The sequence below is a fragment of the Nuphar pumila genome, chromosome 3 (assembly GCF_984573655.1).
Source record: "Nuphar pumila chromosome 3, dmNupPumi1.hap1.1, whole genome shotgun sequence".
Lineage (NCBI taxonomy): Eukaryota > Viridiplantae > Streptophyta > Magnoliopsida > Nymphaeales > Nymphaeaceae > Nuphar > Nuphar pumila.
Window position 1 is genome coordinate 128,891,684 of NC_143251.1, and position 144,179 is coordinate 129,035,862.

The 144,179-nt window shown below is 38.2% G+C and overlaps 4 protein-coding genes, 1 non-coding gene and 1 pseudogene across 6 annotated transcripts; 4 read left to right on the forward strand and 2 right to left on the reverse strand.

Moving 5' to 3' along the window:
* The first annotated feature begins 27,318 nt into the window (after nucleotides 1–27,318).
* Nucleotides 27,319–51,151, forward strand: LOC149843752 (dolichyl-diphosphooligosaccharide--protein glycosyltransferase subunit 2-like). The gene is made up of 19 exons (XM_090000048.1): nucleotides 27,319–27,585; nucleotides 29,922–30,114; nucleotides 30,246–30,335; nucleotides 31,428–31,490; nucleotides 31,591–31,660; nucleotides 32,502–32,566; nucleotides 33,250–33,304; nucleotides 35,132–35,259; nucleotides 35,372–35,487; nucleotides 40,358–40,427; nucleotides 41,436–41,540; nucleotides 42,117–42,206; nucleotides 42,282–42,430; nucleotides 46,128–46,239; nucleotides 46,318–46,401; nucleotides 48,245–48,325; nucleotides 48,407–48,631; nucleotides 49,864–49,986; nucleotides 50,880–51,151. The coding sequence occupies exons 1-19, from the start codon at nucleotides 27,443–27,445 to the stop codon at nucleotides 50,994–50,996; spliced, it is 2,079 nt and encodes a 692-aa protein (XP_089856174.1). The 5' UTR covers nucleotides 27,319–27,442; the 3' UTR covers nucleotides 50,997–51,151.
* Nucleotides 51,152–58,740: 7,589 nt separating this feature from the next.
* Nucleotides 58,741–59,733, forward strand: LOC149843753 (Late embryogenesis abundant (LEA) hydroxyproline-rich glycoprotein family). The gene has a single exon (XM_090001920.1). It carries the CDS (start codon nucleotides 58,785–58,787, stop codon nucleotides 59,424–59,426), a length of 642 nt encoding a protein of 213 aa, XP_089858046.1. The 5' UTR covers nucleotides 58,741–58,784; the 3' UTR covers nucleotides 59,427–59,733.
* Nucleotides 59,734–68,845: 9,112 nt separating this feature from the next.
* On the reverse strand, nucleotides 68,846–69,910 carry LOC149843754 (putative membrane-associated kinase regulator 2). The gene has a single exon (XM_090000964.1). It carries the CDS (start codon nucleotides 69,908–69,910, stop codon nucleotides 68,846–68,848), a length of 1,065 nt encoding a protein of 354 aa, XP_089857090.1.
* A 15,453-nt stretch (nucleotides 69,911–85,363) lies between these two features.
* Nucleotides 85,364–86,307, forward strand: LOC149843755 (RING-H2 finger protein ATL67 pseudogene; annotated as a pseudogene). The gene has a single exon (XR_016431157.1). The product of XR_016431157.1 is annotated as an RING-H2 finger protein ATL67 pseudogene (transcript).
* Nucleotides 86,308–130,219: 43,912 nt separating this feature from the next.
* LOC149843756 (uncharacterized) lies at nucleotides 130,220–137,625 on the forward strand. Its single transcript, XM_090000049.1, has 16 exons — nucleotides 130,220–131,170; nucleotides 132,464–132,585; nucleotides 132,680–132,768; nucleotides 132,852–132,899; nucleotides 133,201–133,294; nucleotides 133,819–133,861; nucleotides 133,949–134,049; nucleotides 134,156–134,220; nucleotides 134,428–134,924; nucleotides 135,002–135,089; nucleotides 135,162–135,302; nucleotides 135,492–136,060; nucleotides 136,158–136,293; nucleotides 136,392–136,454; nucleotides 136,543–136,677; nucleotides 137,164–137,625. The coding sequence occupies exons 1-16, from the start codon at nucleotides 130,968–130,970 to the stop codon at nucleotides 137,275–137,277; spliced, it is 2,508 nt and encodes an 835-aa protein (XP_089856175.1). The 5' UTR covers nucleotides 130,220–130,967; the 3' UTR covers nucleotides 137,278–137,625.
* Nucleotides 137,626–139,664: 2,039 nt separating this feature from the next.
* Nucleotides 139,665–139,968, reverse strand: LOC149843757 (signal recognition particle RNA). The gene has a single exon (XR_016431221.1).
* Between the last annotated feature and the right edge of the window lie 4,211 nt (nucleotides 139,969–144,179).

Here is a 144,179-nt window from a genome sequence, read left to right on the forward strand (position 1 = left end):
ATGATCTTATATAATATATGTTTTGGTTAGTTAAAACAAGTTTTAGATCGTCCAATTGATCTTTCAAAGGCTTTAAATTTCAACAGTTCACAATGCATCAAAATTTCATGGCTGAAAATAAATCTTCTTTTTATGTTGAAACCATTCGATTCTAAGTGCATTTCCTAGTAAGTGGGCCATGTTGAACATATCGTCTCACAATCCATGAAAGATGCTTGCGGTTGAAAAAATGGGCCAAAGCATCATCTTGAAGTTAAGTTTAACATACAAAAATAGTAAATATATGAGGCTGAACAAGATCCAAAAGGTTACTTTTGGATTTTGGAGATTATGTTTATATGAATCAAGAGTATATCACCAACGGGGGCTTGTCTGGTAGGAGCATCTAGGGAACCTCACCTTGTGTTGGGACATTGCAGGTTCAAAACGTAATGGTATAGTTGTATAACTGGTAGGGGTCTGCCTAATTCCAGCTAGACTTTCAAAAACAAATCAAGAGTTTATCAAAACTTGTGGCGGTACGATACCACAATATATGTATATATTATTGCGCCCATTGTGGTACACTCTTCGTCTACCAAAATCTAGTTTGGAAAAGCAAAAAATTAACTTTTGAATCATGATTGACATGTACCACGTATTACTTTTATGCGTGAAAGTTCAGACTGCCATGATGCTTTTGGGCTAGTTAAAACCATTCCTCTTTTGATCAACTTTGATCCATTGATTTTTCGCCATGTTAGACATTGATTTGTACGGCACATTGCTGATGATTAAATATATTAACATTAAACAAATCTGCATGTTTGAATTTAATATTCGGTGGCTCAGTCCAGGCAAACTAAAAACTGTACCTCCTAGATTAAGCAAAAAAAAAGTTATTACGATTTTTTTAGAGTTAGGTTGGTTATATATGAGAGAGAAAGAGATTTCACCATCTCTCTCCCCCCACATACGATCAATTCGACCAACCCCACGAATAAATCGGCCCCGTCGGTCACATAAAGGGCACAGGTATTCTTCTTGCGTGGCTGTCCGGCCTGGTATCTCCCCGAGTTTTTGCCGATCTTCAGAAGCTCTAGGACTTTGCAGAGCTCTTTCTTCACAGAGGTAATGCACGTTTGGAGTTTTCTCCTTTTAGAACACCGTGCTTGGGTTCACGCAAAGCAGGTTATATGTCCCCCCCCCGAACTGGGCAGTTAGCTACATCTCATGATCGGGGTCCCAAAGAGCACCACGTATGTAAGCATGTGTGTCTCGTATCCCCATGTTTGTCAGCATTAATTAGCGTTGGAGTTTGAAGCGATTGCAAAGACTTAAGTACCCTCTCTTCCATTGGTGCAAAAAAAAATGACGGTTCTTGAAAAGGAGTGGTTGTAAAGACTTAAGTGCCCCGAAGATGATTATTTAAGACCCAGTCTCTGCACTGCAGGATTATCCGAGAAAGAAATCTCCCCTGGAGGAGGCCATGAACATCAACCCTCTTACTCTCTCTCTCTCCCTTCTATTTCTGCTTCTGTGCACATCCATTAGAAGATCATACATTGCTCCATCAAGCACCGACTGACCTGCACATTGACTGTTGTGGAGCCTGATTCAAAGTTTTTACCCTTACAGGAGGAGGGTTTGGGGGCTCATCCCAGCGTGGGTAGCATCATTCAACTCTCTCTCTCTCTCTCTCTCTCTCTCTCTCTCTCTCTCTCTCTCTCTCTCCCTTCTATTTCTGCTTCTGTGCACATTCATTAGGAGATCATACATTGCTCCATCAAGCACCGACTGACCTGCACATTTACTGTTGTGGAGCCTGATTCAAAGTTTTTACCCTTACAGGAGGAGGGTCTGGGGGCTCCTCCCAGCGTGGGTAGCATCACCAGTGTGGGTAGCATCATTCAACTTGAAGAGTTATGGAGTCTGATTCAGAGCTTTTACCCTTACAGAAGGGGGGTCTGAAGGCTCCTCCCAGCGTGTTCATGGCCTTTTTCCCTTACAGGAGGGGGGATTTACATTTCGTAGAACACCCGTCACCGGAACGAGATGAACACCCGTCACCGGAACGACGGCTCCGCTGAGACCTCCTCGCTAGGGAGAGGAAGACGACGTGGTGGAGCTTCTGCTGGCCATCCTCAGCGCGACTGCACCGACTGGGTTGCTGTCGAGGAGGAGGGCGAGAATGGTGACTCTTAGCTTGGGCAATCTTTCTTTTGATGATTGTAGTTGTAATGTATCGTTGAAGTTAAAATGGAGAATGAAATGACAATAGAAATTGCTGAAAATTTACAGAAATAAACTAGACTCAATAACGAAGACCATTTTTTACGGATTTGGAATATGACCTCCGGTTAGGGAGATATGGCCCTGACAAGTTGGTCCTAATTCGGGTAGCGATTTACAGCGATTTGCTTACTGAATAACACTACAAATCGCTATAGTGATTTGCGGAAGACACTACAAATCGCTATAGCGATTTGCGGAAGAATCTACAAATCGCTATAGTGATTCACAGAAGACACTACAAATCGCTATAGCGATTTGCGATTTGTAGTGTCTTCCGAAAATCGCTATAGTGATTTGTAGTGTCTTCTGCAAATCACTATAGCGTTTCGTTGGAGACCCGAAAATACTACAAATTGCTGTAGGAAAGCCCGATAATACTACAAATCATTGTTGGAAGGCCCAAAAAAAAATTGGTCTGGAGGGCGCTGCCCCCCGAGCCCCCCTCCTATAAGGGCAAAAACTCTAAATCAGGCACATAAGTAGAGAGAGAAGGGAGGGAGAGTGAGAGGGTTGGTGTTCAAGGCCTTCTCCAGGAGGAACCCTTTACCTCGCTTGATTTCTTCTCTAGAGAGAGAGAGGGTTTTACAGTGTTTTACGAAGAAGGAAGAAGAAGATGATGATGATGGAGCAATGTAGGATCATCTGTTGGATGTGCACAGAAGTAGAGAGAGAAGGGAGAGAAAGTGAGAGGGTTGATGTTCATGGCCTTCTCCAGGAAGAAGAAGACATGTTTGTCCTTTTTTTGAACAGAAAAAGAAGAAGACTTTGAAGAGTTAACATCATCCTCGACTTTCTGGATGGAGGACATGTTTGTCCTTTTTTTGAACTTTTTGTTTTTTCTTTTTTGAATAAAAGGCATTTTTGTCATTTTCTCAAACCATCACTTTATGAGAAGAATATCAAGAAAGGGTACTTAAGTCTTTGCAACAACACCAGAGTCCGATGCAAAGTTATGTCAACATACACGAGAATACGAGCCCCATGTGCTTGTATACGTGGTGCTTATTCAAAGCCCCGAACACAGACGTGGGATTCAGTGAATCATCGGGGGCGAACATACACCAACCTCTCGGGTTCACGGGCTCTCTCCCTCTCTCTCTCCGCGCCTTCTCTTCCATAATTTGTTGTATTTTACTTTGAAGACAAAAACTCTTCTACGATGGTACTTGTACGTGTGGTGAAGGATGGATAAAGATCAAATAATATTTTGAGATGAAGCTTTGCACTTCGGGCACTTTTGGAAGAGAGAAAGATGTAAGAAAAAGTGATGCAAAATGAAAAATTCATAAGGATTTTTTGACACTTTACTTTCATTGAAAGAGTTTTCTAAAAAGTACACTTTTTGATAGAAAATATTCTTTCATGAGAGGTGGTAGAGGAATGTTTCTTACCAAGAGAATTTATCTTTAAATTCCCCGTCACCCTACACAAACAAGTGACAAACTTTCTTTTGGAGAACTTCTAGTATCAAAAACCCTCATAAGCAAAACTTTCTTTTCTTATGAGAGTTTTCCTCTCTTCTAAACGTGCCCTTCATGTTTTCCGTTTCCACAATAGCGAGAGCATGATCACCGACCAAGATTTTCCTTTTTTGGTAGAGGCGACTCATGAATGTCATCAAGTTGACAGGGCATCATGAGTTCGAAATGCAATATTTTGATGCCTGACTGTTTGGATCTTCTTCAGACTGCTCTACTTCTTGAATCTTCTTAGCAGCTGGGCGTTCTTCTTCTCTTTTTTTCAAAAAGATGATCATTGAGGGGGGTTCTGTCCTAACGTGCTATAGTATGATTTCTGCAACAGCTATGTCAATAGATTGAAATGCTCTTGCTCCTGTATCCATGGTGTATGGCATTGATGGGTTATTTGTCCAGGATGATGTTTTTTGCTCATAAGGAATCTTCAGATTAGATGTGTGGATTTTTGTTCCTGATCGACATAAAAATGGCTATTGATGGTTGGGGGGTTATTTTTTATGGTTTTGCATGCTTTTATGTTTTAATGATATCTTTCTATTTATTTTATCCTTTGGTTGTATTTGGCTTACCAAATGATATCTCAACGTTTGGGTATGCCTCTTGTCCATGATATATATTTACCAATGATATTTTTCTTTAGAAAAAAAAGAGTTAGAAATCCAAAAGTGTGTCAACTTTGCTGCAAGGCCGAAGCTGAGTGTACTCTTTGATGGGCTGAGAGAGATGTAAGGTGGTTTTTCCCAGTTTTTTTTTTTTACAAAGAACCCTTGCAGAGAACTGGGTCACTTAATGAGCCCACATCCCTGGAAGGGGGAAGGTCAACAAGGTGATGGGACATCAGGAGTTCGAAACCTAAGAGTCTCCCTCCCTTGCTGATATATCTATGTACACCAGTCTCTCTCTCTCTCTCTTTCTCTCTCTCTACTGTTTCATAAGAGGAGAGAGGTTACTTTAATATTCTAAAAAATATGAGTTACAACTTCCAGATATACATTCTGCTCCTTTCTCTTTAATCATAGGGATTGCTACATCATATTTGGGAACTTTCTAATGCTTGGGAGTTGGGATCTTCTAGATAAGAAGAATCTTTATCTCCATTGGATATCTCAATGAGGTTTTCGCCCATCCCACATTTGCTTTCACCTAGATCGGATCCTGTTGGGTCTCTGATGCAGACGAAGTTTCCCTGTCACGAAAAAAATAGCATAACTCATTACGGACAACGTCGAAAATTGCTTCATATAAATAGTCATGCATTGTGTCCTTAACAAGCTGGTGGACATCATCCCAAGAATTAGGCTGGTTAGTCGGATGCTTGGAGCTAATGCTGGCGGGAGAACTCTAAGAATCATGACTGGAGGAGGCAACGACTGGTGAGGTGTTCATATTACTCCTAAACCCAAACACATGACCCTTTTTGGGTTCACCTGTTGCAGTCACTTATGCTGCATGATCAAAAGTCGGATGTTGAGTGTAGTCATCCCCATATCGCTCTACCATATGCTGCTCGTATGACTCCTACAAAGTAATGATTACAGTATGGATTAATAATTAAGAATTGTAATGTTTATGATACTTGTATATTATAATGTTTATTAATATAATAAATACATACCATTGTCGTTCTCGTCTTTTCTTATACAAACTCTCTTGTGGTCTTACGTTTATGTGTTTCAACAAACACATCCTTGTATGGCATAATGCCTTCTTTTTTTTGCTTCCTGCGAAGTTAAATGATAAAAAATTTATTTAACAGGTATGCAACAATACTTATAAATTTGACAATATATATACATATTGATGAGTTACCATTTTCTTCAGGTGGCTCCCAAAAGTCCTAGATTCACCTGTGTGTAGATGGGCATCGGACATCTTTGCTTAGTTTTGTGCAGCCTTCGCTGAGCGGTTTCAAAATTCATGCCCTGCCCACTTGTCGCACATTGCATCTCAAACATCTAATCTGATAGTAGAAGGGTCATGGCCCTTCTACTGTAGTGGATCATCTATCCCGCTAGATGCTTTTCTTGTTGCAGTCTTTATATTGTGCAGCATGTCTGCAAATCGACTGGCAACCACCTTCTGTCGTACCTTTCTCGCGTCCTGCTCCTCCATCGTAGTCGCGAAGCGATTTGAAGCCTACAAATAATTTCAGAAAGTTAGTAGACATGACTATAACAAAAAAGTAAATATAAAACATATTAACTATGATAAACGATTGTATACCATGAATGAGGACCATAATTTGTCCAACACCTCCTTCGGGTACTCTTTCTATTGAGCGATCGATCCTGGTAGATGTTGAATTAGTGAATGTCTAATCTCTCGTATTACTTTTTTTGGCCCAAACCTCACACTACACATGAATTGGTATATATTAACTATCAATATACAATATTTATAAGATAAGCATAAGATAAGTGAAAATAAAATACTTACGGTCAATTATCGATATACACTATTTGAATAACTCATCGTGTGTCAGACTGAGAAGACCCTGCATCCAGCATTGTCTCGAGGCGTGTATGAATAGTTGGTGTAGGTGGGATATGTGCAGGCGAAACATCATTTAAAGAAAAATGAGTTAAAATTCACACAATGCGCATTTAAACTAATCAAGTATACAATTAGTTAAATGATATACATATCGAAGCACGCCGTGAAGATGAAGGCTGAGATTGGCTACCACTGGGTGCTCGACTACTGTGACCTCCACGAACCATATTCTAACAAATAAAAAATATCATGCAATACATTCAAACATTGCAATACCTTCAAATCAATCAAATCATTGCAATACATTTCAATACATTCAAATCATTCACATCAAATATTGCAATACATTAAAATATAAGATATGACATCACTTGCTAATCATGAATAACTTATCTTTAACTTGCAATACAATTGGATCAGTTACACAACTCTATATCTTCATGGATACATAATCAAATCGAAAATAACTTCATGCAAGATATTCAAATATTGCAATACATTCAAATCATAACACTACAACAAAGCAATAGATTAGTGACGACCACAATTCGTCGCTAACAGGCGTAGCGACGGATTAGCGACAACGAGGCGACGGTATGCTTACGTCGCGAATATTTCGATGCTAACTGGCGACAGATTTATTCCATCGCCCGGTCCGTCGCTAATTGCGACGGACTAACGAGCGTTGTATTCCGTCGCCAATCCGCCGGTACTAAACGGCGACCACGGCTTGGCGACGGATTTACTTCCGTTGCTAGATTTATATGAATAGCGACGGATGGTTCTGTCGCTAATCCGTCGCAAACACGAAAAAAATCAAAAAAAAAATTAATTGAAAATTAAATACCGAGAACGGTACAATTTATATTTCCTGTATAATTTATATTTCCTGTAAATAAAAAACAAACCACACGAAAAAATCCATATAACAAGAATCTACAATAATTAATCGTTCCACCTTAAAATTAACAAGTTTAATTATTTACAATTCAATAATTACAATTAGGAAATATAAAAAAATAGAACTTCTTCAACACAGTTCTCTAATCATCGCCAAGATTTTGTGCGTCTTCTTGTTCATTGTCTTTATCTGTCCCTTCAGCTCCACTACGTTGATTATCGCTAGCAGCCTACACAAGAAAAGAACAGTCAGTATTGATAAACAAAATATAATAAAATAAATTACACACTATATGTGATTCTATCATGTGCTCATGTGTGATCTAAGGCAATAAAAAAACTCTATATGTGATTCTATCATGCTCATATGTGCTCTAAGGCAGGCAAAAAGTTATATATGTGATTCTATCATGCTCATATGTGTGCTAAGACAGTCAAAAAATTGAATATGTGATTATAGCATGTTCATATGTGTTCTAAGGCAGCTAGAAAAACTCTATATGTGATTCTACCATGCTCAGATGTGCTTTAAGGCAGGCAAAAAACTATATATGTGATTCGATCATGCTCGTATGTGTGCTAAGGCAGTAAAAAAAATGAATATGTGATTATAGCATGCTCATATATGCTCTAAGGCAGGCAAAGCAAAAAAGTTTATATGTGATTCTATCATAAATGATATATGTTCTAAGGCAATAAAAAAACTCTATATGTGATTTGTGCATGCTCATATGTGTTTTAAGGTAGTCAAAAAACTGAATATGTGATTATAACATGCTCATATGTGTTCTTAGGCAGTCAAAAAACTGAATATGTGATTATAACATGCTCATATGTGCTCTAAGGCAGGCAAAAAAGCTTTATATGTGATTATAGCATGCTCATATGTGCTCTAAGGCAATAAAAAAACTCTATATGTGATTCTATCATGCTCATATGTGTGCTAAGGCAGTCAAAAAACTGAATATGTGATTATAACATGCTCATATGTGTTCTTAGGCAGTCAAAAAACTGAATATGTGATTATAGCATGCTCATATGTGTTCTAAGGCTGTCAAAAAAACTTTATATGTGATTCTATCATGCTCATATGTGTTCTAAGGCAGTCAAAAAAACTTTATATATGATCCTATAATGCTCATATGTGTTCTTAGGCAGTCAAAAAACTGAATATGTGATTATAGCATGCTCATATGTGCTCTAAGGCAGGCAAAAAAATTTATATGTGATTATAGCATGCTCATATGTGCTCTAAGGCAATAAAAAAACTCTATATGTTATTATAGCATGCTCATATATGCTCTAAGGCAGGCAAAAAACTCTATATCTGATTCTATCATGCTCATATGTGCTCTGAGGCAGGCAAAAAGTTATATATGTGATTTGATTATGCTTATATGTGTTCTAAGGCAGACAAAAAACTGAATATATGATTATACCTGAGAAAGACCTGGAATCGAAGATCCCCTGTTCAGAACAAGATTGTTGATCTCATTTCGGAGAAAGGGGGCGACGGTGTCATGAAAGTAGTTATTCAGTGATTCTGTAACGATCTGCGTATATCATCACCAGAAAGAATAGTCTGCTGCTTGGAGCTTATGTCGGCGCAAGAAGTCGGTGAGCCGTAACTGGAAGAAGCAATAACTGGTGAAGTGTTCATATTACTCTCAAACCCGAACACGCGACCTTTTTTGGGTTTACCTGCTGCAGTCACCCATGCTGTAGGATCAAATGATGGATGCTGAGTAGCGTCATCGCCATATCGCTCTACCATTTGTTGCTCATATGCCTCCTACAAAATAATGTTTAAAGTATTAATTAATAATTAATGATAACATTATGATAACTTGCATATATGTTGCAATGATTATTAATAGAATTAATACATACCGTTGTCGTTCTCGCCTTCTCTGATACAAAGACTCCTGTGATCTTCCGTTTATGTGTTTCAACAAACACATCCTTATATGGTACACTGTCTCCTTTTTCTGCTTCCTGCGAAGTTAAATGACAAAAGATTTAGTACACAAGTTTGTAATAATACTTATAAAATTAATATAATTATATATTGATGAGTTACCATTTTCTTCTGGTGGCTCCCAAATGTCTTAGATCCACCTGTGTGTAGATGGGCTTCGGGCATCTTCGATCGATTTTGTGCAGCCTTCGCAGAGCGATTTCTAAATGCATCTCCCGCCCACTTATCGCATATTTCATTTCAGTAATTTCTCCTGATAGTAATAGGACCATGGCCCTTCCACAGTAATGGATCATCTACTACGCCAGATGCTTTTTTTGTTGCAGTCTTCATAGTGTGCAGCATGTCTGCAAATCGATTGGCAGCCACCTTCTGCCACACCTTCCTTGCATCATTTTCTTCCACCGTAGTTGCGAAGCGATTCGAAGTCTACAAATATTTTCAGAAAGTTAGTAGACATTACTTAAATAAATTAAATATGAAACACATTAACTATGAGGAACAACTGTATACCATGAATGAGGACCACAATCTGTATTACACCTCCTTTGGGTACTCTTTCCATTGAGCAACCAGTCCTGGTAGATGTTGAAGAAGTGAATTCCTAATCTCCCGTACTACTTCTTGTGGCTCAAACCTCGTGCTGCACATGAATTGTTACACAGTAAATATCAATATAAAATATTTATAAGATATGCAATAATTGAAAACAAAATACTTACGATCGATTATCGATATACACTATTTGAATGAGTCTTCTTGTGCCAGCCTGAGAAGACCTTATTTCCTGTGTTGGCTCTTGACTTGTGTGATCAACTGGTGTAGGTGGGTCGTGTACAGGCGCAACATCATCTGTAAAAAAATATGTTAGAAATTCTCAGAATGCGCATTTGAACTAATCATGCATCCAATTAGTTATATAATATACCTATCACAGAAGCCCATGAAGATGAAGGCTGAGCCTGGCTACTACTGGATGAGCGACCACTATAACCTCCACGAACCATATTCTAACAAATAACATATGTTATACAATACATTCAAATAATTCACATCAAGTATTACAATGCATTCAAGTCATTCACATCAAGCATTACAATGCATTCAAATCATTCGCATCAAGTATTACAATGCATTCAAATAATTCAAATCATTCAAATAAAGTATTGCAATAATTCAAATCATTCGTTGCATAAATTATAATACATTCAAATAATTGAAATCATTCACATCAAGTATTGCAATGCATTCAAATCATTCGTATCAAGTATTACACTACATTCAAATCATTCACATCAAGTATTACAATGCATTCAAATCATTCGTATCAAGTATCACAATACATTCAAATAAAATTTTTAATCATTCACATCAAGTGTTGCAATACAACTCATGCATTTGCATCAAGTATTACAATACATTCAAATAATTCAAATCATTCACATCAAGTATTGCAATGCATTTGAATCATTCGTATCAAGTATTATAATACATTCAAATAAAATTTTTAATCATTCACACCAAGTATTGCAATGCATTCGAATCATTCGTATCAAGTATTATAATACATTCAAATAAAATTTTTAATCATTCACACCAAGTATTACAATACAACTCACATCAAGTACTGCAATGCATTTAAATAGAGGTTTGTAGTATAAGATTTTGCTCACTAGCTTGAGAATTCTTCCTCGTCACTAGTTTGATTTTCTTCTTTTTCTTCTTCTTCTTCTTCTTCTTCTTCATTGTTTGCCCATCCACTTAGTACATCATTTGGATCACATTCCTCTATGAATGTTTTATCGGCCAATGGAGATATGACATGCATATCATGCGCAACATTGTGACCATAAGCGAAGTCATAGACATCATCTGATTGATAGTAATCGATGTCTTCAGCTAACTCATCTTTCTGTAACTGATCATACTCGGGGTATAGTTTGGACTTCACCTTGCAAACTGCCCACCATTCATTTTTATCTGACTTTTTTATACTTAGATATGAAGTATAATAAATTTGTTGAGCTTGCGAGGCTAATATGAATGGTTCATATATTCCAAACCTGGATTTATGATTCACCTCCACAATGCCTGAAGCTTTGTCGAGTCTTGTTGCAGTTGGATCAAACCAATGACACTTGAATATCGTAACCCTGTTATTCATGCCTAAGTAAGTCAACTCCATTATTTCCTCTATAACACCATAGTAATCATGTTCATTTTCACCGTAGCTGCTACCCTTGACACACACGCCACTATTTATCGTTGATTTGTTTATACCGTAGTCTTTTGTATGGAATCGATAACTATTTACGATATACCCGTTGTAGCATTGCACAACTTTGGTCAGACCATTTTCTAAATCACATATTCATTGATATTTAACATCACCATGGCGAACCTACGCACAGACATAAACAATGATTGTGATCACGATCAATTAAGTAAATTAGTGTTCTTTATAAGTACAAAATTTACGTTAGCTTCTTTACCAACTATTTCAACCACTCCACAAACTTAGTTTCACGTTCTTTTTGTACTTCTGCATCAGTAAGATGTGAAACTTCGCTTTGCAACTCCAGATCAAATCGTCTGCAAACCACAAATACTTATATTACCGAGTCATGTATCCACATATAGAACATAAAAGGATTTATAATTGAGTTGTATATACATATACTTACTCGATGTATGGGTCGATCGCTGAGCAGTTAAAAAGAATATAGATGTGTGCTGCATCTTGCTCTCGATCTGTCAATAGCCTTGATCGACAACTACCAAATGCATGCCCAAGTGGTTGAAATATCGACAGTTTGTCAGCTACAGTTACTTGTTCCCCATCATCGTTACGGGGCGGGCTTGTGTAACGTGTTGAAATATGAGGTTCGAAGTACATAGATGAGAAATTTGAAATCTCTTCTAAAGTGTACGCCTCACAAATAGAGCCTTCTACTCTTGCTTTATTACGAACCTTTTTTTTTAGGTCGAACATGCATTTGACAAGAATATACATTTCAAATTTTAAATATCTGTCATTAAAGAGACAAATATAAAAAACATATACCTTTCAAATGGGTACATCCATCGATATTGCACAGGGCCACCAATCCTTAGTTCATATGGCAGATGTATGATCAAATGTTTCATAACATCGAAAAATGCTGGCGAAAATATCTTTTCTAGCAGACAAACAGTGGTGATGACAGAGTCCTCGAGATTCTTTATATCTGATACAACGACCTCCGATGCGCACAATATTCTAAAAAATCCACTCAACTCAGACAATACCCCCCATATAGGTTTGTCTAACATATCATGGAATGCTAGGGGTATCAATCGTTGCATAAAGATATGACAATCATGGCTCTTCAACCCATATAACTGTACATCGTCAATCTTCATAGCCCGAGCAATGTTAGAAACATATCCATCTGGAAATCTCAGTTGTCTCAACCATTGACATACATGTTTTATTTGATCAGGTCCAAGCACGTACTTTGCCTTTGGTTTCAGTACTTTGCCATTATACTGTTTGAGTTCCAATTCTGGTCTTTTATATATTAATTTTAAATCCATACGGGCCTTCGGATTATCCTTCGTTTTTCCTTTAATATTCATTACTGTATTAAACACATTATCAAACACATTTTTCTCTACATGCATCACATCCAAATTATGTCGTATCAATAGGGTCGACCAATACGGTAGTTTCCAAAAAATAGATTTCTTCATCCAATTGTGATCCTTCCCAAATCCACGGAAGGGTGTAGGACTGCGGGCATCTGTTAATACATCTGGAAAGTATCGCAATCTTCTTAGAATCTCTATGTCAGACAATCTTGAGGATGGACCTTCCGTTTCAGTTGTGCCTGCTTTAAACGCATTCTTTTGTCGTCGGAACGAATGATCGCTGGGTAGAAATCGACAATGGCACTCAAACCAACAAGGCTTCCTTCCATTCCTCAATCTAAAAGCTTTGGAATCCTCCATGCAGTACGGACAAGCCAACCTCCCATGTGTGCTCCAACCAGATAACATACCATATGCAGAGAAGTCACTGATTGTCCATAGAACAACGGCCTTCATGTTGAAATTTTGTTTTTTGTGGGCATCATACGTGGTAGCACCGTCATCCCACAGTACTTTTAGTTCATCAATCAATGGCCTTAGATATACATCAAGATTTTGGCCAGGTGAGGTCGGACCAGGGATCAACAGAGACAAGAAAAGATTTGGACGTTTCATACACAAGCTTGGTGGAAGGTTGTATGGAGTTACAAATACTAGCCAGCATGAGTATGGAGTTGATCTACCCCCAAATGGATTAAATTTATCTGTACATAGACCGAGTCTAACATTTCGCACTTCCATTGTGAAGTTCTGATGAGTACGATCAAAGTGCTTCCAAGCTTCAGCGTCAACAGGATGCGTGATCTTGTTTTCATCGTGTCAAACTTTATTTGCATGTCATCTCATGTGTTTAGTTGTCCTTGAAGACATATACAATTGCTGCAATCTAGGAGTGATAGGAAAGTAGCGGAGTGACTTGTATGAAACTTCCTTTGATCTCGTGCTACCATTGCCTCTTGTCTTTGGCTTGAACCGAGGATGCCCACATGACGGGCATGATATGTTGTTTTCCTGCTCCTTGAAATACAACATGCAGTGATTTGGACAAGCATCAATCTTTTTGTAACCCATACCTAGAGCATTGACCATAACTTTCGTACGATAGAAATTTTGTGGCAATTTCTCATCTTTGGGCAACATACTCTTCACAATCATGCACAAACGGTCAAAACATGATTGACTCAAATTATACTCGGACTTCAAATTCATTAGTTTAAGAACTGCAGACAAGATAGTATGACTCTCACAACTGTTCCAAAGTGGCTCATCAGCATCTCTAAGTAAATCATAAAATCTACTAGCTGCATCGTTTGGTGATTTTTCATCTACGACAGTTTTTACATCACTAGAACTCATAGCAGAACCCAATTCTGTTCCTACGGCATCAAATATCAAATTCGTATATAGATTATCGTGCACCACATTCACCCGTGCATCAAAATCGTTTCTAAATTCTTCTCTATGAAACGTTCAGTTCTGATAATCACTCACAAAACCCTTCCTGTATAGGTGATGTCTAAAGCCATGAGGTTCTACAAATCGATTATTCTTACAAACCTTGCAGGAACACCTAATTCGACCTGTGGGATCTACTGTACTGACACTTGCCATTGCAAATTCAATAAAACTGTCAACATCATCCATATATTCATGCGATAACTCATTGCCCATTATCCTAAGATACATTCATTCATGGTTTGCAGTCATTTTGTCGTATGATGTTACGAATAATATCCTAACCAGTTAAAAGAGAACCATCAGAATGCTATGATGAAAAAAATATCAAATTTATCATGCAATATATGATGTCATACAATCACAAGAATTATGATGCATGCATTGATAACTTAATAGTTTTATGTGCAAACTATTCATGACACGATACATTCATTTGAAGCATGCTTTCAGTATATAATTTCACACGGAAGACATAATCAAATTGAAAGTAACTGCATGCAAGCATGGATACAATCACATCAAACATTGCAATACATCGAAATAATTCATATCAAACAAATGTCAAACATGTACCTGCAGCAAACACACTTCAATATCCCACTAACTACTACCATGCCTAGCATGGACTTCGTACTCCAAAAATAAGAACACTTCCATATTCATACATTTAAATCATGCTCAGCATGATCTCCGAACTCCAACAAAGCAGACCTAGATATCAACAACTAAGTGAGTGTGTGAACAATAAAATGTTACATTCAATAAATTAAATAACATGTAATGCGCTTGCATCACTTACTCACCACGGGTATTTACCCGATTTGCATTGTTTTTGTCACTTACTTACCACTGGTGGCGGGGCACAAGCGAGTTCCGTTAAGAAATCTGCGAAAAACACTGTGTTAAAATGAAGTCACCACCTGCCGGAAAAAAACAAGAGACAGATGCAGTTTCACAGAACGCAGGGGGCGACCCCTTTGCCAAAAACGCAGGGGGGCGACCCCCTGTCAGAAGTGCAGGGGGGCAACCCCTTGTCTGCCGGAAATGCAGGGGTGGCGACCCCCTGCGACGTGCTGCCGGAAACGCAGGGGGGCGATGCGACCCCCTGCTGCCAGAAACGCAGGGGGAGCGACCCCCTGCGCCCTGCTGCCGGAAACGCAAGGGGTCGACCCCCTATCGAAAATACAGGGGGGTCGACCCCCTGCCGGAAATGCAGGGGGTCGACCCCCTGCCGAAAACACAGGGGGGCGACCCCCTGCTGTCGGAAACGCAGGGGGGTCGACCCCCTGCTACCGAAAATGCAGAGGGGTCGACTCCCTGCCGGAAATGCAGGGGGTCGACCCCCAGCCGAAAACACAGGGGGGGGGGGACCCCCTGCTGCCGGAAATGCAGGGGGGTCGACCCCCTGCCGGAAATGCAGGGGGGTCGACCCCCTGTCGAAAACGCAGGGGGTCAACCCCCTGCCGAAAATGCAGGGGGGTCGACCCCCTGCATTTCCGGCAGCAGGGGGTCGACCCCCTGCCGAAAACATAGGGGGGGCGACCCCCTGCTGTCGGAAACGCAGGGGGGTCGACCCCCTTCTGCCGGAAACGCAAGGGGGTCGACCCTCTGCCGGAAATGCAGGGGGGTCGACCCCCTGCCGAAAATGCAGGGGGGTCATCCCCCTGCTGCCAGAAATGATTATCTGCGCGTCGTCGGGCGGTGGCGGGAGGCTGACGGGGAGCGGCGGCTGGCGAGCAGTGGACGGTGGGGGCCGAATAGAGGCCGACGGGCGGCGGGAGGGAGAGGGCGGCGGACGGGAGCAAGACAGCGAAACAGGAAAAAGAGAAAGAGGGATGAGATTAGGGATTTACGCGACATTTAGCGACGGCTTAGCGACAGAATAATTCTGTCGCTAAGTCGTCGCTAAATCAAAATATGAAAACAGCGACGAAATATATTTTGTCACTAATCCATCGCTACTTAGCGACGACACAATTCCCTCTTTAAATCCTTCGCTAAAATGGTTTTCTTGTATTAAGAATTAGCGACAAAAAATTGGTCGCTAATTAGCGATAAAAGTTGTTTCATCGCTAATCCGTCGTGAATTAGCGACAGATTCATGAAGAAAGGTTTCTTTAGCTAATCTGTCGCTAATTAGCGACGAAAAAAATCCGTCGCTAATTTCCGTCGCTAATTAACAATTTTCTTGTAGTGTAACTCTATACCTATAGAAGATATATAATTAAATCGAAAATAACTTCATGCAATACATTCAAACATTGCAATACCTTCAAATCATTCAAGTTATTACAATACATTTTAATACATTCAAATCATTCACATCAAATATTGCAATACATTAAAACATAAGATATGACATCACTTGCTAATCATGGATAACGTATCCTTAACTTGCAATACAATATGTATTTTACTAGATGTATACATTCAAATCATTCACATCAAATAGATGTATGCATTATAAGATATATTTCACTAGCTCAAAAATGCTTCCTCATCACTTGTTTGACTTTCATATTATGTTTCTTCTTCCTCCTCCTCTTCGTCACCTTCTTCATTAGCCGCCTATCCACTTGGTATATCATTTGGATCACATTCTTCCATGCATATGCCATCGGATAATGAAGATATGACATGTATACCATGTGCGACATCATGACCATAGGAGAAGTCATATATCATCTGATTGATAGTAATCACTCTCTTCAGTTAACTTGTCTTCCTGTAACTGATGATACTCGGGGTATAGTTTAGACTTCACCTTGCAAATTGCCCACCATTCATTTCTATCTGACTTCTTTATACTCGGATATGAAGTATAGTAAACTTGTTAAGCTTGCGAAGCTAATATGAATGGTTCATATATTTCAAACCTTGATTTATGATTCACCTCCACAATGCCTGAGGCTTTATCGACTCTTTTTGTTGTAGGATCAAACCAATGACACTTGAATAAAGTTGCCTTATTATTTATGCCTAAGTAAGTCAACTCCATTATTTCTTCTATAACACCATAGTAGTCATGTTCATTTTCACCGTAGCTGCTACCCTTGACGCACACGCCACTATTCATCGTTGACTTGTTTACACCGTAGTCGTTTGTATGGAATCAATAACCATTTACGATGTACCCGTTGTAACATTGCACAACTTTGGTTGGACCATTTTGTAAATCACATATTCCTTGATCTTTAATATCACCATGGCGGACCTACAAACATAAACAATGACTGTAATCAAGACCAATTAAGTAACTTATTGTTGTTTACATAAAAAGAATGTATGTCATTGTCCTTACCAACTCTTTCAACTATGCCACAAACTTATTTTCATATACTTCTGCATCAGTGAAATGTGAAAGTTCTATTCGCAACTCCAGATCAAATTGTCTACACTTAACAAATACTTATATTATCGAACCATGTACGCACGTATAGAACTTAGTGTTACATATTAAGTATATTTACTCGATATATGGGTCGATCGCTAAGCAATTAAAAAGGATATAAATTTGTGTTGCGTCTTGCTCTCGATCTTCCAAGAGTCTTGACCAGCAACTGTCAAAGGCATGCCCAAGTGGTTGAAATATCGACAATTTATCAACTACAGTAAATTATTTTCCATCATCATTACGAGGTGGGCATGTGTAACGTGTTGTAGTATGAAGTTTAAAGTACATACATGAGAAATTTGAAATCTCTTCTAAAGTATACACCTCACAAATAGAGTCCTCTACTCTTGCTTTATTCTGAACATTTTTTTTAAGGTCAAACATGCATTTGTCAGCAATATATATCTCGGATTACAATAAAATTTTCAATAGCATTGACGAGAAAAATATAAAAAATTATATAGCTTTCAAATGGGTACATCCACTGATATTGCACATGACCACCAACCCTTAGTTCATATGGCAAATGTATGATCACATGTTCCATAACATTGAAAAATGTTGGCAGAAATATCTTTTCTAGTTGACAAATAGTAATGACGGTAGAATCCTCGAGATTCATTACCTCAGATACTATGATTTCCGATGTGCACAATATTCTAAAAAATCTACTCAACTCAGATAATACCTCCCATATAGATTTGTCTAACATATCATGGAATGCTAGGGATATCAACCGTTGTATAATGACATGACAATCATGGTTCTTCAACCCATATAATTGTCCCTTGTCTATCTTCATAGCCCGAGCAATGTTAGAGACGTATCTATCTGAAAATCTCAGTTGTCTCAACCATTGACATACCCATTTTATTTGATATGGTCCAAGCACGTACCTTGTTTTTGGTTTCAGTACTTTGCCATTGTACTCTTTGAGTTTCAATTCTGGTCTTTTACATATTACTTTTGAATCTATACGGGCCTTCGGATTATCCTTCATTTTCCCTTTGACATTCATTACCATATTGAACATATTATCAAACACATTTTTCTCCACATGCATCACATCCAAATTATGTTGTATCAATAAGGTCGACCAATATGGTAGTTCTCAAAATATAGATTTTTTTGTCCAATTGTGATCATTCTTAAATTCAAGGAAGGGCGTCGGGCTACGAGCATCTGTGAGTCTATATGGAAAGTATCACAATCTTTTTAAAATCTCTATGCCAGACAACCTTATAGGTGGACCTTCTATTTCACTTGTGCCTGCTTGAAACATATTTCTTTATCGTCGGAATGGATGGTTGCTGGGTATAAATCGATGGTGACAATCAAACCAGCACAGCTTCCTTCCATGCTTTAATCTAAAAGATTTTGTATCTTCCATGTAGTACGGACATGCCAACCTCCCATGTATGCTCTAACCAGATAACATACCATATGCAAGTAAGTCACTGATTGTCCATAGAACAAAAACCTTCATATTGAAGTTTTGTTTTTGTGGGCATTGTACGTGAGAACACCGTCATCCCACAGTATTTTCAGTTCATCAATCAATGACCTTAAATATACATCAAGATTTTGGCCCAGAGAGGTCAGATCAGGGATCAATAGAGACAAGAAAAGATTTTGACGCTTCATACACAAACTTGAAGGAAGGTTGTATGGGGTGACAAATACTGACCAACACGAGTATGGAGTTGATCTACCCCCAAATGGATTAAATTCATCTGTACATAAACTGAGCCTAACATTTCGCACTTCCATTGCGAAGGTCTAATGAGTACGATCAAAGTGCTTTCAAACTTTCACGTTAAAAAGATGTGTGATCTTGTCTTCATCATGTCAAACTTTATTTGCACGCCATCTCATGTGTTTAGCTGCCCTCGAAGACATATACAATCGTTGCAATCTAAGGGTGAGAAAGAAGTAGCGAAGTGACTTATATGACACTTCTTTTGACCTCGTGCTACCATTGCTTCTTGTCTTAGGCTTGAACTGAGGATGCCTACACGACGGACATAATCTACTATTTTTTTTATTTTTGAAATATAACATCAGTGATTTGGACAAGCATCTATTTTTTGATACCCCATACCTAAAGCGTTGATCATAACCTTTGCACGATAGAAATTTTGTGGCAATTTCTCATCTTTGGGCAACATACTCTTCACAATAGAGCACAGATAGTCAAAACATGATTGACTCAAATTAAACTTGGACTTCAGATTCAGTAGTTGAAGAATTGCAGACAAGATAGTATGACTCTCGCAACCATTCCAAAGTGACTCATCAACATCTCTAAGTAAATCATAAAATTTGCTACCTGCATCGTTTGTTGTTTTTTTCTCTACTCCAGTTGGTACATCACTAGGACCCATAGCAGAACCTAGTTCTGGTCCTGCGACATCAAATATCAAATCCATATATGGATTATCGTGCACTGCATCCACTTGTGCGTCAAAATTGTTCCTAAATTCTTCACCATGAAACATCCAATTCTGATAATCACTTACAAAACCCTTCCTGTATAGGTGATGTCTAACGCCATGAGGTTCTACAAATTGATTATTCTTACACATTGTGCATAGGCACCTAATCCGACCTGTGAGATCCACTATAGTGACACTTGCCATTGTAAATTCAATAAAACTGTCAACATCATCTATATATTTAAGCAATACCTCATTGTCAACTATCCTACGGTACATCCATTTACAATTTACAGACATTTTGTGCTATGATGTTATGGATATTATCCTAACTAGTAAAAAGAGAATCATCAGAATGTTATGATGAAGAAAATATCAAATTTATCATGTATTCGTGGTAGATGTAATGATTTGATATATCACACACACACACACACATATATATATATATATATATATATATATATATATATATATATATAATGTCATTCAATCACAAGAACTATGATACATGCATTGATAACTTAATATTTTCATGTGCAAAACCATTCATTTGACGCATGTTTGAAGCATTGATAACTTATCATTTATTTTCATGTGCAAACTCATTTTTAACATGATACATTCATTTGAAGCATGTTTTAATGATACAATTTCACATGAAAGTCATAATCAAATTGAAAGTAACTTTATGCATGCATGAATACAATCATATCAAACATTGCAATACATTCAAATCATTCATATCAAAACAATGTCAAACATGTACATGTTGTAAATACACTCCAATATCCCGCTAACTACTACCATGACTAGCATGGAATCCAAAGTCTAAAAAATAAGAACACTTCTATTTCCATACATTAAAATAATGCTTAGCATGATCTCTGAACTCTATCAAAGTAGTTCTAGATATCCACAACTAAGTGAGTGTGTGAAAAAAAAAGTGTTGCATCCAAGAAATTAAATAACTTGTGATGCACATGCATCACTTACTCACCATGGGTATTTACCCGATTTGCATTGCTTTTGTCACTTACTTACCACAGGTCGCGGGGTACAAGCGAGATCCGTTGCAGAATCTACAGGAGACACTATGTTAAAATAAAGTTTATTACCCGATGACAAGGATGGTGACGCCCCCTATCGGAAATGAGCCCGGACAGAGAGACGCAACCCTTTGCTGAAAGCGAGACAGGCAGGGGCGTTGCCCCTGCCGGCAGTAAGGTCAAAGCAGGGAGCAAAATTCCCTGCCGAAACATTCACAGGAGACAGGGGGTGGGACCCCCCAAAGGGAAGCATCGAGAGGCAAGGGCTGAGCCCCACGCCGGGAATAAAAAATGAGGCAGGGGGTCTTGCCCCCTGCCGAGGCAAAATTTTCCGATAGAGAGATCTGTCTCCTGCCAGAAAAATAGACAAGGGGCATGGGGGTTTCGCCCCTTGTCAAAATCATCAAGAACAGGGGGGTGAAGCCACCTCCTGTCAGGAAAAACAAAATGGGCAGGAGGCTTCTCCCCTTGCCAATCATTCTTCGACAGTGAGGCAAAGCCTCACTACAGAAGAAGTCAAGAGGACAAGGGGCTCCTTCTGCAGAAGATCGGGGCAAGGGGAGGGTCTGGCAGAGGCGATCGGAAGCTCTGCCAGCCCCCGCCGACTACAGAGGGGTGGGGAGGGCTCGGTAGAGGCTGTCGGGCCTTTGCTGGCCCTCCGACAACCATAGGGGGAAGGGGGAGGCTCCAGCATAGGAGAAAGGGGAAGGGTTACCTGCGGGCGGGCTGGGGTCGTCGGCCCTCCGGCAACCAGAGGGGGAGCAACGAAAAAGAGAACGAGAGGGGAACGAAAGAGGAGGTAGCTGGAGGGTTACATGATGTGGTATTTTACAACATAAACATTGTGAATATGGAATCATCTATTCCTGCAATTGGTGGTTGTAGGTTTGACGATTCACCATATGATTTCTATGAGTCTCATTGTTTGTTTACAGCTGGGCTGCATGGTTGGGGACTATGTCGGATTGACGGTCTGAAGCTGCCCATGTAGGTAATCTTGTTATTTCCACATTTGCACCTTTTCTGGTAGGCGGTAGTTGTCAGAAAAGCAAAGGTCGGGTTTCATTATGTGGGCTTTCTTTAGAAATATATGTTGTTTCATGTTGGTTATAAACACTGCCTGTGTGTGGCATTCGTACTAGCAGCATAAATGTCCTATCACATACATTTTCATTTTTTTCATGTATTCTTTCTCATTGTTGCTTTGATTTTGTTGTGAGGGTAAGCTTAGTCTGCTTAGGGTTTGTTTGGGTCTAGGGATCCTGAAAATTAGAGAAACTTTCTTTAGTTCCTCTGAACAGGGCCTACTTCAGAAGATAGAATTGAAAACTAATTGCGAGAGAAAAACAACATAATTGGCTTTGAACCACTTTCTTGGTGCAGCTTAGTGAATTGGCATCTTTAAATAGATATATCCTTGTAACGAAAATGGATTATCTCGCATCTCTAGCTAATTTTGACAACCAATATCATGTTTTTTTTAATGACTTGAAGAAACTGCATTTGGGATTGAAGGACCTCGTCACGCTGGCTCAGCCTGCCATATACCTAGTCGTTGCCCAGAGGTGTTAGGACCCTTGCCCTCAGGGCCCATTCTGGATGTTTTGTGCAAGGGAATAACTCTTACAGGAATCAAACCTTGACTACGCCAACATCCGATTAGTCAAATATGGCATTTGCCGCATTTAATCTGAATCTTAACCGCTTATAACCCTAGACTGACATTACTTTTTGTCTTTATAATTACAATTTGAAAAATCTATAGAATTACTTGCACATTAAGGCTATGTTTGGGAGGAAACATTTGGAAGGATTCATGATTCAGGCTTACAACGTGTTTGGAGAATTTTACAATATGGATTTGGAGTATGAATCCCTTGATTGTTTGGAGTTCAAATGTAGTTTACAATCCATATTCAAAATAAAGCGTCACATTGATACCGAATGTTTGACTAAACCTGATCCATTTGTTGTCCTATAATAAGTGAGGACGTACCATAAATGGTCTGAGATAAATTCTGACTTGGTTTTGAGAGTAGCATGCATTGTCTGAAAGAGGGGGAGCAACGAGAGAGGAGGTCGTCGATCGGCGGGTGGGCAACGGGAGGTTGACGAGCGATAGGAGGTCGACGGGCAGCGGGCGGGTGATAGATAAAACAGAAAGAAAAAAAAAGGCTCGCATTAGGGATTTACGAAGAAAATTAGTGATGGATTAGCGACAGAACAATTTCGTCGCTACTCCATCGCTACTTAGCGACAAAGTAGCGATGAAAAGTTTTTGTCGATGATCCGTCGCTAAAGTGCGACGGAACATGAGACATAATTTTTTTGTCACTACTCTGTCGCCAAGTAGCGATGGAAGTTTGTCGTCGCTAATTACACAAATATTAGCGACAGATAATTTTCTTTAGCTAATCCGTCGCAAATTGGCGACGAATTATTTCTGTCGCAAACGTCCATCGCTAATTAAAGTTTTTCTTATAGTGTTTGATATATGGGGCAGATATCCCACAACATCATTAACTGGAGCCCACTATTTTCTTACCATTGTTGATGATCATATTTGTGCTACGTGGGCCTATCTAATCTTCTATAAATCTCAAACACAACAAATTCTACAAATCTTCATTACCATGGTCAAAAATCAATTTGGTGTTTGTGTCAAAACAATTCAATCCAATAACGGATCTGAATTCTTCTCGCATGAGTTTCAATTTTTTTTACAAACCAAAAGTATCTTACACCAACATAGTTGTGTTGGCACACTTCAACAAAAAAGAATTGTTGACCACAAACATCGTCACATTCTTGAAATTGCTCGTGCCTTACGTTTTCAAGCCAACCTCCCTCTTAAATTTTGGGGGGAGTGTATACTCACAACCGCTTACCTTATCAATCTACTTTCAACTTTCCACATTGATTCTACATTGCATCTTAACCCTCATGAGATTCTATATGGTGTCAAACCAACCTACACCCACCTTCGTGTTTTCAGTTGTTTGTGTTATGCTCATAATCTAAATTATAAACACAAGTTTGACAGCCGCACACGCCGTTGTGTTTTCCTTAGTTACCCATTTGGCCAAAAAGGTTATGAAGTTTTTGACATAGACACTCAAACTTTATTTATAAGCCAAGATTATATATTTCACGAAAATCATTTTTCATTTCAAACTATTATATCTAAAGAACCTCAACAAGTGAGTTTACCTCTCCTTGTCCAAGACAATGACGAACCTTCCAACGTCATTCATGCTATTTCTTCCAATGATAATCATGATGAAGGTTCTTCCTCACCTTTGAGAGAGACCACACAGCGGATCCTTAAAAGATCTAATCGTGTATGGATGGTTCCTTCGTATTTGCAGGATTATGATTAGTCACATGTTGCACTTTACACATACACTTTCAATTCCCCAAGTTTCACTTATCCACTCACCAATTATCTTTTATTTTCTCACTTTTTTCCACCATATTTAGCCCTTTTGGTGTCAGTTGCTTCTCATGAAAAAACTAAGTCTTATAAAGTAGTCATGCAAGATGAAAGATGGCGCCAAACCATGGATGTTGAGATCAAGGCATTCTTGGCAAATCAAACTTGAACTATTACCACCCTTACTACCGGAAAGAGAGCCATATGTTCAAAATGAGTCTTTAAGGTCAAATTCAAATATGACGGAACCGTTGAGCGATATAAAGCAAGGCTCGTTGCAAAGGGTTACACACAACTTAAAGGACTTGATTACCATGATACCTTTGCATCCATTGCCAAATTGGTAAGCATGAGAGTTTTGTTGTCATTAGCAGCCATTTATAATTGGCCACTTCATCAGCTCGATGTGAATAATGCCTTTCTCCATGACGATTTCGATGAATAAATTTATATGCAACTACCTTCAGGATATGGTCAATAGGGAGAGAATCGTGTGTTGGCTTAATCTGAAGCAAGCTTCACGTCAATGGTTTGAAAAGTTCTCACATGTCCTTAAGGAAGCTAGTTTTCGATAATGTTGGCAAACTACTCTTTGTTTATTCATATCCCAAAAAATCGTCGAACGTATGTTCTAGTCTAAGTTGATGATATTATTATTACAGACAACGATGAACAAGTCATTACCCAACTCAAAGTCTTCCTTGATCGACGATTCCACATTAAAGACCTCGACACACTTAAATATTTTATGGGGATTGAAGTAGCCAGATCCAAACAAGCCATTTTTCTTAACCAACGTAAATATGTTTTGGATCTTTTAAAGGATAGAGGATACCTTGGTTCCAAGCCAAGTGAACTACCTATGTAGTCACACATTAAGTTGGATCACACAGGAACACTATTGGAGGATCCAACTATTTACCGAAGGCTTGTAGGTGGCCTCATATATCTTACCATCACTTGACCGGATATCAATTTTGTTGTCCACATCCTTGGTCAATTCATGAACAAACCTAGGGTGCCACATTGGGATGTTGCGATGAAACTTCTTCGTTATTTAAAATCTTGCCCTCGTAAAGGTATTTTGCTTAGTGCTTTTAGTAAGATGATGCTTTCATGTTACTCGGATTCAGACTAGGCCAACTGTCCATTCACTCACTGATCAGCAACTGGTTTTTGCACATTCCTTGGGAACAACCCACTCTCTTGGAAAACCAAAAAGCAGCCTACCATTTCTCGTTCATCAGCCGAGGCTGAGTACCGATCTATGGCAATGGCCACCAACGAAATAGCATGGTTAAAATCATTACTATTTGATATGAGTATACCTCATCCTCAGTGAGACATTCTCTATTTGTGACAATCAATCTGCCCTTCATATTGCGACCAACCCTGTTTTTCATGAACGGACGAAACACATAGAACTAGACTACCACTTCATTTGCGAGAAAATACATGATGGAGTCATTGCTACAAGATTCATCCCTGGCAATCACCAACGTGATGATATGTTCACTAAAGCTCTTGGCCGGTCCTAGCTTGATTATCTTCTCATCAAGTTGGGCATGACCGATCCTTATGCTTCAACTTGAGAGGGAGTGTTAGGAGTTATATCACTTCCTAAAATATCTTCTTGACAACTAAAGGTGATATTCTGACAAACTTAGCCAAATCTGATCCGTCCTTAGCAACAAGCAATTACCTGTAATCTTTGATTGCGTTGTTATATTTTTTTTCCCTTTGTTATTATCCCTATAATACTGCACAAACTGATATATATATATATATATATATATATATATATATATATATATATATATATATATATATATATATATATATATATATAGCAGAGCTCGTGTAAACCAATTAACAAGATATACAAAAATATTTTCACTCTCACACCTCCAAACCTACCCAATAAGAAACATTTATCGATTTTTTAGTGTTTTTTTAAAATTATGACCTTACAAAAGCATTTGATTTTGATGCATGAATATGTTTTTACTAGGTTTCAAAAATCAATGATCTACAATTTCATAAATTTTGAGGTTCTAAATATAATTTTTTGAAGACCCCCCATTGTTAATTCTCATGAAATGTTCAAACTTGTCAATGACAAACTTAATTGTTCATCTTTGATTCGAGAGAAGAGACTTGTCATACCGAATCGAACCAGCACCAATCGATCTTGCTGAGGAGGGTTTGGGTGGGTCAACCATTTCCGAGAAGCCAACACGAAATGAATAATAGCGGGTCATTGATTTTGTTTTTTGCTGAACGGGTTGCACTAAAATCCCCTACTATCATGCAAGGAACTCTGAACTGCTGCACCACCCAGGTCTGAAAAAGAAAGTATTTATGTCTGAAAATTATGGGTCTAAATAAACCCCGATAACCCTAAATTCACGTTTAGAATTCCGATCCTCAAAAAGAGGTATGCCTCAATAGAAGTCAAAGAAATTTGGGTCTGTCTTTTAAGAATCTGAATTTGCAAACAATATGTTGGATTCGGATCGGATATCCGACCGACTGCATCCGATCAGTTTGCACCGTGCCCGTGCCCCAAATACACGGCCCAAGCCTTCCCGAGCCCACTTGACTTCTTCGGTTTCTTTTACGAGCAGTCAACTATTCCCGTATATACAGAATTAGCAGATCAGTATTTTTATTCCCATATTATCCTTGACGAATCAGGTAACTTCTTACGTAATAACGGAGAAAGAAGAAGGGCATACTCGTCACTCTCGTTGACTGAAAAGCCCTCATATTTAGTGCTCACCCTCCTCGTTCTCCTTCCCTTCGTCTGCAATCCTTCCAACGAGGGAAACGGAAAAACCCTAGCGATCTCAACGCTCCGATCGAGGCAACCAAGATTGAGGGTCTCTCTCTCTCGCTCAGACGCGATTGATTTGCAGGAATGGCCGGAAAACTAGGCCTTCTGGTGCTCGCAATCTCGATATGCGTTTTCGCAGAGGCCGCCGCCTTCGAACCCGTCACGGATCGCCATCGATCTGCTGCACTGGAGTTGTTTGTGCCGTCCGATGATGGATCCTTCGGCAGGTTAGCTTGCTTATCGCCGATCTTTGTTCCGATTGCTTTGTTTACCGGGGGATTTTCGATGATCAGAGTTTTATCCAACGATCCGGCCCCGGAACTTTCCTTTTTCCGTTTCTTTTGGAAATTGATCGTTGTGTGAGGTGGATCGATGCCAGTTCAGTTGTGTGATCATCGACACAAGTCGACGGCAAGAAACTAGAATTTGGCATGTAGAATTTGCTTTTCCGTGGAATTAGTGTGAAAAAGGGCGATACTGTTGATGTACGAATTAGCTGTTGTTATTGGCTTTGTTCAATATATGAACGGTAGCTGTCACTTAGCTGAACTTGAAATTTGTGTTAATCTTCTCACATTGTGAAAATCTGCAGTTAGTATTGGGATGAGTTGTATATCCGTTCAGCAGAGTGACATAGACTGAAATTGCCATTTTTCACTTGTGAAAAACTGTGAATTAACACTTCCAATAGCATTTATTTTACGTATCACCAGGAAAATATGGATATTCAGTAATTTTAGGTATAGCCTAAAAATAGGTATCTTTTACTTCCACAGCTCGTGCACATACCCGGAGGGATGTATAGTAGATACATGGACAGGCAATGACTTGCATATTCCTACATACGTTAGGCATGTCCACCTCCATTGTCCATTTTAGCCATCTGATCTCAGAAGAAATCAATTACAGTAATAGGCCGGGTATCGTTTTATTCTGTGCTTTTCCTTTGCGATAGAGAGTCTTTGTTAAGGACGGGAATATTTCCTTTCTTACTCTTACCATTTGACGTTGTGCACTCTAATGTCTGAGGTCCTACTATTTTGCCCTGCAAACTGTGAAGTTGCATTGCCACTGTAGGGTTGGAGTGAATATATGGTAGGAACTGAACAATAATATCAGTGTCTAGCTACGATAGGCCAGTTTCATGGATGCTAGATTGGGAACCAAAATCCAGAAACAAGGGCTTTCATATTTGAGAGGTTTGGGAAACAGAAAGTGATAATGATATGCTTTTCCTTGAAAAGTGAAAGATAATATAGGGGAACGGAAAGAAGAACATTGTTGCAAATAGAGAGGGTAAGGAATAATTTTTATGAATGGCTCATTAAATCGCTGCATTTAAAAAGAATATCAACCATACCCAAAGTACATGCAACCTTTGTAAATAACAGTAGATATAAATTGGTCTCCAGAGGGAAGAATGCTTCTATTCACATGAAGCATGATTCCTTCTGTTAGGACTCAGCGTTCCACATTGTAATGAGCTGTGCTTCCATCAAATTGAAAATGTGCTCAGCCTTCCTAGGAAGCACTCTTCCCTCCTCTGTCCTAAAGCTTCCAGTGACTGTGTCTGTTCACTGGAATTCACGTTCATCTCAATGTGCAGATCACTTGCTTCATCTTTACCTAAATAATGGGGTGTCTTTATGGCCGAGAGTTTGTTTTTGAACAATTTATTGTAGTTTTGATGCAAGGATTTGGAAGATGTAATCAAACCAAATAAAGAAGAGAAAGGGACAATATGGCAATAAGAAACCAAAACAAGTAAGAAGTGGAAGCTGCTAAAGTTATCCAACTCAATGCTCATATGGGGTTTCAACATTTGACATCTAAGCTGTTGCATCATCACCATACATATCATTATATTACATGAAGAAGATCCCCCTTCATCTTTATCTTTTAAACCAAGGTGGTGAACCAATATAAGACAAAAGCAATGTCACAAATACCACTGATGTTTTGAATATATCATGATAGCAATATTCAAAGTCTAATTTAAAAGGTAAAGTTTCATGATATTTTCAAAATATCAAAATAAATAATTCATCTTATCACCTTCTTTTCAGTCTTTTTTGATATAATTTTGTATTCTAAAACCCTTTAGTTTTTTTTTTCATCTGTTTGAAATAATACTACTGAAGCTGGTTCTTTTCTTTTTTTTGGTATTATTTTTATCTTTTCAGAATTTTAATTGCCAAGTTTTGTTTTTAAAGATTTATGGAGAATTCTTTAATATCATGAGAGTTACCTCACCAAGATATTGTTGAGACTGATACATGTGACTGTTGACAAAATTGATCATGGAAATCTCGCACTATGCTGCAGTGTTAATTGTGGCATCCTTATTTTTTCCTATGTTCGTTAAGAGATCTCAACTGTTGGTTGTCTCTATTACATGGTTACAAAGGTTGTAATCACACTCTTGCCCATTTGTTGTTGCAGCATTTAATGGATAAGATTGAAAAGTGATCCTTTTATGTAGAATTGCAGTGTGTGATATATATATATATATAGTATTTCTAGAAGTACTTTTAACAGGTCAATTTTGTATATTTTTTCTCAGTTTACAGGAAACATATGAGGCATTAAGAACATTTCAGATTCTTGGCATAGAACCAAATGCTGAAATAAAGCGATCCTCCTGTCAGCTTTCATCAGGATCTCTTAATCCATCATCTGCTAAAACAGACGAGCTTTTCTACGCTCTTAAAATCAATACTATTTTACAATGTCAAATAGATGCCACACTTCTGGAGGTACTTTCACAGCCTTTATTTTTGCTGGTCTGGAAGTGCATACTGTATTTTGTTGCTTGTCATTTCTATGGTTTCCTTCACCTTCAATGTTTATTGAATACTTTTATGATATTTATCGTATAACTGTAAAGGATGTCAGTTTGAAGCTTCAGACCATTGTGAAAGATTCAAGTTCACTGTCTGACTACTACTATTCAATTGGAAGCTTGGTTTCTATCAAGGTAATTTCTTTTCTTCAAGTGATGTGTTCTTCACTTGGTTTATTTTGGTGTAGATATTATCTGCACATGCATCACACTATGTAGTGGATAACAGTAGGCATATCCTGTCATTTCATGCAAATTCTAGTATATTTATCTGCATTTTAAAAGTGAAACATTTTTTTGAGGGAAATAGTATGTAATGTGTGTGTCTAGATTTGACAGGTAATCCGATGTTGGCAGATATCATTTTAACTAGTATTCTGAATATATATATGTATGTATGTATGTATGTATGTATGTATCCTGGTCTAGAAAATCTAGTGTCATACACTTTGTTTCCTACACACACACACCTTTATCTACACTTTTAGAAAGTCCCGTGTTTTGCTTTTTGTCCCATAACCATACCTATGTAACACAATTGTTGAGTTGAGAGTTGATTGACTTCTTGACTTTGGTCCTTTTTTTATTTCTATTTTAATTAAAAAGATCAGGAGCATGTAAGAATTCATGCTTCCCTTTTCACTTGTCCTTTTCCCCCATGTCAAATAAATTGTTGTGAGTTTCATGCATGAGATCATGTGTTATAAAATTATAAATTATGAGAAGGTATCCTGATAAAAATTAGTAATGTGACAATGTATGTCTTTACTTTTTTTTCTTTTTTTTTTTCAAAACCTGATCTTGCCTCAATAATTCATTTTAAGTTGTCTTTATTTGATCCATGTATCCAGATTTTTGCCCTGATTGAATTACTAATAGTTTATTTTTTGTTTTTCCTTTTAGATTTTAAGGTTGTATGTAAGGAAAAAGTTGTTAAAATTCTAATGTTTTTGGTTAAATGCTGCTGGAAGTTGTTTATATCATAGAATAATACATTTTGGTTTGATTGAAACCATCTAGTGTTTGCTAAGGAAAACTATTTAGCAAAGATTATTTATTTTCTAGGAAATTTTGCATGTGCAGTCATCCATGACTGCTTGTTTTTCCAATTCCTGGCCAACACCTGTTCTTGCTTGGTCTGTAGGTTCTCTGTCTTTGTGGATGTCTTTCCAGACATTCTGTGTCTACTATTGGTATTTTATTTGACGGCGTTCATTTTACTTGCAGGGGCAGGGTCATGAGAGTAGCAGCATTCTTGCAGATGCCAATGGTATTTTCCACTCGATTAAGGTAATGCTTTCATGTTTTTTATTATAATGTGGTGGTATGTCTTAAACATTCCTGTTTTGATTGTTTTCCTTCTGCTATGGATAATTCACTGTATTGGCAGTCTCTTAGTCAAAGTGATGGGAGGTGGCGATACAATTCCAATGGTGCTGAATCAAGTACCTATGCTGCAGGTCTGTCTCAATCCCTAATTATCATGCAAAATTTTTAGGATTGATTCTTGGCAGTAAGAAAGTATTGTTCAATCTATTACTTTGTATATTCTTTATTCTAGCTAAATAGCTTTGCCGTTACGAGAAAGTTGGCGTACTATGTTTAGAAATAGAACCCAAGTAAAAGCTCTTGCACATGACCCTGTTATTTGTTCCCAATGATGTATGATAGGGATGTTTAAACTAATGAGGAAAACATAAATCATTGATATCGACAATATTAATTTTATCTTTGTACTTTATAGATAAACAAGAAAGCTACTAACATCCTTGAACTGGGTGACAAACAGAAGGCTAGCTCCACAGAAAATTAACTTGCCATCTTCAAATTATCTTGTTACCACAAAAATTTATTTATATGTGAACTTACACTTTTACCTTTGGTCATTCTCTCTTCCATGATATTGATCCACTCTCCTGCTGAAGGTTGTGATTCCATAACAAATTTTTAACACTTTTATTTTCATGTTTCATATACCATTTATAAGTGCTGAGTGCATGAATGGTCTTAACTTTGACATCCAAAATTTATTCCTTTAAAAAATTATTGGCAAAACATACTGAATACATGTTGGTGCAAGTTATGAGCAAGGTGAGAGTACCATTGTTTTAAGGGATTGCAGAAATTGTAGAGTACCATTCCATGTCAGTAGAAAGCTTTTAATTTTAGGCATTTAATTCTTATTCGTCTGTCTTCTGTTAATTCTCCTTTTGCATAAAGGCCATGGTCAGACTTACTTTCTGCTTTGTGGTATGACTTGTCTCCGCTAGCTTTGCTCATATTCTTTTGTCATATCCGTAGGGATGGCATTTTCTGCACTTGCTGGAGTTGTCTCATTGACCACTTCTGAAATTGATCAATCTATGGTAAGGATTTTTTGCTGCTAATTTGTGCATGTATGAATAACTGTAGATATATAAGCTAGATAAGGTAGATAATTGATTGCTGATGGTCTAGTAAATGGGGATGAATAGTTACTTATTGCTCACATGCCATCAGATGGGCTCCAATTCAAGGTCTTGGCCGGGCCTCTTTTTTTATTGGTCTAGTTCACCCTGGTGACAGGAGCTAAAATTATTGGTTGGTGTTGAGGGTGTGAACAGTCCTTAGCTGAAGGAAGCACTTAGGCTGATAGGGCTTGGCTTTGACTCTGTTAGCGATGGCTCTAGCTTAGATAGAACTTAAGCCGATATTCGGGCAGAATAGCTCAGTTCCATGGTGATGCGCTTGTTTATGGTATTTGAAAGTGAAGAAACTGGGGTTGAATGAGATAGCTGGATGGTTAGGTCGCACTGTCATAACCATGGGATCTCGGCTTTGAATCACTGAAGGGTTATCCCCCAGCTTGCCTGTCCAGAAAAAGTAAAGAACCTTATTTTGATAAAGTATGGAAAAAGGGTAGCAGGGAAGGGGAATTCAAACTATGAATGAATGTAATTCATTATGGATTTATATATTTTTCTTTTGTTTATGATTATATGTGTTTTCTCTCTCTCTCTTTCTCTCAGTTTAAAGTTCTTGTTTATGATGTAGCTAATTTTTCTAACAGATTGACAATATCAAAAGTGACATCATAAAGCTTTTTGGCAGTCTGGAGAGTTATGGTACAAAGCACTGCTATCTTGTCTGTTTTTGACAGCTTTGGGTTTATTTAGGCATTTGGATCAATTTATTGTCATGTATTGTTCTTCATTTGAATGCACATCTTTAATTTATTTGAGTTAATATTTAATGCTAGATATTATGAGGTTGAAGTTTACTATAGATGTGTTACTTTAGAAAAGAATAGGAGATGAACTGACTATACTTCTCTCATTTCACTAATTTATGGATGCTTTAACTGATTTTGGTTCTTGCACAGTGGCGCATAAGAAGTCAAGTTTAATTTTGTTCTTTTTATATGCATAGTGTGGTTTAGATGTTAAGCTTGCCCTAGTGAACAGCTTCCTCCCAGTTGGATGCTATGTTTGACTTTTCGGTGAAGCAGCTACAAGATTTCATCAGAAAAGTTTCAAGATCTGTTTCCTCTCTGGAAATATTGTGGAATTCCATGCACTTTTTATATTTTCTTTTGTTAAAGAATAAACTGCGGCCATTGGTTTTATAAAGTGGTGGTAAATGATGACTCATTGAAGCTGGATAAAATCTTATTATTGGGCCTTGGCTCTTCATAGTTTTTGATGCATTGATCTTAATGCAAGTTGGTAAATAGGTGACAGGTCTGGTAAAGTGTTTGATTCTTGTATGATGTCACCAAAGAGTTCGGTTTGACTTTGCCTTTTTGCCTGTTAATTTTTCCTGAACTGTATATGGGAGTCAAGTTTATTATAATGAAACAGTTTCTTCATTATTGGATTTGTAGGCTACGTTTTGATTGAACACTTAGAAGATGCCATTTATAAGTCAGCCATACGTAACAAACTTGGCAGCTGTTGATTTTAGTTGTAGACAAGGAACCAATGGCCTTTTTATCATCATTTTCATCAGTGTTATCATCCTACCTTGTCTATATGCATAGTATCAGCTTTATTTATTTCTTTTTTTAATGTGGCCTGATGGACTGTATCAGATAGTGAACTGATAAGAACATATATAACATCCTTTTGGGCACATGCATCCTTGGTAGACCATTATATAAATTTAATGATATTGTGCTTGCCTAATTGGACATGTGGGAAAATTTGAGAAAGCTTTTGATGAAAGAAAAATGTGTTTTTGGTTGTGAGTTTATACATATTGCATGATCTATATTGTTGGAATGTATCTGTGAAAGTCGGGTACTTTTTCTTGTATCATTGTTGTAACATTCACTTAGTTGGATCTGAGGGACCTAAAGTCTCTATCCTATGTCACAGGGATTCGGCTAGGAGGGTGCCGCACCCGCGTCGACGCGACTCGACGCGGGTGCGGGTGCCGCACCGGGTGCGGTCAACTCGATCCTGGGTGCGTTGACCGCACCCAGGATCATTAATGTCCATTTAAAAAAAAAAAATTTGCCCAAATGGGCTTCGATTTTTTTTTTAAAAAACTTTATGCTAGTCTGTCAGCTGCTGACAGACTAGCATAAAGTAAGTTTTTCACGCACAGCTGCTGACAGCAGCTGTCAGCACAGCTGCTGACAGCTGCAGCAGCTGCCTGTCAGCTGCTGACAGCAGCTGCCTGACAGCTGCAAAGTTTAAAAAAAAACCCCGCCTATTCCCCAACCCCCTTTTTAAAAAAAACCCCGCCTATTCCCCAACCCCCTTTATATATATATATATATATATTACTTATTACATTTTTGCCCCTGTCGCACCCCCGCACCCGGGTTTTTTGGAAGTGCCGAATCCCCGCACCCGCACCCGCGCCCGCACCCGCACCCATGTGACATAGCTCGTATCTGTTCTTAGGACTTTCTTTTCACCTGCTTCTTGTTTGCTTATTTCTTATAGATGATGGATCTTTGTATTTCGATGAGAAACTTGTTGATGCTAGCTATAATTACGGCCCTCTTTCCACAACTGCATCAGTCATTCGTGGAATTGCAGCATTCGCAGAAGTTACTTCTGGGAAGCTTAATGTAAGTTAGATCTAACCTTAAGATGAGGATTATGTTGCTGTGAATTTCTGTTTTTGAGGTTTCTTCTGTTGGTTGATTATGTCAACTTTTGGGATGTGAATAATTTTTGCAGATTCCAGGAGACAAGATTTTGGGATTGGCTAATTTTTTTCTGAGTGTTGGAATTCCTGGCAGTGGCAAAGATTTATACCTTCAACTTGATTCATTGGCCATCTTGGACAACAATAGGCAAGTACAAGGCAGTATTTTAAGTAAATTTTTTATTTATTAACAGTTTTGTTGGCGTTTTTTATTGAAGTAATTGAAATTGAACTGCTTGCATTATCCCCAACTCATTTAGAGCTGCTTATATCTTGTATGCTGATAAGCATCTATAATTTGATTTTTTGAAAGCTAAAACATTTTGATAAGTAGATATATGACTAAAATAATGATGAATTGAATTTATCATGATTCCATTGCTAATTTGAATATAACATGAAAGTATGATATCAAAGTATTTTGATTCTATTGGCAGTGGTATCTTCCCGTTGGTTGCAATCAACAGTTGAACTATTTTGCAAATATTTATCTTGTTTATTGTCAGCAACTTTACTATTTGCAAAGCAACATAAATTTTCTTGTGAATTTTTTAAATGATCAATTTTCTCAGATCTTGGCAACTTTGAAGAAAGAAAATTTTGTTAATGCTTTTGATCAATGCTGCCAAAGTTGATTTCTGAACTGAATTGTTTTTCAGAACGATTGAAAAAATTAGCCTGAATGGATTGCTTTGAATTGGTTTATTTAAAACTTTGTTTTTAAAAACAAAAATCATAAAGAATAAAAACAAAAAATTCGGGGAAATGATCTAAAACAAGGAGGATAGAAAAATAAATTAAACGATGACTTGTAGGGTCCAATCAAATTCTAAAATGTGCATTTAATGCCTAAAGAAGATAATAGCCAATATATGTCATAGTTATCAAAGAAATTTAAAAGCAAACGGAAAACTGATTCAGGCATATTCTCAATAAAATAAGTGCAGTGCCAATTTGATTCAATTCTGACATCACTACTTTTGATAATAATAAAAACATAGAAAAAAAATTGGAGAAATGTGGATATATGAAGAATTTAATTAAACTGGTCACTAAATATTGTGGTATGCTCAAATTTTCACGATTTCTTAAGCTTCAAAAATTGAAAACTCCAAGTTTTTTACAATAAATTGAAAATAATTCAAAATGAAAATGTCATAACTATGTCACATAGGTGCGGGTACGGGTGCGGATGCGGCGATGCGTCACTTTAAAAAAACTTGGGTGCGGGGAGGATATATATATATATATATAATTTTTAACAGTTTTAAGTTAACACTACGTGTATTTGTGTGCATTTATGTATTTATACATATAATATAGATAAAAATGAACTTGATTAGGGTTAATTGAATCTACTTTTGGATAAAAATGGACCTCAGTGTAGTTGACTTCACCTAACACAAAGGAAGCTGTGTCCAAGTGTCGCACCCACCTCGGTGCGGGTGCGGTGCCCTGTTAGAAGAGTCCGTGTGACATAGTGTCATAATTAATATGCTATTTTCCTAAAATTCAATTTTATTATTCATTTATAAATCCCTATAATTTTTTAGAAAACCATTTTTTTTTACACCCAGATAAACTCTGGTGGATATTGTGGCGAGAACAGTTTTTTGGACTATGATTTAAGTTGCAAAACTTTTCAAGATAAATTTGCGGTATACTTTTTCTTAAACTGTCAGTATATAGAATACCATTGATAGTGCTTTATGTAGTTTCGCTTATGATTTTTTATATCATAGACATTATACTCATTGATATGCTTTACTTATTTCTTCATTTTTTTGACCTTTGTCACTACCATACTTGCATAGTATACCAACAATTGCAAATGTCGTTGCAATTGAAGATATATTTTAAGCTTCTTGCCTTCAATCTTACTTTTTCAATAGGTCTATATGTTCTCCCTCATGGGGAATTTGCTGGTGCTCATTTTTTAATATCAACGGAAGATGTAAATTTTACCAATTAGCTCTTATGTGGGTGTTATGACTTGGTGGAATGTAACATACCAACTTTCAAAATGCGTGTTAAAGCTGCATTTTAATCTTTTTCTTGCATATATAAATTATTGTGTAATTACTTTACCTATTTCCTTTGTGTTTCCTTTTTTTCAGCTTTTTTTTGGTAGCTCTTCTAAAATACATAACACTGTCTTTTAGGTTAGTTCTGCTGGATTGGTAAAGCTGTTATTGCTATACTACTTTATACGAGCATCTTTGAGAAGTTGTTTCTGTTTTTATACACTTTATTTGCAAGCTATTCAGTTGAAGTATGTTTTTGTGGCTTTGCTCGCATGGACTCTGCTTATCTGGCTGTCTAAAAAAAAAAGCTTGTGCCGTTGCAGTAGTCCTACTTTTGTCTGTACCAATGTTGTGAAAAGTGTTGGCATATCGAAGTGCTCCACAAAATATGAAGCGAGGCATAAAGTCTAAGCCTCAAAAACACATTTTAAAAACTTAAAAAATATCTATAAACACAAATAAATAAAAGAAATGTTGTCTTGAAAAAGCAACAAGCAATAAGAATTCAGAAATCTCAAATAAATTCTGAAAGATATGAATAATATGTAAAAATAACATTAATGAAGCAACTTAATCTAACTAAGTAAATAACAAATAAAATGTGAGCATCCAATGAAAATTAAGTAACAAAATAACAACCAAATTTCTCATCATCATCATATAACGCATATCAACATTAACAGCCAAAAGTTAATGTAGCTAATTTCTTTCTGAAAATTATGATATTCTGAAGTAAATGTCATAGTTTTAAGAAAGAAAGTAGGTATAAAATACACACAAGTGCAATTTTGATGTGTAAATACAACAAATTGTAACTTTTAATATATGTAAATATATAAAAATCATGTCACAAATAGTAACACTTTTACATTTGTTTTGCACACATAATAGGTCAATGGCAAGAATGGCAAGAAGAGGAAACAGAAGCACAAATTAAAAACAGCCAAACACTTAACTAGGAAAGGAGTACGGAAAATGTGTACATTGAAAAAGAGGAAGGAAAATGATAAAATACAAACTTGCATCAACGGATTTGAACATCCTACTCCCAAAGGTTATCTTAAAAAGAAAGAAAATGAAAATTAAAGTTGAAGCATATATGCATGCATTCAAAGGATTACTCACAAGAATACAACATAAATAAGATTCTTGAAAACTATCCTTAGACTTGACAACCGATCCATAATCAATTTCCAGAAAAAAGATGGGAAGAAGAAGAAGAAGAAGAAGAAGAAGAAGAAGCGAGAGAGGGTATGTAGCTGGGTGAAGGGGACACAATCCTCTTCCTCCTTCTTCCTCCTTTCAGTCAGGAGAGAGAGAGAGAGAGAGAGAGAGAGAGAGAGAGAGAGAGAGAGAGAGAGAGAGAGAGAGAGAGAGAGTTCCCTAACCCATTGGGCTCTTCCCCCCTTTTCTTTTAATATATTTTTTAAGATTTCATTTTGGGTCAAATGAGGGCTTTGACCCCCATTTAATCCAAGGGTTACGAGGTGTATGCTTCGGCACCTTTACGTTTTAGGGCTGCACCTCAAGGCAGAAAGCCCTTCGCCTTGAGGTGCACTTTTAATAACATTGGTATGTACATGTTTAACTGCATTGGATGTTGGAATGTACCTTTGGAGAAGTGTCACAAGGTACAATGTATCTTTATTATCCATGCAAGATTGTAAGTTAATTAATCTGATATTCCTCATTTAGCATGTAAGCAGTTTCTGGACAAGTGTTCCATCATTCATTGTCTTCAAAATTGCACAGTATTTGTGGCAAGCAGCATTGCCTGATTGTGTGAGTGCTTACATGGGCAAATGCTACAAGTTCTGGTTCCTAGTGCATCTTAAGTATGCAGCCATTCTTTAGCTCTTGAAGACGTATGGCATATAACCGGGGAAACTTAGGCTTGTTTAATGATCCTGCTTTTTGTCCACTAAACTATATGTCAATCTAAGTCACACGGACTCGGCTAAAAGGTCGACGCACCCGCATCGACACACCCCGACACGGGTGCGGCTTCGGACACGGTCAACTAAGTGTCGGACTCAGTCAACGCACAGAGGCTGAGTCCGTCCACATTTTGGACTCAGTCAACTTTGACCGAGTCTATTTTTGTCCATTTATTAAAATTAATTTGGACTAGGGTTGGGTTTGGATCCGGACCCAGATCTGGACACTCACAAGCTTCTTTATGTGTTATATTTTGGTAAGTTTGTGTTGTTACTTCAATAGAATTACTTTTTTATTTTTGCTTTAAAATTTACAATCTTATATATATATATATATATATATATATATATATATATATATATATATATATATATATATATATATAGCCGTGTCCCCGTGTCCAAATTTTTTGAAATTGCTCCGCACCCATGTGACATAGATGTCAATAGGGATGGAGCTTGAAGACACCTTTGAGAGTTTATGGTTTTTAAGAGTCAGCAGGTACTTGACGCCAATTGTCCTTTGATTTTAAAGTCTTAATTTTCATCGTTTGACATGTTAATACTGTATATACAAGTCTTACGTTTGAGACCTTAGCACTATATTTGCCATAAATAGTTACAGAGGCAATATGTCAGTGCAATAAATTAAGAAGTGGACATCCCTCTGGTCTGATAAAGATTCAGTGTTGATTATGAATTGAAATTTTTTTTTATGTGAATCCTATGTCCAATTCTGTTGTTGTTGTAAACAGGAAAACATGACTTTTTCTATTGTAATTTTATTGTGTTCGTATGCCATTTCTTTTTAATACTGTTGTCTGATCTATGTACTGTGGAGATTGAAATATGATGCTTGTATTGAATATGTAGTTTGAGAAGCATGAGTAGAGTTTGCATTCTAAAAACTTCTCTAATGATTAAATAGTGTTTCTCTTTTTATATGAATTCCCACCATTATGTTACCTACCATCACTATTTTTCTTTTCAACGCAATCTTGTGATCTGCCCTCTGGTTTAGATCATAACTATGACACTTCCACTTTTCTTGAAATAGGATTTCCATTCCACTGATATTGTCACTTCCGGCTGCTGTGCTTTCATTGACGTCAAAGGACCAACTTAAGGTAAGTCTCACTATATTTTCCCGTTTCTTTATGGGGACATGGTTTGCATTCTACTTCATTGTCTATTGGCAGTTTAAACTTTTAAAAGATTCATGTGGTTTGCATTTTTACTTTTTATGGGCTAATAAATTTTCCAAGGAAATTAACAGGGCAGATGGTTGATGCTTTATCACATGCATGCTGTAATTTTTTCTGTGTTCCCTGGGGTGATTTTGGACATGTTGGTGTCTCACCTTAACTTTGATGTTTCCCTTTTTCTTTTCTCATAATCTTTGACGAGGAAAAAGCCATTGCCATTATAAATTGGAATTTCTTTAGAACCTGAATTACAGATGAAGCATAGTAAAGAGAGATGTCCCAAAGTTTAGGTTAGATCATCTTCCATGTCCAGCCATCTGTGTTTGGCACATAGCTTAGGCAAATTTTAGAAGCTGAAAGAGCACAAATGGACTTACCATTGAATGTTTTTGCATTGGTCGAGCTGTTCAAAACAAACATGCCCTGTCAACAGGTGTAGAACCCAGCATTGTGTAACTATCTGCTATTTTCATTCTTTCTGAAAGTACGACATTGCATTGCAGGTCCCTGATAGGACAAGTCAATCTAAATGTTTAGACATAGGAACGAGGTTTCAGGTGTTATGTGATGGTAAGGTCACCTGGGTTTGTTGTAACTGTATCTATGTTTACTTTGATATGCGACTAAAAATTCGTCCAATATGCATTGCTGTTTTGCATGCCACTATTGTGCATATCTGTACGATTTTCCTTCTTGTTGATACTGGGAACATTCTTCTGCCTTAATTGCTAGGGGCTATCCTGATATTCTGTATCTATGTGCAATTGTTCGACTCTCTAACTCCTAATACTAGGAAAATGATTTTGCTTCTCAATTTCGTTGATGATACACATGGGGTTACTCTGACATTTATTGATAAATTTGCTGTGTGGCTGCCAAATTTTTTATACCTATTTGGTTAGTTTTTAATCTTTTGCTTTCTATGTACAGGTGAAGGTAACGAGAGTGCTTGGGTTGGAAGCACCTCCTTTATCAGTAACCCTTCTACAAGCACAGAATCTTGTTGTAAAAGATGCACCGACAATTGTAAGCAAGGTACTATAGGCCATTTTTTGAGTTTTTCTCCTATATGATGGGTTTGTTTTTTGCAGCCTGACCATGATTGGCAAAACTACATTTAAAACACTTTTTTTAATCAATAACACAATGAAAACCAAATCAAACAATTGAAACTCCATCCTTTTCAAAAAATGGCAAGAAACTCATTCTTTTAATAGAAACCTTCAGAACACGAAAAATTATATTTAGGAAAAATTCTTTTCAAAAAATGTGGGTCCAGTTTTATCAGATCTCGGGTTCAGATCACATTGAATCTTGAATTTGAATCCTGGAGATCCTATAGCCTACTTTGTTTTCAAGAAAAATTCCATATATGTGTCCTTTTTTAATTTGTTTTATTAAATTAAAAATGAATTAAACCTGTATATACCATCTGCTGATCTTTTTGTAAGTCAATTTTGAATGCAAAACCTTTCTAATCATGTATTCATGAATGAATAACTGTTTTTTGCCATTTCATGTATTCTTCACCATGAGGCTGAATAATATTTTTCTTTTTCATTTCTTCTTTATTCCTGAATTCTGGCTCAGTGGTTTTTGTATTTTATGTAGGAAATGAAGTTCAACTCAAAGACCTCTCTTCATACTCTTGATTTTCTTTCTAACAGTATTGATGTGGGCAAATACGACTTGGTTTTTAAGGTAATCTCGAACTTTATGCTGGTCTGAAACAAATCTTAGTCATCGAGTCCTTTTACTGATCCCATGTTTTGGTAGATTTCACTTAATGATCTCGAGAATGGAAAAGTTTATTCTGCTGGAGGAGAAGCTCATGCATTGATATATGTCACTGGATTCATGAAAATTGGTGGGGCAGAAATAGCAGTTTTGGATGGTGACAATGGGAGAGTGGAGAGTGCAAAAACGTATGTATGCTGTAAACTCGAATATTTTGTATCGGAATGACTTGATTTTCAGATTTGTAATGAAGTTGTATTCACTGTTAAATTGTTAATGCATCTGAACTGGTAGTCTGGGTTGTTTGTCACATCACTTGAAACTCTCCAGTGTATTTCATTGCCTTATTGTATCGTATAAAGCTTTGTATTTCACTTACCTGCCTGTTCAACTGATTCTACAATGTGTGGGCTTGATTTATCATTGAGGTTGCATTGTTTTAGTTGATGCCTTTGTTCAACAAAAATTTCATATCTTGAGCAGTTTTTTTTTTAATTTCTATTGTGGTTGAAAATATACAACAATCATTTTTTTCCGCAAGGATTTCTTCATAGTTCTAAGCATGGCTTGTTGGTATTGGTCTCTGGTATGGTACTGGCACCAGCTTGGGTGGACATGGGCTTGATATGCTGTTATTCCAATAAGAATACAATGGAGTGTCCAACTGTGCACTTTTTTATTTACGTGCCTGATATTCTAAAATGTCTTTGTGACAAGGTATGATAGGTTGTCAGATGTGCAAATATATATGAGTTATCCTTGTGCACACACGTGGGAATTTTGATTTATATGTATGTTTTTGGATCTCTTTTATCTGATCTCCAATGCCCTTGTGAGTAAATGTAAGGATTGAGTTCTGTTATTGACCTGGATTGTCTTCATCAGTCTTTAGATCACTCTCTTTCTGAATTCTGTTGCTCACCTTTGGATCTGACAAATTATCCTTCAAACTCAAGGTCAATGTGCTTCCGTTCTCTATTTTCGCATCTGAGTGGGCTGATTGTGTCATGTTAGAACTCACTATTTTACCATGGAAATTGACAAATTTGTACAGCCAGCGGAATCCTTATATGTATGTTTTGATTTATATGTATGTTTTTGGATCTCTTTCTTTTATCTGATCTCCAATGCCCTTGTGAGTAAATGTAAGGATTGAGTTCTGTTATTGACCTGGATTGTCTTCATCAGTCTCTCTTTCTCAATTCTGTTGCTCACCTTTGGATATGACAAGTTATCCTTCAAACTCAAGGTCAATGTGCTTCCGTTCTCTATTTTCACATCTGAGTGGACTGATTGTGTCATGTTAGAACTCACTATTTTACCATGGAAAACGACAAATTTGTACAGCCAGTGGAATCCTTGAACTGTCACTGATGAATGTTGCGGGCTCCCGGATATTGACCTTCCATTTTCTGATTGTGTTGTTTCTTTTGGTACATTAGGCGAGGGTGATATCTGATATGGTATTGAGAACCCCTAGCTCAGTCCATTCGCATTTGATATTTGGCTAGTTGCTAGTTGATTCACCATAACTGGGTCTAAAGTGAGTTTTAGTTTATAAGATGTTTTTTTCCTTGGGGACATTATGAACATGCACGCGTGCACATGAGTGCATGTGCACATAAACATGCACACATAATATATATATATATATATATATATATATGGGAACTTGCTAAATAGATTCCATGCTAAACATGCTAACTGAACCAAGGTCATCCGATCGTATCTTGATCGAAGAGCCCTGGTTAGTCCTTCTCCCTTCTCCCCATTCCCGCTCCGTTCTTGCCGGCGGCCACTCTGGCAACACCCAACAGCTCCAGCGAAGTGTCCGACGACAATCAAAAGCTCCTGCGAGGTGTCCGGCGACAACCAACTGGTCCAGCATCCACCTCTGCCGTCGTCTCTCTACTCCGACGATACCTCTTGGGCCTCCAGAGGTGCCCTCCCTCTGGTGACACCCAACTGCTCCAGCAACGGACCCCCTGTCGTTTCTCCACTCCGGCTCACCCACCAACTTGTCGCTCCCTCTCTCCCCTGTCGTCTATCCGCTCCCGTGACATCTCTCTGGCCTTCAGCTGCTCCCTCTCTCCCCTCTCGTCTCTCTCTCTCCGGTGACACTCAATTGCGACCTCTCCCTCCGATAAATACCCCATGCGGTGAAGCCCCTGTTTTCTAGCTCTTCAGCGACACCCAACTGCAACCTCTCCCTCTGGCATGGTAGGGCTTGTTGGAGCACTGTTGCAGGAGGTGCTGCCTTGAGGGAGAGAGGGAAGACATGGGTGGGGCGTTGTTCAACATGGTAGGGCTCGCCGGAAGTGCTGCTGAGAGAGAGAGAGAGAGAGAGAGAGAGAGAGAGAGAGAGAGAGAGAGAGAGAGAGAGGTCGGTTGTGGGTTAGGGCAGCACAAAAGAGGGATTATAAAGGTTGCTTCTGAGCCGTCTGATCAAGAGATGATCGAATAACTCAAGTTCATTTGGCAGGTTCTCATTTTCATATATATATATATATATATATATATATATATATATATATATATATATATGAATCACTAGAATATGAGAACTAATTGTGAACCGCTATTTTCATGGATTTTTTGTCCTTTTCTCTTGAATCTAACCATATGGATGTGATCTACATGCTTGGATTTATAAGAACCCGCTCTTGAATCATCCAATTTTGATGCATAAACATGATTTTTTTAAGGTTTTAAAATCAATGGCTCATAATCTTCATAAATATTTAAGCATTCAAAAATCACATTTTTTGAATAAAAAATACATGATCCAGTGGTTGATTCCTAGCAAATTCACCATGCCAAGCACATCCACATGGTTGGATTGGCAAAAAAAGTGTTGGAAATGCCCACATTTCTAGTCTTCGTATTCTAATTACTCTTATATATAAAGAGAGAGAGAGAGGAGAGGGAGGATTGTGTTGCCCCCTTTTTTCGTTAGGTCACCATTAGAACCCTCAAAAAATCATAGTTTTAGGTGTTTTATGCTAGATCTGAACCGTTAGATGTGTTTATCATTTGCTTATTCAATAGTAATTGCTCAAATGTGTATTTTAAAGAGGTGCTAGATCTGAACTGTTAGATGTGTTTATCATTTGCTTATTCAATAGTAATTGCTCAAATGTGTATTTTAAAGAGGTAAAAAAATCAATGGTTGATATTGTACTAAAATTTGATGATAAAATATTCACATTTTCCATCAAATCAATTCAAAACAAAGCTTGCTCCTTAATAAATAACTGATGATAAACACGTGTAATGGTTCAGATCTAGCATAAAATACCTAAAACTATGATTTTTGGAGGATCCTAACGGTGACCTAACGAAAAAGGGCAGAGGATAATCCCCATTCTCATATATATATATATGTATGTATGTATGTATGTATTAAAAAAAGTGCTAACATAATACATGTTTTAAATTTTAAAGTTTAAACTTTGTTGGTTGATGATTTATATAGAATGGTTGAAATTGTTTATTTGTTTAACAATAATTTGGTTGTTTGTATGTTATTTTTAACCATGGTAGTAATATGTTTAGGTTCTGCAAGTTCTCTTAGATTCTTGTATATGTTTCACACCATCGGTCAGCATTTTGAGTCAAATTGATCATAACTGGACAAATGACTTGCCATTATAAATTGTAGCACTAAACTACTAATGAATGAAGGAAACCCAATACTGTCTGCGTGTTTTACAACATTTGTCGGCATTTTTTGAAAATGGGTTTTTCTTTCTTCTTATCATTGGTTTCTAGTCCTATATTTAATGCTAAATAAAAAGTTTTTGAAATGCTGTCTTTTATTTATGAGCATACTTCATTTCAGATTTTTGCAGTCATGATCCTTTTCTCTGGTTTTCCTTTATGTAGGCTAGATTTTTCCATGGAAAATGCTGTGTCACTGTCTGCAAACCATCTACAGAAGTTGATACTTTCCTTCAAACTAACTAGTCCTCAAGGCAAGGTTTTTGAGCCACATCAGGTTTGTGAACAGTTTCTTTAATGCGTCCTAATTAATGCTCCTTGTGAATTAGTATGACATGACTTTTTTGTCTTCCAGGTGTTCTTGAAGTTGAGACATGAGACAAAAATCGAACATATATTTGTCATTCAGAGTTCCAGAAATCAGTTTGAGATAACATTGGTTTGATTCTCCTGCCTTCTCTGTCGTTTGCAGCACGAAATATTATGTGTAAAGTGATTCATTGTTTAGCTAACTAAATACTTGAAATGAGCTGTACGAGTCATTACGATGAACCCTCCACATTCTTTAAGTTGTGTGGTCGAAATGTTAGCCCACTTAATGCTTGTGATGAGATCATTGAATTACTCTGTCCAGAGTACTGAATCATCCGCAAGAATTTGATTACCCATGTCTTCTATGTATTTATTCATTTATTCGTCAATAGTGCAAGTATCAAGATCTAATTCTCTCATGGGCCTCGAAGCTCATTTGCTTCTCGAATTGTTGCATGGATTGGCATAGCAGTACTTTCTGATAATATATTGACTTCTGAAGTAAGTTGCTAATTATCATTCATTTTAGTTTCCTAAGCATCTGTACCAAGGTTGCCAAAGATGGAAGCGGAATCGGAGCGAGAAAAGAGGGTTTCTTAGGTTCATGTGAGGCAGGAAGAAATAATTTCAAGATGTTTAAAACACGAATAAGAAGTTTTTTAGAATTCAGAAGAAAAGATTCAAAATCGTCATATTAGATGATAATGCTATTACATCTATGATTAATTAATTAAACTTTTGTTTTAACAAGGTGTTCATATAACCTAAAGAATTTTTATTGTATAATTATATAATTAGTTTATTGTATTTGTATAGATTATAAAGAAGAAAATTGTTATGAACATCCTAAGTTCAAAGAAGAAACACTACCCTCTAATGTTGTAATAACAAATGAATAGCAAATAATCAATAACGTTCAGCATATATTTCAGTTATATGCAAAAGGGCACATAATAATATACATGCTCTAATTATGAGGAGTGAATCCTCAACACTTTTATCTTGACTTAATTTTCTTGAGCGAGTTTCCCAAAATGCCTTTGTTTTTAATAAAAAATATTATTTGAATATAAGAAATTAATGTATGAGTTACCATTTGTTGTTTATCTCTTAATTAGAGTAGAATAGATCAACTACGATTCTTTCAGATAGAAATCAAATTCATTGTGCGAACATTTTGCTTTTTTAATGAAAGCACGATTGTGTGTAAAAAATCTTGTGCTTGGTGGCATGCTTCAAATATGGAACACGCTTTAGAATATCTTACTTTTCAGCTACTGAAGTGGTTTCCAGGGAAGCAAGCTTTGATAGATAGGCAGAAGATGCCAGTAACCATGATTTATATAGCAATATATTAGTTTAACATAGGCTACTCTAGCGAAATGTTGCTATCTAGTGGTCTAATTGCACTATGTGCTGCAGTCTCAATGCTTGTGGTGTCTACTGATTTAACATGAGATTTTTTCATGGTCATGAGACAATCGCCATAGCTGATGTCTAGAGCATTTTTTGTTTTCTGGTTGCTACAGAATTTAAGCTTCACTGCCAGTAAATGTGTGGTTGCCTATGGAGATGGTTCAAAGTGAGATACTGTAGGAGAAAAAAATTAGTCTATGATGATATTGATACTGTTCACTGTAGATTTTGTAATGGAGGGGTATAAGATAACACTTATACTCTTGAAGCTTTGTTCAAGATAAGCAGGTGTTAGTATGAGGTTGGTATGCAAGTCAAACCATCATTAAAGTTATGCTACAATCTCTCGATGGAAGACTGTCTTTTAGTTCTAAACTCCGATTTACCATTTTTTCGTTTTCTCTGATCACGATCTCTGTCAGCTTGTTCTAGTTTACATCAGAAAAATGAAGATTTATGTAGCTGTGTACATCAGAAAACTGAATATTTGGGGTATCTATGGGTTTGCCTTCTGCAAGAGTTGTAATTGACTGTTTTTTTGTTGCTGTTTATAGGACTTCCTTGGTCTTGTTGAGAAGTTTTACTATCTCTCTGGAAAATATGAGCTTGAACTTACAGTAGGTGATTCCATGATGGTAAGCACCACATTATTTCTTTGGTTCATATTATTGTTGCATAGATGAAAGATTCACTTCTTTATTATTATTATTATGCAGGAGAACTCATTTTTACAGGCTCTTGGCAGCCTGGATTTAGATTTACCTGACCCTCCAGAGAAGGCAACTCGGCCTCCTCCTCAGCCTGTTGATGTGTACTTGAGGTTTGGTCCTAAACCTGAGATAGCACACATCTTCAGAACACCAGAGAGGCGTCCTCCCAAGGAGCTTTCCCTTGCATTTTTGGCTTTTACTTTGTTTCCATTTATTGGATTCCTAATTGGGGTAATTTTCTTGCCTTTTAGTTTTCTAACCCACTTTTGTTATTGGTTCCAACATTTTTCACTTTTTTATGTGCTTTGATATGCTTTTGCTCACGATTGTTGCCTCCCACATTTCTCCCCTTTTATTTCTCAGGTATCCTTGCGCATTCACATGCACACACAATATCATGCTTACTGACATGGTTGCTGACTTGTTTGTCCTTTTATTCCTCAAAAAGGTCTTTGTTATCTTTCAATATATAGTTTATATTGGGGTATCATTTTTAACTTCTAGTGACAAGTTCATTCCTAAACTATGTCGCAGATGTTCTCAGAAATTTGTGTTCTAGTTAAAAACTATATATTCCTAAGCATCTGCATATGTCTAACTGGAAGTGATTTTCTTGTCAAAAACTCAGCAACTACCTGAGCAGTATCTGTATGATATTAAGATAATTTGTAATATTGCTGTGTATCACAATAACATCATGATACATAGAAAAAAATGGAAGTGATTTTCTTGTCAAAAAACTCAGCAACTACCTGAGCAGTATCTGTATGATATTAAGATAGTTTGTAATATTGCTGTGTATCACAATAACATCATGATACATAGTAAAAAAATGGAAGTGATTTTCTTGTCAAAAACACAGCAACTACCTGAGCAGTATCTGTATGATATTAAGATAATTTGTAATATTTCTGTGTATCACAATAACATCATGATACATAGAAAAAAAAATGTTACTTTGAAAATACTGGGACTGGGATACTTTTTTCTTTTCTCGTCCCCTCAGTGCAGATCAGATGTATAAAGGACCTGGGATAGAAGTGACTGTTAAATTACCTACTGGCAGACCCAGATGGCTTTGTCGTTTACAAACTTTAGTCAGTGGGCCTATAGCTGGAGGTTCGGTTTCATCTGACCTGTTCTAAGCTTGATTTTAAGCTGGCAGCTCCAGCTTGTTATTGTGTAGGTACACCATTAGTGGCGGATGAATTTGTGCCTTTGAAGATTCTTGCAGTGTATGATATTTCACTTTTAACTGATGCTTGGTGTGATATGATTGTTGCTGATAAACTATCAGAGTTGATGCAATAATTATTATTGTTTCAAACAAAATATTGCATGTCGTAAGTTGAATTAATGCATGTGTAAAGGCTTACCCAGATTTCACAAATGTCCATAGTTGTCACTGAAGCAATTGCATAACAATTTTGTTTCATGTACTTTTTGTTGTGGTTCTGTTCCAGTTACTTCGTCTGGGAGTAAATTTGAAGAATTTTCCTTCATCAACATTGCCAGCAACATTTGCCATCCTCTTCCATGTTGGCATTGCAGCTGTTCTTTGGCTCTATCTGCTTTTCTGGATCAAGGTTCTTACTCTCGTACACTTTTTTTCCCATTTTTTTTCAGTTTTAATATGAATTTTCAGGTGGTGCTAGAAAAGAGATAAAAAATTGCCTGATATGTGTTCTAAAAAAAAAAAAAACTGACATGGCTTTTTGGTCATTGGGTGTTCCAAAATATTCAAATGTGTTCTTAGTTTGACAGACTTGCCTCTCATGGTCTGTCAGACTCATCTCATTTGTCCATTTCAGAAGGTATGGAAACATGCATGAGTAGCAATCCAAAGATCTCAGTTACTGTAGATGTAACCTTAACACACATAGGAATACTATTCTATTTCTCGAGCAGTAAAAAATTCCATATGTAACCCACTTGATTATTCAAAAATACATTGTATTTACCTTCATTGTTTGTGAATTGAGCAGTGCGGTTTTATATGTGGCTGTGGACCCGGCCTGAAATGAATTAGTATTGAATTTTTTACATGCCACTCTCTTGAGACACTGAAAAAAGACTAATGAATATCTTAGGGGATAACGACGTTTAATTTATACTATATGGTCTTTATCTCCAAGCTGAGAATGCATCTAGATGCAAGCAGAATGTTTAGGGCTGTCAATCATGTTTCATGACATGACCCCGTTCTGTGTAGAGTCGGGTTTGGGTGGAGAAAATAGGCCCATTTTTTGGTCAGGTGGGTTCCATGGGGGTGGTGATTCCGGAGCCAGCACTTGTAAGATTTCATATGGAAAGATATGGGTAGCTTCATTGCATCAGGCACCACCTTAGTATGGGGTCTGGTTCTGAACCCAGATATGGCTTTAGCTAAATTTTGCAACCATATGTACGTAGTTAACTTGTCATTCTTTTGTACTTGGAGGTTTATAAGCATTTTCCCCTGTGCTTGTGTTTGGTGCAGCTTGATCTATTTACTACATTGAAAGCTCTTGGTCTTTTGGGAGTCTTCTTGGTCTTTGTGGGGCACAGGACACTGTCTCACATGGCTTCGGCATCTGCAAAACTTAAATCAGCCTGACCACTGCAATTTAGTTCCTAGGAGAGGTTTCATCGGCAACTCAGTTTTGTAGTTTTAATTACATTATTGCAATGTGTACTCTTCCTCTATTTTTTCTGCTTTGGTAGAATGTAAGGAATAGGGATGTGGTAATTGTAAGAGAACATTGTTTACAAGATTGCAGCATCTTCTGCATCTGTTTTGACTTGTGCAAAAGCCACCTTTGGACTTGAAAGATAATTTTTCGAAGACTGCGTGGATTGAGATTCTCTTAAGAGCCTGAGTTTCTATGGAAGTCTTAAAGTAGTGTTTCACATTTTGGCTGAGCCTTGACAGAGACTGCTTCATATTTGATTAAGAAGCCAAAACGAAAAAAAAAAGCAAGATTTTTACCACCTTTTTGCTGCTTACAACTGATATAAATTATAGCGTGTTAGCGTTTAGCAGCTAGTCATGAAGAAAAAGTTTTAGTTGTAGAATGCTCCTGTTAGATGTTGATTGCATTTGACTAAGTGTTTTGTAGCTTGTTTACTTGCAATGGCAATATTTCCTTTTCCTTTTTCAATTAAAACGTTACATATAGTTAATTGGTGCTGCGATTACAGATATTGTGAGAATTTGGTAAATATTGTGAAAACGATATTTTGCCATACATTTTAAACTTTGTTAAAACCACGGGATATTAAAACTCCCTTGATTTTATTACCAAAGTAAATATGTTCATTTTATCAGTAATTTCTGAGGAAATAGACCCCCCATTGTCGGAGTCTGGCAATTTCGCTCAGGCAGTAACCAGTGCTTTTGTAGTTTATGCACCAAATATTTGGTGATTCTCTTTTAACCTTTAATCATTTTTTTAAAGTTTAGACCCCTCTAAGATGATGTGCTAGTGCACTTTTCAACTATCTTATGCAAACCCAGCGTCTGGTGGGCTCAGACAAGACCCAGTATCGTGTTCTCTTGCGTCTAAAACCTGGGCAAAAGGATGTATATTTATGTTGAAAGATCGCTGAATATGAGATGGGTTAAATAGTAATTGATAATTAGAAATTATTATTCCCTTTTTGGATGTCTTTATTTATTGTTTACATACATGAATAAAAAAGATTTATAAATAGGAGTTTTGTTTTTATTTATAATTATGCTATTGTTCGGATCACAAACTATATATATATATATATATATATATATATATATATATATATATATATATATATATATATATATATATATATATATATATAGGGAAACTGGAATATGTTTATCAACCAAATATGTTTGGTGGCATGAATAAAAATTCCATGCATACTTATAAAATCAAGCATGCATACTTCTATATGGTTAGATTCAAGAGAAAAGAACAAAAACTCTATGAAAATTGTTGTTTACATATTAGTTCTCACATTTCCAGTTCTCATATTCTAGTGATTCTCGTACACTTTTAGTTCCCATTATCTTAACTAGAATGATAAGTGACCTGTTCATATGCTGGGCTCTAGATAGATAATATTTATGTCAAAATTTATATTATGAAAACTGATAAAATATAAAAAAAATACAAAAAATAAAATATAACTAAACTAAAATGGTTTAACCTGATCTTAGTGGTTCTTTATAATCTGCACCTAAAATGAACCCAACCAAAAACCCATTTTATGCTTGAACCCAACCCATTTTCTCCAATCTCATCAATAACCTGAATTGTTTCATACATGAACTAAAGACCGTCAAATAGTTCAGGTATGACTTGATTCTAAGAGGATTGATCATAATAGGATCTGGTTTCATACTTAATCAAATAGGTCCAATTATTTAATCGGGCCAGATTAATGGAATCCAAATGATATATAGATTTCGATCTGATGGTCTGGTTTGTAAGGTTTGGTTGTACCTAACAGAAGGCTTCATAAAATCAGGATCTAGATCCAATAGTAACACCTCAAAGTTAGGTCCAAATCCAGATTTACACTTGTCAAGTGCATATCCAATCAGCCTGTCCACAACACGATGCTTTATTTAATATTTTATGATAAATAGATGAATAAAGAATGAAGATATGTGTATGTTTAAAACAAATTATATTAATTTAATTTAAAACATACAGCTAAAAAAAGTGAAGCAAATAAAACAATTTTTATGTTGCTTACTATATGTTTAGTAAAAATAGAAAAAAAATTATAGTTACCACATAAAAAGTTGAAAAAAAGGTTGGTATATGTTATATCAGGTTTAAAAATCACAAAGAAATGAGCATACTCACCATTAGGTGTGTCAACGGGTCGGAACTCGGGTCGGGCCCCGGTCTGGTATAAAATTTCACAAACTATACCCGGATCCGTGTATTAATCGGACCTTCGGGTCCAGACCTGGGCTTTAATCAGGGCTTCTTATTTGTCACCATACCTAGACCCTATAGGGTTTGGTCCAGGTCGGGTATGGTTAAACCCAACCCGTTGACATGAGTACAAAAAAAATCTAATGAGAGAAAGAATAAAAAAAGAAGATAAACAGGTAACCTAAATATACTTAGCGTGATGTTTATCTAAAAAGTTTACTTAGTATGATAAGGAGAAAAAATGCTCACCATGTTTAAAAGGTGAACTTAAGAAGCAACCACGTAGAAGGAAGTTGAGATTTTTTTAGCAAATTTATAGGAGGGAGGAGCTGTGTACTCTTTAAAAAGAAGGAAGTGTGGTGTCTTGAATTTTAGACGTTTCAAAGTGGGAGAAGAAACGATACATTTGACATAAAAAGGAAATGAAGACACATAGTTCAAAGCTAGAAGCAATAGGATTCTCAAGGTTAGTAAAATACGAAAAAAAGTCGTGATTGTTTTTGCTTGTTTTTATCTTGAATCTTGTGAACGTAAAATTGACGACCAACAATCACAACTTATTTCTCAAGTTTGTACTTTCTCACTTGTGACCAAAACAAACATGCTTGAACCATTTATCCTACACTATGGGCACATTTGAAAGCAAGAAATTTTTTCATAGGAAAAGAATTTTTTTTGTTATGCTAAATTTTCTAAATGAAAATTTTATTTTTTGTGTAGCATGAGAAAAATGAAATGAAAAATGTGTGCCAGAGAAAGAGTTTCACTGAAAGCTAGAACTAGGCGTGTACATGCCCAAATCAAGCCAATTGCTGCCTACCCAACAACGGAATTTCCCAAGAGACACTCTCCACTGCCGCCAAGAAACTCTACTCCGGCGTTCCCTATTCTGGCAACCCCCACCCATTTTTTGGCCTTCACGACACCCTACACCATCCCCATTCTGACCGAGCTCAATGGCTCACAGAGCTTCCTAAAGTGCCCGTTCGACGCCAACAAAGAGCTAAATGTCCCTTAGGGTAGAGGGTTGAGGGAAGACATATGGTAGGAGGATGTTGGATCCTGGTACGAATCCGCCAATGGGTCATACACATGGAACCCATATGTTAAATTCAGGTCATGAATTTAGGTAGTTAGATTCAATGATCTAAAGTAGTGAGCTAGGAATCCAATGACCACTTGCGTAGTGGGCCATTGTGATATGAATCACTATGACATTACACATTAGATTCACATCATATTTGAGAATGAGATGGTTATGACTGGGTAATGACTATTCAAGAGAGGATAAGTATTCTAGCTCCTGTCTCAACAGAAATGACACTAACAGAGAACTCGATAATTTCATCAAGGATAATTTCATCAAGGAATCTCCTCTGAAACAGGCTGTTAATCTCAACCCTATTCCCTTCTACTTTATCTCTCCTTCACTGCATACACTACGATTCTAATTCCTTCAATGGTATTAGAGCAAGGTTCTGTGTGCTCAGATCCTCAATGCCGATCGTCGCTTAGAGTCACCAATCGATGCAGAGGAAGGTGGAGTTGCCAGAGGCTGGCATTACTGTCAGCATCAAGGGGGGCAGCAGAGAATCCCTCCGTCAGGTGGTCGCTAGTTCCCCACTGTCAACAACAAAGGAGGAGGAAGGAGAACCCCTAGTCAAGAGTCACTGTCATTGACAAGGGCGAAAAAGAACACCTGCAACTGCTTAGATTCCATGGTCAGAGGCAGAAAACACCCCTGTAGCAGCGTCGCCTGCTGCCAGAGTCAAAGCCGACTGAGACCGGCAAAGCTTAATAAAAAAAAAAATCAGGAAACTCTTTCTCAAGGTCCCGAGCTGAGACTGGTCATGATGCAGACCCCTCATCAATTCAATTGAAAGAAAAAAAAATGCATAGTGGGTTAGATGGGCCCTGCTTGTGGCTCGGTTGAGAGGCGGTGAACACCTATGGTGCAAGTAGCAGAGCCCCTGCATCGAGCAAACCGTGACTTGGTAACGAGACGGTCAGTCGAGAACCGAGTTGCCTCCATGAAGCCACCGGTCCAAGCACCCCTTCTCCTCTATCTCGGCTTCACTGCGCACACCACAATTTTAATTCCTTCAGAGGAGACATCAGAGGGATGGGTTTCTTGGGGTTTTTTGGTGGGTTTGGGTAGGAGGGTGGTGGTGGTGGTGGTGGTGGGGTAAGGGGGCGAGCAAGCTGATGAAGAAGAAGATGGTGGAGGCAAAGAAACTGGTGATGATGTCAGGCGAGGTTCAAGCGGCATGCGAGAGAGATTCCTCCACCCTACTAGGTGAAAAAAATTTTGCTATAAAAAATTATACCTTTTTAGAAAAACCTTAAAAAAAAAAAACATATCATTTGAAATGGTTGAAAAAAATGTAGTTTTTTTCTTTCCTACTATTTTCTCACTTTCAAACATGTCCTATGTTCGACGTATTCTAGTTAAGGGAGCTTATACAAGCCGAGTCAAGGCAAACACCTGCTATGGGTATCCAACTTTTCAGCTTAACAAAAACTATTTTAGGTAGGGATGGCAGGACCGGGGGAAACGGGGCCCCGCCCCACCTCACTCCGTTTGGACCGGATGGAGGACATTAAATGGGAATGGAGGGGATGGAGGCGAGAATGGACTTACGCTTTCTTCCCGCTATGCCCCATCTCTGTCCTGATTCCCGCCTTGCACCGCCCCGCTCTGTCCCCAATCCTTCTTTAAGGATGACAATGGATCAAAGAGAAACGGGGCCCCGCCTCGCCTCAACCCGTTTGGATCGGGGATGAAGGACATGAAACGGGGATGGAGGTTTAAATCAAAACCCATGTGGGGATGGAGGGCTGGATTTTGAGACGGGGCGCGGTCCACTGCCATCCCTAATTTTAGGGGTTCAAGCGGGTTTGTTACGAGCCAAGCATGAGTCGAGCCATGGGCGCCTCGTCTCGTTTCCCATCCCTAGATGCAAGTGGTCAGGATGACGTGTTCCTCATAGTATATATGAATACCCTTTGTCCCCATCTGAATTTAGATCTAATGTAGTGGAGTTGCACCCATATCCAATTTGAATAAACCTTATTTTAAACACATATCTGAGGATAATATATTAGAATCAGGTTGAAGGTCTAATGGAATCCGATCCATTTGCATTCGTAAGGTTATGTAGGTGTGAATCTATTTATGGAATACTTGAAAGGAAAATGTCTTGTGGTGGGGGCACAAAATTTAGAGTGAGATTGATGCCGTTATGGATCATTTTCTACTTGTGATGGTGATGTATACCTGGAAATTAATTAAGCAATAAGCAAGGGTTTCATTCAAAAAACAAATAATAAAAGTGATAAGCAAGGGCATTCAATGTGGTTAAAAATTCGATAGGCCGCTCTGAGCTTGTCAAGTTGGAAACACCAACCAACTGCTCCCCATTAATAAAAGTTGTTTGCTTTAAAGGGTCGTCAATGGTGCTGTCGACATGTTGACAAACAACCGTAACCTGTTCTTTGAGATTTTGTCGAGTTTTGCGCCTTCTTGGACATGAAACCAATGTACCCTCCAACTGCTTTTATTTCTTTTGCTTGACCAAGCTATTTCAACTGCTTACTCCAATATGTGCATTGATTACTTGTGTATTTTTCTTGAATCCCACAACACAAATCTGTTCAGTATGGTTCATTTGTCAAGAAAATTTTAAAATTTTGAGGATTGAATATTTGTGAAAATTTTACACCCTTTGACTTTCAAGGCATAGTTAAACCTTCATCTTTTGCATGGTAATTGAACAATTCAAAAGCAGGTTCTTATAAAAAGCTCCATGGACCAATTTGCTATCTGCTCCAATCATGAAACAATTGAAATCTTACTTCAAAACACTATGAATGAATGGTATGAACTATCTAAACAATAATTTTGGAACCGCCAACAATTTAAATTGAACCTATTATGAAATTGTTGTTGCTATCTACTCCAATCATGAATCATTGGTTTAACTCAATAACTAATCATTGGACGTAAATCACATCTGTAAGGTCAGATTTAGAAAAGAAAAACCTTAAATCTTGCTCAGTTTTCTTCATAAATCAGTGGCTCGGTTTGGGAGATACGAGCCAAATCCAAATTTATGCATTCTGTCGTACAACCATCGCCAATAGGAACTTGACCAAATTTCAACCTCAAACTTCAACCGCACATGGGCTGGGTTCAAGCCAAGCATGTGGTTCCCAAGGGTTGGCCTAACCCAAGTTTCAGTCCCTTAGGTTCATTATGCAGTGAAGCCAACACACGGGCTCCGGGAAGTCCTTGGTTTAGCATGTTCAGTCAAACTAGAGGTGCAAATGGATAGGATACCATCAGGTATCCAAATCTGACGTTGTTTCTGGAGTTGGGTTCTTGAAGTAAGATTTGAAAGCCGATTTGGATCAAATTCAGATCTGCTAAATCAGATTGTTCTTGGATGCGGGTTAGCATTCAGATTCAATACAGAAATTTGAGAACCAAATGTGGCACTCAGATGCAACCTTATGGAATCCAAGTCCTAACCATGGTCACAAATTGGGTTGGACTCATGCCTTATCCAGGTCTAACCTTCAGGGCTCACGAGCTCATGAATTTTTAGGCAATACATGAGCAGACCGGATCCGGTAGATAGGGATAGCAGTGAAACGGGGGGAAACGGGCCCCCGCCCCGCCCCGCCCCGCCCCGCCTCACCTCACCCCGGTAGATGGAGGAACATAAATGCACGAGGGGGCAAGATGAAGGAAAAGTTTTCTATTGTCAAGACGACCGAAATGTCCTCTTTGATAGAGACGCTGGACATTACCAAGATATACGCTTGAATAGGCCGGGTTTGCTCAGCATGTGCAGCCCGAATTCGAAACAGACCCGGTTTGCAGTGGGATTCACAGATCTGTATATCCGAAAAAATTCTGAAAACATCCTAATTCTACAGTCACTCTGGTTACGGCGATTTCTTGAATTTAAGGTGTGGGCTCAGTAAAGGGGCTAATGTTATCGAAATGGAGCAAGGGGTCAATCCAACATTCGGTCCAAACCTGATCAGGTTGGATCCAATTTGACTGAATTCATATATGCGCTTATCCAAACGCCTTTCTAAGGGGAGAAGTGCACTTCTTCCGAATCGCGCTTCTGATGCGGGAAGCGCCTCGCTAAGGAGGGAAACTCACTCCTCCAACTTGCTTCTTAAATCGCTTGCATCTCGCATATTTTTCATTTTCTATTATTTTTTTTCTTCTTCCCATTCGCTTCCCCTGGAAGCTGACCGAGACTGAGTAGACTTTATGTCCTTTACGACTCAACCAAGGTCAATAAAGTCATTTTTCTACAAATCCCCAAACTGCCTGAATAGCATTTTCGTCACAAAAAGTTCTGTACGTAATCGTTATAAAAATATAGGGACGCAACCCATCCCCTCAGAGAGAGAGAGGGAGAGAATCATCTTCTTCTCTCCAGCCGAACTCCACCATGGCGACGCCGGAGCAACACCGCCCCCTGACTCCTTCATCGGACCAATCCAGCAGCGACGAAGAATCCGGCGCCCCGGCGGATCCCACCAGCCGGCGGACCCGATGTTTCGTCGCCGCCGCGGCAGTCCTCCTCGCGATCGTCGTCGTGATTGTCTCCCTCGCGCTCACCGTCTTCAAGGTGAGGGACCCCGTCCTCACCACCGACTCAGTCACGCTCAGTGGCCTCAGACTCAACGTCCTCGCCGGAGCCCTAAACGCGACGGTGACGGCCTCCGTCTCCGTCAAGAACCCCAACTACGCCTCCTTCAACTACAACAACAGCACCACCTCCATCATCTACGCCGGGACGACCATCGGCGAGGCCCTCGTTCCGGCCGGTTCGTCTCCGGCTCGGCGGACGATTCGGATGACCGTCACGGTCAACGTCATAGCGGACCGCCTCCTCGCGAACGGCGGGTTCGTGGCGTCCGCCGTCTCGGGAACCGTCCCCATGAGCAGCGTCACGGTGGTCGAGGGTCGGGTCAGGATTCTGGGTCTGATCCGGCGCCACGTCCGGGTCCGGATGAGCTGCAACTTCGACGTTTCGGTTTCGGACCAGACGGTTCGGAACATGACGTGCCAGCAGAGCGTGCGAATCTGATGGACGGTTCTTTTTCCCTCTTTCTATTACAAGTAAATTACTAGAATGCCCTGCTTTTCTCTTCTTCTTTTTTTGCTCTTGATGCTGGTATACTTTCGCTTTTTTTTTTTTCGACATAGCGGTATACTTTCTTCTTTTGGAGATATATATAGGGAGCCCGATTTCATCATGATTCTGTAACGTATCACCCTCGCTTAACGATTTAATGGTGAAGAGGTATTTTTGGAAACATGTTGAGGGCAATTTTGTCATGGTGGTTATGTAAATTTATCGCCTTCTTATAACGTTTTAATGGTGGTTCTTCGAATTGGATACGTGGACTAGCTGTACTGAACTTTGATTTTTTTTTTTGTGTGTGTTGCTTCAAGCCAAGTTAATAACGAAAATAATCCGTTATTTTCTGTTTCTGTCAATGAATGGCAGTGACTTTCTTTTTATGATACCTTTCATGGTAGTTCGAGCAAATGCATTAACTCCTATCCTAGCTCCTAGTTTCCAAACAGAGCCTTAGATTGCATGGTATTTGACTTTTGAAGATAAAAAACCTCCGGCGGAGGTGAGGCCGGACGACCTCCCTGCCTTACGTAGCCCACCTCTCTCTTTTTTTTTTGAAAAGCAAGCTTGAGTTAGGCAGACCCCACCAGTTATTATTTAACGTACCACGGGGTTTTGAACTTGCAATGTCCCACCACAAGGAGACGTGCACTGACAGCTCCTGCCAACCACTCTGAGCCCCATTGGTGCCCAGCTCTGAAAGCTATGAATGCACCTGTTTTTCTTTTGTAATATATACATTTCTCTCAAAAGATCATACTTTTTTTTTTCTTTGTCGATTTTTGTAAACATGAAGATTACATTTTTTGTTTGTGTGTGTTATCATGGTTTTGTTGAAAAACACGTATTTTAAATGAAGTTTTGCTACTGGTTAGAGTAGATTTAAGAGCGGAATTTGAACCTGCAACGTCCCACTACAAGGAGACGTGCATTGACAACTCTTACCAATAATGCGGAGCCCCCTAGTGAATAATAACTGGTGGGGTATGCCTAACCCCAGCTTGCCTTTAAAAAAAAAAAAAACTTTAGTTGTATACTTTTTTTTTTTTTGGTTGGACAGTAAGGAAAAAACCCCTCCATTGCCAACCACACCTTGGCTCAGGATGATAAAACCCTTGATGTGTTCTTTACCCACCAAACTACACCCAGCTTTGACCTCGCGGTGAGAGTTGCCAGTAGTGATTTTCGAACTTGTGAGGTCGGTCACGTTGGTCATATCCACCAGTTGCCCGTGCCATATGAGTTGATTAGTTGTGTACTTTATTGTTGCATTGCTTTGACTTTTGTTTGAATAATTATTTATTTAATATTAAATTACTTAATGGCCATGAGTGGCTGTTCTCTAACACTAGAAAGCTTATCTCCTACCCAACCAATTCAATCGCCAACTGTTTTTCCCACCCTATGCCACCACAACGTTAACCCAGCTGGTGCCCTTAAACTAATTCAAATCTCTTTTTCCACAGAAAGCTGGCGTTAGGCAGACCCTTAACAGTTATACAACTATACCATATACCATTTGGAGTTCGAACTTGCAACGTCCCTGCACAAGGTGACGTGAGACAAGCATAGACCCATAGACCCAGTTGGTTAAACTAATTCAAAACTCAATTCCCCATCTCAAAATAGTGACCTCCATTCCCGTTCTGTCTCTGTGATGGGGGGCTTTGGACCTCCAACCCCGCCCCGTCTCAAATTTACCGTCCCCATTTTCATCTACGCCCTGCCTCCATCACATTTTCGTCCGCGTTTAGTATGAGGAATATATATATATATATATATATATATATATATATATATATATATATATATATATATATATATATATATATATATATGAGTTATATATAATTTTATTAAATAACTAAGGATAATTTTAATTATTTTTACAAACGGAGATGGCGGACGGAAAAAGAGTTGAGTCCATCCCCACACGGATTTATATTTTCACTTCTATCCCCTGATGTCTTCTGTCCCCGCCCTAAATGAGAAGGGTTCAAACTGATCCCTGCTTTCTCCCGGTTCACTGCCGTCCCTACCTGGAGGTCTCTTTTCTCATTGATAAGTGGACCTAACTTCAACCATTTGACAAGGGACACCTCCCATGGATTTTAAACCATGGTCAACATATGTCAGGTTACAAGCCATAGTTGGCCCTCCAATTATGTCACAAAGACACGTGGATGCATGAGGTAGGTTCGACTCACAAGTTTTGATTTTTTTTTTTGGAAAACAGGACACGAGGGCATCGATTTTTTAAATTTTTAATAAATTAAAAGCTATTTGTATATTATAATTTTAAAAATGTATTTTTATTGAAATAAAACCTTAAAATACTAAAATTAATAAAATAATATGAAATACTGTTCATACCAGTCAGTATTTGTGTCCATGTGTCCGAGCATGTCCGCTCGTGTCACCAGGTACACGCCACCCAAATGGCATGTCCGTGTGACGTAGCCCTAAAATTGTCCATTCCATTTAACACTTTTGCAGTGCAGAAGAGGAATGGACAGCCTTAGTTTTCAATGTTTTATCACATATTTTGCAAATCAGATTCCTATACCTTATTTAGGAGTAAAACCATGTATTAGATTGGAGACTTTTTATGTTTTCACATATTTATAAAAGGAATCTAAAATTCAATAATCGTATTGCATCTAAAATTTACAATAAAAACCTGAGTTCCTTATTCATATAATTTGATAGAAAGCTTGTTTTCTACTAAACAAGCAATAATAAACACATCTTTAGATTCAGATCAAGTAAAAACACCTGTAACATTGAAAAAGTAGAAGGAACCAATTAACTGTATACATCATGCTTGAGGGATCCATTCTTCGGCATTTTTTCCATCCAATTCTTGATTAATAAAAACTAATTCTTAAATGAAAACTCTGAGCCAAACCATTATTAAGATGAAAGTGGATCCTTCTTGTAATTGGGTCCAACTTCCCATACGACACCCACCTAACTATGTTCCTTTAGGGATTCATTTGAGATCAAGCAAAATTCAACGATTGGAGTGATGTTTAGTTTATTCAAGTCAATCACACTTAACTGAATATTCTCGATGGTTATATATATAAAGTAGTGCTACCATGCTCCGGGAGCACTTACTCCCACATTATAGAAATCATAGCTGTAGGTTGTATCTTCTCAATATCAGACCGACCTTATGGATGTACTCAACATAGTTTATTTGCTAGGGATCATGCTTTGGATCATATTTTTTTGGACATAAAAAATAAGGTCCAAAAAAATAAGATTTTTTAAGTTATTAATTTTTTTTATACATTGTGAGCCGTTGATTTTTAAAGGTCTTAAAAAACCTACATGTATGCCATAATCACATGATCCAAAACTTGTTTTCTATAAATAATACTTATTGATCATATCTATAGGGTCTTGTCAATAAAAAAGAATTTCAACATATTTGAAAATCTAATGCTTTTATTAGGTGGGAGTAGGTGCTCCGGGAGCACCCTATCGTTACTTATATATATACACGAAAATGGGTCTGTGCTAAACCCATTTGGTGCTAAACTGCAGCTTCTTCATGATCGATTTATTAAGAATCCACACTTGGATCATGTGTTTTTGATGAAAAAAAAAAAGATGTTTGGATCATCAAAAATTTACAAAGATTTTAGACCGTTGATTTTTCGAACTTTTATAAGACTCACCCATGTGTTGGAATCAAATGCTTCAAGAGCTGATCCCTATAAAATCAAGTACATAGATCTCATCTCGACAGTTAGAATTTAAAAATGAAATGAAAAAAGCCCAAAAGCCTATTTAACACGCGGTTTAGCACCCACCCATTACTCGCTCTGTATATGTATAATTCCTTTACTGCCAGATCTACCTAATCCATTTTATCCGAAATCTACGTCAATGAAGATTTATATATGATCAATGGTGCAAAAAACTAAGGGTGGGCAATAAGCCAGCCAGTCATTCGGCCGTGTCCCAGTCAAAACAGCCTAATCCCGGCAAATCTCAGGCTAAAAAAACTGGCTCAGGCTCAGCCCATGCAACCGAGTTATGGGCAGCCCAGCTTGGTGTCCAGCTCTAAGTGAAATGCCCCAAATCACAATTAAATAATTTTACATCCAGAATTGAAGATGTAAAAAGCCCTATCCTTCATACTTGGATTTAAAAACAATTTGCATTTGGCATTAGGGTTTTAAGGGCTCTTTTCTTGTAATAAGGAGGCGTTAGTCTTGGAGGGAGGATCAAGTGCAATCACATTGCTGCTGCACTTGATTGCCCAGCTATGGGGTCCAACAGAAAATGAAGGGCAGATCAGGTGTACCAGCATACTAAAGTGTGCAATGTGATCTGCCGTCTTCGGTAGGCGGTTTGTTCCGTCAACAGAACATCAATGGAGAAAAAGATGGACCCCCCTCGGGGTCGGGGTCAGGGTCGGGGTCGGGCTTTTTCTCCTAACTTTTGAGGATATTTAATCCTTACATTTTTTACAGTGTTTGATTCGTGTGTAGTCCCATGTGACAAAAAGATGGTCGACTTTTTTTTTTTTCAGGGCCATCAAACTTGCAGTAAGGGCTTCAGAAGCTCCTGTAACCCTTAATTAGGCGTGTGGTCGGCTTGTGTTTGGCTCAGCTCGGCTAAACACGAATACGAGCTCAATCCACTGGTAAACAAGCCGAGCCCCAATATGGTTCGTTCGGCTCATTTACCAGCAGTACTCCCCTGTCTCCGTCATATTCTCAAAAACCTTATGTTTGAAAACATTTGTTTGAGGAACGAGGAAGACAAATCCAAGGTCATTTTGATAATTAGGACTTGATTTGGATTTACAAGAGGTTGGTAAACAACGCATGGAATATCAAGAAAAAGGCGAGTCTGAGTCAGGAAATTTCTATTATAATATTGACCATTGGATAAAAAAAGTTGATGGTTCATATCAATCAAGGTGCCTAGGGAATACGAGTGTGGCCATGATTCAATAAAAGCGGCGAATGATGTGAAGATGTGAATTTGTTTAGGTACATACGAGGTCAGGTGCATGCTTTTATATATATATATATATATATATATATAGAGAGAGAGAGAGAGAGTAATGTATCGGTGCTAAACTCATTCATTGCTCAACTGTGTGCTAAATGGGTTTTTTGAGCTTTTTTCATTTTATTTTTAAATTCTGACTGTACAAATGTGATCTATATTCTTGATTTTATAGGGATAAGCTCTTGAAGCTAAAGTTTGAAAAATCAACGGTCCAAAATCTTTGTAAATTTTTGAAGCTCCAAACATCATTTTTTTCATCAAAAACACATGATCCAGGTATGTATTCTTAGTAAATCGACCATGCCCAACACATTTATAGGGCCGGAACCACATAAAAAGCACCGAAGAAGCTGAAAAACCGATTTAATTAGCACATGGTTTAGCACGAACCTATTACTCTCTCTCTCTCTCTCTCTCTCTATATATATATATATATATGCAGCCGTAGCATCCATGGTTCATGAACCAACTATACCATCAATCATCTAAACAGGTAAATTGATATGATTTATGAGACATCATGGTTCCCAGTTATTCCTTGAAGTTTGACAAATCATGAGTATGGAAATGAAACCCCGTGACATAGGTACACCAAATTTAATTGATATCATCTCTGATTGAAATATATATTTTTTACTTTTACTCTGAGAAACCGTTTCAGGCACATAGACGTAGCCTGACGTACTTACATTCTCTATCCATGCCAGCATAAAACTCAGAGGGCTTACCCCTCGACCCCAGGGAGCTTTCACTGGTACACATACTTCAGCATAATGCAGGAAGTGATGCTACTAGGAATGAAACCCTGACAGCAACCCCACTCACTGCACCAAACCCCTTGAGGCCAACTATAGTGACAAGAGTTTAAAACGTCAAAGGCAGCCAAATCCTCATGAGAGATTGAAAATGTTCAATTATTGAAATTTATTGGCAAATTATCAACACAAACAAATAAATTTAAAATTAAAAAAACATGCCGTTTTCTCCTTAAAACAGAGATATTGTGAACATGTCATGATATTTTGCATGTTTAAAACAGAAAGAAAAAATACCATGTTATTTTGAGGTATCTTCCAATGTATCATCGATATATGTCATTACGTTTCTGACATGGCCATAGTATGATAAACCATGACTAGTGGGTTCAAGTGGGATGCATTTACCAGTCTATTTGGTCCTAAGTTTGGTCTACTATGTGCCCAGCCTTCTGATAGGATGTTAGGTTAAAGGGCTGGCGTTGTCTGGTTTTGACGGAAAATGGTAGAAAAAAAGTGAGTGAAAAAGAAAAAGTAAAGGTTTTTCTAATTGTTACAAACGAAGAAAATGTTCTGAGATGATTTTTTTTTCTAGAAGTATATAAGTTTTTCAAACGATGAAGTTAACTTCATCTCTAGATATGTCAAAAGTTTTCAAGCTCTCTCTCTCTCTCAATTCCACTTTTACATGTAGGGATGGCAGTGGACCGGGGGACAACGGGCCCCGGCCTCACCCCGTTTGGACAGGTGATGAAAGGCATGAAACGGGGATGGAGGCGGGATGAAGGTTAAAATCTATCCCCGTGAAGGGATAGAGGCAGATAAGAACTTACGTTTTTTCCCGCCCTACCCCATCCTCGTCCCAACCTCTGCCTAGCCCCCCATCCCCAATCCTTCAAGGGATAACTATAGACTAAGGAAAACGGGGCCCCGGCCTCGCCCCGTTTGGACAGGGGATGAAGAGCATGAAACGGGGATGGAGGAGGGGTGAAGGTTAAAATCTATCCCCGTGAAGAGATAGAGGCAGAGATGGACTTATGCTTTTTCCCGCCGTACCCCATCCTCGTCCCAACCTCTGCCTAGCCCCCCATTCCCAATCCTTCAAGGGATGACTATAGACTAAGGGAAAACGGGGCCCCACACTGCCTTGCCCTTGTTTGGACCGGAGATGGAGGACATGAAACGGGTATGGAGGTTAAAATTCATCCCCATGCAGGGATGAAGGTTCGGATTTTGAAACGAGGCAGGGGTGGAGAACTTGTTCCCTACCCCCACCCCGGTCCACTGCCATCCAGCAATTTTTTCATGTGAGAAATCAATTTTTTTTCGTATGATATTTGATCTCCCTTTCAAATGTGGCCTGAAAAACAAATGAAAGGGAAACAAGGAATGAAAATTTTCCCATGTCATTTTCCTTGTCCTAACTAGAGGTACGTACCCTTGTTTGAGCAAGTTGCATCATAGACAGGGATGTAAAGGGTTCGGGTGCAACTCGATACCCAACCCAAATCGGAGTCCATTAAAAAGGTTTGGTAGCCAAATCTGGATCCCATTAATAATTGGAATTGGGTTTGGTATTAAGTTTTCCATTCAAACTCCAACCCAAATTCGGCTAAAAAGCCGACCCGATAATTAAGTGCAAATATTGAGTTTTAAGCTAGTCGGATCAGGGTCTGGTTTTATCTTTTTTTTCATTCAAATCTGATTTCAAACCCGATTAGGACAAACCCAATTGAGTTAAACTTGGTCGACCCGAATCCAAACCCAAACCTAACCGACCCTAAACATGCATGGATCTGGAGCGCCCTAGAAGTGTCTGACTCATGATAGGACATGCATTGATGCACATTCAACTTAGTATCATACACCTGTGTCACATGCAATCCTTGGGATGGGAGCATGACTGGCAGGGCTCATTAAAGCCCACACAATGAAGGGAGATTGGTAATGCTCCCCTCACCAGGTAGGGGGGAGACTTGTGAACATGTTCGAAACTCACAGGTGGCGTCTCTTGCTATAAGATCGAAGCTAGGTATAATCTTTGGTGGGCAAAGGGACCTCAATGATTTTACCAACAGGAGCGTTTAAGAAGCAATAATAGAAGCAAGCACAAAGCAAGATAAACAAAAATAGAACAAGTATTTTTACTTAAAAATATCATTTAGTCTTGCCTAGAAATAACTGTCATATATATGTTTTTATAATAAAATTAATTATTTTTTTATGACAAACCAATTCTTTTAACATGAAAAGTACATGTGAAGTATCAACAAAATTCCAGTTCATATAAGATTTCAAAAATTAACCCTTTTTATAAGATTTCAAAAGCGCAAAAGAAGCATATGGTTTCACTTCGCTATAAGATCTAAAAGTCGTAAGAATATATAAATTAAACATGAAGAAAATAACAAAATTTTGAAAATGTGGCTGATATTTTGAATTGATCTTATACTGAAAATAGTGCGACAAAAAATTTGTGTTGAAAATATCATGTTCTTTAACGTAATTTTAACCCATATTAATGAAATAGAAAACCAGTTTTTGCAATATTTTATACTATTTATATGTTTTTTCATATATATTTTATTTTATAATATTTTCCCAAATTCTCTCAAGAAAAACAAAGATTTAAAAACGTCACGAGATTTTCCTGAGAAAATGCGATTTGCTACAATGGCCTGAATCTCTGATGCCCTGTTCTGGCTAAAAGTGCGTGCCTGCCTGCCTGCTTAGTCAAGCCCTACCGACCTCCTTTAGGACCGGCCGGCCAAAATCCAAACAAAAGCTGGTGGCCACCTCCGCCGTGGGCCCACTGTTAACCTGGGCCGTCAGTTTCCAAGATTGAGGGCTGAGGATCAAGAGGAGTTGTGGGCCATGGATGGTCCTCTTTGTTACTAGATCTGATTACCAACCCAAAACCCGACTAATCTACACATCACATTATGTGCCCACTGCCCGAGAGAGAGAGAGGTTCGAAAAATGAAAGAAACAGACAGATCTCCAACATCGGTTACAGTTATTTCGGTTCACAGTCTCTCACACGTATGTTTGGGAAATAGGCCTCATCAATATTTTTCCAAAGGATCTTCATCGGTTTCAGCTGATGATTCTCGTTTCCCTCGGAATCAAGCAAACGATTCTTGCCAGAGCTGACCGTACCGATTCTTATCGAATTTTCCCCCCGTCGTTTTACCAGGTTTATATCAGTAAAAAAAAAAACATGAGAAATTGGACGTACGAAAGAGGAGGAAATTGGAAAACCTCACTACGCAGTAAAAAGATCTTATATTGTCCTAGCCCTAGTTTCTTTACAAAAATTGGAGAAAAAAAGAAAAAGAAAAAGAGATCGACAGAGTCGGTAGACGATCCGTGCTACATTTTACACTCTCTTTTACTATTTATCCTTTTTACAGAGTAAGACGGTCAGTTCCTGCAGTCCGAGACCTCAAGAGATGAGCGAAGGTGAAGCTTCCTCTGCAAGATTTTCAACCATAAACGAAAAAAAAAATAGTTGAGAAAGAGCCCAAAAAACGAAACGTATCGGAAGGAAAAAAAAACAAATATGAAAAAAAAAACCTAACCGTTAACGGCGTTGAGCGACCGCTTGCAGTGAGCGATTGCGCTTTGGATCCCGTCTTGCTGCTGTAGTAGTGAGTCGTCCCGCCTCTGAGACCCCACGAACACCGTCGGCGACGACGACGAGCGGTTCTTACCGAGATGCTTGTAGACGACTCTGAGCCCGGCCGGAAATCCTGCCTGCCTCGGCGGAGCAGCGGCGGTCTCCGGAGGCTCGGCCTCCATCGCCGACTGGGCGAGGCTCAGGTGGCCGGAGAAGCTCACCCTCTGGCCCTGCTTTTTTGAGACGCGCTCGTACAGCGGCTTGATCGCTTTCAGGTAGCGCTGGATCGCGACCTTGGCCCGCCTAGCCTCCTTCTCCGTTAGGACGTCCGGCGCGGTCTCTCCGGACTCCGGCGACTCCTTCGCGCCTGGCGATTCTTTCGCCTTGTTCGAGTTCCGGGAGTTGTCCCTCGTGAAGAGCGACACCAGGGGGACCTCCTCCACCTTGAACTTGACTGTGAAGAACCGGCTCTGGTGGTGCTTCGCCTTCGCCTTGGCGTCCTCCGCGGCTTCTCCGACGACGGAAGCCGCTGGAGAATCCTCGCCGGTGGCGGCGGCGGAGGAGGAAGCGTGCTTCTTCAGGCCGAGGAGGAACACCCTGAACCTAGTGGCGGACTTGAGCAGGGAGACGGGGAACTGCGGCGGCTTCTCGTGCGGCTCGTCCTCTTTGAAGATCACGGCCGCTCCGTTGGGATCAAGAGAGACGAGCTGGCCCTTGAAGAAGAGCTCTCCCTCGTCGTCGTCGTCGTCATTGCCGGTCTTCGGCGAGTTGTTCGAGTCGGTCTGGTCGTGCTCCGAGACGGTGAAATCGAACGACTTGATCTCCGTCGACGACTCCCTTTCTTCTTCCTCCCGCTCCTCCTCTTCCTCCGGGACGGAGAACTCCAGGTCGATGAACGGCCCCTCGTCGTAGCTCGGCGAAGGGGCAGCGGTGGTGGCTCCCCCACTGCTTTTTGCACCACTTCCGCCACCACCTCCGCCGCCGCCGCCGCGCCAGTACCTCAGCATGCTGAATACTTCCATAGTCGGGAGAGCCAGATGGGAGAGAGATAGGAAATAGATAGAGACCGAGAAAGTGATGAAGATAGTGTTAATGGTGGTGGTGGTGCTGGTAAATGTGGTGGCAGAGGAGCAATGAAGAAGGGCTCCCTTTTGTTTCAGGGCAGACTGTGTGAGCTTTTGACAGGAGAAGGAATGGCACCATCTCTCTCTCTCTCTCTCTGTCTCTGTCTCTATTAGTTTATTGTGCTTGCAGACTTCAGTTTTTTTAAGGCGGTCCTATACATTTCTGCAGAGCCATGTGAGCCGGAAGTCTTGGCGTCAGGCGTCCTGGCAGAAGGTCTCTTACGTACCGTATTCGTATACGTACTTAGACATGGCGAGGTGAGTCTCATACAGTTATACGTAGTGGTAATGTTGAATTACTTTCGGCTCATACAGTTATACGTATACTGTTTCTTGGTTCGGGTTTTTTCTTGATTTTTGACCTGTCACCACTCTTCCCTTTTTTCTTTTTTTTTTAAATTTATAACTTGAAGAAATCGCTTATATTGTCGATGGGACGATCTTAATTGGGCCTACATGATCAGGAGTCGAGTCCCAGCTATATATGATGCGAACATGCTGTGTCACGATCCAGTCCAGAGACACTTCTGTGTCCTGTGTGACCCTACCCTAATGAAGAAAGGACAAATTAAGGAAAGACCTTGTATGCTTGCTTGATCCTGCATGTATGTTCATGTGTACTCTAACATGATATAGTATTGCTAAATGGTTTGTATAGTACCCCTTGACCAGTAGTTTCTATTGCCATGTAGTTTGTGTGTTTGGCTTTTGTGGTTTTTGACACCATAGTATTGTGGTGGGTGGTTGGTTATAAGGGGTTAATGAATTTGAGTGCACCTGGGTTGAGCTTTATCCTGGGTTTTAATTAAGGCAGATGCCAACAGGCTACAGTGCAATACTGCACACCTGCAGTGATGGATGTGTGATGTTTCCACATATAAGTGTGCATGTGAATTGCTTAAATGGCAAGAATAGAGGAATAAGATAGGTGGATATTGATATTTATCCTAAGAGGTAAAAAGTTAAAATAATGCTTTTTACCTTTTCTCAATCCACCACAACCACTCGTCAATAGGGGTGCAAATGGGTCGGGTTTGACTTGGACCCGACCCGTACCATACCTTATAGGGTCAGGGTTTGGTGATAGACCGGTTAAAAACTGGGCCGTACGTGGGTCCGAACCAAACCCCACACCACTACTCGTCAACATATCTTGGAACAGTAGTTTCTCTAGCTGAGGACATTTGTGCACAATAATGACAAAGTGAGGTCACAGGGAGTGGTGCTCTGTGCAGGGGATACGGCATGACTCCTGAACATGGCACGTGACACGTTATGGCATTTTGCTTACGGATTCTTTTATCAGCTTTAAACCGTTTTGGGTCTTCTGGTTTGCACATTGAAAACCGGTTGCAGATTTCGCAAATATGTAAGTGGTAAGGTTTGGGGTCCAATGTTTAACTGGTCCATGCCTGTTTACTGGGGTCTGGTAGATAACTAGGAGTGGTCAATGGGTCGGGCAGTGGGCCAAGCCCATTGGCTACCAGATCCAAACCTGGCCTGAGTTTGAAAACTGTTTTGGAAAACATTATTCTTCCATCTATATCCTCATTAAGCTTGTTATCCTTGATGCCCCCTTCATATTTATAAAGTTAACATTGTATTAGCGAGTGACATATTGTGTTCATCAAAGACAACATGCCATTAGATATATAAACACGTTCAGGGGTGCAGGTTTAAAACACTTGTAGCCTTTGTATTGAGAGTTGTAACCGATATATACATGTAAGGCTCTTGAGATCAAATTTGGTTTTGGCATACCCTCTTAGATGCCAAAAACAATGACATTAGAAAATTCTAAAAAATGGAGTATTCAGGATATTTTTAAAAAGCTTATGATATGGATCCATATCCAGGGTAGTTGATGGTATTCTATTGATTAAAAAAAAAAAAACAGTTGAGGTAAAAGCTTCCATCAAGAACTTTTTTGGCTTTTGAGCAAGAAACATCGTGATGAAATTGAGCTTGATAATATTCGAATGTTTTAGTTCTTTCTGCCAGACTCTGTTTTGCTCCGGAGTTTTGGGATATGAGATTTGACGTGTTATCCTCAAACTATCTAGATATTTTATGAATCTTTCACTAATGAATTCACCACTGCCGAAAAACTTTTATTTTTTCTTTTAAATTGACACTACACATGTTTTTTAAAATGAACAAAAGTTAAAAAAAAAAAACAATTTATTTCTTCAACAGGCATACCAACAGGAGCTCCGCTTGTCTTTGGATCCGGCTTTCGAGTTTATCCGCGGATTGTTGGACACAAGATGCCTTTGAAGGCAACACTGTGTTTCTTTATGGTCATTTGATTGATGTGGATGGTTGCACACGGTCGAACAACTCTCTCAGATGACATGTCCGGCCTCACCATGATGATATAGCTGGGACAAAGGCCGCCTGATCACCACAAGATGGTAATTGGCAGACAATGAAGGTGCATCATAAACCTAAAGCGAAAGCGGGGCTCTCCTCGAAGGCGAAGCAGGGAAATAGATTCTCGGCCCTTACAGATCTTAGGCCTCCGGATAGCCACGATAGTGAAGGGAGGAACCAGGCCATAGCGGAGGGGATGGATCAGCAGGGAGCATAGCCTGGGATGGACATTGATCTGATTCTGTCAACTGATCAGGCGACTGACGATACAACAAAGATCTCGGGCATGAACCATACGGTGATATCAAATAGGCGTACGTAAGAAGGATTCCCTGCAGGCTTTGTCGAATGAGTTTCCTCTACAGTTGCAGGAGGCTAGGGGGACGTATGCATCGAGTAAGGTTTCTCAGGTGCCGGAATCCGGCAAAGGACCAACGACCTCTCCGACAAAAAAAGTTGCAGCAGGTAAGTAACTGTCTCCCACATCCGGCTTCTTCAGTAGTTATTCAGAAGGGCCATACAATGCTTTAGAAATCCTCGTCAGTGAGGGAACCAGGGTCAAGTGGACCCGCTGACCATTGACCCTCCCCCCCCCCCCCCCCCCCCTCCTGGTTTTACGGGAAGGAAGATGAATACTCGAGACCCCCCTCCTGGTTTCTCAGCAGGAGCATCTCCTCTGGAGGAAAACAGCCCTCGACTGTTGTCAAGGAGTGCTCGAAACTAGTTGTGTTTCCACTTTACGTACAAGGCAGGTGCCTTTGAAGGATCGAGGTTGCCATTATGCGAAACTGATGTGAAAGTGACCTCCATGCGTTAGGAGCGACTGTCTGCAGCATACATCTCTACCAGCACCTTCTCATGCCACCAAAGATAGTTTCTTGTCAGAAGCAGTGATTTGGGACCGAGGCACTTTCAAAATTTTAGATAGCGGGAAACTTAAGACGACCTAAAAGCGAATAAGAAATCTTCTAAAAAAAGATCTAAAAAGGATCACTTGAAAATAATAGTTTCATTATGTACTCATTATGTTGTGATCTCACTAAAGTTTTCAAGATGAACCAATTGGAAATAGGCATGTTTGATCACATTGCCTTTAATTTTCATGTTTCACATCCATACTTGATTCATGTCATTTAGTTATGTCGATATACGTGATCATTGCTAAGTCCAATTATATTATTTGTAACGAAGATCGCTTTGGTTCTATCTTGACATGATTAATAGACCAGATTGATAGCGATATCAATTAATAGGGTAGTATTTTTTTGAGCTCATAAAGTTATAATGTGTAATTATAAGGTAACATATGTGGCTCAAGTGAGAGATTATTGAAAAAATCGTGTGGGCCTACACATGTTGAACAACACATTATAGTCATTTTTAGGTTCATGCCCGGTTTATGTGATCTAATCCTGTTGGGCCATATGATGTTTCATATGGTATGACACACTGTGTAGAGAGACCTGTTCTGTAATAGGGTGAATTGGAGACAAACTCCTAATTGGATACATATTAGGTTATGGTCCCTAAACCTTATATAATGACCCTCGCTTTGAGGCTCTCAATAACCATCAAGCGATTCAGTCCCTCTCATAAGGTTTAGAGAAAAAAATATGATCATATACAGGTTCTGGAAGATCATACTTATCAACGATCTACCAGAGCGCTTATGAATTCAGGTACGCTTCCGCATTAAGTTATATTTCAAGTTTTGATTTCAACGGTTTAGGGAGAACATGTAAATTAGACCTTTTAGTTATTTGGTGGATTTACAATCCAACAATTTTTTTTATAAGACATAGTGCACGGGTCCATCCAATCGGGCCTGGGTGGACCCACCAGCTTACCCAAAAAAAATGGTCAGACCCAGATTGGGTCAAACCCTGAAATCTATAGCTGGCTGCAGACCTGTGCACTAGGCAGGTCTATACCAAACTCGACGTACATAGTGCTTCAATTGATTCGATTCAATGCCACAACTGAATGGGATTAAAGCGGGTCGTGAGGCCCTCTCACCTTCTGAATGAAAACCTCAACCGGTCCAGTCCTTGGCTGGGCACTGAACCGGCTCTCGGGTTGCCAGTGAGGCCAACACCTTGCACACACTCTATTGAACTGGTCCAGTGCACGATAACTAAAAAAATAAATAGTCAAACCAATTTAAACCTTGTTGAGCGAACTGAAGGGTCGTTAAATCGGCCTTGTACCCAAAAACTCAACCCGACCCGCGACCAACTTTCGAATCTACTTGCCTGTCTGAGTCGACAGACGGGTGTAGAAACGGTCCAGATTCGGTCGGATGGCTACCAAACCTGCCTCTGGTTTGGTTGATCAAAAAATAAACCAAAACCAGGCCTTATGGTCGATTTGGTTGCATGGGTAGTGTCGGCTAAAGTGAACCAAATTGGGTCGGTGGATTGGGCTGGTGAAGAAATTAATCACTCGAATCGCTAGGTCGGAGGTGAGCCGGATTGTGCAAGTGAAATGATATTCCGATTTTAAGAAACTCGATTCGGGTAAGCAAACCATATACTGGCCCTGCGATAAACTGCAGCGGCCAGATCAATATGAAGATGATGGTTCCCGTCGATCGATGACCAAACCAGACGTCGTCTTTCGCTCGTGGAAGGTTGAACTGATGGTCGATCACCACCAACACAAGCGCACTGTGGTAATGGCCAGAAATCTCGGATAACTACCGTCGGACCGAGATTCGGTCAACAGAGCATCCACCCTCCCATCGTCTGGCGCTCAGAAGAAGAAAGATCTTCCCCGTCTGCCATCTAACGATCTGAAGGAGGAGGAGGATCCTAAACCCGTCGTCCGATGATCGGACGTTAAAAAAAAAAGACACCCATCCATCGCCAGATTTCCAGATGAATGATCCAGCCGTCGAATGAATTGGGTGAGCCATGATTGTTCGATTATCTAGCGATCAAAGGAAAGGTCGGGCAGGGCCTAATGACCCTCTTGTACAAAGAAGGTCTGATCAACTGAAGGGAAACCGGGCCTTTCGGCCCTTTTGATCCGTTTAACCGAAGACCCTGCTGATTCGATGAAATACAGAAAGAAAGAAGCGCCCAACGACTCTCTTGTCTGGCAAGCTAAATGAGGGTAAACCCCCTTGCTGCACGACGGTGATCCATCAATTGCGATGGACTGTTGCAGAAAAAAATAGGAAAAATATAAAGTATATAAAATCTTATTTTTTCAATGATTCAACGGGAACAATATCTTTGATACCAATTGTTGGATTGTAAATCCACCAAAATAACTAAAAGGATCAATTTACATGTTTTTGCTAAACCATTGAAATCAAAACTTGAAACATAACTTAATGCAGAAGCGTACCTAAATTCATAAGCACTCTAGTAGATTGTTGATGGGTATGATCTTCTAAAACTTGTATACATTCTCTTATTCCTTTCTCTAAACCTTATGAGAGGTACTTAATCTCTTGATGGTTATGAAGATCCTCAAAGAGAGAGCCATTATATAAGGTTTGGGATCATAACTTAATCTGTTTCCAATTAGGAGTATGTCTCCAATTCAGTCAATTACAAAATTATAGACAAAATAAGTTTTTTCACACAGTGTATCATATTATATGAGATACCATATGGCCTAACCTAACCAGATCACATAAAGTAGGCCTAAACCTGAGACAATCTATAATGTGTGATTTAACGTATGTAAGCTCACATGATTATTTTCTAACAATCTCCTACTTGGGCCACATATGTAACCTTATAATCACACATTATATCCTTATAAGCTCAAAAATATTATTTTATCAATTGATCTCTACCAATTTGGTCCATTGATCATGTCAATATAGAACCAAAGCAATCTTCATTATAAATAACGTAATTGGACTCATCAATGATCACATATATTGACATAACCAAATGACATGGATAAAGTATGGATGTGAAACATGAAAATTACATGTAATGTAAACAAACATGCCTATTTTCAATTGGTCCTACCTGAAAACTTTAGTGTGATTATAATATAATGAGTACAGAATGAAACTGAAACTTTAACTTTATTCTGAAAAATTTCATCATATCATAAAACGTTCAAATATAAACTCCCACTAAATCAATATATCATAAAATGATAAAACACCCATTCAAGCAATATGCTCGTGAAAGACCTTGGGTGGCAAACCTTTAGTAAGCAGATTCGTAATCATGAAGTTTGTGCCAATATGTTCTATCGATATCTAACTATTCTGCACTTTTTCTTTAAGAACAAGGAACTTAATGTCAATATACTTTGACTTCGAAGAACTCCTGTTGTTATTGGAATATAGCACTGCTAAATTATTGTCCCAAAATAACTTTAGTGGTCTCTCAACATTATTCAAAATCTGCAGTCCTGTGATAAAATTATGTAGCCATATTTTATAGTCGGATGCCTCATAACAAGCTACGAATTTTGCTGTCATGGTGAAAAAAGTATTGAGTGTCTACTTAGTACTCCTTCAAGAAATAACAACCTCAACCAATAGAAAAATATAACTTGACGTGGATCTGCGATTGTCTTGTCATCTCGTAAAGTCAGAATTAGAATACCCAATGATCTTCAACTGATTTGACTTCCTGAATATGAGCATGAAACCTTTTGTTCTCTGCAAATATCACATAACCTGTTTGGTTGCTTTGCAATGATTCATACCTAGGTTACTAAGATATCTGTCTAACATCCCAATAATGTACGCTAAATCCAGACTCGTATACACCTGAGCGTATATAAGACTCCCCATAATAAATACATAGAGAATCTGTTCCATAACCTTAATTTCAGACTAGTGTTTGGGGCACGGAGCGAGACTAAACTTGTATCCCTTAGCAACATGAGTATCGCTTGGTTTGCAATCCTTCATGCCATATCTTTCCTAATTTTTTTTGATATATCTCTTTTGCGATAATCCAAGAATATCCTGAGAACGGTTTTGATGTATTTTGATCTCTAATACAAAAGCGACATTCCCAAGATTTTTTATTTCAAATTTTTTTATCAAAAATCTCTTGGTTTCGTGTAGTATGGCTATATCATTACTGGCAAGCAATATGTCATCTACATACAAAATCAGAAAAATAAATTTATTATTACTAAACTTATGGTATATGCATTCGTTAACCACATTCATCTCAAAGCCAAATAAGAGGACAACTTGATGAAACTTATGATACCACTGACAGGAAGCCTTTTTAAGTACATAGATGATTTTTTTAGTTTGCAAACTATTTTCTTGGCATCACGTGAGATAAAATATCCTGGTTGGACCATGTATATTGTCTTATCGATATCCTCATTAAAGAATGCAGTCTTGACATTCATCATATGCAACTCTAAGTTATAATGAGTCACAAGTGCCATCATAATTCTAAAAAAGTCTTTCGTAGAATTTTGGGCGTAAACCATACAGTGATACAACAAATATCTCAGGCATGAACCATACGGTGATATAAAAAAGGCATAAGAAGGATTCCCAGGCTTTGTCGAATGAGTTTCCTCTATAGTTGCATGAGGCTAGGGGGATGTATGCATCGAGTAAGGTTTCTCAGGTGCCAAAATCCGGCAAAGGACCAATGACCTCTCCGACGAAAAAGTTGCAGCAAGTAAGTAACTATCTCCCACATCCATCTTCTTTAATAGTTATTCAGCAAAGCCATGCAATGCTTTAGAAATCCTCGTTAGCGAGGGACCCATTGCACCTGGGTCAAGTGGACCCGCTGACCATTGATCCCCTTCCTAGTTTTACACGAAGGAAGATGAATACTCGAGACACCCCTACTTTCTTGTTCTCAGTAGGAGCATCTCCTCTGGCGGAAAACAGTCCATGAGTGTTGTCGAGGAGTGTTTGAACGTGAGGGTGGGGAACTAGTTGCTTTCCCACCTTAAGTACAAGGCGGGTGCCTTTGAAGGATCAAGGTTGCCATTATGCGAAACTAGTGTGAACGTGACCTCTACGCATTTAGAGCGACTATCTGCAACATCAATCTCTACCAGTACTCTCTCATGTCACCAAAGATAGTTTCTTGCATAGTTGTCAGAAGCAGGAGCGAAAAGCGATTTGGGAAGCGAAAGCGGGAACCAAGGCACTTTCAAATTTTAGGAAGCGGAAAGTGTAAGAAGACTTAAAAGCATACTGGAAATCATCTCGAAAATGATCTAAGAAGTGAACTAGAAGTGACCTAAGAAGCGAGGAGAATGAGAAAAAAACTAAAACTAAAACTAAAAATACAAAAAAATGAATAAAGACGAAAGCAAGCTTCCCATTTAGAGGAATTGCTTCCCAATTTTTTTTTTGCGCTTTCCAGAACATTTCAAAAGCACGACGTTTTGCACTTTCAAAATGTGTTTTAAGAAAGCGCGCTTCCCTAATCCCTATGGTGCTTCTGATAACTTTGGTTTCTTGTTTGGCTTAAGCAAACTTATGGAACTCTAGATCTCCTTCAACTTGAAAGCCTTAAGACAAGTCACCTAGCAAAGTCTGCATAATGTGGCTATTTCTTTTGAAAACCAAATGCCAAGAAAGGCATTGTTGTAAAAATTTGTTGTGCACTAATCTTTGTCATTCCCACACTGACAAATATCCTGATATTTTAAAATATGGGAAAATATTTTAATAAATTTAAACACTGATAAAAAGAGTACTGTTGGAGTTTTACACCACTGAAACCAAACAGAGCCATGGTCAATGTTTAACTGATAACGATGTTTGAATCATAAAAGTGGTTTTTCCTTGTTATCTAAAGACAAAAAAACACCGATAAAATTGTGATTTTTTATAAATGTCAACACCTCCAAACTCTTCAGTTATAGCCATAATTGCAGATCTCTTAACACTGAAATATAAACTCAGAAAAATCATGTCCTTGAGTGCACCTGATGGTTCCTTTTGGGCATGTTTGATGGCTCGTCCCGTGTGTTGCACGGGATGAAAAAGTTGTTTAGAACATTTTTTTAACAAACATTAGACACGGCAGACGACGTTCTGCGCATCCTCCGCCTTCAATATAGAGGGTAATTATCGATCCAGCTTCCCCTGTTACAAAATGAACAAGAACGGAGGGGACAAAAAAAATTGTGCATCGTTGCGCGTGCCAAAAATGAACAGGAACAATACTCTCTCTCCTCCAGAGAACTCAAACTCAAAAAAGACTGGGAATCGACGGGCACCCCTCTTTCGTTTGCAATCGCGCTCGGTGGGAGGATGGTCAATGTGCTCTTTGTCACTAGCGAGGAGGATTCCAGCGACTCAGCGGTTGGGTGCATACAGGAGGCGATCAGGGCGGTCGTGGAGTGCGCCGGTGGAGAGAGTTTTGCAGAAAAATGGTGGAGGATGGATAGGAGGAGTTGAAGATGTGGGGTTGCTGGTTCTCTCTCTTGTCATTGTTTTGAAGACAAATGTGTAGATTTGGGTGTTTCATTCATTTTGTGAGGGTAATGATCAGGACATCAGGTGGTTTTGGTTTTGCGGATGTTATCATGAAATCTTAATATTGGGAATGGGTTTGCATGCCAAATCGAGACACTCAGTGTATTTTCTGCATTTTTCCTGTTATTTTCAGTGCATTTTTTCTGAATGAGAGCATTTTCTGCAATTTAATCGAGTTTAATCTAGACACTCAATGCATTTTTTTGCATTTCAAGGAAACTTGTTCAATGGTGATGAATACATGATTAAGCACAACATAAAAAATTTATTTTTATCTTTTCAAAATTTTAACTCTTTGTCAATGTAGGAATTGCATAAAAAAGCATAATCCCTCTTTACCGTTGGCTCCTTCATGTCATTATTTATAATAGGAGGTTAACACTGGGATGCTTAGAAGTTGTTAAGAACAGTTAATAAGAGAGTATATATATATATATAGTTTTTCTGTTTATATATGGTGTATAACCTATAGATTCTATATTTCTGTTTATATGTACTATATATACGGATATTTTTGTTTCATATTTTTGGTTTATATATACTCTGTATATTTTTCTGTTAATATACGTTGAAGTTTTCTATTTATATATTGTACATGTATTTTTGTTTATGTATATTGTGTGCGTATTCTGTAAAAACATGTTTCCAAATTTTGTTAATATATGCTGAAATTTTTCGTTAACATGTTTTGAATTATATATACATGCATACATATATAAATAATCATGTTTGCTGTTGAATCTCAATGCTTGCTTCCTTTGTGTAGATCCAGTGTTTATCTTTGCCAGCATTTGCCTAGTTAGAGTTATTGATGCTTTTGTTGTATCATAGGGTTGTGAGTATCATAAATCCAGTGTTTTTTTAAACAGCGTTGATTATAAACCATATGCAAATGCAGGTTTCCTGGTGGTGCAACTACCATTTGTTAGCTAATCAGATTTTTTTTTCATAAACAAACAAACAAGCAAATTTCCTGCAAGAAGGTTTATGTGCTGCAAAGAATTCCAACATGCAATCGTCCTCTTTGAAAAGTGTAAAGTGACAGAATGAAGTAGAGACTTCTAAAGTAGGACTTGGTTATTCTTTTTTTTTCTAGGGTTTCATTGTGGTGTCATAGTGAAAAAGCTGGCAGGAAACCAACAAAAATTGTAATGGAATGCTTGCTTTTTTTCTCCTCCTGGTATGGTAGCATTGACCTTCTTTTAAATTTATTTGTTCTCAAATAAGTTACATATATCTTCCTTTGCAAATTGGTTGGTGCTTGTGAATTATATTGTTTGCATCAAATCTGTTTGCATCAATATCACAAGAAACTTTATTGATATATATTTATGAATCTGATTGATAGGAAAGAGATTCTACTCTTGCAATGTTCATGAACTTTTGCAAATTCTACATGAAGGTCATGTTAAGTGCAATGTAAACAGAAGATTTTGCAGAGTATATGTTTAATATCCTTTGAACTGTTATTCGAATGTGGTTTGGGCAAAAAATTATGTCAAAATCCAATTAAAGATCCATATTCGGGGCAAAAATCCAATTTGAGATTCATATTCAAGGCAGAAATCCAATTTGAGATTCATATATATTCGAGGCAAAAATACATATTTAGGGTAAATATTCAATTCAAGATCCATATTTGAGGCAAAAATCCATATTTGGGCCAAAAATTCAATTCGAGATCCATATTCAGGGCAAATATCCAATTTGAGATCCTTATTTGAAGCAAAAATCCATATTCATGGCAAAAATGTCATTCAAGATCCATATTCAGGAAAAAATCCATATTTGGGGCATAAATTCAATTCCAAATCCATATTTATGGCAAAAATCATGATTTTAGATATAATTTTATAATTGAATTCATATCCGGGCAAAAAATCATAACAAATTTGTTAAAACATGTAAAATGATGGACGGATCATGTCATACCATCCAAAACAAAGTAATTCGACCTATTATCTACGATTGTCCCCGTTATCCACATATCGTCATCAAACAATGAACAAAAGGAGTTCTTTTTGTTCATTGCGTCAAACCCTGGTCAAGCCATCAAACATACCCTATGTCTCCTAACCAAGTTCAATATCTAATAGTGTGATCATATAATACCCAAATCCTCATGATATTTATATACTAGTCATATTGAAAACATTATGAAAGTGGTCATATTCTTGTACCTGCAGCCGTATTCATGTGACATAGTTTATTCGGTTTAGCCCTTAGAATCTTCATAATTATCACAGCATAATTTTTTTTAGTTTGGCACATTGAATTTTCGTACCATAGACAAGTGCTTTGTTTTAAAAGGTGATTTCAAGTCCTTTTCTACCAATGGCTCAAGTGGGCCAGCCCTCTTAAATGTGACTTTACAGCGTTCATGTGTTCATTGGGAGTAGCTTTAAAAGCAAGAATTTACGTCTAAAACCCTTTACCAGAGGCCAACTTTTAAACCAAAGAAGATGACCTAAAGATTAAAGTTGACTTACATGGAGAAATTGGACCTGGGTCTGTGACTTAGCTACGCTGGGATAACCTGACAAGCTTAAAGGTTGCATTTTCAAGTGCATATAAAACTTCATGGCTAGAACCCTCACCCCCCCCTAAGGCGAGTTCTTGATTTGGGCTTGCACGTTGGAACCACTTCCCTGGGGTTTTGAACACAATGTGCACAGACCTTGCATTCGACCTCCTAGCCAGGAGGATGCTCCTAAGGGGATTGAGTTCAGGTAAAAAGTGATTGCACACTTTAAGTGTGATGCTACACTTGATCATCCACCATTGGCAGCTGCTACGCCTCACACCATGGTGGGTGATTAGGCGCAACAGCCATAGTTACCAAAAAATGAAATGGATACAAGAAGTGATGCGTGAAATGGAAGCGAGGACAAGTGTGAAAAAATAATATAAAGCATGATATATAGGGATGGCAGTGGACCGGGGGAAAGCGGGGCCCCGCCCCGCCTCACCCCGTTTGGACCAGGGATGAAGGGTATGAAACGGGGACAAAGGTTAAAATCCATCCCCGTCCGGGGGTAGAGGCGGGGATGGAGGACATGAAACGGGGATGAAGGCGGGGGTGGAGGATAAAATCCATCCCCGCTGGGGATGGAGGCGGGGGTGGAGGATAAAATCTTGAGGCGGGGCGGGCGGGGGAGACCTTCTCCCCCCCGCCCCACTGCCATCCCTAATGATATATATGGTTATGGAACTATTCTGTAAGTGCATGAAAAATAACATGAAGCCCGTTAGTTATAAAACAATATACAATCAACATACAAGTTGGTTATAAAAACAAATATTATTTTATAATAGTAAAAAATTAGAAAGTAAAAGAGATGCAAGTGAAAAGCGATAAGAAGCAAGAGGGAATCGATTTTAGAAAAATGAGGAGGAATTGGCCTTCCAACTAAATGAAATATAAAATAAGCAAGTTTTTTTCCCAAAGCTTTTCTTCCTTTCATAGAAGCAAGGGGATTCGAGCTAGGAACAGGTGCCATGTGTAACAAAAAACCTCGACAGCCACACATGATGACGTTGTAAAAAGATCAGGTGCAATATGATTGCACAAATATTTGTGAATTAAGCACCTGATCACCCTCTATCTAAGGGATAGGCCTGTCAGTTGTGGGGCCCAACTCCTAATGGATGGCGATAGGGTGTTTAATGAACAATTTTTGTACAATCATATTGCACCCCAATCCTCTCTCTATCACATTGCACCTGATCCTCCCTCCTCACGAACAATGTATTTCTTTTCTCTTTTTTTCGTGCTAGCTCTTATACCTAATGGCGCGTCTGACGTCACCCAAAATTTCATGAACTGTATGGTAGGCAGTACCACAAGATGTTGTAATCAGTATTCGATGCAGGTCTGAATACCCGACCCGTTGAGTGTTAGGTTCTCACCCGAACCTATCCAAACAGTACAGGCTGGTCCAGATGCAATCACTCTTTTCTTTTGCATCGGTCGATTTCCAGATGATAAATTAATAGCATGGGTCATATTCCGCCTTTGGATCTTGGTACAACTTGGACCCATCCTAACGGATCTAGTACTATCCTATCTGGAATCTGATTCAGGTTGGTGGTCCCATAAAACATCTAATTTAATTCGTCTGAGACATCTTCTCAATCCGGATGAAACGGTTTGGACACATACGGTACCATGGCTCATCTTAACCGGGACCTATCTTTATAGAACACAAGTAGGACCCGTTGTGTTTCTGAGTTGGATCCTCAAAATGGATCAGGATTCAAGTAAGATCTCAGCTATTGTATTAAAAAACAAAATAAATGGTAAAAAGGGGGACCGTTGGGGATCATGTCTATAATTTACATTTATGTCACATATACTGTCGATCATTTAAATTTATCACAATATCATACCATATCCTTAGCATATATATTTTTTAATCTTTTACTCTTTTGTATTATTTTCTTTAGTTTTGATATGATTTGTTAATTTTGAATTGTTTATGTACTAAGGTCGTTTGATGTTTTCAAAAAAACTTTTTTATAATGATATTTTTCTTTGTAAAAAAACGACTAATAAATGTAAAATAAATATTGAGAGGGAGATGTACCTAATGTATCATTTGACGATGAAGAAAGGTCAAGAGGATGTGTCATTTCATAAAGAAGAAAGATGATGAATGCACCATTTGAATGAGGGTGTCCCCTTTAAGCGTGTGGGCATCATTATAAAACATAAAAAGGGAAAATTAAATTTAAATTTCCATAAAAATCATTTCATTTCTTGTGTTATTTTAAAAAAGGTATTAGGTAAAAAAATTATTCTAACCGCCCTTATTTCTGTTTTTATAAGATGTGACTATTAAAATCCGATAAGTGCATTCGGTTGCATATCCATATCCGACTATCCTAATCGATCCTGAAAATTTTGGAAACTTCATAGAAATTTCTAAAAACTTTGTAATGGTCATAGAAATTTTTGAAGATTTTGGAAATACAGTAGAAAATCACAAAAAGGAGACGATTTGCGAGAAAAATATGTAAACCTTGAAAAAAATTGAAAATCTCATAGAAATGTCCTGAAATTGAGTAAATTTCAAAGAAAAACCTGAAAAAGCTTTATTTATCTCCTGGGCCCCATCCAGGCGGGACCCCCAAATTCCCAATCCATTTGAATATATACAGTCTAGTTAAGTCCACTCCTAAGTCCAAGTCCAAACACCCCAACGATTCATATCACAGCCGATAAAATATTCCCATCGTCGGAAAATTTTGCCGGCACAAACACACACACACAGAGAGAGAGAGAGAGAGAGAGAGAGAGAGAGAGAGAGAGAGAGAGTGCAAAGAGCGTTTAAATGGTGGTTGGTGCTCTCTGCAGAGGTGCAGTAAATGCTTACTGCATCTCTCTCTCAAGTCCTCCCCACCCCCACGATTGCCCTTTCCTCAATAAAGAAGGGGTATTCAACGCCCCTATTAATTGCACTCGGATGCCAACAACAACGCCGAACACTTTGCCCCCAACCCATCACCCTCTTCTCCTCCCCCACCCAATCCCTCCTCCACAATGACCCCCAATTCCCACCACCACCACCCAGACTCAGACCCTCCTCACCACAATGTCCGGCCATGGGATGGCTGCGTTCCTGAAGCAGAACTTCACCAACTTGGGCCTCGGCTACTCCATCTCCATCGCCCTCGGCTTCCTCGTCCTCCTCTCCACCCTCCTCCTTGCCTCCTACATCTGCTGCCGCGCCGCACGCCCCTCTTCCGACGACCCCAACGCCCCCCGCGGCATCGTCCTCCCCAGCATCATCTTCGTCACCGAGGACGACGAGGAGAGACCCGGCGCCCCCGGGCTCGATCCCGCCGTGATCGCGTCGTACCCGAAATTCGCCTTATCGGAGGCGAAAGACCGAGAATTTGGCGGCGACGATGGCGTCTGCTCCATCTGTTTGTGCGATTACAAGGAGGGGGAGATCGTCAGGATGCTGCCGGACTGCAGGCACTTCTTCCATGTCGGGTGCGTGGACTCGTGGCTGGGGCTCAACGCTTCGTGCCCGATCTGCCGGACGTCGCCGCTGCCCACGCCTGTCTCGACGCCGCTGTCCGAGTTCGTGCCACTCTCGCATTATCCGGTGAACGGGAGGAGGTGATCTGGTTCTAGGTTTGGAGAAATTTTTGCCTCCTTTCTTTTCTTTTGGGTGATTTTTTCGTTTTTGTTTGGTGGGAAGGGGTTTTTTAGGAGGAGAATGGAGGTTGGGATGATTTTGTGTACAGAGTGGCTTAGTTTAGAGGATGAAGAGATGTGCATGCCTTGTTGATCTTTGCTTAGTCCAGTGAGCTAGTTGGGTAGGAAGGATTATTTGGGTTTCCCTTTGTTTGTTGACAGTGTGTGTGAAGCTGTTTTTATTGTTAAGAGTAAAGATGAAGACTAGAAAAAAAATTAGTTTTATAAAGAAATTGAAACTGTAATGTGAGAATTAGTGTTGAAAATGAATTAGGTGCGCAAAATTTGCACCTTTTTTATTATATCTAAAGATGATATTTGATGTTGTTCATGGCATTTTATGGTACTCTTTTGAAGGGGCAGGTGGGTTTCTTCACTTTCTTTCTTTTTGATGTGAATTTGTTATACGGGCTTAAAAAGGAAAAAACTGTAATTTTGTATCATGTTTTAATTGTAATAAAATAGCGAAAAAATGCAAAAATAATGTCACTAAGGGCTTAAAAGATCACAATCACAAAAGTGCACAAGTACAAACCAATGTCACTGAGGGCTTACAATCACAATGTGCAAAAGCACAAGTCCACTATGGGACAATACAATAACCAACAAAGGGCAACAACAAAAGCACTAAGTGCATATAAAACATTAAAGAACTAAATAGAAAAACACAAAACATAAAAATATTCATTTTTATTGAGCATAAATACTTAAGAGAAGCATTGTTTATACAAAAGGGGTTCAACCCCTATTTATACACAAAACAGCCACTGAGGGAGGCTATTGGGAGCTCCCAAGGAGTCGTTGAGAGCTCCCAACGGTCATGGAGCCCCAACGACTCTTTGGGAGAATACCCAAAGAGCCCTTGATTTTTTGGGAAATGGATCAAGAATAAAAATAAGAAATAAAAAAATAAAAGACTATCCCTAGAGGATAGATTTTATTATAAGGGGAAAAGACCAAAATACTCCTGACAATAACAGAAAATAAAAAAGAGTAAAGGCATATACTTTATATATATGAATATATATAAGTATATATATACTTATATTTTAACACCCCTCCTCAAACTTACGGTGTGATATACCGAAAGTTTGGAAATACAACAAAGATTCAATAAGAAGGATCCAAGTCTTCAAGTGTCTTCAACAAAAATCTCCATCTTTATGATATATTAGAGAGTTTTGCAAATACAAGTCTTCAAATGTCTTTTATTGGTGATCATCCCCAATCGCCTTCATCGGCTATCTCCACCTTCATGATGCATCAATGATATTCATTTCTCAATCCATCGCATCTTTAAGAACCTATAGAGAAAACAAAACAAACATACGAAAACTAAAAAAAAAGGTATTCAAACCAAATAGTTATGAAGTTTCAAAACAAATATATATATTTTAAACAAGAATAACACACAAGAATTTTTTTTTTAGAAATATTAGATAACCATTAAGAAAGATAGGAGGAGCATACCTCAAAAGAGAAATTTTTATGAAATCAAATTTAGACATTCATAGACTCAAAATTAACATATTTTTCAAGAAAGAATAAGTATTGATCATAAGGAAACTTAATCACTACCAGTGTTGTGAAAAGCGTTGAGGCGTAGCGAGGCGCTCCACCAAAATCTGAGGCGAGGCGTAAGCCTCGAGGCGCAAAGCGTAAGCCTAAATTTTTTTTTGTAACTTAACAAAACTATAAAAATGATCTAAAATTATAAACAAATAAGAAATGCTTTATTGATGAAGCAACAACCAATAAAAAATAAAAAATCTCAAATAAATACGGAAAAAATATGAGATGCAAAGGGGTTAAATTCATCTCTGTTGTAGGCATTACAGAATCCAACCTAATAAGATCTTTAAATTCAAATTCAGAGTCAGATGGGAAAATATAATACAGAGCCCACATTGACTTGTAATCAGATACATTCTATATGTAATTAGTTCATTATCCTATCCTATGGGTTTAAATTCCAATTTGGTTCAGATTCAGATGTAAGACTGCATATTGAACTCGAATATGATTATTTACTACCTGCTAGCTCTACTGAATCCTGCTAATTGGATATGGATTTGTTAGATATCCAACCTAAATCCAAACCAGAACTAAGTTTAAAACCTGATCATTCCAATGCCCCCAAGGTCACACTAAATCTATTGTAAAGAAGTGTAAAATCTCTTATTGCTTAGGCGTTTCATGCACAACCAAAATCAATACAAGAGTGCAAATGGATCAGATTTGAATTTTTTCCCAAACAGAAACCTTAATTAAAATAAAATCAAATTTGTATATCTTGATACGTTTTCAGATTCATGATCTCAGGCCATTCCCTTTTTTCTCAGTTAGAAATTTTGGATTTCTAACAGTTTTGAGATCTCAAAGATCCCCCAGTTGAATGAAGGTCAGATCTGGGGTGGCCCTCATGTCTAGATCGGATCTTGAACCGCAAGCCATGCAGACACACCCTAAGTGTGTTTGTTCTTGTGTATCTCATCTTCCCATCTCCCCTTTTTTCCTTTATCAGAACATTTTGAAGAGTTTGAGCATGCAGGGCAGTGAAACAAGCCGAGCCACTCAAACTCATAAAAGAGGCTTAACAAGCTGAATGTGAACAATGGCTACTTGGCTCAGCTTGACTCGTATATGCTCATTACAAATTTTCACGCTAAAGGAGATTAGAACTCAACCGAACATAAAAGAAAATATATACAAACATATAAAACCTGTACCTCTTCTTCTTCTTCTTCTTCTTCCGAAACCCAAGCTCGGGTTAGGTTGACAGACGAGACGAAGAGAGGTGAGAGAGACCGAGACGAGAAGTGGGAGACGAGTGAGGGACTGTGAGAGAGAGATGAGTGAGAGACGAGTGAGAGACGAGTGACGAGTGAGATGAGCGAGAGACGAGAGAGAGACTGCGAGATGTGAGAGAGAGACTGTGAGACGAAATGAAAAATTAGGGCTTAGGGTTGGGGGGCTGATTTAATAACATCTAAGTTTTGGTCAAATGGGGGCTTTGACCCCCGTTTGACCAACAAAATGAGGCGCATACGCCTCTCATTGAGGCACATTTCGCCCCGAGGCGTGCACCTCAAGGCGTATGAGGCGCACGCCTTGAACCTTTTGCGCTTTATATATGCGCCCCAAGGCATAAAGCCCCTCGCCTTGAGGCGAGGCGTGCTTTTTGCGCCTTGAGGCACATTTTTAATAACACTGATCACTACAAAACATATCAATTATCAAAAAGAGATAAACAATGATGTATTATTAATATACCAAATTTTTAGAAAAACTCCACTTAAACCAAATAATCAATTTATACTAAAAACAACATACATATAAAGTATAACACTAAAACAAACTTTCAAGAAAAGAGGAGTTAATTAAATTTATGCATGCAACAATGTGAATAATATAATCAATATCAAACACACGGATATATCCAACATTTAATTAAAGCATATTTAATGCACATAAGACAACAAAAAAAATATTTTTGTCAATAAAATGCACATAAAATGCATGATTTTAATGTAAAGGACCAAATAGTCTTTAACTACGAACAAAAGTTTTCACCAATATCAAGTGGACAACACACAAGTATTTTCGTAAGGAACACACTTTCAATACCCATAAAGGGGCACACTCAAGGAGGTTCACAATATAAAGAATACATTTTTTATTAAACATCACAAGTATGCAAAATCCATGAACTTTTTATCAATAAACATTTTTTCTTATAAAGGAAAACAAGTAGAAGACATTTTTGAAATTTTATGAAGGGATTCTAAAAAATCTCACATAACAAAGAGAATGATACTTGCAAATTTCAACAATAGTTCGGCCACTACAAGCAATTACCTCACTAGACCTCCAAACTTCAAAATTCAAATGTATCAGTGACTAGAACAAAAACATAACCAATGGGTGCGCATAACTCACCACATTGAAAACATCTCTTATCTACATATAATGACACTCCACACAAGTGGATCCGCGACTAGAATAAGAGCATAATCACAATGTCAACAATGGGCTAAAATCACACGAAGGTGTGAATAAACATCTCTTGACTACATATTATGACACTCAAAATAAGTGTATCAACGACTAGAACAAGAGCATAATTATAATGCCAATGATGAGCTAAAATCACACACGAATGTGTGAATAAACATCTCTTGTCTACATATAATGACACGCAAAAGAACTGTATCATTGACTAGATCAAGAGCATAATCATAATGTCACTAATGGGCTAAAAACACACAAAAGTGTGAATAAACATTTCTTATTTACATAAAATGACACTTAAATAAGAGGCATAATAGGAGAAAACACAAAAGGTAAGAGAGTTTGTAATGAAAACAAACTAATGTCATCAATTTGTACAATCTTTCGAAACACCATGGTTTCAAAGATAGATAGCCATCACAGATAAAAAATAATTATGAGCATCCACCATAATAATGGCCAAATAAACAAATGAGTAATACAACTCACTCATAAAACCAGAGATCAAACAACACTCAGTTAGAGCTAAATTATAAGTTGATAATCTAAATTGACATAACTGAGATGCACACAATTCACCCTCTCAAACAAACTCTGGTTCAACAACAATAAGACCACAAATGTCATAAGAAGACAATAAATACTCACGAAAATCATTTTTTCAAATAAGTGAGTTCATATATAAGAATCAATTTGAAAAAATAAAGTTTCAAATCAAATCCTAATAACTGTATCGAATGAATATAGTGCAATCATATGCACAATATGATATCAATTAATGCAATCATATCAATATAAGCAAGTTATATAGAGAGATAACTCAATTTAGATTACAAGTCTACTATAAGACAATCAATGTCATATGATAGTAAAGAGGGCCAAAACATATATAGAGATTCTCAAAGTACCATATAGAAAATCAAATACATGCACACGTACAACTAATCATGGATACTCATGAAGAGATAAAAAAACTCATGTATATTCTAGTGATAGTTTAATGCACTAAGGGCATAATATAAAAATTTATATTTTATGAATAACAAGTATGCAATCAATCACGAGTTTTTTAATCAAGAATATACATGTCCACCAAAGATCTAGGTAGACAAGCAGGTCCATCAATAATAATCAAGTACTAAAGTGAATCATAAAGGAAACACTTAAAACACCTATAAAACACAAAGAAGTTTCTCGTGATTCTCAACTTAATATTTTATTTAAAACTAAGTATGCAACATAATCCCATGCAAAACATGTAAAATAATGCCATGAGACTAAGAAAATAACATAATCATAAGTACCACAAAAATGATCAATAAGAGAAACACCTAATATCATAACTATTATCCCATAAAAGGACCATAAAAGACATTTATTAAAGTGAATAACTTATCGTAAAAAATTATGCTCAATACCTTATGCACGAATTAACAATCTTATTCATCATGTAAGGCAATCATAAGTGCACAAGGATCAAATATTAATATAAAAATTATTTATTCATAAGTTAGATCATATTTTTTAACACTTCATATGTTATTTTTAATACACCAAGAGTAAAGAGAAAAATTAAACATAAGTTTAAGCAAAATTTCATAAGATCACACTTGTGAAATTCACACATCATTATTTTAAAACATCTCAAATTATTTTAAAATATATGGTAATTTTTCAAAAGAGAACAAAACAAAGTTCAATAATAAATACGAACATGATTTGTCAATTATAATCATGACTTATTCAAATAAAGCATCTAAATGCCAACAATACATGCTCAAGCATACAAGATTTTATATATATATATATATATATATATATATATATATATATATATATATATATCAAATAAAGCAAGTTTTGAAAAATTAAGAATCAAACATGATTTTAAAAACTTACATATGTATAATTTCACAAGATTAAACAAATAAGCCTTATAAGATATTTAATAAAAACAAGTCCAACGATAATTAAAAAAACATTTAAAGTTTTTTTTAATAAAAATAACATATATATTTTTTAAAGATATAAGATACATACCAGGCTATGTCACATAGGTGCGGGTGCAGATGCTGCGATGTGACACTTTAAAAAAACTTGGGTGCCGGGGTGCGGGGAGGGTATATAATATAATTTTTAACAATTTTAAGTTAACAATGTGTGTATGTGTGCATTTATGTATTTATATATATAATATAGATAAAACTGGACTTGGTTAGGGTTAACGGAATTTACTTTTAGACAGAAATGAACCTCAATATGGTTGACTTCACCTGACACAAAGGAAGTCGTGTTCAAGTGTCGCACCCGTATGAGTGTGGGTGTACACGGGTGTGGTGCCCTATTAGAAGAGTCCGTGTTACATAGATACCATGTCAAAATTTACCTTGAATCCAAGTCACATAATGATCATGAATCCTTCACGAAGCACGAACTCGAACCAAAGAATCTCAAGACCCAAAAGAGGCAAATTCCAAGAAGAATTTCTTGGTTCTGATACCATGTAATGAAATAGCAGAAAATGCAAAAACAATGTCACTAAGGGCTTACAAGATCACAATCACAAAAGTGCACAAGTACAAACCAATGTCACTAAGGGCTTACAATCACAATGTGTAGAAGTACAAGTCCACTATGGGACAATACAATAACCAACAAAGGGCAACAACAAAAGCACTAAGTGCATATAAAACATTAAAGAACTAAATAGAAAAACACAAAACATAAAAAGATCATTTTTATTGAGCATAAATACTTAAGTGAGGCATTGTTTATACAAGAGGGGTTCAACCCCTATTTATACACAAAACAACCACTAAGGGAGGCTATTGGGAGCTCCCAAGGAGTCGTTGGGAGCTCCCTACGGTCACGGAGCCCCAACGACTCTTTGGGAGAATACCTAATGAGCCCTTGGTTTTTTGGGAAATGGATCAAGAATAAAAATAAGAAATAAAAAAATAAGACTGTCCCTAGAGGACAGATTTTATTATAAGGGAAAAGACCAAAATACTCCTGACAATAACATAAAATAAAAAAGAGTAAAAGAATATACTATATATATATGAATATATATATATATATATAAAAGTATATATACATATATTTTAACGTCAATTACATTGATTCTTTGGATACCATCCACTGTACTCATCAAGGGAGCCAAAATGTATATTTTGGGAATGTGTGTATGTGCCTTTTGAATTTGTAAATGCTATATTGGAAAATCAAAGTTGTTACCATGCTGCTCCTTTGAAATGCTATATTTGAAAATCGAAGTTGTTACCACTCTGCTTCTTGGAAGCAACCTCCATGTTCGTATAACAATAATTGTGCGAGTGCTTAATGTGGTAATAGGTCCACCAAGGTGATGCCACTCCATGAATAGTTCCTTTTCATCTCAATGGATTAGCATCATGGTGTTTGTGTAGCTCTAGTTCCCTGTAACATCGAGGAGCTTTAGCGGTGGCGGCGTTGAATATGGATCCTCTAATTATTAAGTGAATGAGGCACACTGCAGTAAGGTGTCGCAGGTCATTCCACTTCCTTTGGATATTGATTTCACATATAAAAACTTTGGAGAATAAAATGTTGAGGCTTTACAAGACATCATATGAACTCTGTCTTGCGTCATAAATTGTTTATAAGAGGAGCTTACAAGATTCACTGTTCCATATATCTTTCTTTTATTCAGTTGCTTCCAACCTTGTTACTTTTGGTAGTAGAGAATGTCTTGACATATTCCTGCTAGTTCCACAACCCAAGTACATTCAAAATTGTTTCTTTTGAAGCACTCACATGGCTAACATTAGAACTGTTTCACTTAAGATTCCAGAAAGCGTTCAGTGAATAATCATGTTATTGTTAGGCTATTGATTGGCTTCGTTTGGTAGTTCTCATATTCTATTTATGAAAGGACCAATTTTGTTGTATTTGTTTTGGTTTTGTTTTAGTTGTGGTCATTTATACTGCACAGAGCATAGGAATTATGTGAAATTCTTATTCTGAAGTTTGACATTTGGAAATGGCAAACCAAACTAGGATTGATATGATGTTTAAATGAAGATAGAAAAGGTAAAGAGGGAGAAGCTATTTTTTAACTTCAAGATTACTTCTTGAACGAAATTGGTAGTGGTTCTGATTCCTTCATTTCTAGAATACAATTGGTTTGCTTTTCAAAATGAGTAGCAAGTGATTTGCAATGATTATGCTCCCCATGTAGGTGTTCTTCATCATGATTTTTCCATTGGTTTGGTCAGCAGGCTGTGGAAGTTTTTCATTTTTCTTTTTTCACCATCATAATCAAAAGGGTCTCATGTTTGAATTCCATGGGGGTTAAACCCCCAGATTGGCTATCAAAAAACAATTTCAAGTGCTCTTTTTTTTTTGTCTTCTCCACTGCTCTGCTATTCCATGCAGAATTTTGGTTCGTGCTTCTTTTGTTTGTTTATATTAACAGTCATTATCTTTTATTGTTCATATCTCTTGCATACTTTTGAAAGTGTTCTCAATGTACTTTATGTTCCGTTTGAGCTTTGCTAGTTATAGCTTTTCCACTTTTGCTAGTTCATCTTATGTAGTCTCTGTATCATAATTATTGTGCTAGTTTTGGAATTTTCTTGGCTTGTTTGTGACTCTTCAAGTCTTCTAGTTATATATTCTCATATTCTTTTCTAGATGTTGAACATAGCTCTCCTGAATCAGACTCGAGATCACCATATTTTTCAACTTTCAGAAGCACATAATATCCTTTCAGTCTAGCAAATGATGAAACACCCTTTTCATGTCCACCTATCTCAACATGGTCTTGTTTTCTCGAGAATTTTTTTAGAAAAATCACATTAGCTTCAGTTTTATTATCAAAAGATAATACCAATGTTGTGAAAAGCGTTGAGGCGTAGTGAAGCGCTCCACCAAAATATGGAGTGAGGTGTAAAGTGTAAGCCTAAAAAATATAATTTTAAAAACTTTAAAATTTTAAAAAAATATTTAAAAATCCAAATAAAAAATGCCTTATTGATGAAGCAACAAACAATAAGAAACAGGAAATCTTAAATAATACTGACAAATATTAGAATAACATGTAAAAGAGTAAATTCTATGACAAATTTCTCAATCCTATGCACAAAATGCATCTAAAGTTCTAATTTCTAAACAAACATCAAGCTAATTTTTCATAAATATTTGCTTGAAAAATTATCTTTATTAAACTACTAAAACCAGCTCAAGACATTAACCACATATTCAGCATGAAAATAAGCACTATACAACAAACATTTCCACCTTCTACCTGTTAAACAATTATATAACAATAAAGAGAACATGCAATTGCAAATCCAGCAACATGACGAACTCAAACCAGCAAAACAACCAAGCCAAGAATCCAGAATTTCCTATAGACTAGAGAGAAACAGGACAAGGAAAACGAGAAGGGAAGGAGGAGGAGGAGGGGACCGGAAGAATAAGATGAAGAAGACTGAAAGAAGGAAACTAGAGGATGAATAAGGTAAGAAGAAGAACAAAGCAAGAAAAGGGAAGAAGAAGAAAGAAGGAGGAGGAGGAGGAGGAGAAGAAGAAGGGAAGAAGGGAAGAGAGAGAGAGAGAGAGCCCTAACCCATTGGGTCTCCCCTATTCCTTTTTTTCTACTTATTAAATTTGTGTCAAATGGGGGGGCTTTGACCCACATTTGACCAGAGTGGCATGAGGCGCCTCGCCTCGCCTCGAGGCCTATGAGGCGCACGCCTCAGGCCAGTTGCGCTATACTTGCCCGCCTCAAAACATAAAGGGCATCTCCTTGAGGAGAGGCACACTTTTTGTGCCTTGAGGCACAATTTTCACAACATTGGATAATACTTCGGCATCGGCAAGAATTAAGTGCATAAAATTACCAAATGCTAGACCTAATTATTAGGTTCTGATTTGAACAGTCTTACTATGAAATTTTCTCTGTAAAGGTTTGCCATGTTTAGGGTTTTTCCCTGTTTTGGAAGCCGTGAGCAAGAAAGAGATGTTGTCCATATATCGTCAGCCACTAGGTTAATATCATTGAAATAGGTTTTTTGACTTAATCTATTTGTTGAGCATTACTGAAACATTAATCATGTATTTGAGAATAGAAACTTGAAGCACTGGTTTGGTGGGTTACTTGAACATGTGGGGTCTCCCATACATGTGCATTCTCTTGTGAAGACAGAATCACTTGATAAATTACTTTGCAGGCATTGAGCTGTGTCTTGTGCATTCATGGGTGCCAGCTATAACTTGGAACTTTAAATGATTCTCCACTTACTCTGATCATATGAGCATTCCACTGAGAGAGTCACCGGAATCCCATAACCAGCACTTATCATGCAAATAAATGTGTCCACTAACCATACATGATTTCCATCTACAATATGACTCCATCAGCTGCTTATGTCACAATGGTTTGTGGTTACTGTCCCATTCCCATCTGCTGACACATTTGCCACTTAATAAATGTGGCACCTCTCAATGTCCGGACTCGAGAAGTAGGAAAAGAAAAGAAGAGTAGGGGTTGCTGCTGAACCAATTCCCAATGAGGAACTATGAGATATGATGCTCTTATTTATAGAGTATGACATATAGTCCTTTCTTTACAACAATACATATTTCCTTATACAATAAGGAAACTAAAATACAAAGGTATATTTTCTTATACAAGAAGGAAACTGAAAAATAAAGGAAACATTAATAATAAGGAAACTATACAAACTAGCAAAAAAACAATAATGAGACTACACAAACTAGGAAACATGATTTTCTATTCATGCTGGATCTGGGTATTGGATTTGGATCAAATATGGATTTGGATCAAATATCCAGACCCAACTGACATTATCTCTTGATAGCCTCCCTCAATCACCATGGACAACTTGGACTTCAAAAACCAAAACCTTTGCTTTGTCAAGACTTTTGTAAAGAGATCCGCTACTTGGTTTTCTGAACCAATGAATCTTCTGTTCCAGTCTTCAATTTTACTTCCGATGAAGTACTTATCAATCTCTATATGCTTAGTTTTTTCATAATGCAACAAATTCAATGAAATGCTTATGGCACCCTGATTGTCACAGAATAAAACTGATCTAGTGATTGTCTCATTCAACTCATGTAGCAAATTTCGTATCCATGTCAATTATGAAGCACTTGCTGCCATGGCTCAGCATTCGGCTTCTGTGCTAGATCGGGATACAACCCTCTGTTTTCGGCTTGACCAAGAAACTAGACTACCTCCTACAAATATACAATACCTTGAAACTAACCTTCTTTCACTTGGATCTCTTGCCCAATCTGTATTTGAATGGGCCATAACTATGAATAAATCTTCCTTATGACTTCCTTTCTTATAAAACAACCCATCACCTAGGGTTAAGGTTATAATTATCATATTGTTACCAGTATCGGTTGGGCCCAAAAAAAGATATGTATCATATCGTATCGTATAGTAAAAAATCATAATTTTTAATTAAAAAAATATCAAAAATTCTAAAAAAATCAGAACACATGAAACAATGATGAATTGAACAAAATATAACCATAAAATCACATATGAAGCATTTATGTCTCTACGAGCTGCATAAGACATCATCAAACAATGATGAATTTCATAAGATAAAATTATAATATTACATATCAAAACAATTATGTGCTATGAATGACATGAATAAGACATCGAAAATTAAATAATCAAAGATAATATGCTATAAATGGCATGCATGTCTCACAAGCAAAATGAAAATTATGAAATAATATGCATATTAAATAACGAATCTAAGCTAATAAGTCACAAGATTCATAATAATGTGTGTAACAAAAAAAATCATTGTGTTTTTTTAATGCTTACAAATTTTACATAACTATTTTTTTTAAATTAAAAAAAAAGAATTAGATAACATCAATCATTGAATATCATCATATTTTTTTTGATAAAAATCTCTCTAAATCACTCTTAAGCTCTTTAGGATGAATATGAACTAGCTCCAAGGGGATTTATATGTTTTTGAAAAAAATTGAAATAAGTGTATTTAAACTGCATTTATAGCGTATCTTAAGATATGCCCCGTATCGAAGTGTATCGTAAGATACAGGGGCGTGTCGTAAGATCCACACTCGTATCAAGATACAAGTGTGTATCATATCAAAACACCTCATATATACGATATGTATTGTAGCGTATCGTATGATACGCTATGATACTTACAACATTGCCTAGGGTACCCTTTAGATACCTTAAAATTTGTTTCACTGCTTCCATATGAGTGGTCCTTAGCTGATGCACAAATTGAGACACTTGGTTTACAACATGTACAACATCTGGCCGTGTGAAGGTAAGGTATTGCAACATTCCCACAATACTTCTGGACTCAGTTGGATCATCATACAATTCTCCATCATTAATACTCAATAGTTGATGCATAGGAACAAGGGTTAGCAAAGGTTTGCAGTCAGACATATCGGTCCTATGCAAGAGATCCACAATATACTTATACTGAGTTAAGATTAATCCATCTTTCCTTTTATCAACTTCAATTCCCAAGAAATATTTCAACTAATCAAGAACCTTTATCTTAAAACGATTGTTCAACTCTTCCTTTACTTCCTGAATGTGTTTATCTGAGCTTCTTGTAACAATGATATCATCCACATATATAAGCAAAACAATTATATATCATTTATCTTTGTAGATAAACAATGAATGATCAAGGGAGGATTTATAGAAACCATATTTTTGTATTTTCAAAATGAAACTCTCAAACCACGAACGAGAAGTCTGCTTTAACCCATATATTACTCTCTTAAGTCTACACATATTCTATTGGATCATTTTCATTATATCCATGTGGTTGTAAACGTCTTCTTTCAAGTCTCCATGTAAAAATGTATTCTTGACATCAAGTTGATTCTGGACTCAACCATGATCCACTGCTACAAAATAAAATAATTCATATTGTTTTTATTTTAACCATAAGGTTGAAAGTCTCCTCACAATTCATATAATACTCTTGAACCTTTTTGCAACTAAACGGGCCTTATACCTTTTCATGGTACCATCAAGTTTATACTTTATCTTATAAACCCATTTTGATCCAAACACATTTTTATATGAAAGCCTTTTAACTATTTTTCATGTTTGGCATTCATGCAATGCTCTCATCTCCTCGTTCATGGCTTCAATCCATTTCTTATTTCTAATAGCTTGAAAATAAGAAATTGGTTGTTCTTGTTTTTCTATTTGCATGAGGAAAACTTGATGGTATGTGCTGAATTTTTAATAACTTACCCATCTCTCAATAGGGTGTTTTACCCTATTTGACCTTCTGAACTCTAACTGTGGTACGATTTCATCAAACTCTGACTGTGGTACGATTTCATCATGCTGGCTGACTACATTTTCATCATTGCTTACGTTTTGAATTTGTTGTTCGACATTTACATTGATTGTTTCTTTGTATCTTCGAGTATAAACCTGACCTTCTTTATATCTCTTATCTATAATTGTGTTTTCTTCAAGAATAATAGAGACTTCCCTATGTTGTTCAATATTATCTGAGACTACTCGTGTTGAAAATTCATCAATGGGAGCTGAAAATAATTCTTCACTTAACCATGGCTGATAGTACTCCAAATTGCTTTCTTTTTCCTTTTGAACCCGCTCTGCCCCAAAATCATACTCAAAAGAGCTTTCATCAAATACCACATTTTTGAAAATTCGTAGGCATTTATTTTTGACATCATAACCCTTAAACCATTTATAATTGTCAATATAATCAATAAATTTGCAAACGTGAGCTCTAGGTTCAAATTTATTTGTCAAAGACTTATCTATGTTAACATAACAAATGCATCTATAGGCTCGTAAAGAATCATAGTCAGGGTGTTTCCCAAACAAAACATAATAAGGAGATTTGTAATTCAAAATCTTCATGGGAAACATATTTATAATGTGAACAGTTCAGTGAAAGGCCTGTGTCCAAAGATGTAAAGAAGTTCTACTAGCATGAAACATAGCTAAGACACTTTCAACAAGTGCTTCCTCTTAGCAAGCCTATTTCGTTGAGGTGTGTTGATCTCATTATTTTCAAGATAAGTAATGAATTTCTTTGAAAAGTACTCGCCCCACTGTCACATTAAAAATTCAGAATAGACATAGAAAACTGATTTTTGACCATGTAAAACTTCGTGAATATATAAAAACTTTGTGTTTATGCTTCATAAAATATATTCACGTATAATGAGAAAAGTTATCAACGAAGGACACATAGTAACAACTACCAGACAAAGAAGTTTTAGGTGTTGGTCTCCATACATCAGAATGCACAATTTCAAAAAGTTTTGAAGCTTTTTCATTTAAGGAATTAAATGGAAGTACATGACTCTTTAAAACTTGACAACTTGGACATGTGACATTTACTGACTCACAATCTAGGCTTGACTCAGGAATTAGTTTACTAGAAGTCAATCTTTTAATGAAACCCCAACTACAATGACCAAGACAATGATGCCAAAGTTTGGCTTTATTTAAACTATAAGAATTGAATAAAATAGATGGACTCGATAAAGTTGGACTAGGCTTCGAAACAAAACCAACAAACTTGAATGCAGGATCCTCATTGAAGACGTACATGTTTCCCAACCTTTTACCCTCGGTGAATATCTTCTTTGCGCGAAGATCCTTGACACAAACACGGGATGGAGTAAATACAACACAGAAATTGGTATTACCAATAAACTTAGAGACATAAATAAGATTTTTCTTGATGTTACAAACAAAGAAGACATTAGAAAGGTTGAAAGAACTTGATTTAGACAAGAGAATTGGTTCCAGTGTGTGTGGTAGGATGACTAGTCCTATCCCTGGTAATAATGCTATCTTTGCCACGATAATGAATCAAAGCTGAGAACTTACCCTCATCACCTCTGATGTAGTTAGTAGCCTCAAAATCGAGATACCACACTCCTTGTTCATTTTGCTTCAAATTAAGTCTTGCAAGGGTTGCAAGTAATAGATGCTTATTTCATAATTGTCATGAAACCTTTCTTCAAATTTTGAAATTCTTTTTTTAGAAACATGGCCCTGGACTCATATATTTGAGAATATGTTGGACTAACCTGGTCCAAAGCAAATCAATTTGTATGATACTATAATAAATATGGCACTTCTCAATGTCAACACTCTTAAGAAGAAGTAGGAATAGAAAAGAAGAATAGGGGCTGCTGCTTAACTGATTTTGGATGAGGAACTGAGATATGATGCTCTTATTTATAGAGTATGACATATAGTCCTTTCCTTACAACAATACATATTTCCTTATACAATTAGGAAACTAAAATGTAAAGGTATATTTCCTTATACAAGAAGGAAACTGAAAAATAAAGGAAACATTAAGGAAACTATACAAACTAGGAAACAACAATAATAAGACTACACAAACTAGGAAACGTGATGTCTTATTCATGCTGGATCTGGATCCAATATCCAGACCCAGCTGACGTTATCTCTTGATGCCACTGAATGGATAATACATTATCTGGTATGATGATTTAAAGTTTTAGACTATTCTAGCTCTGCAAAGTAACAATACAATGGAAACCCAGTTTTCTTTTTTTGAGAAGAATGGAAACACAGTTATCTGGGATGTAGCTAAAGGAAGTATGTGAATGAGAACCATAGTACTTTATTATATGTTTCCGGAGAATTCTGTACTTAATCAGTCATTGGAAGACACCACTGATTTGCCTATTCTGGCAAGTTAACCTTTGTTTTTCATAACTGAAAAACCTTGGAACCTGAGATATCTCAAGATTGGAACCATAATTTAAATTCATGCACCAAACTTAATGGTCTTATGTGATTGATTGACCTATCTCATACTTGAATTAGTGACAGAGAATTATGCATCATTCTTAAATCTTTTGGACTTTAGACACTTGTTTCTTGTGCTCAAAAAGGAAAGAATGACTATCTTGCAGTGTTATAGAACTCTTGCCTTGTCGTTTCCTAGATGAGTCTAGCTTTTTCAAGAGGGCAGGATTCCTTGAATCATACCAAACCTTGTCTAGCACATCTTGGGTCTTCCAAACCCAGATTGACGATCGCTTATATAATAGCTCCCTCTCTGAGCCTGCAGAGACCAGTCATGATCTCTATCAGCTACAAAAGAAGAAAACAGCAAGGAACCTGTTATTCCCTTTATTCACTGCTCACTGATCCATGACTTATAAACAAGGGATCACCTTCCTCACCCCTAATTAGTTAACTGGCATGATCCTTTGTGCTTCAAAATCTATTGTTTTGCCCAACGACTGAAATTCTGTGTATCATATTTTAGACCAGAAAAAGATTGGGGTTTGCTTCATGTATTCTTTCTGCAGAAAGCTGCACATATATGCCAGGTCTATTCATTTTGTCTTGGTTCTCAGTTCATTTCTCATACTCATCCCTACCACATAGACTTGCTCAGCTACACTCCTGGATCAAAATAGAAATCGCCAAAGAACTTATTGTGATCAGTATCTCCATGATATCACTGGCTTGGTGACATGGTTATCTGTCACCACCATGAGCCACTTGCACGAAGCTCATTGACTACTGCATCATGGTCTTTTAGCAAGGTGCAGTTCAGAAGCCATGAATATTTTGCTGCCAACCCTGCCACTGCACCACCAATATAAAGAGGAGAGAGATTCTGCAATGTGCATGTTTTATATAATGTAGTTTGGTGAACATGAAAGTGTTACAAAAGGCATTAGCGAATTAGTAGTGCATGAAAATAACGAAAAAAATACTAACAGATTTGCAATATTTAAAACCAAAAGCAAGGGCTGTTATAACCAGAGTTACCAGAAGCTTCTTAGATAGGCGGAAAGCTCGCTTCTCGGAAACTCGCTTCGGAAGCACGATACTCTTCGCTTATGAAACTTGATGAGAATCTCGATTCTTACATGCTTCTCCTATGCTTTTCACACATTTCATCTATTCTTCTTATATGTTCTCTCACTCTACTTTTCATGTTTTTTGTGTTTCTTCTCACGTGTCTCACTCACTTCCATATGCTTTCTCTAAATTGACAGTTATCATTTTTAGATTTTGTTAAAAATTTAATTCTTAAAGGTAAACAATCATGAAATTTAAGAATAATCACTTATTTTAGTTTTTATTTGTGTTCATTTTAATTCTCATTTAATTCTTATATTATTTTTTTATTCCTCACTTCCTACTTTCTATACTTTTTTAAATGCATAGCTTCCAGCTTCCCCTTCTGCTTTCTTAGTTTGGCAACCTTGGTTATAACCAAGATAATTTCCCTTTCCTAGTCCAAAACTGTGGTTAGTTACAAAGCCTTAAAATGATGCATCCTCTCCTCTCCCGTGCAGCTTCTCAAACCTATAAAATTTGGAATTGTAAAATACTAAGACTCTTACAAAGCCTTAAAATGATGCATCCTCTTACATTATTAATTGTTAACCTTTTTTTATAGGAAATCTAGGGCATAACAACCATCGGATTTGAATCCAAGACCCCTCAGTTATGACAGTGACTTAATTATTAGCTCTCATTCAACTTTGACATGGGACAACCATGGTTCGAAAACCGGAGGGGGGGGGGGGTTACTCTCCTGGTGTCTTGGGAAATCTCAAGGGCTTTACCAACTAAAGGCCTGCCAATGTGCAGGCGATGATGGGGTTTTCCTTTGGTCTAAACCAAAAAGAAAAACAGAAATACCTTCATGACCAACCAATGGGCTCCATCCAAACACCAAGTACCATACTAAAGTTAAATATCAAAAAAAGCATGCCATTATTTTCTTTTTCAACTACAACTACTCCAATTACGGGAATAAATGTCCTTTTTCTCTGAAGTGAGTTACGGCAATTTATGGGCAATTACTCCTTTCTTTTGACCAATCAACGAAGCCTTGTTTCAATATGGTACCTTTGTAATGTAAAACAAATGTCACAAGTCTCTTTATTGGGATGTAAATCTTGAGATTAATTTTATAAACTTTGGTTTATAAATATATATACACAAAGGCCTGCATGATACTAACTGGAAGTTCGCCAGGCAATCAATGTTACACTAATCTGTCACAGATAGGGAGCCCTGCAGGGTAAATCAGTCTTTTACCAAAAGTATGGAGGTTACCGTCATCTGTCTTTTGGATCATTAAGAAGATGGGAATGATTTTGGAAATGGCGTCGAGGCAGGGATGGGCTTGTCTTTGGCTAATAAGACAGGGACCAATATGCAAAAACCAAAAAAAAAAAAAATTAAAATTCATTACTCACCGCTTCATCTGTTGCAGAAAAAAAGTTGGTAATTGACAATTGTAGTAACGCTATAACACTACATTGTTAAAAGATTCAGTTCTCATATGGTCATAAACATTTCCTCAAAGAAGACCCAAGGGGTTTGGCGCAGAGGGATGGGGCCTACACCATTTGATGGGCAGTCTAGGTTCAAATCTCATGGGCATCACCATCCTGCAGAAGTCTGAAGCTCGGCGACTCTCTGGGGTCGAGGGGTAAGCCATTGGAGTTTTACAGTATGTATGGCAGGATGAGCTATCATGGCTAAGTCTTTGTGCCTGGGGCGATTTCTCTGAGTAAAAAAAAACATTCCCTCCAAGAAACAAAGAGGTCATGAACCTTTTTTTTTTTCAATACCCCGTTTGCCAATCATACTTTTTCCAACGAACCTGAGATGTGACAATGACTTTTTTTTTCAGTGAAAGGGTTACGTGTTGATTATTTGATAAGTAATTAATTATTTATCTATTGATTCATGAGGACCACTTAAAAAAAAAACAAGAGTAGTTAGGTATGTCCACATCCCTAGCACCGACTATGCTTTTAAAAGGGAAGAGTAGCTAGAATCCATAGAATCTGGGAGCATCACCAAGGCCAATGGGATTTTTTTTCTTTTTTCTTTTAAAGGCAAGCTGCGGTCAGGCAGACCCCTACCATTTATACAACCATACCATTGGGATTCGAACTTGCATCCCAACACAAGGCGATCCTACCAGACAAGCCGAGCCTCAGTTGGTGCCACAAAACTCATTTACACAAATATTAGGGTGTAAAAACCTCCCCACTAATGTATATGAAAATAAAATATATATTACAATACTATAAATGCAATAATGTAACAAGTGTTTTTTATTACATTAATAATTTAATATCACGATCAAACGTCTATCTTTTCAAATAAGGGCACGTCCACTGGCCCTATGCAAAATCACAAGTGAATCTTTCAATCATGATTTTGAGTCACCGCAGACCTGACTCCTTTTCTCCCATAATTGAGGAATCATTTTCTATTTTTAAGTCTTATATAAAAAGAAAACGGAACCAAAATCTTATGTTTGCAATCACGTGAGACTTTTGGTTATCTTAAGAATCATTTTCTCAGAGAATATTTCTAAGAGTGGCGTAAGTAAACATTGCCTAAACGACATCTTAGAAATATCACTTTTTTAATATTATATCAGCTCTTAAATATATCACAATTTTATGGTGGCATTTCCAATATTGTTTACGCCAGGCCAGCAACTGTTGTTTGGATAGTTGCAAAGAAAATCACCGAATTTCTGGTTGCAGGTGAATATTATCATTTTTTTTTTGAAAGTTAAGCTGGGGTTAGTCTGACCCCTATCAGAACAACAGCTGCCCCATGTGGCAGAAGGATTCGATCCTAGGTCTTCAGCTTGGCACAGGACCCCGCTTACCACATGGGATATCACCTCATTTACTGAGCCCTATGTCCATACAATCTTTGCTTGCTTAAAACCCGGCTAGGAGATACTTTGCCCACAGAGTGAAGCTCTTAACTTTGGCCTTACAGTGAGGGTGCCACACTTCCTCTGGTATCAAACGCATTTCATATCTTCAACTTGAGAAATATTAGTTGACTCCCCCACAACAGCTTCGCTCATCTGGTAGGGATTACTTGTGAATGTCACCAAGTTGACATGACGTCACAATTTCAGAATCTGCGAGAAATGTCATTTTTTACAAGGTTGAAACTGAGGGTACGTTTGATTGTATTTCTGAAAAGTAAAAATACTGTTAAAAAAGAGATTGGCTTTCAAAATTTCATGAGAATTCAAATCTCACGAGACTTCATGAGAAAGTGAATCTTATACCAATGAGATTCATTTTTTAAATCTTATTTTTGGGTTCTATGCCAACTTACTCTTTATGAGTTTGTTTTTATAATTACATGCTAAAAAATGCCAAAAAAAGTTTATGCTTAATTGCTTTTGAGGTACTGTTCAAATGAAATTTAATTTCTAAAGTGTATTTTAAAAAGTGAATCTCATGTGAACGAATCAAACTTACTCTAAGCGTAGGTAAGCCTCAGTGAGCAATAAGACCCCAATGTTTTTACCAACCAGAGGTCAGTCAATACGCAGTCGGTGACGAGGGACTTAATTTTCAACCCTCCCTAGGCAAAGAATGCAAGCTCGATAGCTAGTTTTTGCATCATTGCCATTATCATTATATAGAATTATTAGATTGTGACACATAAGAGATTATTGTTAGGTGGGTTGGTAAGATGGCCCTTCAAGGCCAACTGGCAGGTGGGTGCCCCTAAGTTGTGACTAGCCGCAAGAGACACATGCTTATAGGGAATGTATAATGTTTAGGGGTGGCAAAATCTGACCCGACCCACCAACCCGCTTCTTAACCGGGTTAGGGTTTGACTTAAATGGGTTTGTGTCATAAACGGGTCGACCCGCCTAACCCGTTTATTAAACGGGTCGTGTTTGGACGGGTCATGTTCGGGGTATGCCAACCCATGTTTAATAAATGGGATAGGCGGGCGGGTCAACCCATTTACATGAACCCGTCAACCCGCAACCCGTTTATATATATATATATATATATATATATATATATATATATATATATTAACTTATCTAACCCTAACCCTAATTGTGTTATTCGGGTTAGACAGGTTATTCGGGTTGGTTATCGTGTCTATGTTATCGGGTTGACCCGTTTAATAAACGGGTCACTGTGTCGTATAATCGTGTCATGTCGACCGGGGTTAACCGTGTCGTGTTGGGTTACCTGTTTAATAAATGAGTCATGTTAGTTTTTGCCACATTCGACCTATTTAATAAATAGGTCGTGTTCGTGTTGAGGTATTCTGACCCGCCGACCCTATTGCCATCCCTAATAATGTTTGCTGTTTCTGATTCTTTACGTTTCTGTTGTTGCTTTTCTGGTGAAATGCTGCTGCTGATTCTTTATGTGATGCTCTATAGCCTACAGGTGATGCTTTTACCAAAAAAAATAAAAAGATTTGGAATCAAATCTGAGACAAACATGGGCTTCTTCGTTGTAAGGACTTTTTAATTCTGTCTATGCAGAATTTGCATGCCACGTGCGTGATGCACGTGTGGATGTCAACACTTTGTGAGAGTGCCGTGCATGTTACTTGGGAGGGGAGAACGACTTTTGGTAGGTATGCTTTCTTTTCACATGTGACATAGAGGTGAGAAAATCAGTAGGAGTTTTAAAAGAAAAGGTGTAGTGGATCTAAGTTGGGGGCGGCAAAAGTAGCTAATGGAACTTTTTTCCTTTTTTTTTTTCGGAAATCTTGGTCAATCATAAGAAAAACCATTTGTTAAGATTTTTTAATAATTAATGTCTTTTTATTCATTAGTTTAATAGAGAGCAAGAAGCTTTATGTCTAAAATCAATGTTATAAAAAAAACATGGGCCACATTTTTTGACCCCCAATGAGAATTGTGGAGTGTGAGATTCTGATTCACAGTCATTTCCCCTCCTTCAATCAAACGCGTGTAAATTTTGTAATCACATACAAGTTTGCATTTTTACATGTTGTCTAAAACTAAAGCAAGCAAGGGAGACCTCAGGGGTTTTTACGGATCGGAGGTCAGCCAATGTGCGGTTAGTGATGAAGGGTTTTTCTCTTGAATTATCCAAACAACAAAAAAAGGCAAACAAACTTCATCGTTTTCACTATCAAAAGCTGAGTTCCGAAAAACATGTGATCATCCTTTCTATTTGATAGGCAAGCTGTGTTGTTAGACCGACTCCCACTGTACCATTGGGTTTTGAACTTGTAACGTCCCAACACAAATCCGCATGCACTAACAGCTCCTACCAAACAAACGGTGCCTCCGTTGGTAAAAAAACGTGGTTGTCTTGCCCGTGATTCAAAACGTAATGTTTGGTGCTAAGATTTTAACCGTCATATGGACAGGCTACTTTTTTGGCTCTGTCTATGATATGACACGGAGACAGGACATGTCACATGCCCCATGAGATGTACGATTATTATTATATTATTTTTAATATTTTTTAGTTATTTTTATAATAATTTAATACTAAGCATACTTTATACATTAAAATAATCAATCCATTAAATAATAAAAAACAATGTCTCTGTCATAGTTTAAAAATTCATCTGGTTGCTCATCTCAGTCACCGGATAAAAAATGCAAGCTCGATAGCTAGTTTTTGAATCATTGCCATTATCATTCTATAGAATTATTAGATTGTGACACATAAGAGATTATTGATAGGTGGGTTGGTAAGATGGCCCTTCAAGGTCAACTGGCAGGTGGGTGCCCCTAAGTTGTGACTAGCCGCAAGAGACACATGCTTATAGGGAATGTATAATGTTTAGGGGTGGCAAAATCTGACCCGACCCACCAACCCGCTTCTTAACCGGGTTAGGGTTTGACTTAAATGGGTTTGTGTCATAAACGGGTCGACCCGTCTAACCCGTTTATTAAACGGGTCGTGTTCGTGTTAGGGGGTATGCCAACCTGTTTGACCCGTTTAATAAACGGGTTAGGCGAACGGGTCAACCCGTTTATATATATATATATATATATATATATATATTAACTTATCTAACCCTAACTCTAATTGTGTTATTTAGGTTAGACAGGTTCTTCGGGTTACTCGGGTCGGTTATCGTGTCTATGTTATCGGGTTGACCCATTTAATAAACGGGTCACTGTGTCGTATAATCGTGTCATGTCGACCCGACCCATTTTTTAAAGGGGTTAACCGTGTCGTGTTGGGTTACCTGTTTAATAAATGGGTCATGTTCGTGACCCGTTTAATAAATAGGTCGTGTTCGTGTTAAGGTATTCTGACCTGCCCACCCGCCCACCCGATTGCCACCCCTAATAATGTTTGCTGCTTCTGATTCTTTACGTCTCTGTTGTTGCTTTTCTGGTGAAATGCTGCTGCTGATTCTTTATGTGATGCTCTACAGCCTACAGGTGATGCTTTTACCAAAAAAATAAAAAGATTTGGAATCAAATCTGAGATAAACATGGGCTTCTTCGTTGTAAGGACTTTTTAATTCTGTCTATGCAGAATTTGCATGCCACGTGCGTGAAGCACGTGTGGATGTCAACACTTTGTGAGAGTGCCGTGCATGTTACTTGGGAGGGGAGAATGACTTTGGGTAGGTATGCTTTCTTTTCACATGTGACATAGAGGTGAGAAAATCAGGAGTTTTAAAAGAAAAGGTGTAGTTGATCTAAGTTGTGGCGGCAAAAGTAGCTAATGGAACTTTTTTCCTTTTTTTTTTTTCGGAAATCTTGGTCAATCATAAGAAAAACCATTTGTTAAGATTTTTTAATAATTAATGTCTTTTTATTCATTAGTTTAATAGAGAGCAAGAAGCTTTATGTCTAAAATCAATGTTATAAAAAAAACATGGGCCACATTTTTTGACCCCCAATGAGAATTGTGGAGTGTGAGATTCTGATTCACAGTCATTTCCCCTCTTTCAATCAAACGCGTGTAATTTTTGTAATCACATACAAGTTTGCATTTTTACATGTCTAAAACTAAAGCAAGCAAGGGAGACCTCACAGGTTTTTACGGATAGGAGGTCAGCCAATGTGCGGTTAGTGATGAAGGGTTTTTCTCTTGAATTATCCAAACAACAAAAAAAAGGCAAACATGTTGGATTAACCACCACGATTAACGTGGTAGTTATCCACAATGTGGATACATCCCCATTGAGGGATGATCCTGCCGATAAATCAGCATGAGATAAAGGGGAACGGTGCGTAATCGTTCCCACCTTATACATATAAGAACAGGGTATCATGAGCGACCCTGGGTAACGGGAAATCAAAGGTCTACTCACCGACTGCATCTGGTAGCCTGGGCTCGTGAAGGGCTGCAGTCCGGCTGAGCAGAAAATTCTGGTGACCAACTCCGGCGACCTCCGCCCTCCGTCAATGGCAGCCTCAGGTACGCTGTCTGTTTTTTTTTCTGTTCTGTTTTTGCAGGGCCACCGCCATACAGGGACGCCGAATGAGGCCTTGCCGGAAAACCCCCAGACGGTTCCAACATTGGGTTATGGGCCCACACTCTGCTTCCGCTGCGGGGTGTGCTCCGGGTTGACCAGCAAAGCAGGTCACCGTGGGGTGACGCTGCTGCTGGTCACCGGCGCCTGTCGCCGGCACCGGCGACTGTCGCCGTTGGGCGACAGACTGATTAAAAAAAAAATTGTTACCTCTGCTTTTTGGGGGTTTTCTGTCGACGAGGACACCGCCGACGTTTCACTCCTTCATCCGCCATTAAAGTGTTGCTGGGTCTGTCGCCGGCGACTATTGAGTCACCGAATTTCTAAAAAGGCTTCTGCGGCATCTGTTTTGGTCGACAGATGGATGGTTGTTTTCGCCGAAGGAGAAACACCATCTGGAGCGACGATGTTGGTCGTCGGCAAGGGGCAACACCGGCAGGCGGCGTGGGTCGCCGGCAGGCGACATTGGTCTCCGACAATGAAAAGAAGGGGAAAACCCCTCTTTTCTAAAAAGATCGGGTTTTCTGCCCTTTTTTTCAAATTTTTTTTGTTTCGGGTCGGGTTCATTTTCTGAACCGAACCCGCCCACCCGAATCCGATCCATAAAGTTGATTCGGATCGGATCCGAGATTCGGGTGGGGACCTGCTCGGGTCCGACCCGAATAAAGTAAATCCTGGGTCAGACCCAGATCCAGTAATAACCGGGTCCAGCCCGGATCCAGTCATTATCGGGTCTGACCCGGATCCAGTCATTACCGGGTCTGACCCGGATCCGGTATGTACCAGGTCCGACCCGGATCTAGTTGCAACCGGGTCTGACCCGGATCCAGACCATACCGAGTCCGACCCGGATTCAGACCATATCAGGTCTGACCCGGATCCAGATTTTACCGGGTCTGACCCGGATCCAGATTTTACCAGGTCTGACCCGGATCCAGATAACCCCGGGTCTGACCCGGATGCGGTTACAGTCGGGTCTGACCCGGATCCAGGAGGGTCCAGGCACTATTTGGCCTGAACCGGATCAGGGACTGACTCAGCCCATTTCCGGGACCCGTTCGGAGCCGTTTTTGGCCGGTTCCTTCCATTTTCTCACCTGTTCCGAGATGCTAAGACCATGTTTTCTTAAATATAAGAAAATACAAAGATTTTGGCATATAGTTGTAGGGTTTTAATGAACTTTTGTTCATACTTGACCCGATTCATAAGGTTCAGAACTGGTTCAGACCCTTGGATGACCGGTTCAGGGCTGTTTCAGACCGGTTCAGAGTGCCTTACGACCGGTTCGTGAAACATATGACAGGTTCATTCAGTTTTAGAACCATTTCGAGAGTCATATGTCTAGTCCATTCGGTTTACGGACTATTTTAAGATATTATTTTATATATAATATTGGCATTAAGGATAGTCAGATAACTTAGTTTATTCATGTCACCAAAGTGACTGAATACACGTATGTTGTCAAAATATTGTACTATCATATGGTTTTAGTCAATATTACTGTTGTACTTATATTCATGAAACGATAGACGACCCAAAGATAGTTTTATCGTGTTTGGAATTTAAGTAGGGTAGAATAAGGTAAATGTGTCGAGATACATCACACATGTGTATCCAAAGATACCTTGTGTTGATGGTCTATCTTCATAAGAACCTTAGTTTTACCGAATATGGTTGGTAGGCGAAGTGGTTTCGCGGAGCTCTTACCAAAGTAGGACTCTGATGACCCCCAACACTCGCCTAGAAAGAAGCATATCAAGGGCCTTTATCATTTTGCTTTTTCCACTAAAGTTTTTAGTCTCGTATGAATGTTTCTTGATACGTGTCTTTTGTCATGCAGTTTCTAGTTCTGTGATTTTAGATGGCTCTAGCTCTATACCTTTTCTAGATGGATCCAATTTTAGTGATTGGAAAGAAACTATTTTATTTGCATTAGGGTATATGGATCTAGATCTGGCCCTAAGGATAGATGAACCCGCTGCTCTCACTGATCAGAGTACCACTGATCAAAAGATTGTTTTTGAGAAGTGGGAGCGCTCGAATAGGCTTAGCTTGTTGCTTTTGCAATCTAAAGTAGCTAAGAACATTCGAAGTGCTATCCCATAATGCAGAACAGTGAGAGAATTCATGAATGCCATTGAGACATAGTTTGTGAGTTCAAACAAGGTCAGAGCCAGTACTCTGATGTCAAAACTGATATCTATGAAATATATTGGAGGGAGAAACATTCGCCAGCATATTTTGGATATGAGGAACATAACATCTCAGCTGAATGACATGAAGCTCACCATCTCTGATTCTTTCCTAGTGCATTTAGTCGTCACATCCTTACCCTTGGAATACGGACCTTTCAAAATCTCATACAACACACATAATGATGAATGAACATTTAATGAACTTATGTCCAAGTGTGTTGAAGAGGAAGAGAGGATGAAAGGTGCAGAGTGCACATATGGCTTCTCATATGTCCAAAGTAGGACCAAGGAAGAATGCATTTAAGAGAAATGCTAGGAAGAAGCCAACTGGGGATAAGTCATCCCAAGACAAACAATCTAACTCTGCTCCCATAAAGTGTTTCTTTTGCAAGAAGAAGGGACACATAAAGGCAGATTGCATAAAGTACAAAAAGTGGTTGGAAAAGAGAGGTAATTTGTCATTTGTTTCTCATGAATGTAATTTATTACAAATTCCTGAAAATAGCTGGTGGATTGATTCTGGTGCTACTATTCATATTTCCAACTGTCTACAGCTGTTCCTGAGCAGAAGGGAACCAACAATACATGAGAAAAGCATCTATTCGGGAAACAAGATGCGTTCACATGTGAAGGGTGTTGGAACCTGCAGGATTACTCTGGATACGAGCGTAGTTTTAGATCTTCATGATGTCTTTTATATTCCATCGTATAGTAGAAACTTAATTTCAATTTCAAAGTTGGATAAATTTGGATATTGTTTTAAGTTTGAAAATTCCAAATTGTTCATATTCAGAAATTCAATTGAAATTGGTTCTGCATCTGTTTATGATGGTTTATATAGATTGAATGTGAAGATCCAAACTCAGGAGTCTTTGACTTCTGAATACGCATTAGTTGGAAATAAACGTAGCATGACGAATGATAAATCTTACATGCTTTGGTATCGAAGGTTGGGTCATATCTCTGAAAGGAGAATAAAGAGACTGGTAAATGAAGGGATCTTGCAATCTTTAGATTTTAGTGACAATGACCCATGTGTTGATTGCATAAAGGCTAAGCATACAAACACATATAAAGAGGGTGCCAAACACAGTAGTGAGATATTAGAAATAGTTCATACGGATATATGCAGACCGTTTTCTCCCTGTTACACAGGCGAATATTATGGTAGGTTTACTGAGATGGGGCAAAGGGAAGGACCATTAGCGCGATTTCTTAAAGAAGAAGGCATTGTGCCTCAATATACCATGCCTGGTAGTGCCTATCAGAATGATGTAGCTGAAAGGAGAAATCGTACGCTTAAAGAAATGGTTAGGGCCATGTTGAATTATTCAACACTTCCCATAAAGTTGTGGGGTGAAGCCTTAAGGACAACTGCGCATATTTTGAATAAGCTTCCTACGAAATCTGTGCCTAAAACTCCTTACGAGTTGTTGACAGGTAGGAAACCATCACTGTCTTATATGCACATATGGGGATGTCCTGCAGAGGCTAAACTGTATAACCCCCACATTAAAGCCTTTGATCCAAGAACAACCAGTGGATATTTCATTGGTTATCCAGAAAGATCAAAAGGGTATAAGTTTTATTGCCCATCTCACTCACCACAGATTGTTGAAACGGATAAGGATAAATTCCTAGAAGATGGTTCAGTAGGATTAAATGCACTTAAAAACATTGGTTTTGAGGAAATACAAGATCCAGTTTCATCACCTGTTAAGTAAAACATCGAAAGATACCACATTGTTATTACTAATGATGGTGTGGTTGATCATTCGATTGTTAATGCACAAATTCAAAGTGAACCTATTATGGACAATGCGGAAGAGCACGAAAAGGATGATCAGGTTCAATCTGAGCCTGAGGAACGACCTGTTTGGAGATCCACAAGGATTAGGAGATCTGCCATACATCCTGATTATGTGGTGTACCTTCAGGAGCCTGGTGATTTCATAGATATGGATGATGACCCGTTGAATTTCATGGAAGCTGTTGAAAGTAAACAATCTTCGCACTGGATTGAAGCCATGAAAGAAGAGTTAGACTCTATGGCTAAAAATCAAGTGTGGGATCTTGTCACGTTACCTAAAGAAGTAAAGCCCGTAGGGTGTAAATGGGCCTTTAAGACCAAGAAGGATTCCAAAGGTGACATAGAGAGACATAAAGCAAGATTGGTTGCTAAAGGATTCACTCAGATGGATGACATTGACTATAATGAGACATTTTCTCCTGTCTCAACTAAAGAGTCAATGAGGATTATTCTGGCCCTCGTAACTCATTATGACTTAGAGCTTCATCAAATGGATGTGAAAACAACGTTCCTCAACGGGGATCTGAATGAAGAGGTATACATGGAATAACCTCTTAGTTTCTCTGAAAATGATCGTTTGGTTTGTAAGCTTAACAAATCAATATATGGACTTAAACAGGCCTCCCGACAATGGTATATTAAATTTTCCCAAGTTATTGTGACTTTCGGGTTTATAGAAAACATTATTGATCAATGTATATACCTTAAGGAAAGTGGAAGTAAGTTCATTATATTGATGTTGTATGTGGATGACATCTTACTTGAAACCAACGATATAAAGTTACTTTCAAAGACAAAACAGTTTCTTGCATCACATTTTGATATGAAAGATATGGGTGAGGCTGCTTATGTTCTTGACATTGAGATTCGTCGAGACAGAGCAAAAGGTGTTCTAGGCCTCTCTAAGAGATCCTATATAGAAAAAGTGTTAAAGCGATATGGGATGAAGAATTGTTCTCCTACTTCTACACCCATATCAAAAGGTGACAAGCTGAGCCTAAAGGATTGTCCACAGAACGATATTGACAAAGCACAGATGAGTGCTTATCCATATGCATCAGTTGTTGGCAGCTTGCAGTACGCGCAAACATGTTCTCGACCAGATATTTCTTTTGCAGTAGGGGTACTTGGCAGATTTCAGTCTAACCCAGGTTTACCCCATTGGAAGGCTGCCAAGAAAGTCTTGCGGTATTTGCAAGGGACAAAAGACTATATGTTAACATATCATAAAGTTGATCACCTCGAGGTTATTGGCTACTCAGATGCAGATTTAGGAGGATGCCTTGATAGTAGAAAGTCTACTACTGGGTACGTCTTCTTACTTGCTGGGGGAGCGATCTCTTGAAGGAGTGGAAAGCAGACGACCACTGCTGCCCACACCATGGAGGCAGAATTCATAGCTTTGTACGAGACTACATCGCAGGCTATATGGTTAAAGAACTTCATATCACAGTTAATGGTGGTCGATTTCATTGGGAAGACACTGAAGGTCTACTGTGATAATAAAGCTGCGGTGTCCTTTTCGAACAACAACAAAAGTACTACGTCATCCAAGCATATGGAATTGAAGTATTTTGTTGTTAAAGAAAGGACGGAGAATCATTTAGTGCATATTGTCAATATTGGTACCAAAGAGATGATCGCTGATCCTCTTACTAAAGGGCTAGCACCGGAATTATATTCCGAACATGTAATGAGGATGGGATTGTTAAACTCTTTTTGACATATGCATATAAATAAAGTGATCACTTTTAGTTTTTGATTCTCATTATGGTTGTTGTCAATCTTCTAAGGATTAGAGATTCAACTAAGGACCTTTAGAATAGATTATAAAGGCCAATCTATTCATCAAGTTATTTCCATAAGGTTTTCTGGTTAAAAAGATTTATCGTCGGATCAAGTGGGAGAATGTTGGATTAACCACCACGATTAACGTGGTGGTTATCCACAATGTGGATACATCCCCATTGAGGGATGATCCTGCAGATAAATCAGCATGAGATAAAGGGGAACGGTGTGCAACCGTTCCCACCTTATGCATATAAGAACAGGGTATCATGAGCGACCCTGGGTAACGGGAAATCAAAAGTCTACTCACCGACTGCATCTGATAGCCTGGGCTCGTGAAGGGCTGCAGTCTGGCTGAGCAGAAAATTCTGGCGACCAACTCCGGCGACCTCCGCCCTCCGTCAATGGCAGCCTCAGGTACGCTGTCTGTTTTTTTTCTGTTCTGTTTTTGCAGGGCCACCGCCATACAGGGACGCCGAATGAGGCCTTGCCGGAAAACCCCCAGATGGTCCCAACAAAACAAACTTCATCGTTTTCACTATCAAAAGCTGAGTTCAGAAAAACATGTGATCATCCTTTCTATTTGATAGGCAAGCTGTTGTTAGACCGACTCCCACTGTATAATTGGGTTTTGAACTTGTAACGTCCCAACACAAAGCCGCATGCACTAACAACTCCTACCAAACAAACGGTGCCTCCGTTGGTAAAAAAACGTGGTTGTCTTGCCCGTGATTCAAAACGTAATGTTTGGTGCTAAGATTTTAACCGTCATATGGACAGGCCACTTTTTTGGCCCTGTCTATGATATGACACGAAGACAGGACATGTCACATGCCCCATGAGATGTACGATTATTATAATATTATTTTTAATATTTTTTAGTTATTTTTATAATAATTTAATACTAAGCATACTTTATACATTAAAATAATCAATCCATTAAATAATAAAAAACAATGTCTCTGTCATAGTTTAAAAATTCATCTGGTTGCTCATCTCAGTCACTGGATAAAAAACCAGGTGTGACCCGGCTTTAACAAAACTCGACCTAGTCAAGCTTGAATATATCTATATAATATAATTATATATAGTATATAAAAAAATATAAATATTATATATATTATATATAAAAATATAATTATAAAATTATACATTAAATATATTATAAAAATATTATAATATATTAATAAAATAATATAAAATATAGATAATATATACATATTTTATATAAAAAATAAAGTTAACATGACCCGGCCGAGCCACCGAGTTTTAAAACATTGGTCCCTGTAGTCCAATTTTTTTATAGTAATTGCATAGACCAATTGAGTCATGGTTTGTGTTCGCTTATTTCCTTCGAGGTGTGTTCTAGGGATGTCAGCGGGGTTAGATATGACCCAACATTTGACCTGAATTTGAATCCGATTGGTTGGATTCCGTAGCTATAGATCCAGTTAATAAACGGATTTAGTTTTGGTATAGAGTTTTGCATTCAAACCTAAACCCGAATCCAACTAATATCTAAACCCAACTAAAACCCGAATCCTTGTTTTTTCGTGACTAATAAACAACTCTGAAAACTCATAATTTTAATTAGGGGTGGCAAAACCTGACACGACCTGCCAACCTGACCCGCCAACCCGCCTCTTAGGCGGGTTCGGATTTGGAAAAAATGAACCCGTTTAATAAACGGGTTGACCTGCCTAACCCGTTTATTAAACGGGTCGGGTTCGTGTTAGGGGTATGCCAACCCGCCTGACCGGTTTAATAAACGGGTTAGGCGGGTGGGTCAACCCGCCAACTCGTCTGCCAAGCCACCAACCCGCCAACCCGACCCGCGAACCTGAGAACCCGTTTACCCGACCCAACCCATTTATTAAATGGGTTGGCAGGTCGTGTCGGGTTACCCGTTTATTAAACGGGTCGGGTACGTGTTTGCCACAGCCGACCCTTTTAATAAACGGGTCGGGTTCGGGTTGAGGTATGCTGACACGCCAACCCGACCGGATTGCCACCCCTAATTTTAATGTTCATCTGGTCTAATGAATCCTTATTTTTTCTTGTTTTAACATGCAGCTTAAACTTAAAGAACATCCCGATGCTTAAAAATAGAACAAACAAAAAATACAAACCTAAAAACCTTAATTCCGCGTCTGTTAATAAGGATGACATTGGATCAGATTTATTCAAATTCGATGAATGTGAATATGAATAGTAAGATTCAGTAAAAAAATGAAAATATCAGAATTATCTGCTTATGGAACAAACTTTTAGTCAATATAGAAGTGGACTTGTCTCGGAACAGCTCATGACAATTTTGGTGGACCATCACAATGAGCTGATCATAGCCTTAGGAGTATATGGCAGTAACGAGATTCAGGCAAGAGTGGTCCTCTGGTCACAGCTCGAACAACACCCAAGATATCAACCTTGGATTATAAACCTGTGACTGGAATACAACCAGGTATTTATTAGAACGAGTGGGATCCAAAGCGGGACATGCAGACAGTGAAGCCTTCAATAGTATTATTGCAACCTGTGGACTATCAGAAATCATACTACTAAACTCCTTGCTTACCAGGCACAATCAACATAAAGGACTTGGATTCAGAGCTGGCAAACTTGACCCGTGCCTGGTTAATGAACTTTGGATCCAGCGATACCCGAACATAGAAGGCACGTTGCTCCTCAAACTGATATATGATGATAACACCATCCTTATCAACTCTGCCTTGTTGGGATAAACCACCACGTTGTGGATAACGCTTCTCCACTGAAGGTGTTTCTTTCGTTAAACCCGCACAGAATCACGGAAGAACGGTTGCACAAACCGTTCTCACTTTGTGCCTATAAAGGGGTATCATGAGCGACCCCCAGAGAATCGGCAAATACAAAGTAGAAAAATTAGTTTTTCATATACAGGGAAATACGAGAGGGGGTTTAAAGCCTTACCTCTCCATTCAAAGTATTTCCATCCGGTCGCAGAAATTGGTCCTGCTCACCGACTGCATTCGGCAGCCTGCACTTGTAGAGGGCCGCTATTTGGCTGAGGAGAAACCACTCCTTGCTTCGATCAACCTTTGCTCCAATCGATCCCCACCTCCATCAATAACAGCCGTCAATGGCTGCCTCAGGTATGCAGTACCTCCCCTCAGTTGTTTTGTTTAACACAGTTTTGTTGTGTTTTCTCTGTCTCAGCGCAGGGCCACTGCCATTAAGGGGAGGCGATCCCGGACGACCCTACAATGGGTTATGGGCCCACCACGCTTCCGCTGCGAGGGCTCGATGGTGTTTTTCTGGCAACTATCGCCATTGGGAGACCGTGTTTTCCGGCAGAGCGGAGTCACTGTTGTAGGCTGTCAATAGCAGGTCTCCATGGGGCGACATGGTGACGTCGGTAGCCGGCAACTGTCGCCGTAGGGCGACAGAGTAAAAAAAAAATCAATTTAGACCGACTTACCTCCACATTTGGAGGTTTTAGTCAGGAAGGGCGCGCTGGCTGCTCCCGTTGCCTTTTCTCCTCCATCAGGGTTCTGCAGAGCTGATGATGTTGTCGTCGCCGACTGTCGAGTCGCTGGAGCACGACAGCGGGGCCTGTCATGGTTGGTTTCGCCCCACCGTCAAAAGCAAGTGACCATTGGGTCACTGATAGTAGCAGCAGCCCCGCCTTTGTCGTCGGATCGCCGACAATCGTCGGATTACCATGGCCGATGACGAAAATCTTCATCTGCATTCGGAGGAGAAAGAGCGAAATAGGGTTTTAGAAAACCCTATTTCGTGTTTCAGGTTCTTTTAAAACCCATTTCGGTTCCTGGGTCCCAGTTTGGGTCCGGACCCGCACCACCCAAATCCGATCCATAAGGTTATTTGGATCTGATCCGGGATTCGGGTGGGGGACCCATTCTGATTCGATCCATGACCCACGTATTTTTGGATCTGGATTGGATCCATAATTAAACCCGATCCATATTACCCATCCCGATCCATATTACCTGACCCGATCCATAAAAGCTTCTTCGTATCGGATCCGATTCTCGGGTAATGGATCCAAAATCCTTTTGACCCCGACCCGTTATGATTTAGGATTCAGATCGGGTCTGAGAGATTCATTTTGGATCTCTGAAACCACACCCGATCCATCAAGATCCTTCAAATCAGGTTACAGTTTAGACTCAGATTTGATGACTCGTACGGATTCTTGAAATTGATTCGGATCAAATCCGGATACAGGACGTTGGGTCTCAGATCCCGAATCCGAACATCATTTTTCTGGATCGGATCCGGGTCAGTGGGATATGGTTCTTTCAGTAGTAGATCCAGAATTCGGTTAAAACCGGATTATACGGTTCTAGATCAGCTTGACAGAACCGATCCAATTGGTTTGTAACAGAGACCAAACCGGTTTGGCCTGTTTCCGAACCGATCCGGATCTCTCTGGAACCGGTTCTTAAACAACTGAGACTGGTTCACTATTGCAGAGACCGATTCAGATTGTTACAGACCCGGTTCAGTACTTTTTGAACTGATTCAGAGCTTTGTATGATCAATTCATCCAGTTTTCAGACCGGTTCGTGGGTCATATGACCGTTTCTTTGCATTTTAAGACCGGTTCGTGGGTCATATGACCAGTTCATCCAGTTTTCAGACCGGTTCATGGGTTATATGGCCGGTTCATCCAATTTTCAGACCGGTTCATTCAATTTTGAACCGTTTCAGGGGTTACTTGATCGGTTCTTTGCGTTTTAAGACCGATTCAAGGTGTTATTTCATATTGGCATTAAGGATAGTTAGATGACTTAGTGTATTCATGTCATCAAAGTGGTTGAATACACGTATATCGTCAAAGAATTTTAGTACTATTATACAGTTTAAGTCAATATTAACATTGTACTTAAATTCGTGAAATGATAAACGACCCAAAGGTAGTTTTATCGTATTTTGAATTTAGATATGGTAGAATAAGGTAAATGTGTCGAGATACATTACACATGTGTATCCAAAGGTACCTTGTGTCGATGGTCTAACTTCACAAGAACCTTAGTTTTACCGAATATGGTCGATAGGCAAAGTGGTTTTGCGTGTCAGAGCTCTTACCAAAGTAAGACTATGATGACCCCCTTCACTCGTCTGAAAATAAGCATATTAAGGGCCTTTATTCTTTTGCTTTTTTCATTAAAGTTTTAGTCTCGTACGAATGCTTCTTGATACATGTCTTTTATCATGCAATTTCTAGTTTTGTGATTTTAGATGGTTCTAGTTGTATACCTTTTCTAGATGGATCAAATTTTAGTGATTGAAAATAGACTGTATTTTTTGTATTAGGGTATATGGATCTGGTTCTAAGGATAGATAAACCCGCTGCTCTAACTGATCAAAATACTATTAAACAAAAGAGTGCTTTTGAGAAGTGTGAGCGCTCGAATAGACTTAGTCTATTGCTTTTGCAATCTAAGGTGACTAAGAATATTCGTAGTGTTATACCACAATGCAGGACAGTTAGAGAGTTTTTAAGTGCTATTGAAGCACAATTTGTGAGTTCAAACAAGGCTAGAGCCAGTACCCTGATGTCTAAACTCATATCTATGAAATATACTAGAGGAAGAAACATTCGCCAGCACATTTTGGAGATTAGGAATATAGCGTCTCAGCTAAATGATATGAAGCTCACCATCTATGATTCTTTCCTACTGCATTTAGTTCTAGCATCCTTACCCTTGAAATACAGACCTTTCAAAATCTCTTACAATATATATAATGATGAATGAACGTTCAATGAACTTATGTCCAAGTGTATTGAAGAAGAAGAGAGGTTGAAAGGGAAAAAAGTGCAGAGTGCACATATGACTTCTCATGCATCCAAGGTAGGACCAAGAAAGAATGCATTTTAAAGAAATGCTAGGAAGGAGTCAACTGAGGATAAGTCATCCCAAGACAAGCAATCCGACTTTGCTCCTATAAAGTGTTTCTTTTGCAAGAAGGGACACAAGAATGCATATTGCATAAAGTATAAGAAGTGGTTTGAAAAGAGAAGTAATTTGTCATTTATTTTTCATGAATGTAATTTATTATAAATTCCTGAAAATAGCTGGTGGATTGATTCTGGTGCTACTATTCATATTTTCAACTATCTACAACTATTTTTGAGCAGAAGAGAACCAATAATGCATGAGAAAAGCATCTATTTGGGAAACAAGATGCGTTCACATGTGAAGGGTGTTGAAATCTGCAGGATTACTCTAGATACAGGCGTAGTTTTAGATCTTCATGATGTCTTTTATATTTCATCATATAGTAGAAACTTAATTTCAATTTCAAAATTGGATAAATTTGGATATTGTTTTGAGTTTGAAAATTTCAAATTGTTTATTTATAGAAATTCAATTGAAATTGATTCTGCATCAATTTATGATGGTTTGTATAGATTGAACGTGAAGATCCAAACTCAGGAGTCCCTAACTTCTGAATACACATTGGTTGAAAATAAATATAGCTTGATAAATAATAAATCTTATATGCTTTGTCATCGAATGTTGGGTCATATATCTGAAAAGAGAATAAAGAGACTCGTAAATAAAGGATTCTTGAAATCTCTAGATTTTGCCAACAGTGACCCATGTGTTGATTGCATAAAAACTAAGCATACAAACACATATAAAGAGAGTGCCAAACACAATAGTGCGATATTAGAGACAGTTCACACATATGTATGAGGACCTTTTACCCTCTATTACACATGCAAGAAATATTTTGTCACCTTTATTAATGACTGTTCACAGCATATGTATCTCTACTTAATTTTTAAAAAATCTGATGTTTTTCAGATGTTTAAGGAATTTAAAAAAAAAGTAGATAAACAAACTGATAAAGTTATTAAAATAGTCAGGTCTGATAGAGGTGACAAATATTAGGGTAGGTTTACTGAGATGGGGCAAAGGGAAGAACCATTAACGCAATTTCTCAAAGAAGAAGGCATTGTGCCTCAATATACCATGCGTGGTAGTGCCTATCAGAATGATGTAGTTGAAAGGAGAAATCATACGCTTAAAGAAATGGTCGGAGCTATGTTGAATTATTCAACACTTCCCATAAAGTTGTGGGGTGAAGCCTTAAGGACTGCTGTGCATATTTTGAATAAGATACTTATAAAATCTGTGCTTAAAACTCCTTACGAGTTATGGACATGTAGAAAACCATCTTTGTCTTATATGCACATATGTGGATGTCCTGCAGAGGCTAAGTTGTATAACCCCCACAGTAAAGCCTTTGATCTAATAACAACCAGTGGATATTTCATTTGTTATCTAAAAAGATTAAAAGGGTACAAGTTTTATTGCCCATCTCACTCACCACAGATTGTTGAAATGGATAAGGCAAAATTTCTTAAAGGTTCAGTAGGATTAAGTGCACTTTAAAACTTTTGTTTTGAGGAAGTACAAGATCCAATTTTGTCACATGTTAAGGAAAACACCGAAAGATACTGCATTATTATTCTTAATGATGATGTGGTTGATCATTCGGTTGTTGATGCACAAATCCAAAATGAACCTATTGTGGACAATGCAGAACAATATGAACAGGATGATCAGGTTCAATCTAAACCTAAAGAACGACCTGTTTAAAGATCCACAAGGATTAGAAGATCTGTCATACATCCTGATTATGTGGTGTACCTTCAGGAGCTTGGTGATTTCATAGATATGGATGATGACCTGTTGACTTTTATGAAATCTGTGAAAAGCAAACAATCTACACATTTGATATAAGTTATAAAAGAAGAGTTAAACTCTATGGCTAAAAATCAAGTGTGAGATCTTGTCAAGTTACCTAAGGGAGTGAAGCCCGTAGGGTATAAATGGGTCTTTAAGACCAAAAAGGACTTCAAAGGTAACATAGAGAGACATAAAGCAAGATTGGTTGCTAAAGGATTCACCTAGATGGATGACATTGACTATAATAAGACATTTTCTTCTGTCTCAACTAAGGAGTCAATGAGGATAATTTTGGCCCTCGTAACTCATTATGACTTAGAGCTAACTAGATGGATGTGAAAACAATGTTTCTTAATGGGGATCTGAATGAAGAGGTATATATGGATCAACCTCTTGGTTTCTCTGAAAATGATCGTTTGGTTTGCAAGCTCAATAAATCAATATATTAACTTAAACATGCATCCCGACAATGGTATATTATATTTTCTCAAGTCATTATGACTTTTGGGTTTACAGAAAACATTATTGATCAATGTATATACCTTAAGGAAAGTGAGAGTAAGTTCATTATATTGATGTTGTATGTGGATGACATTTTACGTGCAACCAACGATATAAAGTTGCTTTTAGAGACAAAACAGTTTCTTGCATTACATTTTGATACGAAAGATATGGGTGAGGCTCCTTATGTTCTTGCCATTGAGATCCGTCGAGACAAAGCAAAAGGTTTTCTAAGCCTTTTCCAAAGATCCTATATAGATAAAGTGTTAAAGCGATATGGGATGGAGAATTGTTCTCCTAGTTCAATACCCATATCAAAATGTGACAAGTTGAGCCTAAAGAATTGTCCACAAGACGATATTGACAAAGCACAGATGAGTTTTTATCTATATGCATCAGTTGTTGGCAGCTTACAGTACGCGCAGACATGTTCTTGACCAGATATTTCTTTTGCAGTAGGGGTGTTTGGCAAATTTCAGTCTAACTCAGATATACCTCATTGGAAGGCTGCCAAGAAAGTCTTGAGGTACTTGCAAGGGACAAAAGACTATATGTTGATGTATCATAAAGTTGATGACCTCGAGGTCATTGACTACTCAGATGCAAACTTAGGAGGATGCCTTGATAGTAGAAAATCTACTACTGGTACATCTTCTTACTTGCTGGGGGCGCGATCTCTTGGAGAAGTGGGAAGCAGACGACCACTGCTTCTCACACCATGGAGGCAGAATTCATAGCATTGTACGAGACTACCTCGCAGGCTATATGGTTAAAGAACTTCATATCACAGTTAAAGGCGGTTGATTCCATTGGGAAGCCACTGAAGGTCTACTGTGATAATGAAGCTACGGTGTCCTTTTCGAACAACAACAAAAGTTCTACGTCATGTAAGCATATGGAATTGAAGTATTTTGTTGTTAAAGAAAGAACGAAAAATCATTTAGTGCATATTGTTAATATTGGTATCAAAGAGATGATCGTTGATCCTCTTACTAAAAGGCTAGCACCGAAATTATATTTCGAACATGTAATGAGGATGAGCTTGTTAAATTTTTTTTGACATATGCATATAAATAAAGTGATCACTTTTAGTTCATGATTCTCATTATTTTTTTTGTAGTTAATCTCATAAGGATTAAAGATTCAACTAAGGACCTATAGAATAGAATAAAAATGTCATTCTATTAATCAAGTTATTCCCATAAGGTTTTCTAGTTAAGGGTTTATCGTCAGAACAAGTGGAAGAATGTTGGGATAAACCACCACGTTGGTGGTGGTTACCCACGATGTGGATAACGCTCTCCCACGGAAGGTGTTTCTTCTGTTAAACCTGCACAAAATCAGGGGAGAGCGGTTGCACAAACCGTTCCCACTCTGTGCCTATAAAGGGGTATCATGAATGATCCCCCTGAGAATCGACAAATACAAAGTAGAAAAATTAGTTTTTCATATACACGGAAATACGAAAGAGGATTTAGAGCCTTACTTCTCCATTCAGAGTATTTTCATCCGGTCGCGAGAGTCGGTCCTGCTCATCGACTGCATCTGGCAGCCTGTGCATGTGGAGGGCCGCAGTCCGGCTGAGGAGAAACCACTCCTTGCTTCGATCAACCTCTGCTCCAGTCGACCCCCACCTCCGTCAATAGCAACCTACAATGGCTGCCTCTGCCTCAGGTACGCAACACCTCCCCTCAGTTGTTTTGTTTAACATAGTTTTGTTGTGTTTTCTCTATCTCAACGCAGGACCACCGCCATTAAGGGGAGGCGAACGACCCTACATGCCTCTCACTTCAAACAAGCCCCACTATTTAAGTTTTTCAACTTTTATTTGAGAATTGATTTCATAACTAATAAACAACTCTGATCCATTGACACTCCTAATGGCCAACTATCATCAAATTCAGCTTGGATGTAAAACTCTAAAACCGAATCCGACCCATTTAGCTAAGGGAGTCTACAATATTCTACTTCATCTAAGTACACAACAATCGACCGGGTCAGATATTTTAACCAAACCCGATTTATCGACAATCAGATTGGCAACTGCCAAGTTCAAGAAAAGAGTTGGAAGTTGGGATCATGGGAGAATTTTAGCATGATTTGGAACTTTAGAAGCTAAGGAGAGTGCTGTTATTTTGAAGAAATTAGAGCCTACGCACGCTCTGCATATGATAACATCACTGTCCAGTTCTATTGTGTTGGCCTTCGGGATCGGATTAATGATTAAGAGGTCAGGGGCATTCGTATTTCATAGTCAGAGGTGAAATTCTTGGATTTATGAAAGTCGAACAACTGATAGAGTCAAAAATCACCTAACAAATTTTGTAATAATCTTATGAAAACTTGGGCCACTAAAAATATGTTAACTGAAAATATGTGAATTAGTCATTTTGGATACTTTTTTGCAAATTCAACCTTGTAGAGGCATTCAATGTTGTCCATTTTGCTAGGAATCAATTATTGAATCACGTATTTTTTTATGATAAATTGTGATTTTTGGATGCTTGAATATTTACAAAAATTCTGAGCCATTGATCTTCAAGCCTTAAAAGATCGCATCGTAATTGGATAATCCTCTGTTTTTATAAAACCAAGCATCTAAATCATATTTGTACGACACCATTTAAGAAAAAAAATCCATAAAAATATCAGTTCATACTCCAGTTCACATATTCTAAGTATGGTTATGTGGTCATAAGACAACCCTTGGGAAGGCCACCCTTCAGACTTGTAAGAGTAAGGGCTCTAAGCTAAAAAATTGAAAAACAATGTAGGTATTGAGATTACTCATTCCTGAAAAGTTAGAGGTTGTGATTAAACCATATGTCCGTGGTGATTTCTTGTGTCATTGTGCAGGCCTTGGACCCGGGTTCTAGTGGCCCATGAAAACCTAATCAGGGATTATATCTTTTATAATGTTTTCATTAATTAATAAAATATAATAACTTACAAAGTACTGGCAAATAGATGGGGGTACTTTCTTTTTTGTCTTCAAGTTAAATACCTAACTTTTGCAAATTAATATTAAAATAGGCCGTGCCAACTACCAAGCGTGAACAAGATTCTTCAACCTGTGGAGTTTTCTTAAAGGAGAAATTGAAACTCTTTTTTTTTTCTTTTATTATCAGAAAATAAATCAAAATAACTTGATTCTAGCGATTCAAGATCTTCACTAAAAGAGAACTGTAGATCACGTCTATCGGTTTGGATTTGATCAAAATAACTTGCAAACTACAGGGTGATAAAAGGGGGATGAGTGGAACTGGATCCGGATTTGCGATAGTTGAGAGAGAACGGACCGGATCATAAGCTTGGGAAAGTCTGAGGGTGAATGAAGGGGATGGACTTAGGTATTTGAGGGCAAGTTTGTAATTCAACTTTTATTGCACATTTGCATTAGAAAACAACAATGAGAATTAGTGTCACGGGATTCAATGGGCCCACCATATGATTATTTTGGTTTGTAATGCAGCCAATAAATAGCACTGACTATATTCTCAAATGACAATACTGACCTTGCTGGTAAAAGTTTTTTTCCTTTTTGGATGATGAAACTCCCCAATGTTCAGTCAAGTGGGCCTGACCAAGCCTCACTTGTTGACGTGATCCATTAGACAGATTTAAGGGGAGGGATAGATCAGGTGATTTGACAAAATAAGAAATTTTCGTGCTTTAGAATCACCACCGTCCATGCTTTTAATCACCACTTTGTGTTTTGGTTTCCGGCATAAATTGATTTTCAAAATGATTCAAAGAATCGGCCGATTTGGCATGAACTGAATGGAGTTAAATCGGTCAATTTTTTTTGCCATTAAATGACACGTGTTATTATAAAAAGGTAGGGAAAGTAATGGGTAGGTGCTAAATGAAATATGCTAAATGAAACTTGTTAAATGAGTTTGTCTATTTGACCCCATAAATGTGTTAGGCATGGTTTATTTACGATGAATCCACCCCTGGATCATTCGATGAAAAAATAATATTTAAAATCTAAAAATTTATAAATATTTTGGACTGTTGATTTTTTGAACATTATAAAAGCCCACCCATGTATGGGAATCGAACACTTCAAGAGCTGATACCTATACAATCAATTACATAGATCACATCTAGGTCAAAATTTTAAAATAAAATAAAAAAACCCTGAAAAACTCATTTAGCATATTTTATTTGGCAGGTACCCATTCTCTCTCTCTCTAGATTGTGGTTGTTTTGCTCTTGTTTCTCTTTCTTTTGTCTCTCCCATCCAATATTCTGTTGGATGTATTTTGGTAATGTTGAATGGTGAATGTTCTCTCTCTCTCTATATATATATATATATATATATATATGGTCAAGGATTTAATTAGTGCACCTAAATATGTATTTATTCTTTAACCAAATTGTTAAGCTGCTATGTACGTAAACACGTAAAGAATATTTCACATTTATATAAAATATGGATTATGGACGCCCATGAGAAGGTCTATATATCCCTTACGTAAATGTAAGGGATTTCTAGATCCTAAGGGAACAATGTTGCCAAACCGGGATTTTGGTGAGCAAGAATTTCCTCGTTGCATTACGTTACAACATCTCAACTCATTAATTATCTGGATATCTTGGTGCAAACAAGCATTTCATTTTGTAGGGATAAGCATAATATATATAGCATTCCTAACTTATAGCAAGTATCGTGATTTCTACCAACGCTTCGGTTGTCTGGTAGGAGTAGCTAGTGCACGTCACCTTGTGTTGGTACGTTGCAAGTTCAAATCCCAATGGTATCGATGTATAACTCTAACTAGTAGGGGTCTGCCTAACCCAGCTTGTCTTTAAAAAAAAAAAGTATCAGGATATCTCATTATCCCAGATAAAAAAAAGAAAAACTCCACAGCCGCAGAGAAGTCGTTTTCTTTTTTATTTTATTTGAGAAAAACACGAAAAAAAAATATTGGATATTTTCCACGTGTATGCCACGTCATCATCCTTTTTCATTTTTTTTAACGATCCCGAGGCAATTGCTTCGCAGGGTTGCCAACCGAGGGTATATCCACTGGGACCCACTCGTGACACGTCAGCAAGGGGTTGCTACGTCGGATGGCAGGTTTTGTCGTGGGAGCCGTTTGTGTCTCTACGGAGAAAAGAGCGACACGTAGCCTGAAGACAGCTGTGAGGCACGTAAGCTGATGGATGGCGAGGATCGAGCCGCGAGAGGCGGCCTAGATCCTCTTAACTTAACGTCTTAATAACGTTGTAGAAGGCGATATCTTGAATTTGCGGACAATTCCCCCATTATATAGAATGACAAAAATATCCCTAAATGTTCAACCTCATCACGGGTTTGACCGTGCGTCTCTTGTCGCATGTCTCTCGCGTCGTCAAATTAGGGTTGTTCAAACAGAAGCGTTGGATTGAATCGGCCAATTCTTATCGAATCTGCTCAAAATCGATTTTATAAGAGGACTAATATTAATATATATATATATATATATATATATATATATATATATATATATGTAAACTAGTAAAATATATAAATTAGTATGCACTAACATTTTTATAAGTTTTTTATTTTATTTTATTTTAAAATTTACAGTACGAATGAGATCTGGTTTTATAAAAAAAACTCTTTGCATCATCTGATTACTAAAGAAAGATTTTTTAAAGCTTTAAAACTAATGACTTAGAATTTTTATAAATATTTAAGTATAGAAAATCATATTTATTGATCCAATAATCGATTATACACGTCGAATGCATTTGAAGAATAAAAAACTTACGAAAATGACATATATTTTAATTTTTTCATATGTATTGAAATATATATGTATATAAGGAGAGAGATTTGGGGAACAGTTGTAAGGATGAGGCTGTCAGCGTACGAGAGAGACACCCAGAGAGAATTTTGGTGGAACAGTTTTTTGAGGAAGAAAGTGGTGAAGGAGAGATAGAGGAAGAGGCAATAGCGGGGGAGACGTAGAGACAACCATATTTTTAATGAGGCGCTAAAAACACAAATAAATAAATAAACAAATAAATGATAGCAAGATGGCCATTTATCATTGGTCACCTAAATTAGATTTTATTTTTTAATTGGTTAACTGATTTTGACGTTATATAAGTAAGCACTAAGCAGTTATCTGGTCGGTTTTTTGTTAGACTCTAGCCGGAGGGCTGAACTTGACGACCGGTTTCGAAGCGGGCGACGTCGGGACTGACATTTTTTCCGATTGGTTTGATCCGAGAATTCGGAAGTTTGCGTTTGATTTCCCTGGTTTTGGTTGCGATTTTTGATGCGTTCTGATCGCTATTTTTTTTTGTTAAGAACGGGGCAAGAAATCGGGGTTTCTGGCTGAGATAGAGTTCCTGTGCTTCATCTCGTCTCTTCTGCCCTGACGTCTGTCGGTTTCTTCTTTCGATCTCTCCCGAAAGAGTCGTTTTTCGTTAAAAAATTCATTTATAGGGGTTTGAGGAAGGATTTCGGGCGCCGATCTGGTGTTTTTCAGGCTGGCGTAGCGAGATCCGGCGGGGGAATCGTCCATTTTTTCTTTGTATGTTAGGGTTAGGGAGAGCAAAGGTAAGGTTCCGAAGATCGCGGTGTTGGGATGGAGCAGAAGCACATCTTCATGTCGGCGTTGGGCGTCGGAGTCGGCGTCGGGCTGGGCCTGGCTTCTGGCCAGACGGTCGGCAAGTGGACGGCGTCGTCTTCAGCGGTCAATTCCGAGCGGATCGAGCAGGAGCTGAATCGGCAGATCGTCGACGGGAAGGATAGCAACACAACGTTCGATGAATTCCCCTATTATCTCAAGTAAGCAAAGTCTCTCGTTTGCTATACAAACAAACATGTGGGTTTTCTATCTGTTTCCTACCATTAATTATTGTTATTATGTTATTCTGATGGTTATTGTATTAACATTTCGATATCAAGTTGAAATAAGTTATTTTGAATAATTTTTTATCTATTGTATTCTGTTAATCCATTTTACTCCCTCGCGAATCAAGCGTGCTACTCTGGGAAATATTTTTTTTGGGGTTGACTTCGTACTGCCTAATTCTAGATTATTAGTGTGGTCTTTCTGATTCTGATGATTTGGGCGAATTGGGAACGTATTCCATTGACGAGTTTTTCCGTTTAAAAATTAGGAATGTTCGTGGAAAGCGGGTATTTCTTTTTCTGAATGGAATGCATATTCAGTAGAAAGCAAAGAGAAAATTAAAACAAAAAAAACGCTTTTCCTTTTCATGTTTGCGAGATTACTGATACCTATTCAACCTTGCGTGAAACCTGTTTAAGTGTATTCTGCTATGGTCGTGACTTGTTTACTTGTTTAGTCACGATATCGAAGATGGGACCAACCCTTAGGATTTGTACTAAAGCATCTCATGGTGGTCGATTTTGAAGATTCACGGTACAGATTAGGGCATGTTTTTTCAATCTGGAAGCCATGCTGGGGTGGTAATCCTTGTGCCAGTAGTACCGGTAGATGTATAGGTACTGACCTTTCTATTAGTCCCTGTCTGTCATCATAATGCCATATTGATGCACGTGTAGAAGGCCAATCTCACAGATATTCCTTCTTTATGATTATGTTCCCTACGTAGTTCATGGCTCGATGTGCAGGCGCACAATGTTACTTGTATCCCCTTGCACTAAGTTCTGTCTTGTGGGTGGCCCATTGTTTGAAGGACACCATAAAGTTTCAGCCTATAACCATTGACAAAGTATGCCAAGATTTGTTGCATTTCACTTGCATTAATTGCTAGGTGTTTTGTGGGTTGGTCTATGGGTCAAAATATTTAATAAAGGTTGAACAAGGACAAAAAAAATAGTGTGCATGTCAGACTTGCTAAATGAAAGCTGTTTAAACTATCATTTAAGACGATCACGTATTTTGGTGCCCTTCTAATTTTACTCCATGTACCACGAAAGTATTTTGACGTTTTATTGAAATGATTCTTAAAAAAATTAGACATTTTATTGAAATGATTTTGCAACTTTTTATTTTCAATGCATGTTGATGTTGTATCATATGATTTATTTAGTGTCAATTTCATACGTTGGTTAAAGAAAATTTATGACGCTTATTTACAATGTCAACAGCGAGCAGACGAGGGTGTTATTGACAAGTGCAGCATATGTACATCTAAAGCAAGCTGATTTTTCCAAATATACCAGAAATCTTTCTCCAGCTAGTAGGGCCATTTTGCTGTCTGGTCCCGCTGGTACGTTATGTGAAACGTCATTCCGTGCTTTCTGAAGTGTTGTTTTCTTTCAGTTCAACAGTTGTAAGTTGGTGAAATTTTCTCCTGCCCGCAGAGCTTTATCAGCAAATGCTTGCAAAAGCTCTAGCTCATTATTTTGAGGCCAAGCTCTTACTACTTGACGTAACTGATTTTTCATTGAAGGTAAGAACCAGAACCGTGTTCAATAGTTTTCACATTCATTACTTGTTTACAGCTGAGAACAAAGTAATTTTTCTCGATTACAGATACAGAACAAGTATGGTATCAGCAGCAGCAGCAGTAGTGGCAGTGATGTAAGTTCTTTTCTTGCCTTGATGAATTGCATGGTTTTGTGTTCTCTCATGTACTTATTTGAGTGCATGTTGCAGTTCTTTTCCCCCTAATTTACATCATTCACGTTTGTGTTCTGGTGCATGCAAACAATCTGTGATCAGATAACTTCCTTATGCTCCTCCACTCCTAGCTCCTTTGATGCACTGTGTGATTGGGAAAATGAGAACTGAGCTTCCAATTGAGGAAATGAGATGTAGGCTTCCATATATATTTAATTCTGTGTCTTACTCTTTCATGTGATAATTAATCCTCTGGTTGCAGTCTTTTAAAAGATCCTTCTCTGAGATGACATTGGACAGAATGTCAAGCTTATTGAGTTCCTTTTCCATGTTGCCACCACGTGAGAAGCCTAAAGGTATTGGGTTTTATAGTGTTCTCTATGTGTTTTTTTGATAGAGATAATATGTTGGCATTATGCAAGTGACGACCCTTTTTTTGCCTGAATACAAGTGATGCGACCTTGTCTGGCTCTTTGGCAGGATAACTGTATATTCTCAACTTTCTTACTGTTTTCAGTTACTTCAGCATATTCTTCATATATGCAGAAGTTGGATAACTGGTTTCAATAACTTTAGCAACTGACAGAGTCGAACTTAACTGCAATAGTTCTGTGACTTCTGTCAATTGAGAAAGGAAAAGAGAGAGAGAGTTGACCAGGAACATGCCTGAAATCTAGTGTGGATCAGTTAATGGGATGGATGAATTGTTATATTTCAGACAATATTTCTGTGTGGTTGTCAGTTCAAGGTCGCTTGATAATTGATAGATGCATGAGTGGTCAAGTTTACTTTTATAGTTTTGGAAAGACTTTGGCAACATGGAAGTAATAAGAGCTCCCAACCCTGTGTAGCCTTCATCTATCGATATGCTGTATTGCAGGAACCTTACGAAGGCAAAGTAGTGGTTTGGATTTGCGGTCAAGGTATATCTTTTTATGATAATCAAGTTACAATCCTCTTTAGCATTGTTGTAAATTTTTTCCTTAAATGTCATATCACTTCATCTGCAGGAGTTCTGAAGGCATGCAAAACAGTTCAAAGCTTCGAAGAAATGCCTCATCAGCTGCAGATATCAGCAGCCTTGCAACTCAGGGTGCTCCTGTTAATCCAGGTAATGATATGCTTGCTTAGGCTAGTTTATCCAATTTAAGTTGTATATTGTTTTATATAGTTTATCTTGTCATTTATTCTTCTATGTTTCCTGTTGTAAACTGTAGCTCCACTGAGGCGTACTAGCAGCTGGGCATTTGATGAGAAAATTTTTATACAGGCCCTTTACAGGGTAAAATTTCTAATGCTTTATGTGTTTAATTCCTAGATGTGAAATTGCATTCTTGATTACTGTTTTTTCTGTTTAAAGTCTATTGTGAAGGCCTTTTGCTTTGTTGATCTGTGGAGTTGTTCCTACTTCCACTAGCTAGTCCTATGATTGCTTTCATAAATTCTTGGTGTATGACTGCCAATTTTTAATTCTGATCTTACTGGATAGGTTCTGGTCTCAGTCTCAAAAACGAAACCTATTGTTCTTTACATCAGAGATATTGAGAATCTTATGTTTAGATCCCAGAGGGTCTACTCCTTATTCCAGAAGATGTTGAAGAAACTCTCAGGACCTGTTCTCATCCTTGGCTCCAGAATGTTGGATCCTGGTAATGATTACAGGGAAGTGGATGAGAAGTTATCTCTGTTGTTTCCTTACAACGTTGAGATTAAGCCACCTGAAGATGAGACCCACTTAGTTAGCTGGAAAACTCAATTGGAAGAAGACATGAAAATGATCCAGTTTCAAGATAACAGGAATCACATTACAGAGGTTCTGGCATCAAATGATCTTGATTGTGATGATCTGGCTTCTATCTGCCTTGCGGACACAGTGATTTTGAGTAAGTACATAGAAGAAATAGTAGTATCTGCGGTGTCTTATCACCTAATGAACAACAAGGATCCTGAGTACAGAAATGGGAAGCTTGTTATATCATCCAAGAGGTGAGAACAGTTGCCTGTTTTTGCTTTGTTTTAGTCATGTATCTGTCATTTCATGCGTCATATCTTATATATAACAGTCTGGCACATGGACTGAGTATTTTCCAAGAAAGCAAGTTTGATGGCAAAGACACTCTAAAACTGGAAGCAAATGCTGATGCCCCAAAGGTTGGTTTTTATTTACAATATGAGGTCCAAAGATTTCTGCCTCCAGCTTCTGTTTATAGCTTCTACTTTCAGGTGAATGAGGAGGAAGATCCAGCGGCTGGGATGAAGCCTGAAGCAAAAAGTGAAGCATCAGCACCTGAGAACAAGAGTGATGCAGAGAAGCCAGCTGCAGCTGTAAAGAAGGATGGTGGGAATTTGGCAGCACCAGTCAAGGTTTGCCATTAAAACCTGTTTCCTCATTTCTTCCTTTAGTTCTACCTAGGTTTAGTATCTCTGTTTGACCACCTTATCTAAAATATACTTATAGAAACTTGTAAATTTGGATATTCAAATTTGTCTTCTATTATTCACAATATAGTTCCGTTTCTGTCCATAATCTTTTGTCTTTGCATTCTTCAACAGGAAGTTCCTCCTGATAATGAGTTTGAGAAACGTATCAGACCTGAAGTTATTCCTGCCAATGAAATCACAGTGACATTTGGAGATATAGGTGGCATTGAGGAGACAAAGGAGTCACTTCAGGAGCTCGTCATGCTGCCCCTTCGAAGGCCAGACCTTTTCAAGGGAGGGCTATTAAAGCCTTGCAGGGGTATATTACTATTCGGGCCACCTGGGACTGGAAAAACCATGCTTGCCAAGGCAATTGCCAAAGAAGCTGGAGCCAGCTTCATCAATGTCTCGATGTCTACCATCACTTCAAAATGGTTTGGAGAAGATGAGAAAAATGTCAGAGCTCTTTTCACTCTTGCTGCAAAGGTTTCTCCCACCATCATATTCGTGGATGAGGTTGACAGTATGCTTGGGCAGAGGTCCAGAGCTGGTGAGCATGAAGCCATGCGCAAAATCAAGAATGAGTTTATGACCCATTGGGATGGGCTTCTGACAAAAGCTGGGGAAAGGATCCTTGTCCTTGCTGCAACCAATAGGCCGTTTGACCTTGATGAGGCGATCATCCGACGGTTTGAGCGCAGGTACATCACATAATATTTGCAAGTGGACTGCTTGCATTATGTATATGTTTATGCACGTAGACATGAGCTTAACAATAACTGTGTACATGGTATACAGAATTATGGTTGGTTTACCGTCTGCGGAAAATAGGGAACAGATCTTGAAGACTCTCTTGTCAAAAGAGAAAGTGGAAGGGCTGGACTTCAAGGAACTTGCTGCCATGACTGAAGGATACAGTGGGAGTGATCTCAAGGTGGGTTAAGATGCATTCACATGGTTTTACTGCTTCAACATCTTTCACAGTTTCTTTTTCTTCTAGAATTTGAACATGATCTCTGTCCTTTGGTACAGAATTTATGTACGACTGCTGCATATAGGCCTGTTAGGGAGCTAATACAGCAAGAAATGGAGAAGGTAAAGTGCTAAATCAAGATGTTCTTTGTGCAAGATTATTATGTATTCTTTTTTTCAGCATAAAATGTAATTCCACTGTAACTTGTAGGAGAGAAAGAAGAAAGCAGGGGAAGAAGCAAGCAAGTCAGGAGAGGAAGTTGAAACTGCTGAAGCAGATACAGAAGAATCAGCAATTACTCTTCGGCCTTTAACCATGCAAGACATGAGGCTTGCAAAGAATCAGGTGAGAGCATTTCCAATGCTGTGAGAGCAATTTCTCTATCAACCGGATCAGGTGAGAGCATTTTCAATGTTGTCAGAGCAATTGCTCTATCAACTGGTACGGTTCACTGGTGCCTAGGCTTGAGGGGGTATCTCCCAGATTGATCTCATGCTTGGCAGGCTGGGTGTAACCAGTTCTGAGACAAGCCAACTTTGATCTGGGTCTATGTAGACAGGTGCAACCCGAGAAATTTGTTGATTTGTTTCCATTCACTGTTTTCTTTCTTTCTTTTTCTTTTTCTTTTTCTATCGATACATTTGAATCACTTAAGTTGATGTCATCCCTCTCAGTTTTCAAACTTCTCCACAGGCACATAATGTGTAGATCCTTGCACCATTTATATTAATCAGACTGATTTTGTAACCTTTCTTTTCCTACATCAAAACTTGTATAATGTGTGTGTTGCAAGATGATTTAATATTTCGTTTCTGATGTGTGCATCTACAGGTGGCGGCAAGTGCTGCAGCTGAGGGATCTATAATGAATGAATTGAAACAGTGGAATGATTTGTATGGGGAGGGTGGTTCCAGGAAGAAGCAGCAGTTGACATATTTCCTATAAGCATAGTTGCTCTTGAAACAAGTCCAAGGTTGCCAGAATCTGATGACCCTTGCCACACGGCTGTCTTATGGGTTTGTGTCATTAGTGAGGCCCCTGCTTGTAGTATAAGTAAGAAAAATCTATAGCAGTTTTTCTTTTCCAGATTAGCTGTTGTATGTATTATGCCTAGGTTGATGGGTTCTTGGGTAATAGATGGTTGTGTATTTATCTTGGTAATAAAAACATGAAGTCCACAGCAGAGTTTGCGTCCATGTACCAAAGTATCGCAGTTGATAAAGCATAGCCTGCATGCTTGGTTTTGTTATATTGATAAGGCAGTTTTATAATTTTATGCTATGTACATTGCATTAATCTACTGGGACACGAGAATATTTTTGGCGTGGAAAATTTCAAGAACTTAGAGCATGTTTGCATTGAAAAGAAATGGGGAACCATTCCTTTGAATCGGTCACTTTCTCCACCTTGTGACTCCCTTTCTCTCAATGACGGGGAACCATTTTCTTTGTAGATGCAATTCCACTTAACACAAGGAAACCTTCGTTGTTGGTTTTTTCCCATAACAGATCTAAGGGAGTTAAGACCCTCTCCTTTTACAATCAGAGGTTGAACAGGGTGTTTTGAACCCATCACAGCATGGCGCGCTCGCAGAGTTACCAATGGCTCTTGAGGTATCTTTCATTCACAAGCATTGGCCGAAAGCAACCTACGGGGGCTCCGGTTGTCTGGCAGGAGCAGTTAGTGCACATCACCTTGTGTTGGGACGTTGCAAGTTCGAACCCCAAACATTATGGTTGTATAACTGGTAGGGGTCCAACTAACTCCAGCTTTCTCTGTTGAAAAAAAAAAAAAACATTGGCCTAAAGCAGTACACACCAAGTTTGAGCTAAACAAAGGTGAAAATGATGAAGCTTGGAAAAAACCAAATGGAGCATGCAGAAGGTAAAGGGGCCATCTTCTCATCCTTCATTCCCAGGCCTCCACCACCCAAATCTTCAGATTTGGTGGCAAATCCTGCCAGTATGATGAAGCACACCTATTTCTACTCACCGCCAACATGAGTCTTGATACCACTTAACCCGATCAACCAATGTTGTCAAAATAGTATCGGCCATCGAATCGTTTGGCCAATGATTCAGGTGAATCGGCCGATTCTCAAGTGAATCACTCTGAATCCGCTAAAAAATAATTAAAAAATATTTCATGACAATCAGAACGTGACATGTCTTAAAACCATTAAAAAAATATTTAAAAAACATTAAACACTAATTTTAATCATTTTTATATTTATTAAAAATAGCCTATTCAGGTTAGTATTGTATCGATTTTCTGCCGATACAATAAGAATTGGCCGACTGACAACATTTCGATCAACTGATGTCTAGCGGCTAAGAAAAGAGAGATAGAGATAGAGAGAGAGAGTACCAAAGAAGTGCATCTCATCACAATGGAACTGAATCTTCACAATTGAAACTGGATCTCTAAATCGGGTTGCATCTTGGTCTTCATGCGCACTTGGATCATTGGTTTTTGGTGAGCCTATCTTTGGAACCGAATCAGTTCTCTTTTTCTGATATACACATGTTTTTTCATACTTTTTAGATTCGGACACTGAGAACCAGATTAAAAAACGTTCACTCTTGACATTTTCCATTATAAAACATTGGATCTTAATATGATCACGGGTTGGATCTCAATTCTGGTTTGTAAACCTTTAAACCAAACACAATTCTATCTAAATGGGTTGGACATGGACCAAGCCAAGATGGTCTGACACAGTATTCTTTTTCTACGAATGTATTTACATATAGATCATGCTCTAAGAGCTCATTATAAAGCTTCACCTGATTAGAATTTAGCATATTTTCATCACTCTATATCCAGACCCAGAAATATTTTCCATTACAACATGATGGATCTTAATTGAATCTTGAGTTGGAAGCCGAGTCTAGTTTATAAACCTATAAAATAAATGCAGGTCCATCTGGGTGTAGCAGGTCCAGCCCAATTAGGTATGAAATCCCATTTAATTAAGACCAAAATGAGGTTCTATAGTGCCTGATGCAGGTAGGTATTAGCTCATTCCTGAACCGTTGGCATTTTGTGAATATTGGGAGTGTTAAAAAAGTTTACACGCACAGTCTTGAACAAAGAAGGGTGTAAGCGATTCTGGGTTTGGGTCGAATATCAGGCCAAATTCGGGCCATTTAGTCAGGATAAAGTAATATCCAATTACTGATCAGCCTCAAATTTGGTTTTTATAGTCTTCACATCCTAAACCAAGTCTGATTTGGAATACAATTTACAAACATGCAGCTATAACTGATCCATGTTGCATCTGGTTTGGAGCTTTGAATTTAGGTGAATCGCTTAGTTTTCTTCCAAAAAAAAAAGAAGGTAGTTCGCACATAGAAGGGCAGGCTCGGCAAGCGAGGAAGGAGGGCAATGATCTGTTATCCTTTCACTGCCAAGAGCGGGAGGTGCTCGCTGCTCTGTGAAACCAGCCTCACGCATTCCCCTCCACTCTAAGGAAGAGCCCACCCAACCTTTCGACAGGGTAGGCCGTACCAACTCAAAGCTTGGAACAGGGCAGACCATAAAGTGCACCCCCACCTCACCAAACCTGACCAACATGTGGTCCTGCCATCTTACGTGCCCCCACTTGGGTTACAAGCTCACGTTGCTGAGCTCGGCGATGTTTAACAGATGGTTCTTGAATTTTGTAGCATTAGATATTGAGCAAAATCTTCGATATGGGACTAAACTTTTATTTTTCAACAAAAAATTCATTTAAGGGACAACTTTTTTTTCCTAATCCTAAAAAGGAGCTTCACATTTCTGTATTTCCTGATATAAGCCTCTGTTTTTTCAAAAACAGCCAAACAAAGGCCTACTCTTAGCTATTAACCATCAATTCAGGTTAAATCTCAACTAAATTAAAAATGACAAAAATACCTTCAAATTAGAAAAATACTTCCCTTCCTTTTTTTCTATGATGATAAATAAGTATTTTTCAACTCCAACGTTAATACAGAAAAAACCAAAAGGATCAAGTTTCCCAAGATCTTCCACCTAAAGTTTAGGTCTCCATTTGGCTGTTTTCAGAAAAAAAACCTGCAGCCCGAATCAAGAAATTGGGAAAGTCATGACCATTTTTCAAATTTTAGAAGAAAAATGTCACCCTTAAATGGAATTTGGCTTTTTTGGCACATTTTTTAACAATGATCTCTCTATCTCTCTCTCTCACCATTCATAAAGCATGGGATTCACCAACCTGAGACCAGCCTTTCTCATAGTACTTGAGCTGCTAAACGAACCTAATATCGACCTCTTCAAGCTCGGTTCCTTGAGGCTAAAACCAAGTTTGAGCTCAGTTCAATTTTGGGCACGAGCCAAAATAGACGATATCAAACCCTAACTGAATCAGCCCAATGGACTTGGCATTCACATCATGTCAATGGTAACATGGTGCCAACTTACCCAAATTTTGCAAGCCAAGTTTTTGTTGGTCTTCCAAGGCATTGCCACACATTGTTGTAGTGCATGGAAGGCCAATTGCCAAGATCTTGATAGCCCAATGCTTACCTCTTCATGGAAGGAATTGCCAACCCTAGAGATTTGGGGGCACACAAAAGGCAAAATGATGTGATAAGAAGGTTGGTTTGAAAAAGTTGCATCCCATGTGGTAAGCGGGGTCCTGTGCCATGCTGAAGGCCCAGGTTCGAATCCCTCTACCACATGGTAGGGGGTATGCCTAACCCCAGCTTGCCTATAAAATAAAAATAAAAGTAAAAAAAGACTGTCATTTCCCAAGCTCTGACAGAGCAGTGTGATAAGTGTGAAGGCCCCACTATCACACTCAGTTCCCATGTGAGATGTGCAGTGGAGATTGAATACAATCATTCATTAGTAGTATGGTTGTCACTGAAAGCCACATCTCAGCATTACTAGAGATGGATGCCATGCCCACATTGAGGAATGCCAAGGTAGGTGGCTGTCTGCATAGCTGCATATAATGTGAACACTATACGCAATATAACCTGATCAGTTCACCCACAAGTCCAAAATAATTTTTGAGAAAGTGAATATTTGTCAAATTTAGTTTGCAAATCCTAAAACGATTCCAAAGCCAGTTCAATTGAATCTTACTAATCATATTCACATTCAGCGAATGTTGAATAAATCTGTGTTGAATCTTACTAATCAATTGTGAGCATACGAGCTCATAATGGAATCTAAGGAGCTACACAATGGTGGGCTCAAAACTCATACAACATGTGAGTTAAATTTTATTATAAACTTATTGAATGAGATTCAAATCTTCATTTAAGGCTGGAAAAAAGGCTAGTCAGCGGAGAACTATAAATCCTCAGCCCCCTATGCACTGCAGGCATGACCGAGAAGGAACTCCCCTGACGTAGGCCGTTTCCTACAGTTTTTTCATCTACCTCTTCTTCTTTCTATTCTCTCCTTCCTCACTTTACGAGTACCCCGATCTGAATTTCAAAAGTGGTATCATAGCAAGGCTATAGTGTGCGCAGATCAATGGCAGCTCAAAATCGCCAATAACGTGGAGGTTAGTAATTTTATTTTTTCTGTTTGGAGACAGTGGCATTCTCACAGGAAATCGTGACCAGTATTGCAATCGTCGAAGACCAAGACTGGCCAGAAACAACAACCGGCCTCAGACCTGGAAAAAAAAATCACCGAAGTTGCAATCAACCTTCTTTGGGTATTAAAAAAATAATAAGTAAATAAAAAAAGGAGGAGGTGAAATGAAACACCCTTTATCGAAAATACCTGTCACCAGGAATAAAAAAAGAAGAAAAAAGAAGGGGATCGTCAAAGGCTACATCAGTCGTTCGATCAACCACTGCCGGCAATTCTCAACGCCAGAGAAGAGAGGCAGTTGTCGGAGAAATCTGTAGAAGCAAGGGGGACAACGAGGAAGAAGGGCCTCTGACCCTTCTCGTTGTATTTTTTCCAAGATATCATAAGAAAAGGAAACTTGTCAGTGACAACCGACATCAACTCGACTTGAGTCACCGGTTTTCATTTTAACTTTTGAATTCGAGCAAAATTTAGGTGAAACTCAAGTGTTTAAGTTAAACTAAGACTCTAGTTAGGTCTGTTATGAGTCGTAGATCTTGTAAGAGATCAGATTTGGTGATTTTAGTTATGGGTTGGTTAAAAAAAGATAACTTTTAAATTTGACTGACCTCCATTTTGGTTTTTTCAACTTAGATATGGTTCAAAATTTGGCTATTTAAAATTGATGTTTGGTACCTGAATCCAATCCAACTTGGATTGGATTCAATTTAGATTTTCAGATCCAAATCACACAGATTGGACCTTAGAGGGGTGCCACCTAAGTGGGGGCCCACTCTACCTTCTAGAGTCCTTATGAAAAAGGAACTCTAGCTAACCCAAGGGGGTTTTAGAGAGGGTGAAATGCCCCCCCTAGTGGAACCCACATCTAATAAAAAAATTGTCTTTTGTTTTAGTTAAAACTCTTAAGAAGCCTGAAGTTTTAAATGATTTTTATTAAGACAGTCCTAATGAGGTTTGAAGACTCTTTAATAGAGCCTTCTAGGTGCCCCCCCCCCCTAGTGGAGCCCATCAAAGGTTGTTGAAGATAGAGTCTATCTCTAGAACCTTGATAGAAGTTCAATAGGAGGGGATGCCCCCCCATGGCACTATTTATGCTACCTCTTTTAGTTGAGGTGCATCTCTTCCTTCTTCCTCCCGACCTTTGAGGTAGTTCATATCTCCATTAAAGACCTGTAACTACCTTGGTGAAGATCTAAATTGGCTCGAAAGGAGGAGTGTGTGGAGGAAAAAGTGGTAATGTTGTGAAAAAAATGTTTTTGATAATTTTTTTTACTTACATGGTATTCAATTTCGGGATGCATTAGCATATCCTCTTTTGATTCAGAAGTTAGATCTATGCTTAGAATGTCTATGACTATTGACTTTACATGAAAAAGATTTTCAAAAAACCTAAAATGGTGTTTTGGGGTGAATCGATTTTGAGAAAACATTTTTAAAGGAAGTTAGTTTCAAATAAGCAAAATTGATTCTTGTAGAATGGTTTTCTTATTTGATTTAGATTGTTGTGAGCATGATAATGAATTATATTATGTTAGAAAATAGAATATTATTGTTATCATGTCTATAATAATCTGAAATTTTATGATTTAATTAGTTCATCATGTAATTAGTGTTAAATATGGATTAAAGATTAGATTCATGTTGCATTATGCTTTACCAATGAGTTTTATAAATTTTTAATGGTGGGTCAACATGAAAAAAGGCTAAATATTGTTGTGTACTTACTGTATTCATGTTATAATATCATCTATGATGATGAATTATGTTTTAATGTCATGTTTAGCCTATGGATCATGATTTCATTAAGAGTTCTGATAACTCTGGATTGTTATTTCTATTTGTGCCCTGACCGATTTTTGAAATAATGCAATTTCACATAGAATACGGATCATAAAAAACAAATAAAAGTATCATGATATTCTTACACATCTGGGGCTTGATTATAACATATTATAATGCCATATTTGGATCTATTTTGAGGAAGAAATGCCCATTATAATAGAACACAATTTTCTAGCTCTGGTTACATGGCTGTTTTGACTAATTATTTTAAAAGTCCAGAAAACCTATTGAAAACAAATCAGATAAAATCATGAAAAATATGTGATATATAAAACATATATTAGAAGATATTATAAAAATGATTTTGCAAAAAGAGTTATCAATAAATCCATGAAAAATCCTCAGATCAATTTTTTTTTGCAGATTGCTGAATCTGATTTGTCATTTTTCCAGAATAGTATGCAGTTACAAAAATTTTATACTTTTTATATAACTTATTTTTGAGATATTTT

Coding starts and splice junctions, on each gene's coding strand:
- LOC149843753 (XM_090001920.1), top strand. CDS start 58,785: ATGGCGACGCCGGAGCAACACCGCCCCCTGACTCCTTCATCGGACCAA.
- LOC149843756 (XM_090000049.1), top strand. CDS start 130,968: ATGGAGCAGAAGCACATCTTCATGTCGGCGTTGGGCGTCGGAGTCGGC. Junction 134,925..135,001: donor CTTGTTATATCATCCAAGAG/GTGAGAACAGTT, acceptor TATATATAACAG/TCTGGCACATGGACTGAGTA. Junction 136,678..137,163: donor TGAGGCTTGCAAAGAATCAG/GTGAGAGCATTT, acceptor GTGCATCTACAG/GTGGCGGCAAGTGCTGCAGC.
- LOC149843752 (XM_090000048.1), top strand. CDS start 27,443: ATGGCCGGAAAACTAGGCCTTCTGGTGCTCGCAATCTCGATATGCGTT. Junction 32,567..33,249: donor CTGAAATTGATCAATCTATG/GTAAGGATTTTT, acceptor TTTTTCTAACAG/ATTGACAATATCAAAAGTGA. Junction 49,987..50,879: donor ATCTGCTTTTCTGGATCAAG/GTTCTTACTCTC, acceptor TGTTTGGTGCAG/CTTGATCTATTTACTACATT.
- LOC149843754 (XM_090000964.1), bottom strand. CDS start 69,910: ATGGAAGTATTCAGCATGCTGAGGTACTGGCGCGGCGGCGGCGGCGGA.